Source organism: Haliotis cracherodii, unplaced genomic scaffold (genome assembly GCF_022045235.1).
Source record: "Haliotis cracherodii isolate W230 unplaced genomic scaffold, xgHalCrac1.p SCAF_11, whole genome shotgun sequence".
Classification (NCBI taxonomy): domain Eukaryota; kingdom Metazoa; phylum Mollusca; class Gastropoda; order Lepetellida; family Haliotidae; genus Haliotis; species Haliotis cracherodii.
The window spans coordinates 25,534,400-25,646,802 of record NW_027266266.1 but is presented as its reverse complement, the minus strand read 5'-3'; the positions used below and the strand labels follow the sequence as shown (position 1 = coordinate 25,646,802).

Below are 112,403 nucleotides of genomic sequence, written 5' to 3'. Positions count from 1 at the left end.
CAGAGTTGACGACAGACCAAGGTCAGGAAGACCACGGGTGACAACCCAAGCACAAGATCGATACATCCGGCTACGACACCTCCGAGTCTGCACTGCCACAGCCACGTCTACAACCACACAGATCCCTGGGGTACGCAGAATATCAAATCAAACGGTACGCAACAGACTGAGGGAGGCTGGACTTTTTGCACGAGGACCTGTTCGACGTCATGCATTGACCCCACGTCATCTGGCGGACCGTCTGCTTTGGTGCCAACAGAGGGTTAGATGGGCACGTCCAAAGTGGAGAAATGTACTGTTTACTGACGAGTCCCGTTTCCTACTCACACATGCTGATGGGCGCCCACGTGTCTACATACGTCGGGGTGAACGTTACGCCCCCAACTGTGTGCAGCAGGTTGTCCCATTTGGCGGCGGGAGTGTCATGGTATGGGCCGGAATTCATCACGGTGGTAGGACGCCTCTCGTGCATGTGGCAGGTGCATTGACAGGTGCGCGTTACAGAGACTTGATCCTACAGCCTTACGTTCTTCCTCACGTCAACGTTCATGGCGGACAGTTTCAGCAGGACTACGCTCGACCGCATATTGCACGTGTTTGTGAGGACTTCTTACAGCACAACAACATCTTGACATTACCTTGGCCAGTCTGGTCATCAGATTTGTCCCCGATTGAGCGTCTGTGGGACGAGTTGGATCGACGCGTTCGCAGAAGGAATCCACCGCCACAAACACATCCGACGCTTCTTGATGCACTTCAGCGTGAATGGCAGCACATCCAACAGCGTGTTATTGACGATTAATTTCATCTATGGGTCGTCGGTGTCAAGCGGTGATTGATGCACGTGGTGGGCACAACCGATACTGCCATTTTCTGTACCCCTGTGACATTAACTGTATTGTGTACGTGTGTGTGTCTAGGTGACACGATTAATGTTTTGAACATTGTATACATTGATCTTCAAAAAGTGTTTCAATTATGGTTTTTGCGTCCTATTTTGAAACAGTCGCATTATATTACATTTTGAAAGTCAGTGTCAAGTTTCTTTTTTTGAAGAGTATATATACATTGTATATATATATATATATATATGTGTGTGTGTGTGTGTGTGTGTGTGTGTGTGTGTGTGTGTGTATCCATCCTCGATGTTAAGCAATTATTATGATATTTCATTTTCATCAAAATGACCGACGCCTAAAGAAGCTGAACATGAGCAGACAGTTTAATTAATTTTATATCATCATACTTGAGTCAACTTGGGCAGGGGGACGGATTACCTAAAGAATGTAATATGGCCCTCCATGGCGGTGGATAAATGGTATCGATATATACTGAGTCAAATTAAGAACTTCACTTATTTAAAAGTAATCCCATGTATGATATACAACGGACAAATGTATCAGAGAAGGTAATTTTTAATTATTAATGTCCAAAGAAGGATTTTAATTAACGGTGGTAACCATAATTTGTTCCAAGCACCTACGGTATTCGGTAATAACATCAACAGTTTAAATCATAAGTCCCAAGCACGAGAATCTGATGGCACACAAGTTCAGTAGCGTGTATGGCCACCATGTGCGTTGAAAACTGCCAACCAACGCCTCCGTATGGACCTTATGATGCTTGTGAACACATGATTGGGAAGACGACGCCATTGTTGCTGCAAAATGGTGCCAAGATCTTCTAAATTCTCTGGTTGGTTCTGGAGAGTGTGCAGACTTCTGCCAAGAGCATCCCAGACGTGTTCGATGGGATTGAGGTCGGGAGACCTTGACGGCCAGTCCATGACGTTGACTCCCGCATTCTGAAAGAAATTCCTTGTCAAAACTTCTGTGTGGGGTCTGGCATTGTAGTGTTGGAAGATCAAATCGGGTCCATGTGCTGCATAAAAGGCAGAAGTTCTGGTGCCAGTACCTGGTCGCGGTAAGCAGCAGCGTTGAGGTTGCCATGGATGACAAGAAGCCTGGAACGTGCATTGCCAGAGAAAGCACCCCACACCATGACACTTCCGCCTCGAAATCTGTCAACTTCCTGTACACAACACTGGGCGTAACGTTCATTACGGCGCCTCCACACCCTCGCCCTACCATCAGCAAATCGAAGATTAAATCGGGATTCATCACTGAAGGCGACTTAATTCCAATTCCTACGAGTCCATCGTAAGTATCGCTGTGCCCACAATTGACGTTGACGTCTGTGTAATTGAGTCAGAATCGGCCCGCAGTATGGCCGTCGTGCTTGAAGGTGAGCAGTTCTCAGACGGTTTCGAACAGTTTGTGCACTCAGTCTACCCCTAAACAGTTCATTTCTGGTTGATGTAGCCGCCAAAAATCGGTTACGGAGGTGACGTAAGACAATCTGACTAAGGCGATCAGCGGTGGTACCCGTTTGCTGTAGACGCGTCTGTAAATCATAACGTCCGTCGACTACAACCCATCGTCCTTGCGACTTCAGCTACGGACGTTCTCGTCTGCAACATGCCGATGGCACGTTCACGTTGCACATTTGAAAGGCGTGGCATGACAAATGGCCGTAAAGACTTTTGTTTTCTTGTGTTTTTCTTTTTTTGTTAATGACTGCTAACAAGTTTGGCTGAAAACACGTGAAAAAACACTTTTGCCACTATAGAGCTGTGCACATGATTTTGATCGATATTATCTGACGACAATACGTGGCCATTGATGTTTAAATACACAATAAGGCCCCAAAATGTTAAAATTTTAGGATTGTGAAGTTTTTAATTTGGTTCAGTATACATGGCGGTAGAATTTTATGAATATGATCCATTGTGATATTTTTGATAGATGCTGATGGACTATCGTTGAGCAATGTTCGTCCGCATTCTGAGAGACCATATAATAAGTGCATTAATAATGCGCCAAAATTCCTTTCACCAAGTGATGCTTGTGGTGCTACATTACAACCAAAGCTGCCCGTCATACAGTCACCTACTATAACACCGGGTACCCACTAACTGCTGGGTGAACAGAAGCGTATTTTGAACAAAGTCACCTGTCAAAGTGACGTGTTACATGGCCTTACATTTAAACAGAAACACTCAGTAGTCTGGCTGCCGAACACGGTCACTCAATATTAAGTAACACCAGTGTCCGCATGAAACCAACATATGATGCTTTCAAACAAAACCAGGGGCGCTCGGGTAGCCTAGTGGTTAAAGCGTTCGCTTGTCATGCAAAAGACCCGGGTTCGATTCCCCACATGGGTACAATGTGTGAAGCCCATTTCTGGTTCCCCCCGCCGTGATATTGCTTGAATATTGCTAAAAGCAGCGTAAAACCATACTCACTCACTTACTCAAACAAAACCAAGAGCTCTGGATTTCAATGCCTTTTTTGCTCAACGTTTTGTTAACTGAATATAGGGTAAATATTCTATATAAAAAAATATCCCATGAGAATGGTAATCCGAATTGTAAATAGCCATTCGCCATTCAGTCTTGCTGCGGCGGTGGGGTATCCCAGTGGTTAAAGCGTTCGCTTGTCACGCCGAAGACCCGGGTTCGATTTCCCACATGGTAACAATGTATGAAGCCCATTTCTGTTTTTTACCCGGCGTGGTATTCCTGGAATGATGCTACACGCGGCGTAAAACCATACTCACTCACTCACTCATTCAGTCTTGTATTACTACTGCTAATTTCTGATGATATAGAAAGCGTATATGATCACCTCAAACTCCAGGTGTATTCTTCCATTGGGTTGTCCAAATAACTCTCAAACTTGACATTTTTAGATCAGCTGACTAAAATTATAATGATTATTATATAGTATATTGTTATATGCGTGTTATGTGTATATGTATATCCATTCATTCGTTCGTTGGTGTTTCTATACTGGGGGTATACCAGTTCGGGGTATTTCGCGTGGCAGGGACTAAGTACAAACACACTGACACCATAGAGGTTGTTTGAAAGGTATTGCATTTACCTTGCTATCACAAAATACACGTTCTGTACTTTGCATAACAGGGACGAAGTCCAAATACACCAACACCACAGAGGTCGTTTGAAAGACATTCAATTGTCCTTGCTGTCAACACCATTTAGGTGGGTGATCAGACCAAGGCAATTTACAGTCTCAAAATGTCAAGAAGTAGAACAAAGAGCTTAACTGTTTAAAGTTTGCTCGTTATTATCTTTGACGTATCTGTTTAAGTAAGGTGGGGTGTTGTGTTGATCATCGTGGGGGATTTCGACCCCTGTTAGTTGCTACCAACAACACAGCCATTGGAGACTGGCTGGTAACTCTCCAAGTCTACGTTGAGATGTTTGACATCAAGGACCCCTAAATGATATGTATTGAGGTGTTTATTAAATACTGTTACTTGGACATTTTCATGACGCAGCACTGTTGATTCCAGAAGTATTGATTTAATAAATGTCGTAATATATATATTGTGGAAAACAACTATGCCACAATGTATGCTATATGCAAAACACATGAATAATGTTACTAATAGGATGAATGCAGTGGTAAGGCAATGTGGACCACGACAGGCATGGACATCTTAGCCTTTAACTGATTCAGATATATCAAGTTTATACACTGAGCGCAGCTGTAAACGTTATTGCAAGTGTTGTTTAAGTTTATGTTCATGCATAAAAGATATATAAACTACAAGTTTATGACCTTTTCAAGACATCCGTATTCCCTAGCCTTCTGAAACAATGATCTGTAACAGTGGGTATATTCCAGACAGATTTTATAATTCCGTTGATCACCCATATCTGTACATGTAGATAAACATAATATCCAATACTAGCCAACACTATGAACATTAAGCAGGTGTATAAAACATGTAGCAATTATTGTAGTTGTGAGTGGATGATGGTGTAGTAGTGTTGGTGGGAGTATCCTCAGTCAATGACGGTGGAGTAACGGGGACCACAAGGAGATGATATAAAGAATTTCGCATTTCCTTGATTATCACAAATAATATTTCAGTAATATCTCATTTTTTTATTTCATGTAAACTTTCTTTGTATTGATATGCCTAACTGTGACAACATGGATAATGATAACCTTGTCGACATTACCGCTATCTTTCGTTTTCTGCAGTAGAGGCGGTGCGTAAAAGTGACTCACTTTACGGCAAAACAAATAACACCGTTATCAATATCAGCGACTTGACCTTGACCATAAGTGTTGTGCAGGTTTAAATTAAACGTCTTTGTGCAGGATCGCCTATGCTGCTAAGTTAGTGTACAGATATATACCAAAGAGAGCAGAGATATTTGAACAAGTAACACGAGGTGAGTTAATTTGGTGTAAAAACTATGTTTTCAAAGTATTTTTATTGATATTAGTGTTGTTTTTAACATCGAAGACCAGAACTACAAAAGACACATTCAAACAAACAAACAAACAAATAAACATATATCTATTCAAGTAGCTGTATTTCAAGTGTTAATGTAATGTCCCCCACTGGAGATAAAATGTAATTATTATATAGTTATTGATAAATTATAACTAAAATGTTTAATTTATTAAAGGGACCGGATCTCAAAATGGCTGAGTTCGAATCTCGACACAGTTACTCCTGGTGTCTTTCGCAGTGACCATACTAACACGTTCATTGCCAAATATGTATATATTCAGTCAACACGTACTTTGAAAAGTCGTCGAGGGCGCCGCAATTTGCAGTGCCCGCTGTGCAGAATTTGCCGCCCTTAGGCGTGCTTAAACCTAAAATGATGGGTTCGAATCCAACTTCGCCTTCATTATATGTCAAGGTTTGTCAGCACCATACCCGTGCCCGTAAGTTCCACCACAATGGGAAACGAAAAGACCTGCATCACTTTCTGCCACATCAAGCTGACACGCCATGGCATAACTGGCCGTGGAATACTGTTCAAAGTGGCTCAAATTCACTGACTCGCTAACGCAGATATGATCAGTCAGTGGCTCTTTCACTGTATTTAGACAACCAATACACAACATTTTCTCCTTCCTTATAGTGACATCCGCAGCCATGCGATCATGGGGATACCTTGCGGTTTTAACCATCTACATTTGCTCATCTTCAGAAGGTCTCAGCAACACTGGGTATGTTATCTATTGTTGGTTAAAAATGCTTTATACTAAGATTTGCTTCTGGTTATTTCATCTGTTATCTTCTGGTTCGGAGAGTGTTGACTTATAATTTACTGTTGCAGTGCACATGTCTGTCATCACACCGTGACAAACGTCGGTTCCTATCAAGAGAGATACACGTCGCACTGTGGGACTTTCCACTGGAGACGGTGTTCTCATCATCGAACAAGGTGAACATGATTTGTGTCCACACAGTCGTGACTTTGTCTGTTAATGTGATGTTATGTATCATAAGGTAATATACTATAATAAAAAAGGCATTTGCCTCTATGGAGACACGATATATACTTAAGATATATACATAAAAGCGGATAAGGTTAAGAGCATTGAGGTGAAATGGGGTGTAAAGTCGCGTCCAAGATTATTGCACTTATATAGCGACGTGCATGCTCGCGTGTGTGTGTGGCTGCTTGTACCAGTCCGGACTGATGCCGATTTTATAGTGCTAGCCCACTGAGATACCAGGCCGCAGTTTATCATGGATACTCCACTCAGACACAGTATACTGGCTCCGAGCCGACCAGTCCTTGTTTTAACCCTTTTATGCCGGGCGTCAGACAGGGTAACAACAAGTACCATCTTTTAACGTCTTTTGGTGTGATGTGGCCGGGGATCGAACCTTCCGCTCTCCTGACGGACGCTCTGCCATTAGACGGTCTTAGGACCATGAAAGATATGTATATAATGTCAAGAAAAGATGACAGAGAAAACAGAGAAAGGTTGTACCTAGATTCGTCTCAGAAGACAACTTGTAGCCACTGTTGACGTCGCGGTGTCGTTAAGTCAGTATAACCCTGACGTAAGGACGACGACGTCTGATTCACGCCGCTCGACGAACTGTGTCAGCTGACACGGGATGACGCGGACCTTAAATGGTTGCAGCTGTCTATGTTACTCGTCACTGTCGCTCACGCAGATGGCTGTCACCAAGATGTAACGGTCCTGTGCTGGAGTAGTGGACCTCTATCGTCCAGAGCGAGGCCGGTTTCGAACACTGCCTGTCTGCTGATGCCTTGCGACCAATCTGGTGATGACACATGCCATCCAAAGTGCCTCGCCACTGCCTCCCTGGAGTTCAAGTAATCGAACCATGCTTCCTATCCTTTTTTCAAAGTCGTGTCTGAAATGCAGGGTGGATTTTTTACGTTTGTATACATTTCTTGTCAAAAATTACTTTTTGTGCATTCACAAAGAAAAAAACTTTATTTGGGTTTCTATTGCGGTTGAGTATATTTTCGAAGGGAAAACGAGTGGCATGGTGACGAATGTTAAAGTGTTATTTTCACAATATAATGATATGGCGATTGACACTGCACAATTACAGTGTGACTGACACTGAACAATAGTAAAGTGGTAAAGAAAGCAACATTGTGTATTATTGACACAGAAACGTGACCGACTGATGAAAACATGAAAGACACAGCAGAATGATAGGTGTTGGGCAAAGCACAATTTTAGGTGATTGACGTACCACAATGACAAGAGTATTTTCACAACACAGACAGAGTGTTCCTGCTCCTTACTGTCATAATGGGAAAAATCTATATTTTAGACACTCCCTTGTGTTTAGTCAACATACAACAATCCCCTAAAAATTTCATGATCCCTAACATTTTTGGTTGGGTAGATATACAGTTAACGCACATATCACTTTGTATTTTCCCATCATCATATCAAATATTTCCGAGTTGTAGGTACCGCGTAGATTCACATGTAGTGTATGGATGCTGCCCAGGATGGCGAAGTACCAACGGTGTCGACTGCAGCACAGGTATTGACGCTAATTACTGTGTAATTACTTTTACTGTGTAATTACTTTTATTTGAATTCATAATCTTCTGATAGCATTCATGATTTTGGTGTTCATTTAACTGCAAATATTGTTGTTTTCTCCAGCCATCTGCTACGGCAAGGACAACACTAACGGAGCCTGTAACCAGAGAGGAAGCTGTGTTGCACCAGACAAGTGTTCCTGTCACACTGGCTATACTGGATCACAATGTGGTAAGTGCCATGTCTACATTTAAGTGTTTCTCCACACTTGGTATACAGGATTGCAATGTGAAAAGCGGCTCTGTGCCTCAGCATATACATCCGTCAAAAATGGAAACCAGCAGAACGCAAGATGCTTCAAATGACGAGGATGTTCGTGCGAATGTTTGTAGCATTAACGTCCCTTAAATCATGTTACATGGGGAGATCCTGACAACTCTGGTACACATTTAAAACGAGGTGTCTAGGACCATCTGCTACTTTTAATGAAGAAACGTGTCCATGCCTCGACGCGCAGTTGATTGGTTGGTATGGTGTTGTGGCACATCTTTTTGTGACAATTTTGGTCAGTGTTTTCCTGCTCCTGAATCGTTTTCCCTTGTTCTCATATTGTTGTTCGTAATAGTGGACGTAGACGACTGGGGTTAGTTTAAGGCGACGGGTTTTGGCTGCTACAACTCTACATGTACATGTATATCCACTTGGGCGGCAGTTCAATAGCTGCGTTGAGTATACTTGAAACAGTGACAATTAACAGGTACAGAACGCTGATAACGTTGTTATTACAAAGTTTAGTTTTGGCAGAATGTTTTAGAGAAATGTTTCTTTTTCAATTTCAGAAAAATGTCTTGATGCTCGAGGCGATTCTGAACATTCAATCTGGTGGAACATTAACAGCCATCCTGACTGTGCACGTGAGTTTTAAAGTTAAAGTGGGAAAATATGAGCCTATATACACATGTCGACTATCTGCGTAATGCATATTTATGAAATTACTTCATTTTGGGATGGGGGGCGGTCGGGTAGCCTAGTGGTTAAAGCGTTGGCTTGTCACGCCGAAGACCCGGGTTCGATTCCCGACATGGGAACAATGTGTGAAACCCATTTCTGGTGTCCCCCGCCGTGATATTGCTGGAATATTGCTAAAAGCGGCTTAAAACCATAGTCACTCACTCACTCATTCATTTTGGGATGAAAGTTTATTTCCTTTTTTCACTGTCACCTATGTTTTATAATATCAGTGACCTGTTCCTGGAAGAACCAATGGTGTTGGCCCGGCGACTGTCCAGATGCGGCCAACAGAAATCTGAGGACAAATTGTAAATGTAGGGCGGGCTTCGTTAAGAAGGATGGCGGTTCCAGCTACACAAAGTGTGACCGTGAGTACAACGTGTTCAACTCAAATTCTATTAAATTCAACTTATTCTGCACAGATAAAGTTTGTAATTTCGTACGTCATGGTTTAGAAACTATTGAGTTATTCAGTTACAATTACCATTTTATTCGGTTCTTATCAAACTGCACTTCTGTGATTGCAGCACGTATATGTATGTATAACACAATGGCATATCATTTCTGATATAGCGAAGCCACCAGGAACTACAACGGAACTTGTGCATGTTTATGACTGTGCTTTTTAAATTCACAGTTACTTACAAACCCGAACTTCTATCCTGCCACATTGGAATGACCGATGAACACCGCAGCATAAGAAACTCCACACACGGGTCCAACACCAGGTGTTCACATGAAACAGATACTTATGTCAACTTGAAGCCCAACTCTGTCTACTATCTGTTTTTCTCAAAGTTCGACAACATTGACATCACAAAACCCCCGAACTATGTCTACGATCAAGGCTATGGAATAGTTGTGTCATGGGCAAAATTGAAGAAGATTCTCATAAATGGTACTACATTTGTAATATTATACATATGGTGACTATTTATTCCATTTACCATATTCGAGACAGCCAATCGGGACATCGATTAAGATATCAGCTCTTATTGCTGAATGCAAATGATCTGAAACATGCATATCCGTCATAGTAGTGTACGATTAAATTTCGCTGTTATTTCACTTGGTGCTTTCCAATTCAGGAGCAGAGAGTAGTCTGTCTACAGTATCATTGCATGGGGGAAGTGACTGTTCGAAAGCTCTGAGTGACACTTCACCATCTAGCAATCTGGCATGTTCAAGAACTCAGCCAATATCAACAGACATGCTTGATGGAGAGAGGTAATTTTTTACACTGCCTTCAATAAATAATGCCACAGATAAGGCCATTATGTCAACTGAGGAAATATTCTTTTAAAAAGATTTATGGGATTTATTATTTATTTGACAAGGCAGAGAGAAAAAAACGTCTTATGTAATTCCTTAGTTTGGCTTTTGACGGCCATATGTAGCCGTGTTTGTTTCTGTTGACCATTTGACTTGACGTTGTTTGTATCGGGTGCCATCTATTCGCGAACACTTGGTGTCATCACTATCTTATAGTGATTGAAAAGCACATGCTCATGCTATAGTCAGAATCGCACAATGGATAAGGGATACATTTCTTACGATAATGGAAAAGAAGTTGTTGCTTATATTTATGTAGACTCGTCTTCAGCAACCCATGTTTGCCGTAAAAGGCGACTATTCTTGTCGTAAGACATCGGGTGATCAGGCTCGCTGATTTTGTTGCTGCATGTTATCGTATCCAAATTACGTGGATCGATGCTTATGATGTCAATCACTTGATTGTCTGGTCCAGACTCGATTATTTACAGACCGCCGTCATATAGCTGAATATTGCTGAGTGCGGCGTTAAACGTTGAACAACACATACGAACATGATATATATATATCAGAAACTTGCTCTACTTTACCCTTCTTTGGCATGTAACTGCGACTCCAAAGATTCCCTATTTGAACTTTTACTTTAGTTTATGACTCTCCACAATTGACATTATGTATGGTGATGTTAAATTAAGCAATTTTGATTATCCAGACTATGCGTCCAATTTTCTACTACTGGTGGAGGATTTTTCAAGTATCAGGACTTTGACGGACATCCTGTAGGAACCCAGATCTACAGTCATCAGAGTTCCACCAAACAGCTGTGTTTCCGGTATGATATTGGACAACCTGTACACTGCTCCAAACTCAACACAGGACACTGTATGTCACAACCACTTGAACTATCAACCCGCATTACACGAACTGGTATGTAAGAAATATTTGTGTAATAATGTTTACCATTATTTATTTTTCATGTTTATGGCTTCGGTATATATCTAAAGTTGTTTAATTGACGGGCACACAATCATACTAAAGACTGATATCTTTATACATGATAGAATGTGATTCAAATATTGTAGGTGTATTCCATGTGAAAACCTCTGGCTGGTCAGACCCGGTTCCGAAAGGAGGAAAGACTGATGCAGCATCGGGTTTGAAGTACACTAAAATAACAGTTCTGAAAACTGAACACAAAGGAAATGTGATCGACGTAATACACACGCCACTGAAAGGTTTTGATTTAAAATATGATAACAAGTTTCAGCTAGACATACCTATTCACCTGCCAAACGCAAATGGGCTGTATGCAGTCATTCTGGAGGTACATGACACGGCTGGAAACATACAAAATGTGCGGCGATTGGTGTTGTACGACAACTCCTCCAAACTGATGATAATGCCTACAAAACCTCTTCAGGTTGTGTCAGCAACCCAGAAATCGAGCTACAAATGGCAGACAAACCTTGGACCCGTATGCGTTGACTGGAAAGGTCGTTACTATAATGATGGAATGAGGGCCAATAACCCTTTGGATCCAGTTCGTCCCCAGGTAGAAGTGAGCCCGGAATATGACCAAACTTCTGGAACCCTTCCTATTTCTGGGACTCCTAACGTTGACGGCATCATTGAGGCAAAGTATTTTGTTTCTGTGGATCATGGCTCTAAATCACACTGGGCATTGGTTCCTAATTTTACCAAACAATCATTTTGCATCTCTCCTAAGCTGTTTGATGGTCAATCTTATAATATTTCCATAAAGATTAAAGACATTGTTAACAGCTCTGTAGAGGAATCGGTACGAGTTTATATTGACTCGACTGGTCCTGATGTCTCAAACATGTGGCTCGTGAAAGATGGAAACAAGCAGGTGTATGTTCACGACAGTCTCGACCTTTCTACCATGGTGCTCCAGTTTGATGTCATAGACCCTCACAGTGGTGTCCAATTCGTAGAGTGGTATCTTGGCACCAAAGACTCATCCGAAGACCTTGGCCATGGAGTGCTGCCAGTAGAAAAACTCAATGGAAAGGTGATTATGCGGTATAGGTTTTAAAAATATAAGAGCAGTTCATGATGTTTAGTTTAAAAACTGATTATATTTCCTTCAATGTTATATGGTCTATATGTAGTTCAAAATGTTAGAACAGTTTATTTCTTACAATGCATATTCCTGATTGATCCATTAATCTATAACGGAATAACAATATTATATTGTATTGTATAGTATTTATTTATATATTTATTTATTTTATACTTATATTCTATTTGCAGCCATGTCCATCGAATTCCAGCTGCTACTGTCCCTCTATTGGAGAGTGTCAGTTTCACAACTACTTTGTGAAATTGAATGGGCTTGTGGCAAACAAGACCAATCATGCTCAACACAACCAGGCCTTCTACTTCACGGTCGTGTCAACAAATGAAGCAGATCTGCGGACCATCGACCACCTGGACATTCTTGTGGACACCTCTCCACCTGAAGCAGGGACCGTTAAAGAAGGAGGGGTGGACGGTCCTGATGTGGACTACACAAGTGAGGATACTGTGTTGGTCAACTGGGCAGGGTTTATTGACCATGAGAGTGGTATCAACAACTACCTGGTCGGTCTGGACATCAAGTGTCTGACACTTGACGATATGAAGAACATTACAGATGTGATCAATATTCCAGGAAGCATAAATACTGCGCAGTTTACAATTCGTGAAGAGACGAGCAAATATTATGCAACTGTTGTAGCTTTCAATGCCGCCCTAACTCCTTCAAAAGCCGCCTGTTCTGATGGGATTATCAGGGATATTTCACCACCATCATTTTACAATGTCGTATTGAGATCTGCACAAACATCAACTGAACATGTTGTACGCCTCAATGGGGATCTCTGGCTTGTCAAAAGAAATCTAACACTAAATCTGTTACAGAAGACAAGTGAATGTTCACAGAGATGCAAAGCAGGGTCCACATCAACGATTGCTTACATCTTTCCTAAGGTTAATGGAATCTTGAATGATACAGAAATGGCCGATAGCCTCTGCAGATATCTTCCATCTTTTGAAGACTCTGTGATCTTTCTTCCATCTGACAAGATAGACCTTCAATGGAACTGCTCAGAGAATGAAAGCCAAATGCGAGATTTCTCAGTAGGATTTGGATCTGACAAGACAGCAGTTCATGACCCAGATATTCTGGACTATGCGTCGAGTAAAGGACGTCACTCTTTTAAGCTTAATCATGCTGGCTTTTCTGGGAAGAACATCTTCTACATTTTTCTAAAGGCAGTTAATAAGGCTGGATTGACTTCAGTTGTAACGTTTGGACCAGTGATGATTGACAATACACCTCCTGCTGTTACTGAGATTTTATCACCAAAATCAAGCGGTGATTTTGTCATTATAACATGGAACAATATGACCTTCACAGATTCAGAGCAACAGGATTCCCAATTTACTGTTTTGTACAGAATCGGTAAGACCTTACAAAATAATTAGCTCATCCTATTATAAACAGAGTGTCTATGTTTGAGTTAATTAATCTTAGAAACGTTTATGGTATGAAAGTATAACTTGGATAAACCAATAACGTTAGATGCAGTTATATCTTAAAGGTTCAGAACAATGTGTCAAAATGAAAGCAAATGTCATTTGCGAAGGTACTGATAAAACAATATGTGAAATACTGGAGCTCCTTATAGATATGAGATATGACATGAAGGCAAGACGAAGGCATCCCCAATGACACAAGTTATGGTATTTTATTGAACTAATAAATTGTTCCAGACAATACTTTTAAAATAAAAAAAGGCTTCAGACACTTGAACAAAAAGAAGTTGCCTGCCACAAAAAATACATTGTTGCAAAAGTGGCAATTCATTGAGAAAATGTAAAAGTTTTGTTTTATTTAAAAACTGGTTTTGCAGCTGTAGCTAAACATATATCTAGCCTCTATACAAGAACTCCTCCCCCATCCTCCCCCATCTACAGAATATCAATTGTTAGTCTCTTAGTTTTCTTGTGATTATGGAAAGGGATTTCTCGCTTTTATTTGAACCAATACTTTTAATTTCGTTTCAGTGCATGATGGGGTTCATGTCACACCTATTCTCCAAACTTCAAAGCACATCACAAAAGCGTGTCAGATTCAGGGTCATGCTGGTTGCATCAGATATCCACTCACACGACTGCAAGAGATGGACTCGGAGCTTAACAAACCATTTCTCTTTGAACTGTATGTGTACAATTCTGCTGGCCATTTCACTATCGTCAACACAGAGAAGATTACAGTGCCATCCAGATTCCCACCAGGACATGGGATCGTGTATGACATTGACCCATTGCATGAGGACAGTAAGGATGATGTTGAATTTCATTCCACACAAAACAAGTCCTGTGTTAAGTGGAATGGCTTCCATCATCACGGAATGGTCCAATTTGAAGTGGCGTTGGGAGCTGTTGTAAATGGAAGTGACATTAGTCCATTCAGAGTTGTAAACAACACTTTTGTTTGTATCACCTCACCAGGTCTCAAACCACGTGTGAACTATTATGCTACGGTAAGAGCAACCAGTTCAAGTGGTACATCATATGCATCATCTGATGGTTTCATTATTATAGATCAACCATCTGATGAACAATTTCTCCTAAAGGTATTTGATGGAGTAGCATGTGATATTAACATTTACAACACCTTTGGATTGGACCTAGACACAGATACAACTTTAGACATCAATATTACGAGGGCATACAAAGCATCTTCCTCTCTCGGTATTGGTCAGAGATACATTGTTAAGTTTCAACAATCCTTAAGTGGAAAAATAAAGTCGGATGATGTTCTCTTTAAGTCCAAACCTAGCAATGATGGAAAAATGCAAGACTTGGCTACATATGAATTTGTACCTTTGACACATTATCCCCGGTTCTACATTACTGACTCTGCTGTTGACACCAACAACGCAACTATTCACATGTGTTCTCTGGACACTGATTACACGTTGTCGAAGAACAAAGTGTCATCTTACTGGACATATGCTGGTCCTTGGAAAGCGCTAACAACTCATTTTGAAGCTGCCCTCAAAGAAAGAATGCACTGCGAAAACCGGACACAATGTTATAAAACCCTATCTTCTATTATTGTTGATAGTGGCACTGACTATGCAGACTTCACGAATATGGTCCTAGATCATGGCAAGGTGTATCAAGTGTTTGTGAGGCCCTGTTTTGACAGTGTGTGTTTACCATGGAAATATTCAGATGGTGTTAAGGCTATCACTGGACTGCCAAAAGTAACAATGACAGCATCCTTCACCAATAGATCCAAATCAACTTGTCATGCTGTGACAATTCACGTTGATAGTATTGAATGTGAAGCAGAACCAGAAGATGTAAAGACAATCATCTATCAGTGGTCAGTTGCAGACAAACGTAACAATCCGTTAACTTGCTGGCAAACGGACCAGTCACTCGCCACAGGAAAGGTAGTAGTAACGTTTTTTATACATGAATTAATACTGATAAAAAATAATACCTTATAACAGTCTTGCCACAATTGTACACAGGAATATATGGCTCTCTTGGATATCCTTCACATCATGTTAAGCGTTTTGATGGGCTTTACTTGATGGGATACTGTGTTAGAGATAATTTTCCATTCTCCTTTCAGTCTGACATCTGTATTGAGGACCATGTTCAGTCTCACAGTGTCATCAGCATTTGTGTCAGAGTCAAATGTCCATCTGGCCTGTCTGATACATCGTGTAGAACTCTTCAACATACTAGGAAAGAAGGGAATAGACTTGTTGAAGTGGACCAAAAGGATGTTCCAAAAATTATCACAATGATGGAGAAGCTGCAAGTTTCAAATCTTCCGTCCTTTGATACTGACATTGCCGAGTCTAACGTTAAACTGGCGGGAGTTATGCATGGACTACAAGGCCGGACATCCACCTGGTATTTGATGACAGATCCTCACATTCCACCTGATTGTAAATCTGATGACAAATGTATCACCAGTGTAGATAAAGTAGGACCACTTGCTAAGTTCCATGGTCGATATTTAATGGATGGCATGAAATATTATATATGTGTCCAAAGCAAAAACACTCGATTAACAATATCTGAATGTGGAGATGGTGTTATCATAGATGACAGGCCCCCTATCAAAGGTGATGTTTGGGTGGTGAACCAACAAAATGGGTTCCTTACAGAAACAGATGTTCTGGTTATGGCTTGGTCAGGTTTCAGTGAACAAGAATCCATCTTCAATACCATTGAGTCAGGCATAACTCACTTCTCAGGTGCCATAGGTAGGTGTATTTAACATTAGCATACTCCTGTTATTAAACCTTGCTAGTTATAAGTTATCAACTTTAAATATACTGACCAAACAAAGTGAATATGAATAATTTTGGAAATATTATTTTAGTTAGTTTCCTTGAATGTTTTCGGAATATATAAGATAATTCATGATCCCTAATGTTTTTGGTCAGTGTATGTATATATTTGCACAGAAACAAAGCTTTGACATAACAGTTATAGACAAGCTGTACTGAATAATGATTTAAGAATCCAACAAAATCAAAAGACCATTAATTATCTAATATATGTGGTGTGATTAATATAACCACCAATATGTTACCTCTTTCATGTGTTCAAGGTACTTACCCTGGAGGCCAGGATGTTCTGATCTTCACAAATGTTGGCTTTGTACACACCGCACACTTTTGGAACATCACATTAGAGAATGGCAAAACCTACTATGCAAATGTGAAAGGTACGTCCAGATTACTAGCTTTAACACAAGTACTATTCCCCAAACAACTAACTTTATCAAACTTAAATTGAATAAACTACAAAATGTAAAAATCACTTTCACTTTAAAGAACGCGTGTGTTCTCCTAAAATGATATGAGAACATGCCATCACTGTTGTTCTGTTGTCATTACAGCTTATGACCGACTTGGACACTCAACATCAGCAACATCAGATGCTGTAATGGTTGATGTTACACCACCCAAGACAGGCGATATCTTCATTGGTGACACTCTTGACAGCCATAGTGTGGTGTCTGGAGCCATGTTGACTGTCCATTGGGCCGGATTCGAAGATCCTGAGTCTGGCATCCTGTCAACATATCTCTCTATAGGATCGACCAGCACTGGAACACTGTCGCCTTCAACGAAATATACGAGGACATTTGCAGATATTCACATGAAGAAGTTCACTGATGGACATGGATATTTTGCAAAACTAATGGTACTTTTTGTTATTTAAATCAGCATATTCATTGCTTAAAGGAATTAATGTTACATTTCGTCATTCAAATCAGTTAATTCATTGTTTAAGTAAGTTACATTTACAAAAGAAGGTTTACATTTACAACATTAAGTGTAAAACCTGATGTAGTGAAACACAAATAACACAAAGTTAATTATATGCTAACAGAAACAACCATATGCATCAGAAAAGTAACATAAAAATACAGTCGCCATGGAAATTCAAGAATAATGTTGGATAATCACTTTGTCATATTTATCCATGAACACCACGAAGGAATGTCAGAAATTCGTCAGGTGCACGTGGGACCGAGTCAAGTTAGAATAAATCGTTAAAGTGTTTTAAATGTGAAAAGCAACTTTGTTGACGGCCAAACCTTGTAAACGTTATCTGAAAATGTGCAACTGGAATGTTTGACACCCGAATTGCACAAACGTTGTCTGTATGCATTTGGTGTTCATACGGACACCATACAGTCACCATACACCAAGGACTGAATATATACTGGACGTTCACGAGTAACGGCGGTAAGATAATCATGGTTCACCCGTTCACTGCACATCACAGCACCCCTCTAGTCATCACTGGTGGCATTTTGACAGGTGTACGGTATCGTGACGAAGTTATCCGTCTTCACGTCCAGCCTTTCATTGAGATCCATGGTAGTCACAGCAGGACACGCTCCCACGTTGAACATGTGGTCACAGACATCTTTGGAAAACAAAACTCCCTGTTTCACCAGATCTGTTGGCCATCGAACAAATGTGAGCTGAAATGGAACGTCGTTTACATCGACCGCTGACGTGAGGCGACGTTGTCAAATGTGTCCTATAATGGTGACCATACCCGATACAGAGTTGTGAACTGACAATTGACCTCACGCCACTTTCAACCTGAGATGACATTCATATGTGTTAACACTCTCATGTTGAATTCATATTTCATGAACATCAATATATCGTTCTCTTGCAAAATCTTTGTTTGCTTTCTTTATTATTGCCAGTGATAGTCAATGATGCACAGAAACATTCCTTTCCGTTAGTTTACAAATAATCCTAATGTAGACAATCAAGACTGTCAATGATTCTGCTTCAATAGGTATTCCAATGCCAACAGACCCGTGAAGATTCCGGGGTAGAATAGGTCTTCAGCTACCCATGCTTGCCGTAAAAGGTGACTATGCTTCTCGTTAAAGGCGACTATCGGGATTCGGGTGGTCAGACTCGCTGACTTGGTTGATGCATGTCATCGATCCCAATTGCAAGGATCGATGCTCATGATATTAATCACTGGATTGTCTGGTCCAGACTCGATTATTTACAGACCACCGTCGTATAGCTTGAATATTGTTGAGTACGGCGTTAAACAACAAACCAAAACCAAAACCAATGCCAACAGGAGAATAAGGTGTAAATATAACTCTATGAATGTATTAACATTAGAAACGTTTTATTTTGTTGCATTCTTTGTTCAGATTACAAATCGAGCTGGCTTGACTTCTACAGCAGTGTCCAACACCTTCACTGTGGACACGTCACCACCTACTAAAGGTGTTGTTGCAGATGGGGAAAATGCAAACAAGGTAGAGTCCTACACTGATAAATGGAACGAGTGAAGTCCACATTTCAATGTATGGCCTGATTTAAGAATCCAAACAATTCGAAGATTACAAAATAGAAAATTTCACAAACTTACACCCACATACACATTGCTTCAGGTGGAGCTGGACTACCAGAGTTACACTGACAGGTACAGTTGTCACTGGTCTGGATTTGATGATCCACACTCTGGGTTGTCCTCCTTCCGTGTTAGTCTGGGGACTCAGCCCTATCTAGATGACGTAGAAACGGACACACATACAGGATTAGGAACAGGTACACACAGATATCTATACCTAGATAATTGCATTTTATTTTTTTAAATTTAATTTGAATGTTCCTTATGCAATGTGGCATTTATAAATTAGGTTTTAAATCGTCAGGTTTTACTACACTAGAATTGACCAACGCTTTTTAACCTTTTTTCTGAAATCACATATTATTGGTTGGATTGTTTAACAGAAATGTCATGGACTGGAGACTTGCCTCTCGGGATAAAGTTCTACTGCAGTGTTGAGGCTTGTAACCATGCAGGTCTTTGTTCAACCTCTGTATCAGATGGGATCATTCTGGACAACTCGCCTCCAGTACCTGGCAGAGTCTTCGTGGGACATGATGGACACCATCGCAAATATCATGGACATGTGTAACCATATTCAATATTATGTTAAATAATGTGTTAATTCACCATGAGTAAGTGTATATGATAATCGTTGACATCATTTATACTTCATGTACTTACACATTCCATGGAATCACTCTGCATTATGTTGTATTTCAATCCTTGTTCATTTTACCTTACCTGTAATGTCATTTCAGTTCCACTCTCACCGCACAATGGTTTGGATTTGAGGACCCAGAAACAGGAATCAACCACTTCGACTGGTGTGTTGGAACATCACCGGGAAAATGTGATGTCCTTCCAAGTATTAACAACCTCCTTTCTGACTCAATTCTTAAAACTGGTCTTAAGCTGCCATCTGGTCACCCCCTGTATGTTACTGTGAATGCTACAAACCCAGCAGGTCTAGTTGCCACATCTACTTCAGACAGCTTCATCGTTGACGCATCCCCACCAGTAGCAACAGAAAAACCTACGTTCACATCACCCTACTCTAAAAACATTTCTGCTGTGAATGTGCAGTGGGAGAACTCCATGCTTCATCTTCGATGGAAGTTCACAGACGTTGATAGTCCCATTCAAAGACACATGGTGTCTCTGTCTACTCATCACGATGGATCATCTGCTATTGAAAATATACACATTGGCGCTCAGGACTCCACCACCATCCTCTTCAAAGCAGGGAATCTAATGAGAAGTGGAGATGTCTACACTGCCACTGTCACTGCCTGTAATGCTGCAGGTCTCTGCTCCACAACCACAAGTAACCAGATTCGTATAGACTCTACTCCCCCACAACTGGGAGGATTCGAATCTCCTATGGTATGGGAAAGTATCATCGACACAGGTGTAACCAAGACACGTTTCAACCTGAAATGGCTTGGCTTTACAGACACCGAATCTGGAATCCAGGCCTATTTTATCTCTGTTAGTCGAACATTTGATGGTACAGAACTGTCGAACGGTATTGCTGAAATACCACATGACAAAGACACTACTTCGCAATCATCTTCTTTCATACTCAGTAAACAGATAAGAACTGGAGAAAATATAATCCTGACAATCTCAGCAACAAATACCGCTGGCCTATCAAGTGCAGTAGGAAAGGTGACGATGGCAGTTGTTGCCACTGACGCGAAACATACAAAGGGGATGCTGGAACTTCAACGCCACTCATGCTCAGTTCATTACTGCACTGGCGACTGCACATGTGCTGTTTTTGGACAGCGTTGTCTGCTGACTTCATCACAGCAGAACTGCACTGATACAACCAGTAAACTGAAGAGTACTGATATAGTTGTACATCCTGGATTAGAGGCAGATACTACAGTTACCAGCTCATCATCATGTCTAACTGCCCATTGGGAGGCCTCATCATCGCGGGTATTAAACTCAATCACTCGATTTCAATGGAGCATGGGCGAAAAAGGAAAATCACCAGGAGTTGGAATATTTGATCTCAAAACCGAATCTGTATGGCGGGAAATAGGGAAACGTACTAGGCTTATACACTGCCTTCCTCGAGGACGATCACTTCAGCATGGATCAGAATATATCATCCACGTGAAAGCCTGGTTTAGCTTCAGTGATTATGCTGTGTTCCAGTCTCAGAGTATCCTGGTTGACCACACACCACCTGCAGTTCAGAGGGCTAAGTCACCCCTGGATTCAGATGGGTCTTGCAAAATGGACTTGGAATATTTCAGTCATGGACAAACAGTATTATCGTGTTGGGAAGGAGTGTTCAACGACACACAAACAACATTGACAGGCTTTGAAATTTGGGTTGGAACGTCACCTGAAGGTACGAATATACTCCTTTGATAACTTAATTAAATGAACCGACACTTAACATTATGCCAGTGGACACGTCTGTATTGATATATTTTTTTTATTCCAGGAGATGATACCATACCACAAACATCCGTGGGTAAACAAACTTCATATACGATTCCTCTGGCATACCTGAAAAGTGGAACGAAATACTACAGTAGCGTCAGGGCAACCAACTCGGCTGGTCTGCAAACTATAGCAGTGTCTGATGGTTTTGTAGTTGATGAGGCCATACCTGTACTTGGAGTAGTCTTCAACACTGACCGCCACAAGAACATCGAGTTTCAGTCATCCAACACAACACTGAAGGCTTCTTGGCATGGATTTGAAGACTACCATTCCTATGTTCAGAGATTTGAAATCGCGATTGTAAAAGAGGGAGAACATATCCAGGACTCCATGTTCAAGTACCATGGAATGGAAAATGAGATCACAATAGAAAATCTGAAACTAGAAGAGAAGAAGAGGTATCACATTGCAGTCAGAGCAGTTGATGCTGCAGGCCTTCGCAGTAGTACTGCTGAGTCTCCAAGCATACTGATTGACACATCAGCTACAAAAGCCTTTCAATGCACATCTTTTCTTGACCGGACATCGAACTTCACTTCTGCTAATTACACATATCTTCGACATGATTCCATTCTACTTCACACCTCTGAATATCTGCAGAAGAATACATTCTATCAGATGAGGGTTGTGGGCGACTTGAACATCCACACGACAAATGTCATTTTTACAGTTGGCAAACTTCATATTCCGGCTATGTTTGAGAAGAAAACTGTACAAACACTGGCATCGCATAGCTTCCTGGCCCCCAATTCCGGCCCTACTAACATAAGTATATCAATCACCGGCACTAATATATCAGATGCCTTAGATGTAACACTCAGTGAATGTCAAAACATAGTAGAGACCAATTCAGAAAATGGCATAACAGTTTGGCAAATTCGACCGTCTGTTGTTGCTGTTTGTGCAAGGGTAATAGATCAAGAAAGCGGAACAAGAAGTGTGTGGCTTGGAGCAGGAACAAGCAAGGGAGGGTACCAGATCCGGGCCTTGTCTCCGACGTCTGTCAGCAACCATGAAATGATTCTGGTGGAAGAGCCACATGGTAGCCCTGTTCATGTTACGGTGATGGCAGAGAACAATGCTGGTCTCAGAACCATCTTCACATCCAAGCCAATCACCATCGACCACACTCCACCTGATATTAGGTTTGCATCATCAAGCCTTGAATACACAGAAGGTTCTAATACTGTTTCTATTAAGATGACGTGGAAGGTCGAAGATGACGAAAGTGGAATAGACTGGTGCTTATGTACATATGGTAATGTACATTTTTTACTCTACAAACAAAAATGTGTAAATGTGATGATGTTTGAATATGTCCAGGTTAAAATATAACTAAGTACTATTTAAAGCAGTGTTGTATATTGCAGAAAACAGAAGATCACATAACCTCAAAGTATCGTTTTAACACTGCAATCAAACTTTTGAAATGCTTTGCACGTGTGTTTTTTTTAATTTCAGGAACCCCACATACTTACGAGCCTATTTGGATGCCATCACTGGCAATGACTAGTTGTGAAATCCAGAATATCCCTGCTCCTCAAGGCAGTTTTCTCTATGCATGGGTCCGTTGTATCAACAATGTAAATATGGAGACAACTATCACTTCAGAAGCCCTGCAGGTTGTATACCACCCTCCTGCTCTCCCGCTAAACTCTCTGAAAGTCCTTGTGGACAATCAGATATCTTCAGGACTCGTCTCGACTACCACGCAACCTTACACCGACCACATAGAGTTCGTTTGGCAGAATGGGAACACTCCTGAGATCTGGAGCAATGAATGTCGCCTTCTCGAACATGGTAGACCTGTAGAAGATTGGGTATCTACAGGAAAGAAGACCTATGCAACACTTGACGGGTTGAGTCTCCAAGATGGACATGTGTATGAAATCCAGGTCCGCGCTGTGAATGGCAGGGTCCAGTACAGCAATATCCTCAACAGTACCATTACAGTCGACAGCCGGTCGCCTTTGATCACAGGTACGTATGAGTAGGTGGTATTGTGGTACAAGTAGCATAGCACAGCAGTGGTGGAATATGACATCAGACATCTTCCAAGGGCAAGTGTGCCAATTTGTCTTTATCAAGTCTAGCTTTCACCTTGCCATTTTAATTCCGCCTTTCTCGTCTCGATCGCGGCTCCACTCCATGTAGAGCTCAGGTTTGGCCTCATGTTACGGTAACACGACATCAAATCAGATCGCGGTTCATATTTCGAACGTCTTCACACAGATGACGACTACCAAAGAAGACGACCTTGTTGATCAAATAATGAAAAGATTCAAGTTTTCCTTCCTTCAGTATCAACCAACGTGACAGGTTGCCAGTGTAAAGATAATCATTCCTGACTTTTTTCATTTATACAATAACAGAGACTCACGGAATGTACAGTATCATATGACATTGCACATCGCGCTAACATGAGACGTTCAGCTTGGGTCATCAGAAAATAGCATTGCTTCTTAATCACTGTGTTAGAGTTAAAATGTAATTAAATTTGTATCCAATATATAAAAGGCACAGTTACAAATCAGTAAAGACTTCGAAAATATTTATCTTCGCTATTTTTTTAACAGTTTCGGCGCAAATTGACACGCGATAACAACGGCCAAAGTTTCTGAACCCCGATGCTGACTTTGTAAAACGTTCTCTGATACGACTATCGATATGTCAGATGGCCATCTCCCGAGCTTCTCTTTTTAACACAGAATGTTGGCCTGAAAGGGCAAGGGTTAAAAATAGACATATTAGCCAGTGGACACTCTTGCTTCGGAAAGATGTACATCAATATAGCAGTGATATCATTATGTCATGGTAACATTTGAAGTCATTGTAGCAGAAATGTTTGAAATGTAGCATACCAGTCGAGAGTTACTAGAATAAGAAAGGTAATAGCAGCATCAGTAGTCGTTGAAGTAGAAGTAGTAGTAGTAGTAGTAGTAGTAGTAGTAGTAGTAGTAGTAGTAGTAGTAGTAGTAGTAGCAAAATAAGAAGAAGTAACAGTCGTGTTTCATCCCTACAATGAAATTCGAATCCATCTTGCATTTTCTTAGGGGTCGAGCCCACGGCAACACTGGTGAATGGACACCTCACGGTAGACTGGTCAAATGTGTTTGACAGTTTCAACATGAAGACTGAATATGATGTAACCATCGGTACAAGACAAGGATTTGCAGACATAATTCAACAAAAGGTTACCACAGATACTTATCTGCTTGCAACAACATATACAAATGAACCTGGCGTCTTTGTCACAATCAAAGCAAATACCGAAACTGGGAAATTCGGCATTTATTCACACTTTCTAGCCCTTTATTAGCTGCAAAGATAATTTAATTGAAGGCTTGCTTGAAATGAATTGTGTTGTTGTTTTGTTGATCCATGTTCATATAATTAAATAATTAAACCATCACATGTCTCAAATCGGAAGTGTATTGTGTTTTTGATAGAGGAAATATTTGCTTATTTTTTGTCTGTAAGTATGTCTGCTTTGCTTTTAAATAAATGAAGTCAATTTAAAACTGTTAATATGGTTCTCTTCTTTATATATTATACTTCACTACGAAACGCTTTCAACACGGGTTTAAACCCTAACGCATATTATATTTATGAGTCTACCGCCTCGGTGGTCTAGTGGATCCCCGACTCCGACCTACCAAAAATACGTTAAAAGATGGTACTTGCTGTTACCATGCCTTGTACTCGGCATTGAGGGGATAAAACAAGGAAAATCAGTCAACTGTGTCTGAATGGAGTATCCATGTTAAACTGTGGCATGGTATCTCAGTTGGCTAGCACTATAAAACTGTGATTAGTCAGGATAGTACAAGCACACACACACATACACGCCCACGCACGCACCAACATACACACGCACACACACTATATATATATAGGTGCAGCAATCTTGAACGCGACGTTGAAGCCCACTTCATTGCATCTCACCTCACCTCACCTGTTTTTTTTGTATGAGGCATGATGTTGTATGAGTATAACTATCACAAATCACAAATCTCCTTTCGAACATGAGCATAAAGGTCCTTGGAAATGTTGATCCTTCCATCTAATTAAACAGTGAGTGCGTGACATTGAAGTGCTCATCTTCATGAATCTTAACCACGCGTCTAAGGTAGGAATGTGTCCCAAATAGGACTACATGGGAGGACTTCTCAGTTGGACCGGTGGCCAATTATACACCTCAACAAGACTCAACAAGAATGAAGCTGGCTCAAATCCCTTCATGATTTCTACGGTCAGTGGATCAGTGTGCACTCATTCTCTACTTCCTGAGGAATATACAACCCCAGTTGATTCCCTATATGGTGTCACAAGAGACAACACACGTTACGTGTTTCTGTATGGGATCGAAGCATGAGGGAAACTCATGAAGTCAAACGGTCACCTATTCTTCGTTCAATATGTGACCAGTGATCTATGCATGCGACCGCGTGCTGCCAAGTTTACGTGCTCGAACACAGAATGAAAGGCAACCAGTTCATATTCAGCATAGCTTATCAATATGTCAATCATCAGTGAAGGGTGAGTGAGTGAGTGAGTGAGTGAGTTGAGTTTAACGCTGCTTTTAACAGTATTCCAGTTATATTCCGGTGTGTCAGCTAAATATGCGAAGTAATGCAGGTCTCAGACGTTTACCACTTCGGTGAACCCCACGAGCACGGGTATGGTGCTGACAAACCTAGAAACATAATCGGGGCAAATCGGGATTCGAACCCACAATCATAGATTTCTGGCGTGCCCAATGGATGCAACTCTGCACAGCGAATCGCGGCGCCATAGACGACTAGGCCACCCGTAACCCCAATCAGTGAAAGGATATAACATTTCAAATGATGATGCTTGCATAACACTGACATTCAAGCTTTTCCTTCGTGAATAGCACCACAGTCTATAACTTTAATTCTTATTATGAAGCAAATTTGTGAATAAGATCATGGAAGTGTTTGGTTGTTTTTGTATGTGTTGTATATTGTTGGTTGTTGACTAGCATTCAGTGAATACATGTATCACTGGATATGTATCAATTTTGTAATGTATACTGCCACATGACAGAACGTATACATGTATTTCTTCATAGAATCCATGTTGGGTTTATTTCATCATGCATAAACACATATTGATGTATTGATATGTAAAACTTAATTTGTATTGTGTGAGAGCCGCTTTTCGCATTATTCCAGCGGAGATTTAAACAGTTTATGCATGTTTGGATTCGAACAATGGCCTTCGGCGTGACGAGCGAACGCTTAAACCACCAGGCTACCTCACCGCCACACTTGTATTGTGAAGGACGTGTGTTCGGCACAGAGAAATTACATTTGGACGATATACAAAAGATTTACTTCATGGCAGTGACTTCAGGAGTGCAGTGACTGGCATCACGTGGATTGCAAAATTTCTTTATACCTTATTGGGGCTCCGGTTCCATTCGTCCATCACTCTTGGTTCTCATTCGACTGAATTTGTTGAAATTGTGGAAGGTGAGGCCATATTTGAAATACGTCTCACACCTGCGACAACTTTGCCTGGTCTATTGTTAACAGGGAGGTTACTTGATATTTTCGGGTACACAAACCTGGGATCTGTTTCTAGATGGATATAGTATGATATTAGGTAGTTCATGTGATAGGGGGCACGGGTGGCGCAGTCGTCTAAGGCGCCGCGATTAGCTGTGCAGAGTTGCGTCCATTGGGCACGCCAGAAACCTATGATTGTGGGTTCGAATCCCGGTTCGCCCCGATTATGCACCATACCCGTGCTCGTGGGGTTTCTTCGAGGTTGTAAACGTCTGAGACCTGTATCACTGTGGGCTTTCCTCCCACATTAAGCTGACATGCCGTGATATAACTGGAATACTGTTAAAAGCAGCGTTAAACCCAACTCACTCACTCTTGTGATACCACCACAGCTGTTTAGTTTGTGCTGTTGTTTACCCAGGTGACTGTGAAATCCTACCACAATGTAAGTCATGTAATAATAATATTCCATTTATATGGTGCTGTATTCCTTGCATTAGCATGTTCTAAGCACTTAGACATCTTTACACCGGAAAATGAATCAGTGTGCACTCAACAATTCTTCTCAGCTCCTAGAGGTGTATACCACCCAGCTGCCCGCGAGGCGCTAGAGGGTTAAGAACCATATTGCATCTCATCCAACAGGGTACCCATTCACTACTGGGTGAACAGAGGCAGAATTTGAACGTCACTTGGCCAAGAAGACACATGTGTTACATGTGCTTCAATATGGGGCAGGATCGAAGCCCTAGAAACAATCAGGTGCCAAGGTGCCGGACATGGTCACCCATCCACCTACTCTCCGCGACCAACATTGCTTCACCTGATTAATTACCTGTGCGATGAGCACAGGACCATGTGCCGTGCCGCAAAAAAAATTTAAATCATATTCTGACCCACTTTGATATTTGGCAAAATGGCTTTAAAAATTAAATAAAATTGATCCATGTATTTAGGCATGACATTATCAAACACTCCAATTTCATCGTTAGGTTCTTGTTTGATGCTTGAAAACATGATTATGCGTGTTAATTGTGTCGGTATTATATACAAAACTTAAGTATTTTCAGGTAAAGATCTATCAGACTTTGAACTTCCAATGTCCAATACAATATCAACGCAACACGCTTGATGTGGACCAAGGTTAAACAACGATAACAAAGGGCAGACACTAAACACTAAAGTTTTCTGTTGTCCCGCTCGACGGTTGAAGATTATAACGCCCTGTGTGAATGCCAAGAAAGGCTTGAGGGGGGAATACCATATGACCTCCAAAACTCAAGTGCGATCGAGCCGACGCAGTTAATGTCAACGTCTTCGCATTGTATCGAAATGATACGACGCCCAAACAATCATTTTAACTCATTTTGATTGTTTTGTTTTTTTATGCAACCACTGTGTATGTATGTGCTTTATATTTTTCAAATCCTATTAACGTTTTCATTTATAAGTCATTGAATTATACCATATCTGCATGGGAACCAATTATCGATTGTGGATCATGTTGTAGCAGTGTGTTACAGTGCAGTATGTACATTTATATATCTATATCATGATACTGTTTCATACAATCGTCATATTTTTTTAATTACAAGTCTTGGTACAATGTTTTGAAACCCAGTTCTGGTGTCCCCCGCCGTGATATTGTTGTAATATTGCTAAAAGCGTCGTAAAACCATACTCACTCACCAAGTATAAGTCGATCTGAAATGTCACTCAAACAGCAATGTATACAATCTGCATGGAGAAATATCTAATGAATGTTCACCATTGAACGAATACCAACAGCTATACATATTACATAGATCTAATAGATGATACCCTAGAACTGCAAATTTAATATCTGGGGAAACTTATGTTGCGTTGTCACCCTTAGAAATATAAGCAAAAGATGTTGAAATTAAACAAATCGGTACAACGCGACAACGTTTTGACCATTTGTCGCATGATCGCACTTTTATAGAAACTTTATACTTTTAGAAAAGGGCGACAATGCGGCGACACGAAACGAAGGTCAAAATATATCGCGTTCTTGCATTATCGCCGCAAATAAAAATGTATTATTGGCTCCAATTATTCTTAAATACAAAGTGGGAAAGTGGGTTACCTGTCTCAAAATTATAACAAATCTTCCATTTTTGACATTATTTCGTATTTCGTTACTGTCGGTGTAGTTTTTCGTCAGCCAAATGACTTGAACTGATTAAAGAAATATACCGTTGATTTGTTCATGTCGTCTTATCCCAATTGCGTAGATCGACGTCAATCAATCAATTGCCTGGTCCAGACTCGATTATACACAGACTATTGCTGAATGCGGTGTTATACACCAAGCAATCGTTCGTAAGAAATTCTTAGAATGCCAATCAAACAGTTATACGAAATTGGAGTTAATGTCATTTGACTGACTGAGTTTGAAATCACTCTCAATCTTACAAAATAAATAGACTTCGCGTTTAATGTTTTAATATCTTTCTGTATACTAGGCCATTTGAGTATTTGTATTTCATTATACAAATGCTAATAAATATTGTCACCCTAGATCAATGAGTCTCAATATAGGGATGTTAATAATTATTCGTATGGGTATATTGTCATCTGTGTATGTGTGTTGGAGGGCGTGTGGTAGCCAAGTGGTTAAAGCTTTGGCTCGGCACGTCAAAGACCTGGGTTCGATTCCCTTCATGTGTGAAGCCATTTCGTGTGCTCCTCGACGTGATATTGCTGGTATTTTGCTAAAATATACTCACTCACAATAGTGGCTGTTAAGTTGCCTTCCTCTTGCGCCAGATACATTCTACCAGCGTAATAGCTATCTGCGCACATCATTACTATGCCACCGCCAAAGTCGTCCACGTTCTGTATCCAGCTGGCAGCAAAACGTTCATGGCGACACTTCTCCATCGCTGTGACACGTAGTCGGCTTAGCCTGGGTCGGTCACGTTCATATGTTTATGCCTTTCATATATGTATGGCAGTACCACCTAAGCGTTATTTATTATTATGAGTATAAATGTCTTAATCTAACCATGACTTAGTGAGTATTGTTTCACGCCGCTCTGAATAGTATTTCAGTTATGTCGTGTCGTGTCGTATTAATGTCGGGGGAAAGACGGAAATGACACAGTCCGAACCAAGAAAGGTAATCAGGATGAATCGAGGATTCGAACCCACGATGATAAGTTCCTCTCACGCCAAGAGGACTCAACTCTGCACAGCGTATTCATCGATGTGAACGAGCGAGCAAGTTTTTCACAGTGTGTCAACTTGCTGTGGGAGGAGTGCCCTGAGTGATGCATGTGTCTAAAACGACTTACTCATTGTCCCCTGGGGACAAAAATTATATGAAACAGAAAAAAATGAGTTTGCTTTTGCTCTGCTGTTTTGTTTAATTTTGAGAAAAGCAATTGACATTGCCATTGGTACTTATATAATCACTGTAGTTAACAAAGGACCACTGCAGTATTGTTATCCATTAATTTACTTACTACACGTGCCTATGATTAATGGAAATGGGAGACAACGCCACATTACCAGTATGTCGCATTGTCGCGTATATTAACCTCTCTCTTCTCACAAATCACATTTGGCTACAATGTGACAACGTTACAAATGATGACACACATAATGGCCTTGAAATATACTTTACTTTAGTAAACATCAAGGATATTATTCACATCGCGACAAAGAGCATGGCGTTTGTTGTACTGGTTGTACTGGTTTATTTTGATACGCATTGCTCGTATTTGTAAGGGTGATAATGCGACAGTATCTCCTCCAGGATTCCATAGCAAATGATATCAGAAGAGTTCATACAAAGGACAACTGCCATCTTTTATGTTCATCACAAGAACGTACTGTTGGAGGTGAAGGTGAAATGGGGTTTAACGTCGCGTTCAAGATTATTGCACTAATATAGCGACGCGGTACTGTTGGAGTAAAATACAGCGTGTGTGGTTAAAGATGTGTAAACATGCTCTTGACCTACTGTCATACATACTTGTCGTGTGGGAGAACGTTGTGTATGTACGTTTTCTGTGGTGACGTTGAAGCTGCGGCCTCTTCTGGACAATGTATAATCTATATATAATTTGAGATGTAAACATGAGATGGCCCCTTTCAATATGGCGATACCCATGGATCACAGCACGTGACACGGCAAGCCAATCAGGTCCGAGTTTGGTGAACGGGTCTTCTGTTGAGAACTGTAAGTTAGTAGCTTGTGGATGTCCTAAACAACAATTTCATTTATTTTTCTGTGGTTGACCTCATACTTTATACCCGATAGTAGAGTAGTGCATATGCACATATGATTTTGAATTGAAAGACAGCCATGCTCGGATTTCGTTCCTTTTATTAAAATAAAAAGCACGGCAACTAACAAACTATAGCGAATAATATATTCGAGTTATATATTTTCCGTTCAGAAAGGTTATCTAGAATATTTATGATATAGAGAAGCAACCACATCCATCGACGTATTGGGTCCTTTAAAGTCAGTTCTGTGGTCAGGCATATACGGTAGTTAATGTAGAGAAACAACGTGGGAATATATGCCAAACTTCCCAGTTACAAAATTTGCTTTGATTGTCACAAAGATTTCATGTACATTTGCATGGGTGATAGTTGTCAGATGTGTGTCAAAGGAAACTCTGTTTCTAACAATGTCATTAAATCCTTGTCTAGTTCCAATGGTTGTCTCATATCTGGTTTGCATCTTCAAATCATCAAATACTCTTGGCCAGTCTACGTTAAGGTGTCCTTTCACCAGTGTCGCTGTCGGCTTGACCCCTGAACAAAACAAATATGTTATTAATATTCAACTGATGATTGTCATAATACTTCTAACACTCATATTGTTTCAAAATTTCTACCATACTGACTTCAACTGTCTTCATAACAATAACAATAATATCAATGCCCTAAGGATGTCTTCAATCTTTCACCTGTTATCATCCTACAAAGTATTCATGCGTACCTGTGGTCGAGGGCGACCGGCTCTCGACTGCTATGGTACTGTTGAGAACATTGCTGTACTGGGACCCCGCATTCACAGCGCGGACCTGGATGTCATACACATGTCCATCTCGTAGACTCAACCCGTCAAGTGTTGCATAGGTCTTCTTTCCTGTAGATACCCAATTTGCTACAGGTTTACCATGTTCGAGAAGGCGGCATTCATAGGTACCGATCCAAGGAGTATTCGCTTCTTGCCAAGCGAATTCCACACGGTCAGTGTATGCCTGGACTTTGGAGGGAAAGGGTATCTTATTGTCCACAATGACTTTCAGAGAGTTCTGTAGAAGAGCAGGAGGAGGATTTACAAGATGCAGAGGCTGTGACTTGATAACTGTCTCCAAGTTTACGTTGTTGATGCAACGGGCCCACACGTACAGAACACTGTCATGAGGGGCAGAGATGTTCTTCAGTTCGCAGTGAGTCAAGCTCTGTGACTTCTCCCATGTGTGATCTTCATAGGACAGAGGGTGTGCGCCTGTGAACAGTAAATTGATTACAACTTCATATATCCTATGCGAGAATTTGTAGCCGTATACATGTTGATAACTTTTTGATATGTTTCAATACTGACCAAAAAGTTCATTCTAAGAAGCCATTAATCATGCAGTTTTAAGATGTTAAGATTTATAGTGCTTGGTCCAACATGGCACTTGACTATTATTGGTTCAGCATCGCTCAAAAGCATAAATTCGTTATGCATTATATTTTTCATGTCATATACACCAGTAATAATTGTAATAACTGTACTCTTAGTGAGTAGATGGTAGAAAACACCCCTATTACCATATGTACACAGACACGTGTTTATTCCACTTTCCGCATCTTCAACCTGCCAACGCATCTTAAGAAAGACGTTATGCGTTTGAAAAGCGGCCGTTGCTTGTGAAGTAGTCATCTTTGGTGGAGTATGGTCGATGGTGATTGGCTTGGATGTGAAGATGGTTCTGAGACCAGCATTGTTCTCGGCCATCACCGTGACATGAACAGGGCTACCATGTGGCTCTTCCACCAGAATCATTTCATGGTTGCTGACAGACGTTGGAGACAAGGCACGGATCTGGTACCCTCCCTTGCTTGTTCCTGCTCCAAGCCACACACTTCTTGTTCCGCTTTCATGATCTATTACCCTGGCACAAACAGCAACAACAGACGGTCGGATTTGCCAAACTGTTATGGCATCTGTTGGCTCAGTCTCTGCTACGTTTTGACACACCCCAAGTTGCACATCGACGGCATGTGATGCATTAGTCCCTGTAATTGATATAGTAATGTTAGTAAGGCCAGAATGTGAGACCAGGAAACTATGTGAGGCCTGTATTACTGAGATATTTCTCTCAAACATAGCCGGAATATGGAGACTGCCAAGTGAGAAAATGACACGAGACATATGAATGTCCAAGACGCCTCTCACTGTGATGTGATAGAATGTATTCTCCTGCAGATGCTCAACGGCGTTTAGCGCTATTGCGTCGTATTGACGTGATTGGTACCTACGTCTAGTAAAGCTCAATTTCTTGTCATGAAACGATATGCATTTAAACGCCTTAGGCGCTGATGTGTCAATCAGTATGCTTGGAGACTCAGCAGTACTACTGCGAAGGCCTGCAGCATCAACTGCTCTGACTGCAATGCGATACCTCTTCTTCTCTTCTAGTTTCAGATTTTCTATGGTGATCTCATTTTCCATTCCATGGTACTTGAACATGGAGTCCTGGATATGTTCTCCTTCTTTTAAAACTGCGATTTCAAACCTCTGAACATAGGAATGATAGTCTTCAAATCCATGCCACGAAGCCTTCAGTGTTGTGTTGGATGACTGAAACTCGATGTTCTTGTGGCGGTCAGTGTTGAAGACTACGCCAGCTACAGGTGGTGCATCATCAACTACAAACCCATCAGACACTGCTACAGTCTGCAGACCGGCCGAGTTGGTTGCCCTGATGCTACTGTAGTATTTCGTACCACCTTTTAGGAGTCCCACAGGGATCGGATAGGACGTTGCATTACCCGTGAACTTTGCTTGTATAATTTCATCTCCTACAATCAGAGAAAACAATACCGTTAATGTTCAAGGTATTTATGCGTGAGTGGTCATCAATATCATCTTGTCCATTTGGTAATTGTGAGGTAGATAAAATATTGGCCATTATTTACGTTTTATCATTACATTTATGATAAGAGTAGCTGAGATTAAATGTCTGTCAAAACACTTTTAGTGTTTGAGTTTAATATTATCCTGTGGTGTATTAAAGCCATATAATGTGTCATCTTATTATTGAGGGAAACCATAACACAGGTGCGTCTCGCAGATTTTTGCGACAGGCGTAAATCTTTGCAATCAAGATATTTACATACCTCCTGGTGATGAGCCCAGCGAAATTTCAAAGCCTTTCAATGTCGTTTGTGTGTCGTTGAATACGCCTTCCCAACATGCTCTTATTGGTTGTCCATGACTGAAATACTCAAAGTCCATTTTACAAGACACATCTGAATCTAGAGGTGACTTAGCCCTCTGAACTGCAGGTGGTGTGTGGTCAACCAGGATACTACGAGACTGGAACACAGCATATTCACTAAAGCTAAACCAGGCTTTCACGTAGATGGTATATTCTGTACCATGGTGCAAGGACTCCCCGTTAGGAAGGCAGTGTATGACGCTTGTACCTTTCCCTACATCACGCCATATAGTCGTTAAGGTATCATTTTCTGGTCGGTCTTCCTTTTCCCCAAAGCTCCACTGAAATCGAGTGATTTTGTTCAAAACTTGTGACGATGAGGCTTCCCAATGAGCGTTCAGACAAGATGATGAGCTGGTAACTGTAGTATCTGACTCTAGTCCAAGATGTACAACAACATCAGTACTCTTCCATTTAGTGGTAGGACCAGGACATTCCTGCTTAGAGGAATTTAGTTGACAGTGCTGTCCTAAAATGCCACATGTGCAGTCGCCAGTGCAGTAATGAACTGAGCATGAGTGGCGTTGAAGTTCCAGCGTCCCTTTTGTATGTTTCGCATCAGAGGCAACAGCTGCCACAGTCATCTTACCAACTCCACTTGATAGGCCGGCGGTGTTTGTTGCTGAGATCGTCAGAATGATATTTTCTCCAGTTTTGATCTGATCACTGAGTATGAAGGAAGATGATTGTTCAGTGGAATTATTGTCATGTTTCATTTCCACGATCCCTCTCGACAACTCATTGCCATCAAATGTTCGACTGACAGAGATATGATAGACCTGGATTCCAGATTCAGTGTCCACGAAACCAAGCCATTTCAGGTTTACACGTGTCTTGCTTACACCTTTCTCAATGGCATTTTCCCATGCCAGAGGGGATTTGAATCCTCCCATTTGTGGGGGCGTAGAATCTATACGAATCTGGTTACTTGTGGCTGTGGAGCAGAGATCTGCAGCATTACAGGCGGTGACAGTGGCGGTGTAGACATCTCCACTTCTCATTAGATTCCCTGCTTCAAAGAGGATGGTGGTGGAGTCCTGAGTGCCCAGATGAATACTTTCAACAGCAGATGCTCCATCATTATGAGTAGACAGTGATACTAGGTGCCTTTGAATGGGACTATCAACGTCTGTGAACTTCCATCGAAGATGAAGCATGGAGTTCTCCCACTGCACATTCACAGCAGATATGTTTTTAGAGTAGGGTGATGTAAACGTAGGTTTCTCTTTTGCTACTGGTGGAGATGTATCCACGATGAAGCTGTCTGAAGTGGATGTGGCCACTAGACCTGCTGGGTTTGTAGCATTCACAGTAACATACAGGGGATGACCAGATGGCAGCTTAAGGCCAGTTTTAAGAACTGAGTCAGAAAGGAGGTTGCTGATACTTGGAAGGACATCACATTTTCCCGGTGATGTTCCAACACACCAGTCGAAGTGGTTGATTCCTGTTTCTGGGTCCTCAAATCCAAACCATTGTGCGGTAAGAGTGGAACTGAAATACCAATAATACATGTAACGTAAGATGATCAAGGATTGAACTACAACACAATGCAGAGCGATTCTATGGATATTTTAGTGCATGAAGTTTGACTAATATCAACGATAACACTGCGCACTGTCCCAGAAACCACAATGCATTTGGATTGGTAAGGTCATGATATAACGTGTTTACAACGTGGGCATTAAGTCGCGATTTAACAGTATTTCACAACGTATTTGACAACGTTACCATTTTACTTTGTGAAAAAGTTCTGCTACGGTCATCACACAATGCTATTGATATAACCATCTCTTAATATTGTATGTATGAAAATGGAAGTATACATTTGAAAATATGATTTGACAAAAAAAACAAACGTTATCATTACGTAACGAAGCTGAAGACATAATATATATTTTGTATATTTGTGTTGGCATCTCCTGGAATGCTCGTTCGTTTCATGCTAAACGGGTTTCAGAACGGGGTCTGGATTTACCCATTATTAACACATTGTTAATCGTAATATATATATATATATATATATATATATATAATGGGTAAATCCAGACTATGTTCTGAAATCCGTTTAGCATGAAACGAACGAGCATTCCAGGAGATGCCAACACAAATGTTTGATGCATTGAGAAACACTTTACACACAAGGGGTTGTGAAATTATGTAAACGTAAGTGCAGTTGTTTAATTCCATGATCTATATACCTCTTGATGGTCTTTCAATGAAATGGAATTTAGAATCAAAGAAAGAAGTTTCTTGCAAATCAGTATGCAAGTTTTCTAAAAATCTACAGAACTGTCTCTTGAAGTTCAACGCTCATATTACATGACTAAAAGTTGAAGATAAAGTGTTAATTACCAAGTCCTCCATTCATATTTTGTTTCCTGCTGCACACTGTACACGCATAAAGGGTAACAGTGTCTGACTAATTGTCATGATCATGTGTATTTTGAAACGTAAACTTCAACATCAACATACAACATAACTACAACGTTCCTAAAACGTTGTGACAACATAAATGGGAGTCCACAGAATAGCGTTGCATGCAGGTGACATTGGGACAATGTAAACATAAGGTTGCCACAACGTTTTGACATTAACGTATAATGCATAACTGCAGAATATTGAATATAATTACACGTGTCCATGATATTTGTGGTGCTGTCCATCGTGTCCCACAAAGGCCATGCCAGGTACTGGAGGCGAGTTGTCGAGAATGATCCCATCTGATGCAGACTTTGAGCAAAGACCTGCATGGTTACACGCCTCAACACTGCAGTAGAGCTGTATCCCGACAGGCAAGTCTCCTGCCCATGACAGCTCTGCAAAGAACACGGCATTATTTAATCATTTCAGAAATACTTACTTGTGTATTGAGGGAAGCACATCTGTAACATTTTGTGAGTGTTATGTAGGCACTTCATTACTGAACTTAATTTATAAAGATTCACACCAAAATTCGAACCAAATCACATCCAGTGTCTAAAGTATGTTGCATGAAAAAAGTTTGCAACTGATATTGTGTCAGTAGATATTGTTGAATCTGGCCTTTGGTTTCACAGTGTCTACAGTACATGTAAACACGAGGAGGTGTATAGAAACATACCTGATCCCAGACCAGCATGAGTTGTGGTCTGAACATCGTCCAAATAAGGCTGAGTCCCAACGCTAACATGGAAGGACATAAGTCCAGAGTGGGGATCATCAAACCCGGACCAGTAACAGGAGTACCTGCCAGTGGTAGTCTGGTAATCTAGCTCATACTGAAACATATTTACAAAATCAAACTGACATATACAAAATATTAATATGTACATGCAGATAATAAATAACAGCGTATAGACGTCCTGTGGCACGTACAAAATATAGAACATTTACCAATGTTATGTAACCCGCAGTCGAGCAATGTATACTAGGTATGTACACTATATACGTTTTGTCAACGCCTTCAGGTTTTGGCCTTAGCTGTTTGTAGTGTGTGAGTGAGTATGGTTTTACGCCTCTTATAGCAATATTACGGGGGACACCAGAAATGGGCTACACATTGTACCCATGTCGGGAATCGAACCCGGGTCTTAGGCGTGACGAGCTAACGCTTTAACCACTAGGCTACCCGACAGCGCCTTAGCTGTTTGTAAGGACAGATAGTTGCATATTGTAATTTATGTCACTGTGTGGACCATATATATTCTACCTAATGAAGGTAAAGTTCTTGGAATTCATGGCTTTTCGGTACATATTTTAACAAATAAAAACGTCAAGACCCCTTACCCCCTTTTCACCATCTGCAACAACACCTATTGAAGGAGGTGACGTGTCCACGGTGAAGGGATTGGAAACCGCCATAGAAGTCATGCCAGCTCGATTTGTAATCTGAAAAAAAATCCTTATTAATTCTATCACACAATTTTAACCTGATCATTCACATTTATACATGTTTGACTAGTAAGTTAATGGTATTTCATTTTTATCTCAGGAAAATATAAATTGTCAATGCAAGAGAATAACCAGTCGAGGTTGGCGTGGAGGGCGAAATAGCTGTGAAAATTAATTTGAACCACAGGAAATCCGTGATGACACCAACAGCGCAGGCATCTCCCGCTTTTCCTGTAGCATCCGTCATTTACACAATTTGCATAAAAAAGTAAGTATTGCCTAACGTCGCAGCCAGTATTCCTGCCATACGACGGCTTCCTGTAAATACAAAAGACAATCAAGTAATCGTTAAACCAGAAAATCATGTGACACAATAGTTCATTTACTGATTTTGTTGAAACTAATAAACATTGATAATTTACACACTAACAGAAAAGTTACATTATCAGGATGGGAACATGTACATTTGTTGTACCATTATTCTCGCAAAATACTCATGGCCATCTGTAAATCCATTCATGTTGATGTCTGCAAATGTTCCTGTATATTTCTTGAAAGGTGACAGTGCTCCAGTGATGGTCGATCCAATGGCGAGATATGTTGAAAGGATGCCAGATTCAGGATCTTCGAATCCTGCCCAATGGACAGTCAACCTGTCTCCTGACACCACACTATGGCTCTCAAGAATGTCACCAATGAAGATGTCGCCTGTCTTAGGTGGTGTAACATCAACCAGAGCAGCATCAGAGGTTGCTGATGTTGAGTGTCCAAGTCGGTCAAAAGCTGAAATGGAAATAACCACCGAACAACAGTAATAATTTGCTTTCACCAGTGCATGCAGGACATTCCATTCTATAACATTGTATGAAGTAAAAATTAAACGTCAGCGACAGAAAATAATCAGTTTCGATTATGCGCCGAAACTCGCTCCATTGCATGTGAAAGTGATGACACCAAGTCTTCGCGATAAAGGAGAGAATGGCCTGCCCGGCGGCTAACATCCGCTTCTCATACAGTTTGCAAAAATATTTGTTTCCTCACGCCGCACAGCAGTTCTGCTGCCGTAACAACACAGTATGTGCAATGCAGAATAGTCTTACCCTTCTACTGAATCTCTACTTAATAAAGCGACTTTTCCATTGGCAATAAATAGATGGAACTTACCTTTCAGCGTTACATAGAAGGTTTCGCCATTTGCCAAGGTGATGTTTGGTATATGTGCGTTGTGTGCAAGGCCAACATTTGTGAAGGCTTGAACATCTTGTCCTCCTGGATAGGTACCTTGAAACATGTGTAAATTGGTTACAGTGTATTAATACAATTAGAATAAATGAGTATATGAACATTATTCAAGGCAAACGCATTGAATGCATCTATAAGAAGCTCGAAACAGAATCAAGCGATACTCGAATCAAGCCTGTATATCGTTGATGACATAAGAAAATGACTTTCAATCTCTATACAACGTCCCTTTTTAAAAGCTTTACAAAGGCCTTGAATGCTACTGTTTGTTGTTTAACGCCGCACTCAGTAATATTCCAGCTATATGACTGTAAATAATCGAGTCTAGATCAGGCAATCCAGTGATTGACATCATGAGCATCGCTCCACGCAATTGGGATACGATGACATACATCAACGAGCCTAACCAGCCGATCCCTTTAGTTGCCTCTTACGACAATCATAGTCGCCTCTTACAGCAAGCATGGGTTGCTTAAGACCTATTCTACCCCGGATCTTCACGGGTCCGTACCCTATCTAAATAAATTTATGTTATAAACATATTTCCAGACATGCCTAAATTTGTCTTACGTACCTATGGCATAGGAATAATAAGAGATGCCTGAATCAGTGTCCTTGAGGAACAATTTTTGGTCTCTAAATCCGGACCAATCTATCACCAAAACATCCCATTCTGTGAGAAATCCATTTCGTAGGTTCAGTACCCGAACTTCGCCTTGTTTAGGGGGAAGGTCATCAATGATAACACCATCCCCACATTCTGATATCCTTGAGCTGTTTTGTGCGATAGGCATACTTTGCATACATATGTAATATTTCACACCGTCCAGTAACTCTAGATCATGGAAATAAGCAACAGGCCCTACAGCATCTACACTTGTGATGCATTTGTCATCAGCTTTACATGTACTTGGAATGTGTGGTTCTTTCATCAGGTACCATGCGTTTTTGCCTTCTAATCCACCCATTACACCAACCAGTTTGATGTTAGATTCAGCAACATCAATTTCAAATGAAGAAATATTCCCAGTCTCCAGCTTGTCAATCATTTCTTTAATCTCCTGAATATCATTCTGGTCCACTTCAACAAGCCTGCTTCCCTGTTTTCTGGTGTGATGAAGAGTTTGACAGGACGTATCAGACAGCCCGGATGGACAAATGACTCTGACGCATATGTTGATGGTACTGCGTGACTCAATATGGTCCTCCAGACAGACATCAGACTGGGAAAAATGATAAGACAAGATCACGAAATGAGTTTGACAATTTCTGGTATTCAAAGGTCGCATGTATGACAATTCGTCAAAATACAAAACTTGAGCATATGTATTACCTGTCCTTTGGCGAGTGACTGGTCAGTTTGCCAGGATGTAAACGGATTGTTATGTTTATCTGTAGCAGCCCACTGGTAGATGAGCGTCCCTGAATCTCCCGGTTCTTCTTCACATTTAACACTGTCAACATGAATTGCCACATCATGACACGAGGATTTAGCTCTGGTGGTGAAAGTTGGTGTAATTGTTACTTTTGGTAGTCCAGAGATAACCTTAACACCATCTGAAGATTTCCATGGTAAACACACTGTGTCAAAACAGGGCCTCACATACACGTGATACACCTTGCCATGTTCAAGGACAATATCCATGAAGTCTGCATAATCAGTCCTATTGTTTACAAAAACAGTTGACAGGGTTTTATAACATTGTGAATTATTTGCACAGTGCATTCTTTCTTTCAGAGCAGCTTCAAAATGAGTTGTAAGCACCTTCCATGGCCCATCATAGTGCCAGTGAGAAGACACTTTGTTCTTGGACAAGTTGTAATCAATGTCTAGAGAGCACATGCGAATAGTTGAGTTGCTGATGTCGTCAGCAGAATTGGTTATGTTGAACCGAGGGTAATGTGTCAAAGGTACAAACTGATATGTGTTCTTCTTCTTTCCACCAACGTTTATGCTTGACATTGAGAGAACATCATGTGCCGTAATTTTTCCATTGAGAGAAGGTCGAAACTCAACAATGTATCTCTGACCAATATGGAGAGATGCAGCTGGTTTGTAAGACCTGCTTGTTTCAGGGACTAGTCCAGATGTTTCAGAACTGTGATCGTCACATGCTGTTCCATCAAAGACTTCAAGGATATATCGATCATCATTTGGTTGATCAATAATGATGAAACCATCAGATGAGGCATACGATGTTCCCCCAGAGCAAGTCGCTCTTACTGTGGCAAAATACTTCATACGTGGCTTTAGACCTGGTGCAGTTACACATGCACTTTCGTTGTTTACATGTCTGAATGGACTAATGTCACTTCCATTTGCAGAAGACCCCAGCGCCACTTCAAACTGGACATTTCGGTGATGACTGAAGCCATTCCACCTGACACATGACTTCTTTAGTGTCGAATGAAAGTCAACGTCATCCTTCCCACCCTCGTGCATTGGGTCAATGTCATACACTATCCCATGTCCTGGTGGGAATCTGGATGGCACTGTAATCTTCTCTGTGTTGACGATAGTGAAATGGCCTGCAGAATTGTATACATACAGTTCAAACAGAAATGGTTTGTTTAGCTCCGAGTCCATCTCTTTTAGTCTTTTGATAGGATATCTGATACAACCAGCATGGCCATGGATCTGACAGGTTTTCGTGATGTGTTTTGGTGTTTGGAGAATAGGTGTTACATGCTGTCCATTATGCACTGAAATTAAACATATACAAGTTAATGGTTTAATACACAAACAATATGATTGCGTCCAATAATGCTCAAAGCCAAACTTATGTTGTAAAGTGGGCATGTTCATATGTTGGACAATAGTCTCTGTCATCTAGAGACATGATCGAATCCAAAAGTACTGCCAATGAGTATTAGCACTTCATATCATTGACTTTTCCTGCATCTTAAATCAATGTCTTGATAATATTCAAAGAATCGTCCAGAAAACCTCCAAAATTGCATTGTTTACATTTACATTTGTATATGTGTTTAATTCAAAATCAGACAACTTTCATAATAATTCCGAAAAGTGTGTTTTTCTCAACTTTTGTTAAATTATAAACATTTAAATATTTATTCTCAGTCCTATTCTCACCATGTAAATCACATCATTTAAAAAGGAAACAGTTTGTATCAAATGTTGATATTATAGTTATTTAAAGACATCCTAAAGGTAATAACTTACTAATTCTGTAAAGAACTGTAAATTGGGAATCCTGCTGCTCTGGGTCGGCAAACGTATCATTGTGCCATGAGATCATAACAAAATCGCCGCTAGATTTTGGTGTTATTTTCTCAGTGATGACTGGGGGTGTGTTGTCAATCATCACTGGTCCAAATGTTACAACAGCACTCGTTCCAGCCCTATTCACTGCCTTTAGAAATATGTAGAAAATATTCTTCCCCGCAAACCCTGCATGGTTCAGCTTAAAGGAATGGCGTCCTTTACTCGATGCGTAGTCCAGGATATCTGGGTCATAAGTTGTTGACTTGTCAGATCCAAAACCTACGAAAACATCTTTTAAGTGACCTCCATTTTCTGGGTAGTTCCAGTGTAGATCTATTTTGTCAGATGGAAGAAAGATTAGAGAATCAGCAATAGGGCCAAGGGATCCACAAAGACTATCAGCCAATTCTGTATCATTCACGATAATATAACTCTTTGGAAATACGTTAGCAATAGTTGGTGTTGACTTGGATTTGCATCTCTGTGAACATTTACTAGTCTTTTCAACCGATTTTAGTGTCAGATTCCTTGTGACAACCCAGAGATCGCCATTCAGACATTCGACATGTTCCTGTGATGTCTGTGCCCCTTTCAGTGTCACATTGCCAAGTGATGGAGATGATGTATCCTTAATGATCCCATCAGAACAGGCAGCTTTTGAAGGACTGAAAGCATTATTGAAGGCTACAACGGTTGTATGATATTTTTTCATTGCTTTCTGAATTGTAAGTTGTGCGATATTCATGCTTCCTGGAATACGGATGGTGTCTGTCATGTTCTTCATTTCATCCAGCGTCAGACACGTGGGGGCCAGGCTGACCAGGTAATGGCCGATGCCACTTTCGTGGTCAATAAAACCTGCCCAGTTGACCAATACAGTATTCTCACTCGTGTATTCCACATCAGGGCCGTCTACTGCTCCTTCCTTTACAGTCCCTGCTTCAGGTGGAGAGGTGTCCACAAGGATGTCCAAGTGGTCGATACTCTGCAGATATGCCCCGTTTGTTGCCCTGACTGTGAAGTAGACGGCCTGGTTGTGCTGAGCGCCATTGGCTTTGTTCGCCACCAGCTTATTCAGATTCACAGTGTAGTTGTGATACTGACACTCCCCAACGGATGGGCAGTAGCAGCCGGAACGGGATGCACATGCCTGTAATAGTAATGCAGACAAATCAGATATATGTAAAGCACTTCTGTTCAGTATTTCTCTTTTATATGTAATGTTTCCTATAGCTTTTTTAACATATAAGATTGCATATATAGTTCACTTTATGATGCTGATGCAAAGGAAACTGATCTAAGATGCATTAATGACATTGCACTGTCATTACCTGTTCATGCATAGAAATACATACTTGATGATTTATCAACACTTTAAACTGCATAGAGAACATCCAGCACGGAAGAAAGTGTAACTTGTTTTCAAACTATGCATTATGAACTGCTATTATAATTCCAAAACCTATGAGAATATTGCATCGTTACCGTTCCATTCAGTTTCTCCACTGGCAGCACACCTTGGCCAAGGTCGTCTGATGAATCTTTTGTACCAAGATACCACTCCACAGACGTCACGCCACTGTGAGGGTCCATGACATCAAACTGAAGCACCATGGCAGAAAGGTCGGGATTGTCGTGAACATACACCTGCTTGTTTCCATCCTTGACGAGCCACATGTTTGATATATCTGGACCAGTCGAGTCAATGTTAACATGTACGCTTTCATTTATATAGTGGTTTGCTATGTCTTTGAGCCTTATTGAAATATCACATGTGTCACCATCAGCTAGCTGAGGTGAAATGCAGAGAGATTGGTTGGTAAAGTGAGGAACCTTTGTCCAGTGTGGCGTGGTATGTGCAACCTGGTTTACAGAGAAAGAATACATAACCTCAATGATGCCATCAATATTGTAAGTCCCTGATATCGGAAGCGTCCCAGTAGTTTGGTCAAAATCACGTGTCACTTCTGCCTGGGGACGAACTGGATTCAACAATTTATTTGCCTTCATTTTGTCATTGTAGTAACGGCCTTTCCAGTCAATGCACACGGGTCTAAGGCTTGTCTGCCATCTGTAGCTCGATTTCGGTGTTGCTGACACAACCCGAAGAGGTTTTGATGAAACTTTTATCAATTTAGATAAGCTGTCGTGCAGCACCAATCGTCGCACATACTGAATGTTTCCAGCCTTGTCAAGAACCTCCAGAATGACTGCATATAGACCATATGCGCTGGGGAGGTTGATGGATTTGTCCAACACAGACGTGTTGTACGTTAGATCCAAACCTTTAAGCGGCGTGTGCAGGACATCAATCATATTTTGTTTATTTGTAGTCTTGAGAACCTGTAGTTTAATGTATTTTAATCCGGATGCTGTATCAGACTTTCCACCTGTCGGTATTGGATCTGTCCAGCCAGAGGTTTTTACATGGATCGAACCTACATAGGAAATAAATATACATAAACATGTTCCTTATACATGTATGCAAGTGAAATGAAAAGATGCATTACACAGTATGTGGGATATAAAGAGATCTTCAAGGTATAGATAAAATATGTGAATATTGTAATTTTCTGACACACCTGTACGCGTTATGCGGGTTGATAGTTCTAGTGGCTGTGAGGAACAACGCCCCGTTCTGAGCTTGGAGCAGTGTGTAGGTTTACTTATATCATACCGGAAACAGAGATGTTTGGTGGACGTTTGTGGAGTGTAAGTCTGGATTCCTTTGTAGTGTCTATCAAAGTCTTGATATTTGTAGAATCCTCCTCCAGTTGCCGAAAATTGTATGCACAGCCTGGTGACACATAAACATATATTACATGCCAGTAAATGTATGACACCTTGATTACATTTTACGCGTTCGGAATTATGTGGGGAATTAAAACCTTATCTTCTGTTGGAAGAATTCTTCAGGCACATTACGAAACTACCCTTCCATGTTAACCATGAATCTGTGAGCATCATGACGAATGATGTCGTTGATGTTTACATTTCAGAAGATAAAACATGGATGGCAATTGTTAACAGTCTCACGAAATGTGTTACAATTATTGCTCTGCAAAAGTCAGTATCATAAGTACATTGAAATTGTCAGAAATATTAGGAACATAAATAAAAATGACAAAACCATTTATCATATTCGTAAGAAATCTAAAAGTTTGATTAAATGTATTTATGAATTGCTGTCGATTACTGATGAGACTAAGTGTTTTGTAAAATGGCCCTACCAGTGGCCAGGCAAGGCAAGTGTTCACTTGAATAAATATGGAAACATATGATCAAGTCAAAATAGGGACGAAGGACAGTATAATAACTAGCAATATACCACAGATCGACTTACAACTAGTTGTAGAACATTAAAAATATATGATTATTGAGATACAACACAAGATAAAAAATGGCGCTATAGATCCAGCAACAAGGTTAAAATCACCATACTAGAGACAAAGGGGACTTACGGTACCTCTGCTACATGCATGGATCCCCAGCAGGATTTACACTTCTCCAAGTTACTGGCGATTATTCCGAGTTTAGCCAGAGATTAAAAGTGAACAAATATTCTGCAGTTAAAATAGAGGTAGATATACATATATTTTGAAAGAGGTAGTCTTGCATACCCTCTCAGTGGGACAATAATTTTACGGTAATTCAACCCCCGTCGAGAGTATAGCCACGAACAGTCTCAGTTACTAAGACAACTTTTGAGCGTGATTCAAATGACACCCTTTGAAATATTAGCAGAACGACATGCACGGTCTTGCCATAGTCTTGTTGGTTCTTTTTCAATCTTTAGTTTCAGATCTAAACTTAAAATAGGTGTCTTTCATTTCTAGTTCAAGACGTAAATACTAGTAAGGGGAAGAGGGTTGGCTATTTGACACTTATTTCATGACATCAAGCTTTGATATACATAAAAATTAAATAAAACCTCTTGGCCAAAATCCCTTATTTTGGTTTCGCCAAATTTTCGCAGAAAATCTCATATACATGAATACATAGATCAGAAGTGTGGGGAGAGCAATTGGTCCATACGGGGATGCCTGAACTTCTTGCCTAAATATTCTATCCTGAAATTTCACATTGTCTAGAAGTTCATTACTGTTTTCTCATGTGTTCATACCATTCTCCATCATGCATTCGTGTCGGTGCTGATACAGTCCTTGAACATGTCAAGGATGGAGATGGTGAAGTGTTCCCAAGTGCTTTTGAGCAGTCATTTCCGCCAGACAATTTAATTGTGGACAGGCTAGATTCATGTCCTGTATGAGAACATACATTAATGCAGATCATTATATGTACACCGTCTATCTATTACAGGATTGGATTGCATTAATGTTAGGTACTGTAACAGTGCCATCACTTCCTTCATCTAAGTACATATACCCTTCAGTCTAAAATCAACCACTATATTATGATGATAAGGAACTACGTCAAACCTAAAATTGTAAATGCTTCTTATTCTTTATGTTCAACATGATGTCCAACACAACACAACGTTATTCTTAAGACGGAAAACAACAATTCATTTCTTTTCAAAATCATCGAAGTTTTATTTAATGTTATTAGATGAATACAATTAGAATGTCATATACGTTTTTAAAATACTAAAGACTACGTACCAGAAACAGATCTCTTTGTCCATGTCGCCTTTGAAGCAACTATTCCGTATCCTTGCTGAGAGATGTAGTTTGGGGGATTTTTAATGTAAATGTCGTCGAACTTTGAGCTGAACTGAAGGTAGACAGATTCGGGATGCAGGTTGACATATGTATCGGATTCGTTTTGACATCCAGTGTTAGAGCCATGTGTGGAGTTTCTCACGCGGTTCTGTATATCGGTCATCCCAATGCGACACGTTAGAAGTTGGGGCTTCTCAACAACTGGAAATGAGAATTTTCTCTCTTAATTTCTAATTTGTTTTGCGCTACATGACCATTCACATGTATCCTGTTCAGTTATTTCAAATTCACGTACCCATGCATTTTGTATCATAGCACCTTTGAAAGGAAGAATGTAAAATGTTGGGGGAATTTAAACATAATGTGTGTGCCATTAGTGTAACTCTAACAATAACTGTAATAACAATTTAAATTTGGAAAACAGTTATTCTTCTCACGATCACACTTTGTGTAGCTGCTGGTGCTTTTCTTCACAAAGCCCTTGCGACATCTACAGGATGTCTTGAATCTGTCTTCTGGGCAGTCGCCAGGCCAACACCACTGGTTCATCCACGAACAAGTCACTTCAATGGAAAACGACAAAGTTTCGACAACATCTTGTTATGAAAAACCAGTAGTAAAAATTTAATTAAATTCCATATTTTTGCATATTTTGTTTACATGGAGCTTTGACAGAACAGTATTTGTCAAGCAGTATGCTTACTTTGCAATAAATGCCTCGTGTGTGAAAAGGTATTTTAATCTTATGGGTGTTTGTACAAGGATACTTACGAGCGCAGTCGGGATTATCCCTATTTCGCCACCAGATGGAATGATCGGGATCTCCACGCGCATCAAGACATTTTTCTGCAATAAGACCTGATTTTACTTTCCATCGAAGCAAACTTTAATACACTTCTAATTATGAACGCATAGCTTTGAATCAAAACATTTCCAAAGTAAATTAGCCCGAATACAAATTAATGATCACTCACATCAACAATTACATTCACAGATTCTCAAGTTGTTAAACGTTTACTATCCACCTATTTTAACCCATATGATTTATGTCACTGAAGCATCACATATGGAAATGCCCTCAACATGTCTATCATGGCCTCGAATATTGTAGCACTGGTCAACGTTTGAGCAAGATGTATATGATTCTCTATGAGATATTCGTAGAATTACCATGGTCAATATAACTCAGAAGTTGTGATATATAGACCACAGGCTGGAGCTGATTGAATATTGATCAACATAAAGGGGAAGTTGAAAAGTGGAAAGTCATCCTTCTTGTCATATGGTATTGCGTATAATATATAGTCCCTCTCCATTGATCTTAATATGAAACAGAAGACCTGTTTTCACCTGAAAAAACACACTTCGGCTTTATTAGTATAAAACAACAACACATTTTTCATTCAGAGCTGTGATGTATTTAAGTATTTGGTTGCAACCCACTATCAACTTTCAATGCAACATATTCCGTTTGGTAAAATATGTTTTTTAAAATCTGTATCTGTATCCGTCCAAACACCAGCACCAGCAGTCCGTCCACGGCTAGACAATTAGTCGCAGCTGCGATAAGACATGCCTTGAAACGGGTGTTATAACTGACACTTACCACACTGAGCTCCAGTATAGCCAGTCTGACAGGAACAACTGTTTGGTGACACGCAGCTTCCTTTCTCGCTGCAGGCTCCATTACGCTTGTCCCTGCCGTAACAGATGGCTGGAGGAGACAACAGTGTCACAACAGTTTGTTTCAAAAAGATACGCTCCCTTTAAAGAGAGATTTGTTCACCATTTAGATAAATATGTATAAATATAAATATATAATCAGTCGTGATTATCAAACACGAAAACCAATTTCTGATCGTAGACATTTCGTGCTTTAGTTAAACCAAATGTTAAGCTGAAATCTAAATCTGTTGCTGATATTGTCCATACGTGGACTGCGACCACGCCTCCCAGATGCCGACAAAAAGGAAAGAACGTTGCATTTAAAAAGGACGATGAAGGATCTAAACGATAACATACAGTCGCCAATTACTAAGAATCACAGAACCATGTTTTCTTACCAGTCACTCTCTGATACTAATGCAAATTAGCTACTGAGGACACACACTATATACCCAGTAACTTACGGATATCATCACTTGTAGATAACAAACCAAATCTGGCCAGAGATCTTCTTGTACATATATACCGACCCAGTAACGGAGATAAAGGGATATGGCACGCCAGGCCATACGCACATAACTGATCTGCAGACAATGTTTTTGAAAGACATCCTGTACCGCACCGCATCTACGCACTTGGGATACGATGGCTTGCATCATACCAAGTCACCGAGCCTGACCAACCGATCCCCTTTTCCTCACACACAGAAACATAAAACGTAACCAGTCACTCTTGTAAAATTAGCTAGAAAGGACACACACCAGACACACACTCGCGAATATCTTCACAGGTAGAGAACAACACAAAACTGATCCATGTTATTGTATATATTGCGATCCATATCACATGATATTAACTTTTAAAGACATGTATGGAATGTACACATGGGGATAGGACACATTAGTACCTAAACTGCAGTCTACGTTGTTGCTAGACCTCCACCCTGGACAGCATTCATACACTATACGTGAGTTAGTGACGTATCTGCAAATACATAATTGGAGTACATTTATACCATAACATGTATAATCAAGGGCAGTGTACATACGACCATATGATTTTCCTGATAACTGGAGAATAATAATACTTGTGATAACTGGACCATATGGCTTTACATATTTTAGATTTTTGTACACAACACATCACTTTTCACAACAGATCAGGGTATCGCGTATTCATGGCGTTCACCTGCGTATTGGGGTCACCAAGAATCTCAAAACCGAATTTATTGTCTGTCCTTTTTAAGAAAATTGTAGATATTAAATTGGGCACTCCACATTTTAAGGTATAAATAAGAAAACATTTCCATTAGTGAAACTAACATGCTTTGAATCTGCAACCGCATATTGAGCAGGTAATGCCATTGCAAATGGTCAGTTACACAAAGATATGTGGAAACTAACATCATGAGACTTGAGAAAAGAGACTCATAACGTGGGAGGGGAAACATTAAAGACAGTCGCAATGAAAGCACAAAGGAATTATGTTTCTATCAGATAAATACATCCCACAAAACACTGACAATTGGAGACCAAAAAAGGACATCTCATTAAATAATTCGCTTATGTTCAAAAAGGTTTATAATACATCACAATTTACGTACTTTGTCCGATACCTAGTGCATCTTCCCAAACCCAGGAATTTACAGTGCACATGGTAACGCTCCTGGGTCGCAACTTTGAATGTCACTGTGTGGTGACAGACATTTTTACTGAAACAGACAAAAACCGTATATATTCTTCACTTTGTATAGCAGTTGCTAAAGTATTGACAAATGAGAAGGCAATCATAAATATATACTTACTGTAACACATCATCATAATGAATTCCAATATACAGTTGAAATCTGTCCGTCATTCCTAGTTCATTAATTACTCACGACACCTTGTCCACCATGTGTTTATTCCCCATAATGCATATATACCATTCGATTGAATATACCTGCATAAAATGTAATTTAGAAACCATGTATTTTTGAAGTAAATTACGCACTGCTACAAAATGATCTATCTGAAACATATATTAATATGTTTTATTTAATTTATTGATATCCGAGTGAGGGAATGGGAGAGCATACCCGTGACTGCTGAGACTTTCTGCATAAGAGCAAAGGTAGATGGTAAAAACTGCAAGACTTCCCAAAAGTCTCATGACTCTTCTGAAGTCACTGCAAAAAAAGATGTAGTTGAATAAATGCAACCAGGAAAGTGTGTCAAATATGAAGTTCACCAAAAGCACCCTTGGAAAACCTGCTCGTAAAATGTCTATTTCTAACATCGAACAACACAATAATCCTTTCACCTGGCAATGATCATCCATATCAATCCGCTTCCCATGGTGTTCTGCGCTGACATGACCCTCCAAAGGCAATACTTGTCACGTGGGGAACTACACCCCAACCGAACTTTAAGGTCACATCTGAAAGGGTGCCAAGAACGGGGATTTTATGAAGGAATTAAACACTCGACATGTCTGAGTGGTATGACGTTCATCCAAGTCTGTGGAGCATTGACATTCAAATTACACGTACGTTATCAGCTTTTTGTACGATCCACTGTTGTTAGAAGTTGATGTCTTTACTCCGTTTACACTAAGATCAGTACAATGGAGAATCAGACCCCCCACGCCCCCACGCCCCCACGCCCCCACGCTCCCACGCCCCGGTCCCAATCGCCAATGGTGAAGGCTGATTGCGCGGTCGATGAATTTGGCATTTGGATATTTTGGTAAACAGTCCTTTGTCCGAAAAATCTTCAAAGGAGGGTTATACCTATTTTGTTTTTGGATTATTTGTTTGTTTGTTTGTTTTTAACGCCGCACTTGGCAATATTCCAGCCATTTGTAAATACTCGATTCCATACAATCCAGTGATTGACATCATGACCATCGATCCACGCAACTGGGATACGATGCCATGCATCAACCAAGTCAGCGAGCCTGACCACCCGATCCCGTAAGTCGCCTCTTACGACAAGCATAGTCGCCTTTTACGGCAAGCATGAGTTGCTGAAGACCTATTCTACCTCGGATCTCCATGGGTCTTGTTTTGGATTATCTCTTATTTGTAAAACTGAAATTGGTTAGTGAAAATGAGGCACATGTCCTATATCGTGGTATATCCAATGAGGAAGTCACGATTGCCGATATAGAGAAAGGTATTACAACGAGCCAATCATGTCAGGCAGGGCAAGGGTAAGTTAACATGAATCTCATTTTCAACATGGGCTTAACCCAATCTTGAACAGTGTGTACATAGCCAACAGCCTAAAAAAACACTAGTTCTTGATCAGTTATCAAATAATGACAACTTTCTAAAAAATCTGGCTAATTCTAAAAGATTTACATCCATAATGGGTTAGATATATTTCGATATTCATCACAGTTATATATCAAATTAATTGAGAAACATATAATTTATTCTATTACAGAATACACTGGGCCCTGGATAATACCTGACCAGCGAGTGACTGAGCGATACTATGAGATACTGCCTTTTTTTTTAGAAAATTCTTGCATCTTAAAATACGTTGTATAGTTATGTATTATGATACTGAAAATCAGTTTCATCCTGATCTTTGAATAAATATATTATTTAAAAAGAAATATGTCTTTTAGCAATAGTCAACAAGCTAGGTTTTATACACAGTACATGGATGTTGTACCGTGTATCACTTACAGTTCATTTGGGTAGTCCTGCATCCGAATCATATTAATCTGACTTTGATATCGCATCCAATACTTAATTTGAACAATTATGAAACACTTGATTAGATAATATGTTTTCAATAATTGCTTTATTGTGTTTACTTAAGGAATCTTAGATCTTAAGAAATAGTTTTACATTATTTACAGTTTATTAATTAAATTCACCAATAACATTTTTTAACAGTTGTATTATTTTACTAAAATGTTCACCAATATGCCTCCATTGCCAGAGAATAACATACAAGTTTGTTGTAAAAAAATCACAAGAAATAATTTGCTCATAGCTAAAAAAATACACTTTTATTTCAATCTGTCAAAAGATTCCAGCAAATCTCTATTCATCTCACATAATTATCCTGTTCTTTCTAACCTTGCGCACCATGGGCTGCATCCGTTCACCGGAATAGGATCAGGCAATTCATTCATTACTGGGGCCTGCATCTTCATAGAAATACTGAAAGATTCAATTTTGAAAAGCTTTTGCTGATGCATGCGTCAGTTTTGATTGACAGGCTGGTTCAGTTGATTGGTCTGAGGCGCTACATTTCTCTAACAGTGTCGCATCCCTCAGCTATACCAGGATCCACTGCTGTGGCAACAAATCTGGACTGATCATGTCGGTTTGTCATCATCATGGAACCCGTGCGCTAAACTATTGCATTTCGTCCTCATGGCGATTTCGAGGAAACAAGCATAACCATCACTTATTTATTTATTTGTTTGGTTGGTTGGTTTGTTTGTTGTTTAACGCCGCACTCAGCTTTATGACGGCGGTCTGTAAGTAATCGAGTCTGGACCAGACAATCCAGTGATTAATATCATGAGCATCGATCCACGCAATTGGGATCGATGACATGCATCAACCAAGTCAGCGAACCTGACCACCCGATCCCGTTAGTCGCCTTTTACGACAAGCATAGTCATCTTTTACGGCAAGCATGGGTTGCTGAAGACCTATTCTACCCCGGAATATTTATTTGGATTACAGGTATTGCAAGGTTGATATGAACCCGTAGAGGAATCTAGTGACTGAGTGAATTGGATTTAACGCCACTTTTAAACAGTATTCCAGTTATATCACGGGGTGTAGGTGAATGTTGGAGGGAAGCCGAAGTGATGCAGGTCTCAGACGTATACAACATTGGTGAACCAAACGAGCACTTGTATTGTGCTGAAAAACCTAGAAACATATTCGGGACGAACATACAATCATAGGTTTCTGGCGTATTAAAGGGAGGCTGAACACGGAATATGGTTCTGCAAAGGCGGAATCAATTCACCATGCCTGGGATATATACAGCTTAAGTTTGTCCACACCAGATCATCATTTGCATCCTAGGTGGCTGTATACATGTAGTGTTACGAAACACTGGTTGGTTATCTGGCTACGGCTCCCGAATGGTTCGCAACCAGTTTATACTAAAAAAATTCTTATCTAGAAACCAATATACACTGTCACGGAGATCACGTATTAAATGGTGGAGCCCCTTGTGTTTATCAAATTTGATTTACCCACAAACCTCCTTTCAGCGCTTGTGCTTGTATGACACTCATATACAGCTCTCTTCCCTCTTCCAAACTACTGTAGTATATTACTTTTTCAAACAACGTCTTACTTCTTATCTGTTTGTGATTGCGATCATGGTCATGGGATAATATTAGTGCAACAAGATGAATATGGCTAAGGCCTTTGAAATGTAGGCCCCGTCATCTAGTTTATTCATCGAGTGAAGTGCTTCTCTTCAGGAATTTTCGCGTTACATATGACATTGTACATAGAGCATAAAGTTTCATTTGTGGTTGTTATTACTTCATAAACTGTATTTTGTGGAATCGTAACGTTGTTGTCTCTTAACTATAGATGTGATCAAAAGTTTGCATTCGATCTACATCAAATTACATAATATTCCAAACAGTTTACTTAAAATGTCCAAATGTATTTTACAGTGATATTCAAATAAAAATATCACTGTATAGGACTTTTAAGTATTGAATCATATTACACAATACCACGCGCAGTCAGCAGCATTCCAGCTATATGACGGCGGTCTGTATATAATAGTCTGGACAAAACTATCCAGTGACTGACATCATAAGCATCGATCACGTAATTGGGATCGATGGCATGCATCAACCATGTCAGCGAGCCTGAACATCAGATCCTGTTAGTCACCTTTTACGGCAAGCATGGGGTGCTGATGACCTATTCTACCCAGAATCATGGGCCTCTGTTTATGTATTTGTGGATGTATGTGTATGTACACGTATAATGTGTTCATATATGCATTTTATGTGTGTCTATGTTCTACTTTCAAACATGTTAATAAAATGTATGTTTATGTTTATAACTTTGTGTGTTACTTTGTAATCTAATTTGTATATTTAAAAATTAATGTCTGAATATATGATTTGGGAGAGGGCCACCCAAGCTGGATACTTATTTCACCAATCCTATTGAACGTTTATATAAAAAATATATTAAAAAGAAAACAACAACACCAGTTTGTCCATACAAAAACAGATATATATCCATGAAATGGACCAGAAACAAGTCAACAATATTTAAATTCAGTGTTAAGGATTTCACTTATATTAGAGCCATTCTTGTGAAGTATATCATCAAAAGAAAATAGACGGATGCTGACTTTATAAAGATGGTGAACTGGAAATTATGAATAATATAGAGAGGATAGCGGGCATCGATAAGACACTTCGGTTTTTTCCATTATATAACTACATATTGAATTTTTTCCCCCACTTTTCAATGTCCTCACTCATGCTAATCCAAAGGATAGTTTGATAACAATGCTGCAGTCATCCAGTATGAGCGTTCTAAAACATTTAGCAAGTTAAAGATGCCTCCTCAACCTCCGAACTTCACAATTGTAAATATTTGCTGTTGCACTCGTGTTCAAAATACTTTAATTGTATTACTTGTACGTCCACACGAGGCCTTAAAACAGAAATAACTGACTGAATGACTGATTACAGAATTCTAGATTTTCAGGAACATGATTAACATAGTGACTATTCAACACCACACCGTCTCGACTGAAAGGTACTATTTCGGTTTGTTGCGTATATGCACAAACATTTCTAAACTGTAGAAGAAAAGAAGTATGAAGAAAAGTTAAAAAGGATATCATTACTTTTGTTCAGCAAAACGCAAAGCAACCAGAACGCTAGAAGAGGATATATATCATTAATATACGAGTTTCATTTGAGAGAGCTTCGACTATCTGACAAGGATGTCAAGATGGTCGGTGTTGTTCATGTTTGCTCCGTTTGTTGCCACCACAGTGAAGTATACGGCCTTATTGTTGAGAGCAGGATTGATCTTGTTGGACACCAGACTTTCCATCTTAACAGTGTAGTTGTGAAATTGGCAGTCTCCAAGGGAAGGACAGTAGCAGTCGAAATGGGATGCACATGCCTACAAAAGAGGATACAAATGACAGATATGTAAATGAGGTTTTTTGCTCATATAGTCAAAAGGTTCATTTTTTCATACAACGTTCCATGGAGCACAAGAGGAAACCCAACGAGATATTTTCTCGAACATTTTAGCAACGTACCATTACATGACCAATTGCTGCAAGAGCACTGTTCTGTCATACGAGACAGGAAGAATGATATACAATCTTTACCTGTCCATTTAGTTTCTGCACTGGCAACACACCATGGCCAAGGTCTTCTGATGAGTCTTTGATGCCAAGAAACCACTCCACAAATTCGACGCCACTGTCAGGGTCGATGACATCAAAGTGGAGCACCATTGTAGAAAGGTCGAGACTGTCGTGGACATACACCTGCTTGTTTCCATCCTTCACGAGCCACATGTTTGATATGTCAGGAACAGTAGAGTCAATGTGAACCCGTACCGATTCCTCCACGGAGTTGTTAACAAAGTCTTTCATCCTTAATGAGATATCATACGTTTGACCATCAATCAGCTTGGGGGAGATGCAGAGTAACTGTTTGGTGAAGTGGGGAACCAATGCCCAGTGTGATTTAGCACCCTGGTTGACAGAGACAGAATACTCTGCCTGAACGATGCCATCAACATTGGGAGTCCCATAAATAGGCAGGGTTCCAGTAGTTTGGTCATATTCATTTGGACTGGCTCCAAAGGGTTATTGGCCATCATTTCATCATTGTAGTAACGGCCTTTAAAGTCTATGCACATTGGCCCAAGGTTAGTCTGCCATTTGTAGTGAGATTTCTGTGTTGCTGATACAACCTGAAGAGGTTTTGCTGGATTTGTCATCAATTTGGAGGATTTCTCATACAGCACAAAACGTCTGACTGATTAAATGTTTCCAGCCTTGTCGTGAACCTCCAGAATAACAGCATATAGGCCATGTTTGTTGGGGAGGTGAATAGATTTGTCCAACACAAACGTGTTGTACGTAAGATCCAAACCTTTCAGCGGCGTGTGTAAGACGTCGATCAATACAGATTGTCATATCTCTCCCACTTTTGGGTGCGATAGTTTTGCCTTCATCTACGGTGCCCGGCTACAGCTTTGGGGAACAACTCACTTCCCTCTAAAAAATATCTTCGTTCAATTGAATTGAATCTCCAGAATTACGTCACGATTGAACAATGTTTTGTCGTGAAACATACCACGCTTTTTGTAACTGTTCTTTGAGATTTATTTGGTAATACAAACATGCACATCTATAGGTTGGGTATAAAACATTGCGAAAGGTGAGCGCTATCACTGCTAATATGCTAGATATGCTTTCTAAGTTAGCGTTTTCAGTTCCACACATAGAACATAGTGTTATGTTTTTCACGCAGAAGTATAAATCAGCCCCAAAAGATCTTCGGCTTCAAACACGTTGGATCGCCTTATAACACTGTTAGGACTCCCAAGGGGGGAGCCACGGGCTTCGTGTTGAGGGGGTCTTAATTTGTGCTTTTGAAATAGAAAGAAGAAACCAGTAACATTGACTAAGTTACTTCATATGTGTGTGTGGATGTTTCGTATTATTTTCCACAGTCGAAGCATTATTTAATTTCTGTTATTGGGTCGACAGTGGGTAGGATGTGGATGTTGTGATCATTCAGTGATTTCACTGAAAATAATTATCATTAACCAGATTTTTACGATAAAATAAGCAATTCCAACGTACGTTTAACCTTTTTATGAGCGTTGCCCTTTTTAATGTTTTTGATACCGTTGTCAGTTTTAATGTACATCTTGTTTCAGATCAGATGTATTTGATACGAGAAATCGCCCATGCAACAAATTTCAGCTACGGGGTAACAAATCCCTAAAGGAGAATTCAGCACTAAAATATAACACGTGAGACCCTTGTCCTAATAGCAATGACCAATGACAGCTCAAGAAAGCAAGAAACCAGGAGAGGCTGATGCTTGATTGACAATATCAACCAAGAAAAGGGAGGAGCTTGATAACATTGTTTGTTTGACCTTATCTTAATTGTTGGTTGAGGAGTAGCTCGCTACATTTGACAGATATTGCCTTTGGGTGGGAAAAGTGTGTACAGAACACCACAGGAGACGGACTGATATGGACGTGTATCTCTAGGTGAGCGGATCAGATTTTTTTGCACAAAACTATGTATGTCCATGTTATCAAATCGACAACTACAAACATGTTTTCCAAGAGTGAAATATTTGACACACTATCCTTGTTACACTGAGTCATTCAATAGTCTTCAATCTTCATATATTCAGATGTAACCACTTAATTGATTGTAATGGTATTTTTTTTTCAGTGCCTTCAGCGGCGTCAAAATGAGACTTTTGGGAAGTCTTGCGTTCTTAGCCATCTACCTTTTTCTCACATGCAGAGAGTCTCAGTCCTTCTGGGTATGATATCTCTCTCTCTCCCTGAGATTAAAAATTAATATATCAAGGTTTAAACTTAAACGAAATATATCAAAATGTACTTTACCCAAACTACCTACATGTCATAAGCCTATTTAAAATCTTACCACCACATATATTGGATATGTGCACAGTGGTAGAATAAAAAAAGCGGACTCGGTTTTGCGAGTAATGAACGTACGAACAAATGCCAATATTGGGGTATTTTATAACAAAGAAATCAACACAATGTTTCTGTTTCAGCAAGAACGTATGTCATCACACAGTAACAGCCAAGGTGTCATCCCCGGAACACCACAGCCGTCCCTGTCATAACGGGCATGGGGGCATGTGCACTATATATAGACAAAGGTATGTGCACTATGATGTATTGTAAAACTATTGGAGCACATATTACATCATTGCCCAATCTATTTCACTGAGTAAGTGATCATAGACAATAATCTAACCTGTTGATCGTGAAACCACTTCCGTCATACATGGTAGCGTTTTCCAAATTTGCCTGTCACGCTTTCCCTGCTTGATAGTCATTTTGTCATTACGTTTGTATCGCTGTTCTGCAAAGCATGTTATCGGCTTGTGCAGTCAATGATGGTTGTTTATATCATGATCATATTAAGATTATTTTTTGGGGGGTGTCTTGTTTGTATTGCACTGTATCGTACAGATGTTAACTTTAAATAAGACATCAACGTCAACACCTTCCAACTCAAGTTCTTGAAAGCTTTATTTACAATACTTAAATGGCCAAATTTGCATTACATCATACTGCAATCAATGGTATTGATGTCATCATAAATAAAGAGTTCCAATCTTTAATGTACACCATCTCACAAGTGACAGCAATTTAATTTGTAACCCAATTACACATCAGATATTAGACGTCGAGATACCTTGATTTGCCGTGTGCAGAAATCTGAGAATACATCTGTAATGCCCCATATTCCATAGTATTGTAATTGTTCAGTTATCAATTCATCTATTTGCTCATAGCTACTTATTTCCTTGATTTCATATGATAGGTTGTATGTTTCCTCTGATAATGTCCACATGGATACAATGTGTGAAACCGAATTCTGTTGTCCTCCGACGTGACAAGTTATTGCTAAAACGGCGTAAAACCATACTCACTCACACACTCCAATTATGCATTTTGCAGGTATATCCTAAAATCAAATACAGTCTATGAGTGCTGTCCAGGATGGAAGTCTTCCAACAACATTGACTGCAACTTAGGTATTGATGTATGGCCTTGCGTTTCATATTCCCGCCGCCTACTCCACAAACGACTTTAAAAATGATCATTGTGTGGTCTGGGCGCCCGTGAATCTATTTCATCATTGTAAAAAGACTCCACAGTAAATCGAACGTATAATATTATATACAATCAACTTATGTCCGATTATACAATAGACACACCTTGCTCTCCTACGAAAATAGTGTGTGGTAATCCGATAGCAGTGCAGACCCGTCATCCTGTCTTTTTATTTCAAAAAAATGTTTCAAAGAAAGTTGATTTCGTTTCATTAGCAACCAGTTTTAGTTTGCTTTCTAGCTGTGATAACATCCGGTTGTGACTATTGTCCTTGTAGTTTCTGTGGTAGTCTATCTTTGATCATATCCGGGAGTGAGTGTTTATAATGTATGGATTTCCAGTAGGTGATCAGATATTACCATAATAGTCATTATGTTACAATGTCCGTTAGTGACTGCTTACATTGTATGGTTCTGAATTGACGTACATGTGGAAGTACCCTGGTGGTGACTGGTTCATTTGTACTTTTCGGCAGTAGCTCAAATATGATAACATTTGGGAGTGACTGGTTCTATTGTACGTTCTTGAAGTTAAGATATAACGACGAGTTGGAATTGTTTAACGTACAATGCAACACAGCAGGGAGAATACACCATGAGGAGCGCAGCCCCGATAATTCTCCCTGCAGTGTTTTCTTGATTGATACACAATGACTACTTGTCGTCTATTATTATGTGAGTTATCAACATTAAGTACAGCCTCTTAAAGGATGTCAGAAAAAAGTACACGCTTTAAAAAAGAATAGTTACCCGTATTTAAATAATTATGACTCCCTGAATAGAATCCGACCGCGGCAATGTCCATTTTATGAACAGAACGGTTTTCTCCATCTTTCCCGCATATTCTCATAATTTTTACGTCGATTCTCTGTATCTTTTCCGATTGTGTCTGTATCCGATTGTCATATCTCCCCCACTTTTGGAAGCGACCGTTCGGTCATTGCGTATCTTTACGGTGCCTAGCTCATCTAAAGGGAACAACTTACAATAAACGGCCCTCTTAAAAATAGCATCGTCAAAAAATACGACGTCTTCAAGTTGCGAGCGCATGTTCGAATATCCAGAAATTACGCCATGATATAACAAGTTTTTTATCGATTTACCATGCAGCTCTCTTGTAGTAGTCAATATATTAAAAGTAATTGTTGTATGGATATGTAATAGGCGACCAATGATAAGATCCGGGAGTGATGTCCACGACAATGAATGGCACCTGGTTTTCGTCCAACCATAAGTTATAACATGTTTGCAATAACGAGATAACATGGTAATGCAAAATGTCATAAATGACATATCTCCCTTCAAGAGAAGATTTCCTCATTGAAACACCATGGTGTTACCCTCTTGTCTCCTCCAGCCATTTGTTACGTCAAGGACAACACTAACGGAGCCTGTAACCAGAGAGGAAGCTGCGTTGCACCAAACAGGTGTTCCTGTCACACTGGATAGACTGGATCACAATGTGGTAAGCATGTGGTGTTTTTCTCATACTACGTTTATTGAGAGTGAATCTGTTTGGTTTTAGAACGAATAAATCGTTGTGTCACATTTGGTCAGTAATAAGCTGCAATCTTCGTTTTCTGTCAGGTGTATTTGTTAGAGTTAGAGTTTTGCTGATTAGGTGTGGGTCTGACTGCCAGTATTTACGAGAATGGGTTGTTATCGGTTCCCTGTCAACAGGGTATCGGCGGGTGTAGGGGTGTGCTGCCCGATAGCGTCGCCAACGTGCCAACTAAAGAGTTACAGTGTATCGTGACACCTTAGGTCCTTAGTAATTCAGGGTTGGGTCGGGTTCCCAGTGTTTGCATGGATGGGATGTCATCGGGTCCTTGTGCACTGGCTTTTAAGGTAGTAAGCATTAGGTCTATGCTTCGTCCGTAACGGTCATAATGTGGGTAGTGTCAAGTCTAACATATATTGTAAGAGCAATATCTACATGTTTTAATGTCACAAGGTTGTTTGTGGTGAAATGATGTTTCACGTCGCGTTCAAGATTATTGCACTTATATTTCGACGTGCATGCACGTGTGCGTGCCTGTGTGACTGGTTATCCATTCTAATGCCGATTTTATGGTGCTAGCCCATCAATACCCCACTGAGAAACAGTATACTGACTCCGGGCCGACCCGTCCGTATTTTAGCCCCTTAAAGCCGAGCGTCAGACAGGGTAACAAAACGTAATGCATTTTGGTATGACGCGGCCGGGGATCGAACCCCCTTCTGCTGTCCTGCCTGACGCTCTACCACTAAACCACAGAGGTGGTCTAGTGTCACATAAGGTATGCTTGATCTTAATGTGGTGATCGTGAGATATAGTACATGTGCTTTTTACTCTGAGAATACTAGCGAAATGTGTGGAGGCGATTGGCACTATCTGGGCAGTAAATATTTGACAACGTGCGATAGCCGTGCGTGCTGGAATTGGTCAAAGTGGTAACTAAGGGATTTCGCGTTATTTCATTTTGTGCATAACTATGACTTCAGAATTTAATTTGTTTCAACATGTGTGTGGTCATTAAAGTGAATTCACCTGTGTTGCAGAAAAATGTCTTGATGCTCGTGCAGATCCTGAACATTCCAACTGGTGGCACACCAACAGCCATCCGGACTGCGCTCGTAAGTGTCCTGATATTAACATACGATTGTACAAATACATACGTGTATAACATAAAAAAAGACTCCAAGAAACATAAATCTCAGTATGCATAACAAATATAACCTGTAAAGGTTTAGGCCCTGTCGAAGTTGTATCAACAAGAATATATACCATATAAACTGGAACTTCAATCTTTTTCATAATTTTGAGTGAGTGAGCAAGTATGGTTTTAAGCTGCTTTTAATAATATTCCAGCAACACCACGGCGGGGGACGCCAGAAATCATAATTTTGAGGAACGTTGTTGTTTGTTTTGTCAGTGACCTGTTCGTGGAAGAACCAATGGTGTTGGCCTGGGGACTGCCCAGACAGAAGATTGAGGACATCCTGTAAATGTCGGAACGGCTTTGTTAAGCATGATGGAGGATCCAGATACACAAAGTGTGACCGTGAGAGGAATACGTGTTTTCCAAATACAATGTAAAAACTATATTGACAGTTATTATGAGAGTTATATAAAAATGGCAGACGTGCCTTCATTTTCATGTTTGTCCCTTCAACGTAGATATATATAGTATATATAATATGTATGTGATGTTCCATAAATTAGTATCATATCACTGTATATATATACCCATTCAAATAAAGCATGGGGGTCGTGAATCTGGAATTAATCAACATGAAATGACTGCTCAAAAGCGCTTGGGAGCACGTCGCCCTCTCCATCCTTGACATGTTCACGGACTGTATCAGTACCAACAGACATGTATGATGGAGAAAGGTATAAACACATAAGAAAACCACATATGAAATGCTCTTCTTTTTCTTTACATATACAAAAGGGAAGTTTGTTTAAAGGAATTTGGCCAAAGAGGTTTACTTAAGCTTTAAATATATTGAGGATCTGATATGGTTAATATCGCCAATTCCCTTCCACTGATTTACCCGCAAGAACCAGTAATAAAAGAGACAAAATTCAAGACCTTGTGAATCTTTCAAACACATTTATGGTGGAGGAACATTTGGACGCACGAGTTACCCAAATTATGTTCGATTGACATTTGCTCTTCAGATATGTACCATATGCATTAATAATAACATATCAAAACCTGTCGGTGATGAATAGTACAGTAACTAGATTATCACAGATTTTATTTAAAACTACTATTGGAGCATTGACAGTTTGTAACATTATTAGACATTACAATATAAAACCGGGATATAGATCGCCAGTAACCAATGGTAGAGGACTTACAGTACTTCTGCTACCTGCATGGTACCACAATCATATTTTCACCGTCCCGTTAGTGGCTGGCGATATTGAGGAATTTTAGCCAACATTTTAAAGACAAATATTCTACGTTTTCATCAATTGAAGGCTTTGACAACATTATACGCAAACACGTAAATTCATCACTAATTGATAGTGAGTCATAAATACATGGTATTCTCGGACTCTATGGCAATGGTTTTTGTTGCATTTATTTATATTCCTTATATATCTTTGTATTTTGACGTATTACTGAAAATAACTTTTGCAGAGCTATAAATGTAACACGTGAGGCTTTCAGCTATTATCATGTATGTGTCATGCATCTCCTGAAATATATATTCACAGATATTGATGCTAACAGATTAAACGTTTATGTGGAAAAAACGTTTCGTGATGTAATTACATAAAAAAAACGACAAAAACAAATTGCATAATCATAAGAAAGATCAGTATTTCAAGGTCCGCTTTTAATTACACCCCCCCCCCCCCCCCCCCCCCCCCCCTAAGAAACAATGCGTAAAATGTATTCATAGTGACAAGAGTTGTACATTTTTTGGGGTGTTCTCAAATACATGTTTATGTTATCCAGGTTGTGCATACAGTTCTCGGCTACCGGAGGGGGATTCTTCAGGTATCAAGACTTTGATAGACATCACATAGGAACACAGACTTACACTCCACAAACGTCCACCAAACATCTCTGTTTCCGGTATGATATGAGTAAACCCGTACACTGCTCCAAGCTCAGAACAGGGCATTGTTGATTTAAACATATTTTATTCAGATTGAAATGGATTGGGAACAAGTTATCCAACTTAGGACTCCCTCTCATTGTTCCTCACAGCCACTAGAATTATCAACCCGCATAACGCATACAGGTGTGTCACAAAAATTGTTATATATTAACATCAGGTTTCATTTGACTTTATTTAACCTTGGAGAAGTTTCATCCTTTACTCTTGAAGCTTAATGTATCTATTATTACACTTGTGTATCACGAACGTGTTTTTCATGTATTTGTCCTGTTGTAGGTGTGCTCAATGTAAAAACCTCTGGTTGGACAGATCCATTACCACATGGTGGAAAGTCTGATGCAGTATCTGGCTTGAAATACACGAAAATACGGGTTCTAAATACTGTACAGAATGGAAATATGATCGACGTCTTACACACGCAGCTGAAAGGTTTGGATCTAACGTACAACACGTTTGTGTTGGACAAATCTATTCACCTCCTAAACAAATACGGCCTATATGCTGTTATTCTTGAGGTTCACGACAATGCTGGAAACATTTAATCAGTCAGACGTTTTGTGCTGTATGAGAAATCCTCCAAATTGATGACAAATCCAGCAAAACCTCTTCAGGTTGTATCAGCAACACAGAAATCTCACTACAAATGGCAGACTAACCTTGGGCCAATGTGCATAGACTGGAAAGGCCGCTACTACAATAATGAAATGATGGCCAATAACCCTTTGGGGCCAGTCCGTCCCCAGGCAGGAGTGGAACCTGAATATGACCAAACTACTGGAACCCTGCCTATTTATGGGACTCCCAATGTTGATGGCATCGTACAGGCAGAGTATTCTGTCTCTGTCAACCAGGGTGCTAAATCACACTAGGCATTGGTTCCCCACTTCACCAAACAGTTACTCTGCATCTCCCCCAAGCTGATTGATGGTCAAACGTATGATATCTCACTAAGGATGAAAGACTTTGTTAACAACTCCGTGGAGGAATCGGTACGGGTTCACATTGACTCTACTGATCCTGATATATCAAACATGTGGCTCGTGAAGGATGGAAACAAGCAGGTGTATGTCCACGACAGTCTCGACCTTTCTACAATGGTGCTCCACTTTGATGTCATCGACCCTGACAGTGGCGTCGAATTTGTGGAGTGGTTTCTTGGCATCAAAGACTCATCAGAAGACCTTGGCCATGGTGTGTTGCCAGTGCAGAAACTAAATGGACAGGTAAAGATTGTACATCACCCTTAATGTGTCGTATGACAGAACAGTGCGCTTGCAGCAATTGGTCATGAAATGTTACGTTGCTAAAATGTTTGAGAAAGTATCTCATTTGGTTTCGTCCAGTGCACCATGGAACGTTATATGTTAAAAATGAACCTTTTGACTATGTGAACAAAAAAATCATTTACATATCTGTCATTTGTATCCTCTTTTGTAGGCATGTGCATCCTATTTCGACTGCTACTGTCCTTCCCTTGGAGACTGCCAATTTCACAACTACACTGTTAAGATGGAAAGTCTGGTGTCCAACAAGATCAATCCTGCTCTCAACAATAAGGCCGTTTACTTCACTGTGGTGGCAACAAACGGAGCAAACATGAACAACACCGACCATCTTGACATCCTTGTCAGATAGTCGAGTCTCTCTGAAATGAAACTCATATATTAATGAGGATATATCGACTTGTAGCGTTCTGGTTGCTTTGCTTTTTGCTGAATTAAAGTAGTGAAATCCTTTATCTTTTCTTCATACTTCTTTTCTTCTACAGTTTAGAAATGTTTGTGCATATATGCAACAAACCGAAATTGTACCTTTAAGTCGAGGCGGTGTGGTGTTGAATAGTCACTATGTTAATCAAGTGCCTGAAAATCTAGAATTCTGTAATCAGTCATTCAATCATTTATTTCTGTATTAAGGCCTCGTGTGGACGTACAAGTAATACAATTAAAGTATTTTGAACACGAGTGCAACAGCAAATATTTACAATTGTGAAGATCGGAGGTTGAGGAGGCATCTTTAATTTGCTAAATGTATTAGAAGGCTCACTTTGGAGGACTGCAGCATTGTTATCAAACTATCCTTTGGATTAGCATGAGTGAAGACATTGAAAAGTGGGGGGGAAATTCAACAAGTAGTTACATAATGGACAAAACCATAAGTGTCTTATCAATGCCCGCGCTCTTCTCTATATTATTCATAATTTCCAGTTCACCATCTTTATAAAGTAAGCATCCGTCTATGTTCTTATGATGATATACTGCACAAAAATGCCTCTAATGTAAGCGAAATCCTTAACAATGAATTTAAATCTTGTTGACATGTTTCTGGCCCATTTCATGGATATATATCTGTTTTTGTATGGGCAAACTGGTATTGTTGTTTTCTTTTAAACATATTTCTTTTAATAGAGCCGCTAAAACAATACATACGCGCTGGCTCGTGTCGGCCTTTGACGTAGTCGCAAAGAACAAAGACACCATGTTGTGTGTGTGGTGTCTGTCTGTGTGATCACTGATGAATATCATAGGTGTTGTGATTGAATGCAGTGACAATGACATGTACACAATAGCTATGAAAGGTGGCATACTGAGTTTGATGTTTGTGCTACAGCATTGTACTCAACTGAAGACGTTGACACTTACAAGAACATTTCACTTCGCCAGGCTGTGCAGTTAGAATCCAACTATGGAGGACAAGGTTTTACCCTGTGTAACTGTGCTAGTACAAAGAAATGTCAGACCAACAGATGTAGATGTTTCAAGGCTAAGCTGCTTTGTAACTGAAGGTGCCACTCAAAAACTAAATTGTTCTTCTTTGTTTATCCTATGTTTGATGTAGCATTGTTTTGATTATAGTGAAGACTAATGGTTAAGTTAAGTGAAAGGTATTTGTTATCATGTCAAACAAATTTGTCTTCACATAATAATTTGTTTTGTTTTTTATCAAGTTTGGCCACATAAGAGCCTCAAAAGTAATTTCAGGGAACATGTAAAAACAACTTGATGTTAAATCAGGGAATATGTATAATACCTGAAAATTTTAGGGATTATGTATATTCCCTGAGTGAATCAGACATTATATATATTCCCTGAAAATTTCAGGGATAATACATATTCTCTGACTATACATATTCCTTGTAACACATATATGAACACAATATACTTGTACACACACATACATACACAAATACATGCATACCAACACATATAATCCATCCATCCATCCATCGATCCATCCATACATACATACATACATACATACAAACAAATTACTGCACTCCTGCACTCGTGCCTGTCAGATACCATTTATCTTACAACTCGTTGTTTCAAAGCGTATTTCACTCGCTTTCGCTCGTTAGATACGTTCAGACACAACTCGTCGTAAAATAAATGGTATGTAGAAGGCACTCGAGTAGTAATCTTTATATCTTACAACTCACAGGCTCACTGGTCTGCCCCTATGGAGACTGCTGTTCGCTTGTTTCTTCTGTGCTTGCTTTGCCGTGAACTCCATAACATCAATTAACTATTAACAATAAGGGAACTCCTGTATTTCCTCATATATAACGTCTATCAAATAATCCCATAGGTAGTTTTGTTATTTCAAATGCAGATGTGATCTTATCTCAGATTGTTCCAATTATTTTTCCATCAAAGTAGATCATTTAATAACAATTATTCATTTTTATAAGAATTTTTTTTACAAATGTGCATAAATCTTTCTAAATCTTTATTTCTAAAATTTACATATAAATTTTCAACTACATGTATTTGTTGATGGCTGAATGTCAAAATTATTTATTTGTTATATTTAGGTATATATACCAAATTGTAGCAACTGCAATTCGCACAATTTGGTATATATGGATACATGGAATTTGGTGATGCTGGATATGCTTACCCTTTTTGCGAACACATGGTGTCATCACTGATTTTCAGTGATCCGTCTATATAGTTTTCACTGGTATTTTGCCAATGGAATCTGTTCCGTTGGATAATTGGGACTGGTTATTGTGTGGTGCAAGTGTTTTATATTCGAATGAATATATAGATATATAACATGTATTTTTGAAAGAACTGTGAATAACAATTCCAATTCCACATGAACAAAAGAACGTATTCGAGTTCATTGCAACTTCATGGATTTTCATTTTCACAGAATAACTTTGGAAATCTTGCAGTGCTACAATTCAGTAGAAAGAATGTGATCTATCTTACGGCATGATACACGTAGGTAGTTGGGGTAACATGAGATCCTTACATTTATTGCTTTCATTTAACAAAAAGACTGCCACTAAATATAAATATATCTAAAATACATACGGATATATTTCATTTTATATATACCTTGATATATTTCATTAGTATCTGAGAGAGACAATTAGATAGCATACCCAGTTGTCCTGAAACTTTCTGCATACGACCAATTGTGTATGGTTTAAAATGCAAGGCTACCCCAATGTATCATGACTGCTGAAGTCACTGACAAAAGAGACAACAGTAATGACTGAATATATGAAGGTCGAAGGCAAAGTTGAATAAATGTTTTTAAGATTGATTATCCAAACTCTTATCGTGCAGACACGAAAAGTGTATCACATATTTTAATAGGGACACTCAGGAAAAACCTGCTAACAAATGTTTGATAACATCGAGATACACAACACACTGTACAATAAGAATAAAATCCTTTTAACTGGCGATACACGTCTAAGTCAATAGGCCTCCCGTTGTTATCTGCATTTACGTTAACTTCTAAAAGGCAATACCTTTCCCCTGTGGCGAACTACGTGTACACCTCAACCAACCTTTAAGGTATAACTATGAGTAAAGGGATTTTATTAACGCAACAAAAGCACAAAACCCAACGTCACAAAGTGCCATGCTAGTACTCCCGATCAACATGTACTGGTGCTGCTCTCTGTGGCGGTATCAGGTGTGATCCACTATTCATGGTTATTGAATGGAATATATTGGATCTGAAGTGGTATGGACGGCCCACCATAGTGACACTTAAGTGACGGTATAATCAGTAGAAACAACGGACGTGGAGAGCAGGGCTGAGTACAATTTGCTCTTTAGAAAGCCGTGTGATCCATTTGTTTCTCAAGATGATGATCTTATTGCAAGGAAAGGCAAAAGTAATAAGACAAATACTAAATGAACACAGCTATTTTGCCTTTTAACAATAACATCAGAACATGCTGTCTATTGAATATTTATCTTAACATGTACAATAGTGAGAGAGTGAGTGAATTAAAATTTAAAGTACGACAGTATTTCAGTCATATCGTCCCTCTCACAAGTGGTACACTACTAATATCTTAAAACCTGTCAAGGATGGACTATATTTTAGATTATCGCACAGTTTATTTAAAACTCGTATATAGCAGTAACACGTGATGACTATTATTTAACAGAACAATATAAAAACCGGATTAGAGATCGCAAGCAATCAAAGTACACCCCCTTTTAGTATCAATTAGTTACTAATTAGGTACCATCAATTTATGGATCTTTACACAACACATCAACAGATTTTAAGCCAATGTTTTTCAAAAGCTAATGATGTTGCACTGAAATATATATCCCATGTGATGGAGAAATAAACACAGTCAAGCAGGACCTCATGTGAATAACTAGTATATCTAGTAGGGCCAATACCACAAGACTGTAAAATGATCGTTTGAAATCTGGATTGACAACCAAAGCAGATATAACGATCAGTTCGTTTATTTTGATGTACTAGTAATTTGTTAAAAACATAAATTGCGTTAGATTTCTTCTGTAACATTGTATGCTGCATTAGCTGCAGCATCAGCCATTAGGTCCGCTATGGCCAGGTAACCAACAGATGACAAAGTCGCCAGTAGCAAGATTATTAGATAATTCAACAATTTCCTGTATTTTCCCGCGGTGTTGGTTTTGATTGGTTGTCACAAACAGTTGGAGATAAAAAAAAACAAACATGCTTATAAAGGATGTTGAAGGATTGTGCTATAAGTATGCTTCATCAAAACTGGATAACTACTATTAATAAGATATCAGTTTGTTAGAACCAGAAAGTATCTTCATGCAAGTAAAGCTTCGAAATATTTAGGGACATTTAGAGGGAGACTATTATCATAATGAAGGTACATGTACATTTGTTGGTGGCAAAACAATGACACATGCATGAGAATTGTTCTTATATGTAATCGAAGTATAAAGAATGATTATTATATTGGACTGGTATGTGCTACAGTTCATGCTCTTTAATGTGATTTAAATATCTACCAATGATATGTGTCATTAATGTAAATATGCATACATTTAAAAAGATAATTGCCACAAACGATACAGAACAAGTAAAAAAAACACTATGCCTGTTATTTTTCATGCGTAAGAAAGTATGTGTAAAATTGTGTATATTGTCATTCCCAATACGTCTAAATTGGTATTTGCATATGAGCTTATGGCCTTCGTGCTGAATAAAGTATTGACTGATTGAAGTAAAAGTTAAAATGTAAAAATGTAAAAATGCTAATAAGGATTGTTTTAATAGCCTGAAGTGGCGAAATAGAGTCTGAAAATATTATATACTGCTTATTTTTAGGCAGTTTGTTTATATACTTTAGAGCTGTTAAAATGGCATTTGCTTCTGCTGTGAAAATGGAACTGTTATCATCAGTAATTTGGATGATATAGTCCTGAATTCAAAGATAGTGACGCTTGGAACTGCTTCACTATCCGTGGAGCCATCTGTAAATAGAGTTGTGTATGTATTGTATTAAAATGTACAAAAGGCATATAGTTGTGTGGATGTCAAGATTCCAACACAGATATATTGGGACTTTTCAGTTACTCACGTTATTCAGCGTTTAGATAATGATGTAAACAAGCATGCATTAAATCAGATTACGTATGTATTTATTGTGGCGTTTTGGAAGGTCTCCTAGACAGGTATGAGTTACTGATTATACGTATATATCAACAACCCTGGGTGTGACAAATTGTTTCGCCTCCATGGTGTGTGCAATGAGTGCCTGTTATCTGTTCACGTGATTCGTTAAACAGAGGCAAAGCCTTGACACGTTAAGCCAATCACCGTATCCAGCCGATATGATTTTGTCTGAAGGACGGCATGTCCTTGTCAAATATAAAATCACGGCGATTTAGACTGCTAACTGCGGATTTCGCCCTATCACTGCCCTGAACACAACAGTAAAACTTTCAACCTGTTTGCTGACACTGATAAGATTTTTTTAAGGCTGAGAGCGGGCTCACTGTATAAAGCATTCGTCGAAACGTTTTATGTTGCAGTAATACTGACTCTTTCAATCGCCACATTTCACCTCTGACCAGCAACCATGTAAGACGCTGAAGACAACAGAATGGTCAACTCACACTTGTGTCTTGTTCTGCTTGTGTTGGTGTCCTGTGCTGCAGGTTCGCCGTTTGAAGATGGACACAAGCATTACTTCACCTACTTCTCCAAGTCTCAAGTTCTCGGCCTTCACAACTTGTCAACAATCATAAAGGTAACTTGTGGTGGTATATACCTAAGAAAATAAAGAAATGTCTATAAAATGTCAAAACGTCAGAGAAAAACACTTCCCTGAATGTAACCTATTGAACTAACAATATCACTTCTTGACATAATGAATAATTTGTGACATACTGTATTGTTCTGATATAAGATTCAGTTAACCGGCCAATAAGCTTGTGGAGTTTGTGCAAACAATGGTTGTCTTACTCTATCTTCAATCACCATGCGCAACATCCAACATGTATAGATATTGAAATGTTGTGTTGCGTACAAAAGACACAGGGGTACCCAGTTACCTGAATGGGGCGATTCCTGGTCAGTGGCCCGGAGTAATACCTATTTTAACGAATCTCGGACATGTAGTAATATCCCTTTCATTCAGTTTCATTCAAGAGTTATCGTCTAGGTCCGAACCAACAAAGTTTCATTGTTTATTTTACCCGTTTTTGTTCTGTGTCAAAATAAGATTATTATCTTGGATCAACTGAACTATTCCGTAGCCTCGCCCATGTACAAGCATAGATTACTGGAGACATTTCGAAGAGCCCCCATGGAGGATTATCTATGCTCATATGAACCTTCACTTGTTGTCCATCCTCTGTTGTGCGATATTTTAATAAAGCAAAACAATTTCTCAATGACAGTTTCGGTAAACTGGGTTTCCAGAATCTCAATCCAATTTCGAACATCGTCAACACCGCAAGAAAATAAGATATGTTGAAAATGTAATGAATATGTGCAGTGAGGTACGATGGCCCTGTGGACTAGGTCGACGGAAGTTGCTTCCCTCAAACCTGTGGTCGTAGTTTCGGGCCCCAGACCAGTCGTTTACCCATTTGAACAATTCACAGCAAAGACCATACACCCGTTGGTAGGCAAACCAACCTTGTTTTAACTGGGAAATATAAAACTTTCAGTTCCACGTCACCCCCATGAACCATTCCGACCATGGCAGCATGAACCTCCTTATGGTAGACAGCTTTGTACAACATTCCGACCAAGGATATGGTGAATATGTCTTGAATTATTCAACGATTTGAATACAAACCTGTAGATTTGATTACTACATGTAGTATTTGTTTTGCTATCATTTTAACTCTTTAAAGGGAAAGAGTCCTGACTGCACCTTGCTGAAGATCAAAGTAACATGAGATGATTGATGTAAACGCAAATGATGCATAATAATTCATCATATAGGTCTATTCCCAACTCACATGTAACTTTCACTTTCCCCTAAATGGCGTGCATATGGTGATTGTTAATATTATGATGATGTTATTTTCAGTGGACAACAACCCTAAACATTGGGACCTGACACGGAAGTAAGTTATTAATAAACACAAACGACCTTTAACCATCGCTTAAAACTATTACTGACAGAATGCAAATACACATTGTTTGGTAATGTGCATCTCATGTTTTTTCAACGTTTTTAAATCTTATCTCATAAACATTACCTCATCCACACCTTGTTCTGTTGCAGCTTCCTGTTCCACGTGGGCGGGGCTGGAGCAGTGACACAGATCTTCCACCATCCGGAGGAGGTGGACGAGGTGGTGACCCTGAAGAAACTACTGGCCGGAACACTGTCAATGTATAACAAGGTGCGGTACCACACTGTGTCAGACAGCAATGGTTGTAAAGCAATGTATTTACAATAATACACAAAAGACTTTGGAACATGCGTCCTTCTTCTCTTTCTCAATGGTGCTATTAAATCTAGTGTATCATTATGAATGTAATATACAATATACAAAAAATAGAATCTGTACTTTCGAGTTACTGCAGCAACAATTAATCAGCACTGACTAATGCATTCTATATATAAATTTGCACATGCAAGTATTAACGTGTAGTATGTTTTTTTTAAGTACACGTTGAATGGAACAATCATAATTCTGAGTGTGATGTCTAAACGTTATTGTCAGTAGAATGTTAGTTCCTGGTATTTGTAGTTTATTTACTTCCAGCGCTCTACGAAGTCTAAATGGAAATACAGGGACTGGGAGACAGACCAGCATGGTACCACAACTTCGTTCCATAGCTTGTTTAAGTTTGAGAGACTGAGTGAAAGAGTACAGGTTTACGCCAATCTTTTACACCATTACAAGAATGTCAACCATTATACCCATGCGAGGAATCGAACGAGGGCCTTCTGTGTGACCTCACCTTCTCCGATTTGAATGTTTGAAAATTGAAACGTATGTGAAATATACAAATTACCTGTTACTTTTGTTACTTTAAGTTTGATCCTTCCAGCATGTTACGTTTCGTTTTCCAAGGGAAGTTACTCCACACTTATTCCGGTAAAAGATTGCCGACCGGAAGTGTGATGAGCAGACGACATAACAGCACAGCCGAAACACACAGACTGCACGAAAAGGTACCAGTTAATTGCCAGCCGACGGCATCAGCCCTCCCATACCCGCACTTCATTGTCCATCACTGGACCAATGAAACTATAGTATTTCATGATTGATCCAATTCATTGTGCATGATCTTAGTAATTGGTCAAATTTCAGGAAATACCTGTCCTTTATTATTGAGTTTCTTCTTTCTCAGACTGTTGAATATGACCGCAGAGGATTCATAAAACAGATCAAGTGTAAGGACACCATCAGACTCAGAAACCAGCCTGCCCCGTCTCACACGTATGTAGTTTATACTAATATCTAAAACATATTTGTGTTTGTATAGTCATGGTAATGGTTGCTGCCATCATTTGGGGACTGCAACTTCTACATTTTCATTTGTCAAAACATTGTAATTGCATTAACAAGCTTATTACAATTTATAAAGCCAAGATACAATTGACAGAAAAACAGGTCTTGTGCCTTTTTGTAATGTTACAAGCACTTCAATTATTTGAAACATATTTACTTGGAAAGGATGACAAGTGATTGATATCTCCTTGGATAAGGCTCTATCTGTATATCGACGAAATGTATGTACATGGAACCTGACTCTCAGTTCAGAATTTGGTTTTATTTCTTTGGTTTATATGTTCATCAAATATTGCAGCTCCGAGGATATGGAGAATGTTGTCATAGTTTCACCGGATACCGGAGGTGAGTATGATTAGATACGGTCAGTGCATCTACTGTAAATAACCAAATTGGTATATCATACTTTTGAGTTGTTCGGTGTTAATGTTTGCACTATCGTGATGAGGGAAAGAAGAGAAAGCGTATGATAATTGATAGCACATATCCATCGATAATGCATTGTTGGATGCATAATTGTTGTAGAATTTCCTACATTGACGTCCACTGCGAGAAGCGTTGTGAAGCTCACAGCTCGCAGGTAAGTTGTGTAACATATATGCAAAAAGGATTGAAATTACAATTGTATTAATAAAATGAATTCATTTGTTTCGATTTTCAACATTTTAGAGAAATATTAAAGAAGCTTTACCTTTACATTACCCCAGGCGACTGACTTCCACACAGGCAGTAGTGATGGAAGACTTCAAGGTTGACACACCCCAAGTCAAGATGGTGCGTGAAACAACTTAGACAGAAACCGTTTCCGATACCATACCATGTGTTGAGAATTCATTATACATTAAGTCCGCCCCAACGAACAACAACGTATAATCTCGTTATGTTCACTCGTATGGTCATACTAGTGTGTCTTTTCACTTGCAGCCAGTACCAAAGGAGCAAACACTGAGTGAAGTGAAAGCCGTGTTCAGTGATCTGCTGGAATGCATAAGAGAATATGACAACAAATGTAAGTTTAGTGCTGTACGTTATCTTACTAAGTTTGTTATGAAAAGCAATGACTTTCAGGCACACCAAATAAGGTCGAAGGTGGAAAGGAAGAACAAACGGTATACAAAGGAAATCATATTTACTGTTTACTGATGGGGCACACTTTCAGCAGGTGAGGCAATCAAAACAGCTTTAGGATTTTAATTTGAGTATCTAGTTTTATTCAATGGTTTTGCGGTGACACATGTTTTGATCCAATAACGCTCTGTTCTTGGTGTAAAGAAAAATACATGTTGCCCTATGAATCTACTGTTGATTAATCAACTCAATGTATGCATCTTGACTGATTAATAGGCACGGTTGAGTTGGACAATACTGCAAAACCAGATTTAGCTTTACGATATAGCTTGTTAAGCGACAGTGATAATGCCTGAAAGGTGTCCTGTAAAACCCTTCTCACGTTTGCCAATTCCAGTCACCACTAACAGGACTGTGTGCGTTCAAGACCTTATGCGACTCTTCAACAACCTGACTCAGGCGGACAGAGTCGCCCTCGGCCACCAGTACCTTGCTAAGTGTGACACCAACGACACTGTGTGTAGAGATGAGAGGTATCTGTTCCTGGACATCCTCTGTCGGAGAGGTGACGAGGACTCGCAGAAACTGGTGTTGCAGTATGTCCTGAAAGACCAGGACGCCACGGAGGACGACCTTAGACGCCCCCTTTTCCATTACGTCGTTCTCAAGGAACCTATCCCGGTACGTACGCATTTACCGTATCTGATGTCTGCCATCCTTTGAGGTTCTACATGTATAACCCAATGTTTAAGCTGTATGAAGTCTGCCATACAAACCAGTGATTGATATTATGAAAAATACAAAAAACACGGTCTGGCTACAATAGTATCGCATTTGCACTATTGCAGCCATACAGTAATAATAATAAAAAGACAGTAAAACAACTAGATTACAACAGTGTTATATGTAAAACTAGTATGTAACCTTAAAATGATATCACTATACATAACAATACGTCATAAACACGGGCTATAGAAACCAAGGTCCGGTCACCATAGTAGGGACCGTGATGACTTTCGGTAGCCCAGCTACCCTCTGGCTACTGGCGATTGTTTGCAAGTTATGCCGAAACTTCGAAAGACATGGACTCTCAGGGGTCTCGGAGTGCCATAACATACAACTAACCAAGTTAACTTTCGTGACAATCACAGGGAAGAGAAACGGGAACAAACACATTGATCTTATTTTCATTTGGCTCCTACCTTTAAATCAGTAAGACAATCAAATAACAATGAGCTACAACGTCTGGAAAGTTTGTGAAGAAATAAAATATTAATAAAGCGCTAAACTAAACCAGATTCAATATAAACGTATCAAAACTTAAATATAAGAACATTTGTGTGATGTTATAGCACGCATATCTTTGATTGAATTAGAACATCTATTGATGCTGGTGAAGATAAAGATGTTTTGTTTCAGGAAACAGTAACATCCGTTAAACAACTCTGTTTCGATGGTGACTACGAACATATCCGTAAGTGTTCAAGTGTCTTTGCACATTCCTGAAGAAGGGAAACTTGAATAATGTAATCCAATCCAATGTTGTGCATCCTAAATACAGCAGTTGTATTGTCATATTGGTGAGACATTTTAGAAGAGGACCTTGAATTGTTTGATATATTAATGGCCTTTGAGGAAGGCACTTGTTCTTATCCTGTCTGGCGCTCAGAATTCAGAGCATAAAACAAAGACTGGCCTCCTCGGAGTACAATGAGTATTATATCTCGACGGGCTACAAGCATTAGTCCGGACTGATACAAACATCCACAGCGACCCAAGGGCTTGCACGTCGCCATTTGAATGAAATAGTCTCTTTAACCCCATCCCATCTTCTAAATCTTCCTAACGTACATCGTTCCTACTAAAGATTTGTTATTATGTAAAACTGGTGTAATCAATCATAATTACCTACCTTCAGCTACAGTTGAAATGACATTGACCCAGAAGCGAGCTTGTCTGACACTGGGAGCTCTGGCTAGATCGTTGTCCGATATGGGAAACAACACAGCTGCCGAGAATGTCCTGGAGAAGCTAGAGAATAAACTTGGCTTTTACAACCACAGTGAGTTTTAATTGAAATGACATGACACAATGATCTCTGCTTTGGCCACTTTCATCCTTTTGATCCAGCGTTGACAAGAACACAAATTGTTAACTAGAGGAGTAACCGATTCAGTTAACGAGTGTGCGTGTGCTATACTCAAATACAACATGTATTGCGGCATGGAGATGTTTTAGATAAAAAAACTTCACATCTAGTTTGTCTTTGATACGTTTACAATGGTATGTTCGTGTTATCATCAGCCTGGAAGTCTGTATTGTCAAGTGATTAGGACCAAATACTTTGCCATCAATAGCCTGGATATTGATAAAACAGAGACAAATAATTATTCAGTACCAAAACCTTATAATAATTGATTGTATCAAAATATACATTACACTTCATTAACACTTTGTACTGTTCTCAGCTCTCTCCTCCCCTATCTTGGACCGCAAAAAGCGATCAATCCACGACTTCGATTACGAGCAGCACCACCACATCGTGTCCAAGATGGTTCTTCTACACAGTCTTGGCAATGCTGGAATGCCAAGGTCTTTACGTCATATCCGGTCATATCTCCAACCTAACCTGGGTTCCCCAACATGGCGGAGGGCAGCAGCCAATAGTCTCCGCCAGTACACATGTAACGAGGTAAAGAACTTCATCCCTCGCCTTGCTAAAGCAGGATAGGAAATATATCGCACGTAAAAGTGTTATGACGGTAAGATAAACCAACATTTACCAATTAGACCCTTCAAGACCATAATACACTGTGTTACGAAACATTATTTCCTGTTATTAGAGTGCACTGCTGCTGTTTGACATCCTCGCCCACGAAGAGAATGAGAAGGTCCACAAGGAGGCCAGAGAAGTGTACCTGAAACATCCTCAACGACACCGCCTGACCAAAGACAAGGAGAATATTCTTTTGAGGTAGATTGAAGTAATGTGTACCTATGAAGATATGTATGCTACGACATCTCACGGATATCATATTGTGTTTATCCCCTGTATACACCTAGGAGGTAGATTGAAATAATGTGTACCTATGAAGATATGTATGCTACGACATCTCACGGATATCATATTGTGTTTATCCCCTGTATACACCTAGGATCCGAAATGATATCTATATACGTACATATGTAGATGTTAATCAATCAAATAACGATTGTTTTCATTTCTGTTCAAATGACTGAATAGAACATATCTGTGGAATTGAAAGTTGATACAGATGTTTATATTTGCCTCGTTTGTACTAAATAGCCATATTACTTTACCAGGGTTCGCTGGTCGAGTACGACTCCCATAATCACCTCAATCATGATGCTGATAAGATGCTGGTTACACCTAGCCCTACATTCAAGAATGCATTATGTTCGGTATATCTCAAGAAGTGTTCACTACAATAGTATGAAAACTATGTTCATATCATCCTTTGGTGGGGGCTTGCAAGTCGTAAGGTTTTGAGCGAGCTTCAGGAACCCAGCTTTTTGTATACTGGACAATCTCACTGCGTTTGTATAATATGTTTGTAAGATCTAGCGTCCTTAATTGAAGAAATAGAAGAAGATGATATAATGTATGTGATTGGCTGAAGTTGAGTGTCAATGCGTCAATAACCGTCTCATTATTTGCTAGAGACATGGGACTTTCCATTTTTGAAGTCGCAATCAATATGACATGAACTTATTGCAACTTAAGTGATATCATGAGATTGTGGAAATGCCTGTAGATTTCTCACCGTGTTAGCTAGAGACAATTACTTTCCATAATGGTATTGAGTTGAAGGAGGCATGCTTTTCACCAAATTGAAGGTAATGGTATCCCACTGAAAATGCGTCGTGGTATGTAGTTATTTGGGGTATCGTCTTAAAAAGGCGGTAAAATTAGCTGTTTCTGTTTTCACAACTATTTGCAAATACTTTTCTTGTTACATAATAAAAGTGACTCACCAACTACTTGGTTTTGCATCTTAATATTACTATATGATAGCGGCATGGAAGGTAAGGCTTCAGGTCTATGCTTGACGGTACTCATCTTCACAGCCACGACTACACCTACCATGCCGTGTCCCGTGTACGCCGTGAGGTCTTCCACGTCGACACAAGTGATGGTCTACGTCTCACCATTAAGATGCCAGGAATCGACTGGCACAAGACCTTTGGGAGCAGCAGCATAGGCGCAAGTCTTGGCCTGAAGATAATCAACATGCTTGACATGAAGCTGCGTATGTATTAGTCTTAGTTCCGCACCATTATTTATGTTGCTACGGCCTCCTTTCAACCAAATAGCTGTCAGGAAACACTTTCTGTTTATTTATATACAAAAGGGGAACTATTTATCGGGGATTTACTTTAAACATAAAGACAAACGTTACGACGGAGTGTTAAAAATGCTGGAAGAGGTGTCCATGAACATTATTTTGGCCGTGAAAGTAATTGATGCATGAATAATAGTCAATGAGAGTATCAATTTAACATAATCCATTATTATCATTTACACTAGCTGAGGAGAACATTTTTCTGATTCGTGTACAAGATTAAGAAAGTGTAATTTTATTGTTTTTGTTTAGATCCATTACACAGTTTCTTTAGCATCAACGTTGATGATGACGCGTGGGTGACAGCAAACATCGGCATAATTGGCAAACACGTGGACATCGTCAGGGCAAAGTTTTGTTATGCTGGCCACATAGAATACGACCTTAACGTTTTAAAGGTTGATATATATCCAATTAACAATATATGATCAGCAGATTATGAAAGTAAACGCACAGTGTACTACTCTTCTCATAAACGTTTGATAGCAGCCATATGGCATGCGTCTCTGATAGTACTCCCTTTTTGGCTTATGTGAACAAATACCGTTGTTGGCCTGTTTATCTGTCTAAAACACTTGTTGTTCCCTCTGAAAAGTCTATAAATGGAAATGTACGTGGAGTATAGGTGTCTTTGAATTGAGCACATGCAATTAATTTTTAACATGGCCGCCATGGAAACGCGTGATAAAACTATATACATATTGCGACTTATATCATCTGTATTTAGAACCTTTTTTTAACCAGTTAATCGATGTATCTCAACACAGCTTGTTGTCAACTGCAGTTATAACTGGTGGTAGGAAACACTTTCGCATACATTTAACAGGATAAAAAAGCACATATACATTCTCTTTCAGGATTTCAACATCAACCACTTCAAGGCGCTCCTTCAGAAGCTGGAGAATATATTCCACTCCATAGTAGATGGTATCAAAGACGCAATCGATATGTTTAAGAAGATCACCCAGCCAGGTTACATTAAAGGAATGCTGACAGAGATCATCAACTTTGTGAAGAGCCTCCCCAGCATAGTTGTCCAGTTTGTGGAAGACTTCGTGGACCTTGTGAAGAAAGTGGTCAATTTCCACACTGATCCCATCATGGAAAAGGTGAAACAGATCGCACAGAGGGTCAAGGCTTTTGCTGAGGAGATCAAACAGGACGCCTTGGAGTTCTACCACGTAAGCCCTTCACTCAAGGTTAAACTTGGCAGGCATTGGAATATTTTAATTAGCTGATGGTCGCATTCAGAATGGTGATAGATTTGATAGATTTGTATCATTTGCAAATGACTTGATATTTCTATAAAAATGTGTACATGTCACTCCCACATATATACGGCCTACGTCCTTACTCTTAATTAACATTCAATTTCCTTTCGTATCCCCTTTGCCTCTGGATATTTCGGGTAACAATTCGTTCCCAGCAACCTACCATAGATACACGTATTACTAAATATATAGGACCTGATTCCTATTGTTAGAGTTGCAATTCCCTGATGATAACCAGTATTCGGACGCGAAACATTCTACGTTATATTTGTTATTCCAGAGCCTTGCTGACCCTGTAGTGATAACGCTTCCCAAAGTTGGCAAGATGCTGAAAGAGGCTGGAGATGACATCATCACAATCTTCAAGGACTTCTTCAAGAGTCCAGCACAATCCTTCTCCAGAATTGGACAAGCTGTCATGAAGTATCAATTGAATTTTGTACCCATTTAGCAATTGGCAAGAATATATTAATGAACACATTCCGCCATTTTGGAAAGCAATGAGCATAAGGGGATTAAAATGTGTCCCCAGCGGATGAGGTTTTGGCAAATGTAAACAGATTTGTTTCCTACTTACAAGTCTAGTAATGACCTTGTCACTCTTCTTACTGAAAATGAATGTTTTCTTCAGGGTTCGCCTTGCTGTCACAATGGTAATAGATGCCAAGAATAAGATAGCTGACGCTTGCTCATTCTCTAAAGGTATTTAGACAAACATATAATAGTGTTTGAGACACAACATTGTAACTAAATATTGTAACGTGTTAACAGTAACATTTTATTTTTCTTGAAGCCTTATGCTTGAGCATGGGCAAATGCAATATATGTGGTGCTGGTAATTCTTAAACAAGATTGCATTTACTGTGGAACCTGTGATGTATGTTGAACACTTACATTATGTTTTTCTCTTTAAGGAACAAGCCCATTCTGGATGCATATCGGGGAAGGAGTGACACAAATAACAGATGACATCAAGGACTTGGTGGCCATGGTTATGGACAAGGTCAACACCATCATACATCCCCGATCATCAAGCTCGGATGGTACCAACGATGGCATCATGGGACCTGTTTGTATATTACTTACTTGCCAATGACTTTACATACATGTACCATCCTTGCAGGCATGGCTGCCAAAGCAGGGGGCTTTACTCATGTGATTTATTAACTCCTCTTGGCATATAATCTGACAACCATGACTTGATTTGATATGCATACATCAAAATGTGCAGTCAAACAATAATCGTGACACTATGTTTTTCTTAGTAAGGTATAGCTGTGCTCAGAAATGTTTGCCAAAAACGTTAAAATATACCTTGATGTACTAACACAAGGTTCCTAATTCCAAAACGTATATATTCTAGTCGCTATAGAGTTGAAACACTGCCGATTCAACCTTAAGTGTTTACTCACCCACTCACGTACTCACTCACTAACGCCAAGTGAAATCCGATTGACTGCTCAATATAGCTATGGAAGAACATGACACAACTAATACTTACTTTCAGTACAAGATGAAGACCTGGTTTCACAATGAGTCACAGGTTATGCTGTCAAACGTCACTTCAAGGATGTCAGGACTGAAGACCATGGCAGATCCTTTCTTCAAGGCATACAAAGACGTCATGGTTGTCGTCACTGGTGTAAAGACGGCATTTGAAACCGTGAAAACAGTGTAAGTATTTGACAGTTGCAGACACGATTACTGGAAGAGGCGGTAGAAAACGACATATATAATGTGTACGTAGTTAATTATAGCATATTTAATGCGGTTTTTTTCACTGGACGTATGTTCATAAAAGTATGAACGGCACATTTTGACGTTCACATGTTTTTCGTCCCTTCAAAAGATTTTCGTCATTATTTTGCCTTTCACCTCAAGTGGAATCTGATTCGGAATATACTTGTGACTGATTATTCTATCGCGTCGATGTTTTATATTCACGACACTGTATTCTAAGAATGTCAACATTGACGGACAAGCAAGCATGAATACAGAATCGTTTTTTCTGATCATGTATATACTTTAATCTTCAACTCAGTATTATTGCATACATTTGAATTCAGAGTGTTTGACTGCATTACAGTTAATGTACCTAGTGAACCAAAGGATGAAATGCACATCCAAACTATCGACTCGATAAGTGCCTAGACTGACAGTGACAGTCAAAAGCATTCTCCAGCAGGATAGGAATTATCTTTAGTATCTATTCGACATATCTTAACAATCGCATTTGAAAGATCGACCAATTGATCAATGATTATTTACATCTAATCGCCTCAGGTTCACTGACAACTTTGGAAAACTCCCCACGTTGATCATGTCGACTATTTTGACGCTCGCACTTTAAGTAATTACGACGCACTGTCGCTGTGGCTGACTTACTGGTGTATTCCTCAATATCTACTATTCTCATATAATGACGATTTTATTTAAATCTATTTGTTTCTTGCAAAAACACCAATAGATGTTACTCCAGAGCAAAGTGAGCATGTACGCGCTCATGTAATCGCTCGTTTTGAGGAATTATTTGTTTCTCCAATACAACTTGTTGCTCTATAGTCTTTCGTGTAAACATGAAATAACACGTACTAAACATGAAATTGTGTATACCTCCTTCTAGGTACAAAATAAGAATATAACGATTATAAGAATTGATTTCACTTTGTATTAATAATGCTAGTATTTGAACATAAATGCTGACAGCTACTTTGGTTAAGTAACTGTTTTTGTTGATTTTTTATAAACAGTTGACTATCCAGGTGAAATACAGTACCGTAGCACTATTTTACCATAGTGTTCTGATATTATGAGGACAAAAAAATATTGTGTTTCAATAAATGATTTGTGTTGCACCCGTTGAGACTTCTTGAGATTTAGTTCTGGCTGTTTTTCTATATCCGTAAGTGGCCATTAACGAAAGTCATTGGCTTGAAACTTTCAGTGTCAATGTGGGAAAGTCACTGGTTCAAAAGATATTTGGAAGCAAGTTCCACCGTCGGTTTCCAGCAGAGAGAAAATCCGGGTCCTGTACAGGCGCTGTCTGGCCTGCCACAGGTGGGGACAAGTATCCGACAATGGGCGTTGACGTCAGTGCTGACCCTGGACATATTGTAAGATCCATTCACTTCAAGTTGCAGATAGGGCAGTTCATAAAGATTGAGCATGTTTAATCTTGCAGTTCGAAAAGAATATAGATATCTCTGTTCATATTATAAGTGAAATATTCATTCCCAATTAAATATGTTAATATCAATCTGTTAATTTTTCACACGTGACACGTATATAAACTGTCTTAACCGAGGCTCTAAAAATAGGCTACAGAGCGGCGTCAACTCTCTCACATACATAAAGGTGACATTACAATATCCGGCTGTTTTAAAGCATTCATTGCCTTGCACACAAATTGATGATGACTTAATAGAATAAAACGACCCCAAATATCTAAAATACAGTTCTTTTCTAGCTAGAAACTCACTGGGGAATTAAAAATTGATGTTTGTTGTGTGTGTAGAATATGAATCTGATGTTCTAGAATATTCCTGAACTAAAACATGCATGTCTGTTTATTTTCCAGATTGTAAATCCTGTAGCAGGTAACGTCCAGTCAACAGGTGCTGACGAAATCACAATCACACCTACCGATGATAACTTCATGGAATACCAGGTCGTTATTAACAACGTCATTCCCAACAGTAACGTCACAGATTCGGGCTCTGTCATGGAAGCCGGCGACAACATCGGCACAGCAGAAGACATCAACTGCAATCCCAACTTTATACACGTTGCTCTTCGTGTCACAGAAACGGGAGAATGCGCTGACCCATCTAAATATCTGGATAGACTTTTGCCCATTCCACACTGGGTACAAGAATGCAATGAGCACACGTTCTACTACATTGGCAAGACATACGATGCCGACGGAACGACGGATGGAGCCCCCAAGGAAATTATTGAAAATTACATTGGTTCCCAGTTCTCAAAGATGCAGACTTCTGCTCATGTCGAGCCTGACCCCGCACCCCCTTTCAAACCTGAAGGAACAGATCATCCTAATGTCAAGGCTCTCGCAAACTCCTTCCAAAATCTCTTGTCGCCGCTGAAGAACTTTGGTCACATGTTGAAGTCTATCGCGTAGGTATACAATTATGGAGAGTGGAGTTAAATCTCAAATTTATTCTATAAATAATATTCACTGGATCCTAGAACGCATGAATATTCCTCAAAACTAAACTGTCCTAAACATATTCCGATCAATAGCTTTACCTGTTCAAAAAACAAACAATATATATGAAATATGATTTGTTGCTGAAATGTCAATGAAATGTAAATGTCAACATCACTCTTTTCCTCCTACAATAGGATTCCCAATATTGAGTCTGTCTTCAACATCAACACCATGACGGTATCAAAGCTCAAAGATATATTGAAGGCCAGGCTAGACATCGTGAAGAGAATAGACAACTTTGTTTCCGAGGTTGACCATTGTCTACACTCCAGGCCTGTGGAAGAACCAGTGTCTCTTTCTACCTTTAAACTGCGTAGTCTTCTCGCCTTGAGCAAAATACCTGTCATTGGAGATAAGATTGGAATGGTCAAATCTCTAGTAACGCATGGACTTGATGGTAATATTCATGTGTCTTGCCAATTCTTAGTAGATTGTGTATCCCTAAGGAAACATTTGATAATCCCCTGTAGGAAAGGATAAGCTTGGGTTGTTTTTTTAAGACCTCCCATTGATATTGACCGTGTGTGTCCAGTTCTTTTGGGATTCCATACGAGTATCCCCTTGTCATCATGTTGTCTTCTATCTATAATTCATAATAATAGTTTGATCATGATGCTGTGTTAAACAGTACATATAATATTATTTGATCTGTCTGATGTGTTACTGATCCATTTACTACTACCTGGCGAATATGGTCACGTAAATCATGAAACAAGAGAAATCCATAAAATTTATGTTATCCTAAAGTAATTACTTTTCTCATACTTCTAATGCTTCTTGTTCACCACAGCGTGTCCAAACCTGAAGTCAGGTCTAGCTTATGGCTTCGGCCATCTGTGTACCCCTGATCCCGACTGCCAAGGCATGTCCTGTGGTGTTGTGTTTCCATACTCACACTATCACAAGACTGTCAGGGTGTATATCAGGTCCTGTGGCTCCAGGTTACATCTTACATTCCCTGGTATGGCACGAGAGCATGATGCTAAAGGTATGCTAATTGATGATGACAGCACAAATATATAAATATACTTGATAACTCCATCGGATAAACATTGAATGAACGACATGGTACATGTCTTACATAAGTGTTTTAATTACTAAAGCATGACTGTATCAAGGATAGTTATTCATATACAAATATTTTAATTCAGAATTGAAATAATCAGCACAATTACAAAAGCTGATTACATTCTTCTCAGTAAACATGGTTTAACGTGCATGGTATAATGTTATATTTTTTCAAGATGGCCCCCAAATCATCGATCTGCCTCTCATAGACACCTTTGTGAAAAAATTCCACATCATCTTCCGACTGAACACTTTTGAAAATGGAGCAGACATGGTAGTGAGTCTAACAGGCGATCTATGTTCAACGGACTTCGGCTCTTGTCTTCCTATGGTGCAGATTCTGAACAGAACAAAGTTCAATAACCCCCTTTGTAACCCTGGTAAGTCTTAAATCTTATCCTGTCGACACATTAAAGATGCGACGTTTATATACGTGTAACGTTTTGTTCTATGCCCCCTAATGCTTTTTGACTAATGTTTGTTTTCACATGTAGGTCGAAATACGAGCATATGGAGAGTTAGATATAAATAATTTGTGTTTTGCATAATAACGTTCAGCATATGCGATGATATTTAATGTTATAGCTAGTACAAATGCCAGCACTGTGTCTAAAATCGAGTCTATGGGTATCCGACTGTGGATGTCGAAGATATCCCAATGTCATCTGGACATGCGAGAGGCAGGAGAGCTGCTCAACGACATTAGACAGGGCATCCTCAACGTGGTATGTAATGCCCTTCATTTTAAGGCTCCTGAAATTATCTTGGGAGCAAGGTTATTCGATGAAAGGTTGGGAAAATAGATAGGGGAGTTGGAAAAACGATGGGTTCTTCATAAATATACTGATGCTGTTGATATAGTCATCTTACCTCTGTGAGTACACTTAGAAGATGACTATAACCATATCTATACAATTATATAAATAACACTGTGTGGTGAGAGCGTGAACTTTTTTATATCTGCAAATGATTTCATCAAACCGGAAGCCTTAATAGCTTTGTTATCAAGGAAGCTAGAGGCATAGAACTTTGCATTTTAAGGTAGTACTGGAAAATACATACGTTCCCAGTCCGGAATTGACATCATTGCAAAGGATGTGAGACATATTCCTGCTGGAAATAAGTTGGTGGCATTCAGGACTGGCCCAAAGAACCATTCACAAGAGTGTGATTAATGGTTTCCTTTATTTGTATCACTACTTGGCCATTTATGCTATATGGAATCAGTACCGACAGACATTATAAACTGATTTTTACTGACGCTGTGAATTTTCTTTGAAAGTATTGTATCATATTGTCTTGTCTTACCTTTTAAGCTGTTTGATACTACGAAGAACCCCCTAGGAGCATTGCAACAGGAGTTCAAGGAGAAGAAAGATAGCTGCAGTCATAAAAAAATCCCAGTTAAACCCATGGATATGACATTTTTCTCATTCAATAATCGATTCATGGTTGGGCCAATTCCAATGATCCTAGGTACGCATTTGTTCATTATTATTTTTTGTATTCAAAATTTGTTCAAAATGTTAAATTGCCAAAAGAAATTTGCGGTCCTGAATTCGGTCTAGGTTTAAAGTTTTTCACAGATTCAAGTTGCTCTTTTTACATTCACAGAGATACATATATTGTTTTTCCCTGAAATGTGGATTTTTCAACATTTGCAACTTGTGTCTGCGGATGAGTAATGTTGACTCAACTGAACTAATACAGTAAACAAATGACGCAATCTATCATGCAGGATTTGGCGCTGGTGGGACAATTGGCGTAGAAGTTGAACTGGGAGTGTGTTTCATGAGCATGAGTTTGGAGGTAAGGTTCTTATTGTATACAAGTTTGTCTCTCTCTTCCTTGTTTAAAATCGCACTCAGCAAATTAAAGCTGTATGACGACGGTTTACAAATAATGGAATCTGGACCAGACAATCCAGTGATTGGCACCATGAGCCATTGGTTGGTTGGTTTGTTGTTTAAAGCCGCACTCAACAATATTCCAGCGGTCTTTAAATAATCGAATCTGGACCAGACAATCCAGTGATTAATATCATGAGCATCGATCCACGCAATTGGGATCAACCAAGTCAACGAGCCTGACCACCAGATCCCGTTAGTCGCCTTTTACGACAAGCATAGTCGCCTTTTACGGCAAGCATGGGTTGCTGAAGACGTATTCTATCCCGGAATCTCCACGGATCCCATGAGCATTGACGCACGCAACTGCCGTAAATGACATACCATGAACCATTTCACCAGATGTGACCACCGATTCGTATACAAGTCACATTTAACCCTCATGGTGCCTGGACGTCAGTCAGCCTGCAAACCGCTCAGTGCCGCACTGTGCTGACGTCGCGGTTACAAAATCGTATACATTGTATCAAAAGTGTCGCAACGTCTTTATTTCTTCACACAGTGTAACCAAATTGTATAACATGCAACTCGAGTTGATTGTCTTTCCAACAGTATCTAAAGTCACCAAATCCAAAAGATCTATGCACTGCCCAGCCATCGATAAATGTGCTGGTATTATTAGTTTCCTACTTTTCCACATTAATCGTAATATGGACGCACACGAATAAGGCAAGCAAAGTCAAGCAAGCGCCCTTGCGCCCAATGTAAATGACCAATAATTCATATCATTGGCAAGTACATGTCCTAACAGTGATAGACATATGATGTTTATGTTGAAGTACACATTCACTGAGAATGTTCCGTGAGTTATATTTACCGATAAAAAATCCCGATGAAATTGTGCGTGTTTTTGACGTCAAAACAAAATTGACAGAAGTGGTCGTGATTAATTCATACGCAGACTGTTTCAAAGATTATGTCACAAAACGAATGACAGTTTGGAATGTATATCTTGAAGAAATCCCGGTTACATCCATGTACGTTTCAATGACCGTGCTCTTTTATTTGTGATAAAAACAACTTGGGGGTAACTGACATCGTACATTTTCAAAGGACAAAATGTGAAAGATCGCTAAACAGCCCTAACAATACTCAAATTGACATCGCTCAATATCGGCCATCATTGTTATTTCTTAATAATTAACAATATTATACTTACGTAATACCACCCAAGAGTAAGTACATGTAGATTCAGATGATCATAGGTCAATGAAAGTAATGGAATTATTTGTCATAAAAGGAAAAATATATTCTTGGTATTGAGCTTCGAATATTTAACCAGCAAAATCTTTAATAAAAATGGTTTATTGTCTTTCCTTTTTTTTCTTAATTTTGGCCTAGCTAAACTAGCTTGGAGAGAAGATATACAAATTAAAATGGTAAAAAAAAAATTAGAATGCATTGATTTTTCTCTTAGACAAATATTTATTTTAAAAAAATAATCTATTTCATACTTAGGATTCAAAACAAAGTAGAATCTAATTACTACTATGTCAGTGGTCGAAGTATTTGATAATTTAGATATTTTTTTAGTGAAAAAAGACATATATAAAACATCAAAACGAAACCGCATTTACACTGAAAACGTTTTGTCTTTGAGAAATTGATTATCTATATATTGTGAGTAGATCTAATTTCTTTTACTGTGTATGTTATAAATTGAACAATTCGAAATTCCAATGGATGAAGCTAAAATATTAAAAATCCAGGTTGTTTAGATATTGGATCCATTTTGACAGCTTTCTCATTGTACTCAACTCAATGCACATTATTTTTGTTGTTGAAATATCAAGCCTTCAAACAGATATGAAAAGCACATGTCCGGCCACATACCAAAATTAGAAAACTGCGCCAAATATTCTAACACTGTTAGTCAAATGATAAGCGGTCTCATTCACTCGTCGCTCGCCGTAGACATTTTCCAATCGTGATGTACTAGACATGCTTTCTAGTTCAAAGAGAATATTGTTATTTGGAAAATAAAAAAAACACGTGTATCCATCATACTACCCAGCATTAGATCAGCTGTTTCATGTGACGTCATTCACGTCACAACACGCGAGGTCAAATCACGCGCACCTGTCCAGACGACAAATTCACAGCGGCGGGAAATCACCGACCGTCTATTAGCCTATCTGAATACAATTGCAGATTGTAACGAAATAAAATTAATTTTACTCATTGCTGACATTTCAGATGACATAACAAATAAGAGTTGAAGACTTGCAATAGATTATCGTACGTTAATCGAGAGTACAGTGTACATAAATGATTTGTAAATCTAATGTTTGAAAACGAGCTGTAATATGTTCCATTTTCTGAAGAGATTAGTAATGTGTATTTGATTATATATATGCATACATAATTCGTTATCAATTATCTTCTACAATCACAGCATGTACCATGTACATTAGACTCATGGAAAATACTATTTCAGCAAACCAATAACAGCACCATTATCACAGTTACAATGAAAGGAAAAACAAATCGAAATCTAACCTAACAGCACAGCGTATCCATAAGCGGTTAATCCAAATACAAAAAAGTATTGATGTCATCATTGTAGAAGTTATGTTGATGTTTTCAAAAGTTGCATTGCGTTTGTATCGCGTGTACCATCGACAGAAACGGGGGCCGAGCTACCACATGTGGAACCGACCTTGACACAATTTGTTTACAATATGGCGTCGACTCACGTTAGATGTCGTGGCCACACTTTTGAAATCTCCATTTGCGACAAAATGTGAAACAGTTAGGGCAAGTCACTGTCACGGTCGGGTTGTTCAAGCAATCACACATGACTCTTAGTCATTTCATATGAAAAAAGGAGCAGTTATTTATCTGAACGGGCGAGTATGTAGGACAACCGGTAAACAAGAAATCGCGGCACAGAAATGATGCGAACGTGCCCTGTCGATCACTTCGGGCTTGGCTATTCAATGTTTAGGTTTTGATCATGAACCTCCTGTCCATAAATATACACTGTACCAACTTAATATTAACGATTAAAGCTATCTTTCAATATCTTTGTTTTGAATATTTTCTGTAAATCAGCATCATAAACAAAAAGACAATCTGCACTGTCGGTTGGAATGTAGCGCCATGCTACATCGCCATGACACACAGTCAATAAACATATGCAATACTTGAACAAAAAACTTCCGTGGCCGATAAAACGTTAGTACTCTTACGCCAATTACTGTACAATGGGGACTAGTAAATCTTTCTGACCAGTCCGATCACATTTCTTTTTCAAATTGGCTGTCTGATATGTTAATAGTTACGTGTATGTGACATGGGTGCATAATAAAAAATTGCCTTCATTCGCAAAAAGTTCAACATGGCAGAAAAAAATCGAGAAGCGCGGTAACCACATTACTAATCTCGCCATATTTTGCAATCCGTAGCACTGCATAAAATATGGGTTACACGATATTAACGTTTGATGGTTATAAATTCTTTCAATGAATGTCATAAATGTAATGGAAATATACACTGTCGTTTTCTCATGTGTACCGACCATTCCGCCATTACCGATAGTCGATAAAAATATACAAAACGTGTAAACAAACTTGTTCATAAAGGAGTGAACAGAATTGTATTTACGTGAATAAGTATACAGTTGGGAAAAATATGGCTTTCTGACCACTCAGATCATATTTTTTCTTATGAACAAGGATTTTGTCTGAAAATATTTACGTGTTTGTGACATGGGTGCATAATCAAAATTCGCCGTCATTCGCTTGGTGTTCAAACATGGCAGAAAAAGGCCGAGAAGAGCGGTAGCCACTTTACTAATCTCGCCATATTTCGCAATCCGTAGCATTGTATAAAGTATGAGTTACACGATGTTAAAGCTAAGATGATTGGGGTGATGATGGTTATAGTTTTGACTTTGCGCACTCAGTGTTAAATATCAAAATTCACAGTTTAAAAGGGCATTTTCTCGGGACCATATATGGTCCCCTGGCACTATGCGGGTGTGAAAAGTGAGGGACCATATATGGTCCCGTGGCACCAAGAGGGTTAAGCCATCATCGTATATCTTGTTCCTTAAGCGTTGCTCGGTTACCCTCTGTATGAACAATCGTACTAATATGTTATGAAAAGTATATTGAAATAAATTTATAGTAACTTATTTTCATATTATGTTATTCAGCGCTCTCAAACACGAGGTAAAAAAGTTATAGTTCGGGCAAATCAAGATAGGTAGCAGTTATTAGTGTAAGTATTATATCTTAAAATGGATTTACCATCAAGATGGTCACATGCAATATTTTCCAGGGGAAACTAACTCCCAGCGCTTCCATCAAAGTTTGGGGCAGTCTGGGTGTGGACATAGGATTCGCTTATGGAGGAATCACACTAACAGGCTACATCATGCAGACCAAGTTTCCAGTGACTGGCACGTTAGGGTTTGCAAAATTCCCACTGGATGTGACGTAAGATATTATTCATAATTCATCTTTGAGTAACACAATTATCTTTGAATGTAAATAGCCAGAATACTCCTCAAAACATGACAATATATGAATGTTAATCACCTTGATTACAACATATGAAATCAATCATCAATGATACCATAAACTCACTCAATTACTCACTACCTCACCCACTCAATCACTCTCTTAACTATCTATCTCTCTCTCCCTCTCCCTCCCCCCCCCCCCCCCCCCCCCCCCAAACACACAACTGGCTATTACACGCCATTATGGTCATAGATTACAAATATATGCATATCATTTCAGTCCGCCATGTCTATCCTGTCTGACTAGTTATCAAAACTACTACACCTGTCCTTATTTATTTGACCAACATAATTCGAATCTCATCTCAAGTCTTGATGCTTGCTTGAAGAGTTATTCGGTAATGTGTGTCTTTCATGTTTGTAGTGCTCGTATGGATATGGAGATGGTGCCACTGGCCCTAAGACTGGAGGCATACGCTAAGGTACGGCTGATATTTAAAACTGTCACCGCATACAGGGGCAATATTTGGTACTATTCAACACCCACAATCAAGAACAATATTTTCACAAAGCCGAACAAAGGGAGTGACTCCTCCCCACCAACATTCTCAAAGAATTCTGTTGGTACCAGAAGCAAGAGATCTGCTGCTTCTGGGGGCTGTGAGGTGAGGCAGATAAAAGGACGCTCGCCATCAGATACTGCATTCATTCTGAAAGCTACATCCGATGATGATGTCAGTGAAGTGAAGATGCATTATGGCATAGGAACAATTTCAGGCGGTACGGATGTAGTTGACTGGACGGAAATGGCCGGAAACACACTTACAATGCCCATGAAGCTCCCGTTTGGAGTTCCTCTCTACTGGACATTAAAGGCCAGTAACAGTGAAGGCGGGGAAGCTAAAACACAGTGCATGCTGCACACATATGACAACACTCCTTCAGATGGTAGAGTTGATGAAGATTTCAGGATATCAAGTAATCCATTTGAACTTGGTGGCACAGTGGTTGTAATTGATGATAGCATAGTCGATCCACAACAGGAGATAGCCCTTGGATTCAGTTCTGGATCACAGGGGAATGAGGTCTTACCTTGGGAACCTATATCTCTTGAAAGAACCACAATGAGGTCAGGAGAACCAACAGAACTTAAATATTTCTCTCTGTCAAAGACTGGAAGTTTGACCGCTGAACCACTGAAAAGTGTTAAAACCAGGTTTGATCATGAATGCGCAAAACAGTGCATTGATTTCGGTCAAAACTGTGTTTCATTTGATTTTGAATATAATACACAGGTGTGTGACCTCCATTCTGTGGGGGAAGGCCCAAGTGCTGCTCTGAGACAAAATGGGAACTACAAGTCTTTTGAGAGACTTGGCGTTGGTCAGAAACATTACAAACTCTTCAAAAATCTTAATCTAACCCACAAGGAGACGTATTTCATGAATACCCACGTTACCAATGAACTTGGGTATGAGAGCCATCTGTCCTCTCATGGAACGCTCCTAGATCTGACGCCTCCCAGTCCTGGACCTGTTGGGAACACCACGAGGGATGAAACCACATTCGATGGCTGCTCAGCATCCATCCTCCAACGTTGTAAGGATCTGTCCAAACTACCCAATCACAGGTGAGTATGATTGTTTTCACCAGGTGGTTTGTCGTATTTTTTTAAACGATTATTAACATGTACCTGTGGAACGTACTGTACTTCATAGAAAATGCAATACATATATGATTATTCTGAAAAAAATAATGCAAATTTCAATACATATTCATGAAAATATCTTCTCGACTTTTACGGTAGTGAATAATATTGTGTACGAGCATGTTAATGCACGGCGCACAATTTGGATGTTTGCATGTTTGTTGGGCAGCCATGTGTTCTTAATGTGAACAGCGCACCATGAACAGCATTAACCGTGAAAAAACGCTAACACAATTCCATGGCTTGCTGAAAATTAAATTCTGCGCAACGTGGGTATACTGCAAAAAGGAATGAAGTAGCCATCTTAATGTTCATCGAAACACAATATCATCTTATTGGATACGTTATCTACAGCCGGGCAACACACATGACTTGTCAAGGGCCGGTCGTGCAAGTGTAACGTCACGTCACAAGACAACCATATTCGGTTGGAGCATTTACGGAATCGATACCAAGCTGCCACATTAACAGCTCGATTTATTCCTGGGTTGAGTTCACTAAGTGGCAGAACTGTACGCAACCGGTTGAGAGAGCACAACGTTCATCCCTGGTGTCAGGCGATATGCCTAATTGTGCGTCAAAATCACCGTCAGACATGCCTTACATGGTATAGACAGCACCTGAGGTTCAGAAGACAAGACTGGGACAGTAAACTGTTCAAGGATGAGACCAGGACCTGGATAACAATGATGGTCGTGCAAGGGTCTGCAAGCGTCCGGGAGTACGTTTTTGTGTTGCTAAATGGCAATTTGAATGGCGTACACTACCAGGACGACATCGTTCGAGATCATGCTCTACCCTTTGCGCAAATGCAGGGACGTAACATCTCGTTACAACAGGATAATGCCCGCCCACACGTTGAACGTGTTGTAACAGACATTTTGAGACAGCAATACATTTCTGTACTGCCATGGCTGGCTGTTTCATCCATAAACGATTTCTTGGATGAGATGGACGAACGCGAACGGCAGGTCCAGAACCCGCTGGTAACGCTATTTCAGTTAGGCCAATCTTTGGTTGACATTTGTAACAACATCGCAATCATCTGTTGTCTTCAATACCCCGCCGCTGCCTCGTCTGTATCAACGCAGATGGTGGTAATACCCGATTTGACGTTGTTAATTGAGTTGTTACACCGACCCCTTTTTAGGGCATGAAACTTTGTTTCCTGTTACAAGGATTGGGGTTTGTCATTAAATATGTTAAGATAATACACTGAATGAGCAAATATTATGTTGTTATTTTCATAACGTTTTATTTACACGACATTATATGAAGTACAGTTACTATTTTAGTCTGGTATGGTGAGAAGAAAACAAAATTTGTTTGCATGGGCCGTGTCATTTTGATGGTACCTTCATTACCTGTTATAAAGAAACCCAAGTGCTGAATTCTGATATGAGTTCATTGTATGACATCGTTTCGTAATTATACATGCTCATCCATTTTCCCAAAACATTGATTAAGATTGATTGATCATTGAATGTGAAAGAAGCATCGTCACTTCTCCCCGCAAATGCTCCACGAACATGTATATGAACGGGCTTTGTTAATTTACAAAAAAGTGTCGATCTAGAATCTCTTCTTTCTAGGAAAATAACTGATGGATCTGGTGGAAGTACTGTCTTCAATGGACACAACAAACGGATTGATGAAAAGTATACTCTTTCCAACAACCTTATTGCAGGTAAGCATTATTCACATAGTGATGATACCAGGTGTTCTCGGAAAGGTGAGTGTGTTCTGCCCCATTGGTGGCACCGGTCACAAACACATGCAAAAGCAAGTCAATTGTTCAACTGACAAAACACACGGAAATATATGGTACAACTCAAAATAGGAAATTGCATCGGACATCGGTCACTGATGCCTCAAATTTCGAAATGTCTTCCACATGTATTCATTAAACCTTTTTGAAAGCATTACTGAGGCCTTGTATGTTGTAACTTTTATCAAACAACTTCTGAGCAAGAATTGTATCACGATCTTTGAAATCTTCGTAGAAATTGTTACTTAAAAGTTGTGAAATCTAGACTACACAGGATGGAGCTGCTGGACTATTGTTCGACATAAAGGGAAAGTTGACTGTTGAAAAGTTGAAATCATCCCTATTGTCACACAGTCTTGTGGAGAGCATAAATGTCTTAGCAACTTGTACATAGATGTCATCAATCAGGAAGTCCAGCATTTCACATATTGTTTTCTCAGTTAATTTGAACTGCAATTTGCTTTCATTTTTGACAAATCGTCCTGAACCTCTGAAGATAGAAATAACATGAATGTTTAACACAGGGAACTGGGATGGCTTTCATGACAACGAGACTGGCATCTATGGCTACACCTGGGCTGCTGGTACATCTGTATGTTCAAACGATGTGGTGGACTACAACGACCCTCATGCTAAAATACCCAGCAGGAATGAGTGGACCTACAGCGGCTTGACCTCAGGCCTTCATCTCTCTGATGGGCCTCATTACGTCACAGTTCAAGCTGTCAACAACATCATACATGGCGGGGCTCTTGTCACGACAGTGTGCCACTCAACACCCATCATAGTCGACACGACACCGCCCATCTTTAATAGCATTGATGAAGTCTTCTTTGATGGCGATTTTGAGCTACTTGGACTGTACTACAATGGATCCGATCCTCTATCAAAAATTGCCCATGTCCACTTTGGGCTTGGATTAACACAGAATGATGTCAGCCTGCGATCCTATGAAGAATATAAATCCTTTGGTGACCCAAAACCATATGTACTGGTTGAAGATTTTGTCCTGGCTCAAGGAGTTTCTGCTTGGCCTAGAATTCGACTTACAAACAGTGGTATGTAATGTGTTTTTTGTCAAGAAATACCCCTTTTGAATACACACTTGGCAGCAATGTTCTTAATAAGATCACACGATCGTTAGATTTGTTGATGGTTTAACCTTCACAGCTAACGAAGTGTCCCTTTACATAGAATGTGTCAAGTTTAAAAGCAGATCACTCACTCACTCACACACCTATTCACACACACAACCAAGGACCAAACCACCCACGCAATCACCCACCCACTCACTCACTCACCCACCAAACCAACCACTCTATCATTCACCCACCCAACCAACCACTTTCTCACCCACTCAACCATTCCTCCACCCACCCACCCACTCACCCACTCATTCATATCATATCATACAATTCTACTGTGTCTAGTGGGTCTCTCCACAAGTGGCCACGCCAATGAACCGATCATTGTGGACGACTCTCCGCCAGTAGTTGGCATCATCAATGACGGGGCCGTTGTTGGTGTAGATGTGGACTACCAGGCAGATGCGCATTCCATCTGCGCTCAGTGGGAAAATTTCTATGACTCGGAATCTGGAATTAAGAGGCATGTTGTTAATAACATCCTTTACAATAAATGATAATGCACTAATGCTTTTACTAAAAGACTTTATTCTTAAAGATAATTATTGATGTCATAAGACTACTTTTGTGCAGTAATCATTTCATTTTTCATTATCTATTAGTTTACGCATGATATTATGTAATTGTTCCCAGATCAGGAGCCTTGGCACTGATTTATATTTATATTCTTAAATAAGAATGTATTTATTACCACAGAAAGAAGACATGTTAACGGGAAAATCGCGAATGGTTTCATCTGTATACACCAGCTGATATGTTTCATACCAATGATATTCAGCTATTTCTTCTCAGGTACTTGTGGGGTGTTGGTACCTCGTCTGGTATGGACGACGTTGTCAAGTTCAAAGTGGAGGACCGTACAGTCCACAATGACTGTAGCAGTGTTTCACTGACTCACAACACTACATATTACTCAACCATCATAGCATTCAATGGAGCTTTGAACATGAAGAGGGTTAATTTTACTTCAAATGGAGGTATATAAACCCTTGCCAAAGAAAATATATGTAATATCAAGAACAAATGTCAGTTAAAATTATATATAACTTAAGTTTCCATCAATACTGACGATACATTTTATATCCTACACACAAAAATCTGATCGATTTTCATAAAAGTAAAAAACAATGTTCAAATATTTGATCCTACAAGTCTGTTACAGTCCTGGTGGATATCACGGATCCAGTAAAGGGCTGGATCAAAGATGGAGGTGATGCAACACATGATGCCACTTACTCCTCAGAGCAAGCTCTGATTCAGGCTGTTTGGGGGGGTTTCTCTGATGCTGAGAGTGGGATTGTAAAGTATGAAGTCGACATATATATCAACAACCAACACAGGAAAACTAACACAATCTTACCAAGCCAGGATGGCCAGTTGAACTACTTGAACGAGAAAACACTCGAACTGAAGCAAGGTGATGTCGTGTATACGAAAGTCAGGGGATTCAATGGAGCAGGAAAGAGTGTCGAAGCCTCAACCAATGGCTTTACACTAGACCTGACACCGCCAGTAGCCTACTTTGTTCACGACAATGATGGGCAACAAGAGTTCCAGTTGGATAAGACAGGACTTCATCTATCATGGAAGTTTGAGGACGCTGAATCGGGTATCGAGAAGTATATGGTTTCCGTTTTCGAAAACTTCGCTGGCATGAAGAGAAGAATCTGGCCCTCGACTGACGAGGCAAAGGACATACCCGCAACAGGAGGGCAAATATCCTATCCTCTGACAAGTCTTACCCTTGTGAATGGGGCACGCTACTTTGCCCATGTAATAGCTGTCAATAAAGCCAAGATGTCAAAAACTGTTGATTCTCCAGGTGTGGTGATCGATTACACACCACCAGAAGTAGAGAAGGTTCGTGTGCTGAATTACGATGACAACTCTCAAAATATATTTTGTTCCATATTCTGATTTCTTTACATTGCCATTGAAAATGCCAATGAAATCTAGTAGTTTCAGGGAAACTTGAGAATTAAAATATGAGCGTTATTGACATGACTACATCAGTGTTTGATTCTATTTGGCTTGTTTCAGATCCACCTTGGGCCAATGAAGGAGGATGAGGAAATTGAAGATGGAAAACTTATCCATACCGACAATTCCAAAATGACAATCTCCTGGAAAGTAAGTGATGATGAAAGTGGCATCAGTGATGTATATGTTGCCATTGGAAAATCGGAACATGATCAGTCCATAACCAATGGGTTTCTCACTTTCTCACAGACAAGTGAGGTGACACTGAGACATCTGAAACTTATTGATTCTCTGACAAGTGGCAACTACTACTACATCCAGATTAAGGTAAAGAATGGTGCAGGTGCAGAATCCAATGTAACCATTTCCAGACCAATTAATGTCCTACCTGGAAATGTCCCAGGTGTGATATATGATGGAAGGAAACGTTTCATTGATGCAGACTACCTGCATGATAAATCAACCTTTGCGATGTCATTCGCTGGTTTCAAAAGTATTGCCTGTGGTATTGTTGCCTATGAGTGGGGCATTGGGACTGAGCCTTATGTGACAGATATTGTGCCATTCACTGGCTTTGGAATTGTCAAGACAAATGAATCATCAGGCTTTGGACAAATTAACATCCAACTCTTTGATGGTGTGAAGTACTTCACGACAGTTCGAGCAAGAACTGGACACAGTTGTCATGAGGAACACATTGTTTCAACATCTGATGGTATCATGGTGGACACAGAGGGACCTATAATCAAGGCATCCAACAGAAAAGGACATACAATCCCAGATGTTACATCCTGGGGAGTGGTGTTCCAGACTGACACCGACATAGTTGAAGTAGTTCCTGATGTCACTGATCCCTCTGGAGTAAATGCAAGCCATGTATGCTTAGGTTCCTACCCATATGAGGATGACATCCACAAATGCAGTATTCAGAATGAAAAGAGCGTCAAGGGACTACATCTGCAGCCAGGATCATCAGTATTCATAACAATCGAGGCCAAAGACAATGCTGACAACAGTGCTGTATGGGAGTCTGTTGCCTTGATCCCTGATTCCACTCCACCCGAACTGGTTAACTTCACATGTACAAAGGAAATTTCCAGCATTAAATCTGGAATAGCTTGTGTTTGGGATCAAGCAAGGGAACATGAGAGTCACATGGAATCTATCCGTATCTGCCTTGGTGTGGCTGATAATCCCTGTTCACTGTCTCCTTTTGAAAACATACCACTCCAAAAGAGATCATGGAAAACTGACATCTTTAGAGTTATTGACAAGGTAAAAGACGATAAGATATTTGTTACAGCTCACCTAGCAAATGCCATGAAGAAGGAAACTAGTTTGACTAGAGAAGTCATCCTTGATTCAACAATACCTACAGCTGGTCGAGTTTTGATTGTTACCAATGACCGATTGAGAGATAAAACTACTCATAAGCAATGTCAAGTGCCAAACTCCTTCGTTGAGGTGATCATAACAGGATTTGAAGACATTGACACAGGCATAAGCAGGTACCAAACTGTTGATTGTCGCAAAGATATGTAAATGTTTAACTATACTAACAGTGTCACTTATATAAAACCAGTGTTTTGTGTTGTGAATATTTCGTATCATCATTGTTTTCCTATTTTAGGTGTGAAGTTGGACTGGGTCGCGAACAGGGCTCAACAGATGTTCACAGAATGATAATTGGCGAGCCGGAGACAGTTATTTTCTTTGGAAGACTATCTCTACAACCAGAAGATAAAGTGTACGCTACAGCAACATGTATAAATAGGGCTGGTCTCTCAGGATCTGCTACATCTGAAGCAGTGGTAATTAGCCCATCCCCACAACTTACAGTTACTGATGGCTCTGAAGAGAAAGACGAAGATTTCCAGACAGGTCTCTCAGCTCTAGAAGGACACTGGCATTACAACAGTGGTTGTCCTGTGGTTAAGACTGAGTGGCAGATTATGACAGTTAGCTGGACTGTTTTCCAAGACTTCACACCAATACCAGAATCCCACGGAACATTCTTCAATGACGAACTCCATCTCACAGCAGGATTTACCTACATCAACGTGATTCGTGTAACTGATGCCATAGGAAGAATTCACATCGCATACTCTGATGGTGTGACTGTTCTCATAGAACCACCACACCCAGGGGCCGTCAGGGATGGGATGGATAAAGATACAGATTACCAGACGTCTACAGTCGAACTATCAGCCAACTGGGATGCGTTTGGTAAGCCAAATAGTACAGATGCCACTCAGGAGATCGATCGATATGAAGTTGCGATAGGTGATGATGTCAAGAACCCAGCTTCACGATACAACGTCCATTTCTTTGAAACTGCCTACCTCAATACTTCGTACACATTCAGAAATCTGAAACTGAAAGCTAAGTTGATAACATATTACGTAACAGTACGTGCATACAGCAAGGCTGGGAGTTTTGAAGAAGCATACTCAGATGGCATTAAGGTTGGATTTGATTTGGACATATCCCCTGGGAGCATTGACTTAAACAAGTACAGTGATAGTAGTGAGGATCTAAAGGTCTCATGGACTGGTTTCTACTCAGATATTGGACTCACAGAGTACACTGTTGGAGTCAGCAAGGATAGTATTACCCTTCCAGTCAATACTACTAACTGTAAGTCACTGATGTCTGCCATTTCCACATACAATTCATCCTTCAGATCTGCTGGACATGACACTGTAGTGCATATGCACAATCTAAAGCTTCAACAAGGTCATTCTTATTATGTGACAGTCATTGCTCATGACAAGGTTGACTCATGCATTGGTGTGTCTGAAGGTCATGTGACCATTGATACAACTCCACCTACACAAGGTCATATTTCTGCACTTGGAGGTGAGAGTGCAAAGGTTCTGTACATCAGCAGCAGCGATGAGGTGACCTTACACTGGAGTGGCTTTGAGGACAATGAAAGTGATATTCAAACATACCACATACAGCTGTATTCAGAAATGCCCTGTAAGCACGAATCGAAGAAACTGGTCAAAGTAATGGATGTTCACAATAAAACGCATATTACTCTATACAGTTTGAATCTAACTCTCACTCTAATGTATACGTTTACAATATCTGCCATCAACCGAGCTGGTCTGAATACTACAGCTGCAACACTGCCTATCCTCATCGATGTCTCAAGGCCACAAGCCGGAACTGTGAAAGTTGGTGGAGACTGGCACACATCAAGGACCTTCCAAAGTGAAAATGATAGAGTTGTAGTGCAAACGGCACTAGCCAGAAGCAGGAAAGGGTCAGAATGCAAACGGAGTAAGGAAATATTCCCCAAACCTTCAAATAAGGAACACTGGCAAGTTCTGGTCAGATCAGACATATCAAATTCCTCTGCTCTTGTAGATAAGTATGCACAAGTGGCCCTCACATATGATGAAAATTTAAAAGATGTCATACGTGGAGGGTTAATTCTTTACCTTGAGGATTCACTAACAGAAGGAAATTACACATTCAAGTTATTAAGTGCAAAAGGACAGAATATCATCACTTCCCTACATATTGAATTCTCTGATATATCTGCCTACCAAACTCCAGTCCTGAAGGACATACCAAGACTCGATGATGATGTGTCTGACAAAACCAACACAACTCTCAATGAAACTGAAGAAGTAGTTCAATGCCTTTCATCACCAGGAGTTGCAGTCTTCTTCTATGGCTATGATGATGATATTCATGCTTGGAAAGGACGAATCTGTTTAAGAGATGATAGTAAGCAAACAGAATCCTGGTTTGACTTACCTGGAGATCCATCAGACTATGTTTATGAAATAAGCCTAAGATTCATGAAAGACTTTGAGAATGTGAAGGTAACATGGAGGACAACACTTTTCATCGAAGGTCATCGTAAAGCAGATATTGAAGGTTACACATTTTCTGGAAAACCAAGCATCATCTACCGTGTACACAATCTCAATTATTACAAGCCTCCTGTTGGAGATCCTCTCCATCCATTCTTTACACAAGCTGTACTGAGCTATTTGGCAGTACCTGACACAGTTGACAGAGAATGTTTACATGGCGAACCATTCTATGATGGAGAGAGTGGAGTGAAAGAATTATGGGTTGGGATTGGAACAAATAAAAGCTTCGTGGACAATGTGCTTCCATTCAAATTGGAATCAACGTTTTGTCTACCATGCAAGGATAGCTGTATGGAAGCATGCGATCCAAACTGCTCTGTTTCATCTATTGAAAAACTGTCTGTCCTGTCACTGGAACTTGTGAACCTAACTCTGGATCACAGCGAAAAGTTATCAGATAATAAAAACACAAACTCCTCAAAACTGATGGATTTTAAAGCTCCAACATACTATATAAGTGTGAAGGCTGTGAACTTTGCAAATCAATCAACTGTTGTGACGTCAAATGCTTTCCAAGTTGACATCACTCCACCAGAGTTCCAGTACATGATGTGTGTTGATCCTCAACACTCTCTGGACGAACCTACTGACTTCATAGGCTCTAATAACAGTGTTGGGGCGTTCTGGGAGTGCAGTGAAGATGTCAGTGAGATAGCTGAATACACACTTCAGATTGGCAGAACAAAAGGAGGTCACGATGTTTTGAATGCAACCTCTGTTGGGTTAAAGAGAAAGGTTGGTTTGACACTGGAGCATGCGACCATGGACGATGGCAAAACCTACTATGTCACTGTGACAGCTATAAATTCAGCAGGATTATTTACCCAGACGGTATGCAATGTGACCATAATGATGGGGGCACCTGCTGTTTCTAGTGTCTACACACAAAGTCTCTTTACCTCAGGGTACACAAAGCATGCCGTGTCACTGACACCCTCACAACACAGTATCGGTATCCGTGTACATGGTGGATATGGCACTCTTTACTATGGTGAGTTTATGTCTTTAACCTGTCGTAATTTTTCCAGTCACAAATATAAATCAAGCTAGGATTTTCAAAGCAAAATCGGTAAGATTGATGTATATGATTGAAACATTATTAAATCAACTTAGAAGAGAACAACATAGCAGAGTGGTTTTACTTTATTGCAAATTGTGTTGCTGTTTTAGAATGGACTATTGGCACCGTCCCCGCAACTGATGACGTCTTCCCCATCATCAAAGTGGCAACACAAGCAGATTCCAAAATATCTATTGAACAAGGACATCTGTTGATCGATGGAAAAATTACAAACATATCTCTAAGTGACTACAATACTAATGACACAGATAGCAATACCTCCAAAGCAGATGGGTCCTTCCTGATGCTCGAGCCAGGCAGGTGCTACTATCACAGTCTACATGCTGTGAGCCGTTCCCATGTTGCGGTTGCTGTGTCTACCCAACCAGTCTGCGTTAAACGTCAGTATCATAGTTTTCTCTATCTATTGGCTAACGATTGTTCCCCTTATAAAAAAGCATTTATGTTATTTCTTACAGGGGGATAGTTTGTATTATAGTACAATTTAAGTAATTTACGTATGTGATCTGTGAATAGGGTAAAAATAGGACATGTCCAGAGCATGAATAATAATCTGAATGACAAATGAATGTGTATCATCTCAAACCATACTGTATGTGCATCGCTATGATTTTAGATACATGTCAATGTTCACAAATACTTCCGCACTTCCAGCCATTATTTTTTCCAAAACCTTATCGGCACATGTATATTCGTTTCAGGAAAAGATGACATTCTTGTTGAGCTTGAGGATAATAATAACACCATGAAGTCGGTGGTCATTAATGCATCATCTGGTGGTGGCAATGAAACACTGCACCTGACAATTAAAGGTAGTGTTGGCTCCCTGCAAATATATTATGATTATAATACTAGCATAACATGTGTAGCAGTTAATTCATTATTTATTTTGGTCAACATATGTGTATATTAGGATTATACACTTGCACGCATATATGATTGTTACAGTCAACTTTCTTTTTGTCAATAGTTTTGACGTTGACATACAAAATCACAAACTGTGTGAATATTCACTCTGTGGCAGGCTCATTGAAGTAAATCACTTATGCTTCGTGTGAGTAATCAATGTAGGATATAGTATTCCCTAAAATGCTTATCACATTCCTTATGTGTTTTTATATAGGTTACAACGGAAGCCTCCTCATTGGCACTTTAAACTCAACTGATTTATCCATGATCTATGGAAGTGCAGCGACTGCAGAATATGTTCCTTATATTACTGATCCCCGGGAAACATTGGAAGCTACTTCAAGGCTTCTCCATGGGCGGTATGAAAACTTTCTGTGCAAAGTAACACTCGCAAAACATCAGTGATCGCTATGGCTCAACACGAATCTAATATGAATCATAACAAGATTTTACTTCAATGGTGATTCTGTTTTCAGTGGTAGAGTTGAACATTTTTTTATTTCTTATTGAAATAGGATCATAAGGCCATCGGGACTGTCATTCTATATCTCACCAGCCACTGAAGCATTTGTGGACCCGTTGATGGATTTCACTGTTCATGGTATTTTCCCCAAGGATGCAAACATGACCATTGCCCTGCTGTCTTGGAATAAAGGTATGACATAACAACGAATACACTTCCAATGCCAATTGAAAACGAATGTCTCCACCTGTGCTATTTTGTATCTAACTGCATCGTTTGGCATTGAATGTGTAAAACGTGATAAGCATATATATGTGTGTCTGTGTGTGTCTGCAGATACAGAAAAGTGGGAACTCTCTCATGAACGCTGTCCGAAAGATCTAGCAAACAACAGTGCAACTGGAAAGGTAACAACTGACATTTTAAAATCAATAAATTGTTATCTTAAATACAAGCTCAATCGCACGATTTGATATTAGTTACTCAAGAAAACTAATTAATTTTGTTTTACTTCAGCTGTGCCTCCAAGGCCAGAGACATTTAATGAATGGAAAAGAATACATCGCTAGTATGCAACCCCAACTGCTGTGTCTGTTTGAAATAGACAAGGAAGTACAGAATACACCACCAGTTGTCATCACACAGAACATAACTTCCGACGAAGACCAACCACTGATAGAATACATTGATGTCACAGACAGAGAGGATGATCTTATTTCCTTTTCACTCGCGGGCCAAGGACAACATGGGAATGCATCTATTACCACTGATGGCTATCTTACCTATTCTCCAGAACCTGACTATTGTGGAGAAGATACAGTTACGGTAGAGGCAAAAGAACAGAACGTTCCTCTTGGAGCCAAGACATACAATGTACTACAGGACATCCACATCCAGGTCCTCTGTATTGAAGATCCTCCAGAACTACGATTCATCAGTCCGAATGATGACGTGTATGATGCCGATGTTGATGCCACTGTCAATGTTGAACTTTTGTCTTCGGCAAGTATCTCCACCAGTAAACTCCTTGGCTTCTTTGTTTTATCCGATCGAGACGTTAGCAAACTTGACATTGTATTTGATTCAGCAGCTGCAAAAGAGGTTAACATTGAACTGAAGAACACGACCCAGACAGAGTCTATGAAAGCACTGAGCAAGCTGGGCCATCACAAAGAGAAATCTTATCTGGTGTATGGGGTCTGGGTCATCATGCCTGCAAATTCACAGCATAACAAAACAATCAAATTCCGAGCTAAAGACGACGAGAAGGTCCACAGTAATCTCATATCCTTAGAAATATCGGTCAGAAAGGGTTCATGCCAAGGTCAAGCTTGTGATGCAATCAAAACCCAGGGCCTGAAACGTGATAAAGGTAAGCCACCGCCGTAAATTGAGTAATGCTATAAACTATATGAATTCGAAGTATGTGTTATTTCCTGAAACTTCATGTGTAACTACGTTGTAAGAAGAAACATATGTATTTAAGTACAATTCCAAAAAAATCCATATGATGTAATGCAATGATGTACAATTCCTTTGATTTGTTATCTACAGCTGAAGTCTTCAGCGACCATCAAGCAGTACACAAGATGCTCACACCGCCTCCTCAGTTGTTCAGGAACGATGTAAGGACATCATATCTTCTCATCTATATTTGACACATTCATCAAATTGTTAGTGTGAATAATTGAAATGGAATGGAAGCTATGTGAAAAATTATGTAAATATATCCGTGAAATGTCGCGTGATTTGTTGACCAACATGACAAACTAGCCGTCTGTTGGTAATAACTTCGTCCCAAAGGCATACGTCAAATTCGTTGAATGTTTTGTTCTCAGAATTCCGAGCACATACTACTCTGTAGGTTCCTTTCGCATTTTTTGCATTATTACTTAATGTGGAGCTGGTTGGACTATATCATCACTATTGTTTTCAACATTTCATCGTACATTAGGACACTATTCTATGATTGTATGCAGTTTCTCGGAAAAGGATCTTTGCAAAGTGGAGCATCAGGATTGCAGGGGAGGAGTATATCTCTCAGCAGGGACGGAATCTTCTCACTGGCTTTAGATTCTTCTGAGGCCACAGAGCATATTATGATCTTGACAGCATCAGGTTTGAATTGTTTTGATTATAACAATGTTACAATACTTGAAGATGTTGGTAGTAATGTGGCGATGACAATATCACAATATGACCTCAGCAAATTCATCTCAGCATTGAACTTTAGGTCCTTCCTCATGTTTCTCCTAATCCCTTCTGTTGTTTAGGAAAAGTGAACATCTCTGCATCTGACCAAGTCCCTGTTGAAGAAATGAACATGAACGCAGACCGACAAAATAAAGGGAGGTTGGTAAAACTGTTGTGAATTCAAAGGCAAATAAACGGATTGCAACTGTTTCCATGGCATTTGCTTGACTAACCAATTGATTTTTTGTGTGTTTGTTGTTTACATTAAGTAAATAAAGCGACAAAACCCTTTCCATATCCAACACACGTCTCGCATAAAGAAGAATCGTTTGTACGATTCCGACGATATCATGAGCATGTGTTTATGAATCACTTTCAAGTTTCGTGACTGGCTGATAAAAGAGTGGGCGGGACTTTTGTTGACTTATTGCACTGAATGATGACTATGGTTTCGTATGGTTGTCTACAATTTGCTTGTCTTTTGTCATTTGCGAAGTTGTTATTGTTTCTTATTTATTACTAAGAATTAACTTTAGCGTTCATTGATGTGTTCATCAGTCAGTCGCATTTTATTTGCAACATAGCAAATATGTTTGACTTTTTTTAACTGTTGCATATGTCTCAAATATTAATCAAGTTTTCATGGGCTCTATGGCGTTTTTATGACCATAATGTTTCTTCCACTGTGTTACAGGTTTGTAGAGCAGCTCGGCACACCGCTAACTGTGAATGTTAAACCCGAAGACCTAAATGGGACGCATATAGACATTAGAGTTAAATCGGCGCACGACAACACGACCAGAGTCAAACTGTTCTTCAAAGGCAATGGTAAAGCCGCATTTATATTGTTCATTTGAACATTTCTTCCAAATCACAAAGTGGAAGTGGTGACATTTCCCGAAGAATATTGTTGTATATTAACATTTCACACTCACACTCTTTAACCTCAGTAGGTTTCATTGATGGAGTGTCTTGTTTGACATCATGATTAATCACCGTTTAAGTTAACATGTAATTTATGCAATGAAATCTGACGAAATTAGAAGACTTATTGTCTCAAAAGCATGTTTCAAACTGTGGACAGAAACAATATTTTTGGGCATTGTGATTAGCAAAACGGTTTAAAGGAGTTCACACATGTGGGCCCTGGAAGATCCTTTTGATACATATCGATTACCGTATCAATTTTCCCTGTCTCTACATTTTGTAACTGCATGGTTAAGTGGGAAGACTTTTTATACCAGGATATGTATGTCTGTCAACTGATTACCCAAACGTTCCATTGATGGCAACTATGCATAAGACGGGACATGAATAGATGAGATACATCAAACATTCTGTATTCACATCGTTTGTTTTCTTCAGATGGTGCATGGCATCCACTGCCTGATGTATGTAAGAGAGCTAAGTCGACTGTTCTGACAGAGGACCAGTACCTGGTTTCTGTAAGTGCATCTCAACCTATACTACATAGTGAAACCCATGCATGCCATTGCGCGATATTGATCGCGGAGGGTAATGTTACATTGATAGTGGATGCAAGTGCGGTAGTAAAGGATTGTGTGGTCGTGGTAGTGGAGAGTAATGTTATATTGATAGTGGATGCAAGTGCAGTAAGTAAAGGATTGTGTGATAGTGGAGGGTAATGTTATATTGATAGTGGATGCAAGTGTGGTAGTAAAGGATTGTGTGGTCGTGGTAGTGGAGAGTAATGTTATATTGATAGTGGATGCAAGTGCAGTAAGTAAAGGATTGTGTGATAGTGGAGGGTAATGTTATATTGATAGTGGATGCAAGTGTGGTATTAAAGGATTGTGTGATCGTGGAGGGTAATATTATATTGATAGTGGATGCAAGTGTGGTAGTAAAGGATTGTGTGGTTGTGGTAGTGGAGGGTAATGTTATATTGATAGTGGATGAAAGTGCAGTAAGTAAAGGATTGTGTGATAGTGGAGGGTAATGTTATATTGATAGTGGATGCAAGTGAGGTAGTAAAGGATTGTGTGATAGTGGAGGGTAATGTTATATTGATAGTGGATGCAAGTGCGGTAGTAAAGGATTGTGTGATAGTGGAGGGTAATGTTATGTTGATAGTGGATGCAAGTGCGGTAAGTAAAGGATTGTGTGGTCGTGGAGGGTAATGTTATATTGATTGTGGATGCAAGTGCGGTAGTAAAGCATTGTGTGATCGTGGTGGGGGATGGGGTGGCGGGGTAATGTAATAATCATCTTAGAGGCTCGTATGATGTTGTTTATAGAGGGTGTTGTGAACGTAAAGGTAAGTGTGATAGATGTTGAAAGCGGACAACAATTTTGACGATGGGTAGTGCATCAGTATTTTCGGCAATAGATGGAGTTTAATGTTGCTTTAATTGAAAACAAATATATATTGTCGAGACTGATATTGATAGATGGCAGAACATATAACCACTAGACGTAGGCATAAAAGTTCCTTTATTTTATTAATGAGTCTATTCTTTTGTATTGTTTCAGTTATGTCCAGTTCTCTTTGATAAGATGAACCTTACGAAGGCCAACAATGGAGACGTGTCGATTTACATGGCAATATTTGCCCTGAAGAACACCCCTGTCAACACCCCACCCTTTCTGGAGGACGTTGTAATCTATGTTCAGGAGAGTCATTCACTAAATCACCAAATCAAGGCAAAAGATGCTGAGGGGGATAAATACACATTTAGTATGACGAAACAACCAACACATGGCTACGGTGACCTCGACGCCACAGGAAACCTATTCTATTCTCCAGCGCCTCACTATAGTGGTCTGGATCATATCGAGGTTGAGCTTGCGGAAGTCCCTGTAGAAGGGTTCAAACCAAAAGCTCAAAGATATACAGTCACCATCACTGTTACTGCAGTGAACGACCCGCCCATCATCTATTACCTTCCTCCAGACAGTGGTATGTTCCGGGTAGAAAATCATGACCTAGTGGAACTCGACATTACAAGATCAATCCCCTACCAAACAACTGTCGTTGACCTCGGCAACGTCGTCGCAGCTGACTGGGATGAGAATGATGACTTCACATACCAGATTATACACCTGAATAAGACAGATCACTACTTTGGTGTACAGTCAACCACTTTACCTGATTCGATCTGGACCACCAAGCTCTCTGACATCAAACAGCTTCCACAAAAGAAGGCCTCCAAAATAACGTTGCACTTACCATCAGAGTTCAAGGGTACCTTGATGTACAAGGTAATTGTAAAGGACATGGCAGGGGCACAGGTTGGGCTGGATCTGAACGCCAAGGTTTCCTACAACTTCTGTCAGGCTGGAAGTGCGTGTATTGATCACGTCAGCGCCAAACGCATTGCCTAAAGAATTCGACATCCTGTTCACAGAACGCTTTGCTATACTGTATCTACACTTTTAATTATGCATTGTGTTATTACAGCAAAATTCATAATGTGTTACACAAATACAGAAGCATACACAACATAATCTACCTGAGTATGATCGATGTTCAGGAAGGTATTATATTGCCATGACTTATTGTAAATAATTTGAATAAAGGCTTTTTGTGCATCTCAAAAACGCGTTTATTCAAATGTTAATTCATCTTTGTACTAATTGTTAGAGGTTGGTAACTTCACTGTCGCATTAGCATGTGGCTGTGGGCCTAGACAACACAAGGATGGTGGGTACAATCCCGACATAAACACAATCTTAAAGAGGCTTCGTTGAAAGAATCTTATGATTGTGTTTCTCCAAAGACACTTGTCGGAATACCTCAAACCAATGGTATTCTATACCTGATATCAGCAGTCACCTACATGTGTGCTTAGCACATCATCTGCTCCTCCTTCTACAGAAAAGGGAGTTAATGTTAAGTCATTTTGGTGGTATTTTAGCCA

The 112,403-nt window shown here is 39.7% G+C and overlaps 3 protein-coding genes and 2 pseudogenes across 3 annotated transcripts; 3 read left to right on the top strand and 2 right to left on the bottom strand.

The window, feature by feature from the left end:
- Nucleotides 1-5,235: 5,235 nt before the first annotated feature.
- LOC139456367 (uncharacterized) lies at nucleotides 5,236-25,068 on the top strand. The gene is made up of 23 exons (XM_071238020.1): nucleotides 5,236-5,272; nucleotides 5,978-6,065; nucleotides 6,176-6,283; nucleotides 7,808-7,884; nucleotides 8,010-8,117; nucleotides 8,726-8,800; nucleotides 9,128-9,265; nucleotides 9,535-9,795; nucleotides 9,986-10,124; nucleotides 10,882-11,096; nucleotides 11,252-12,201; nucleotides 12,444-13,635; nucleotides 14,241-15,640; nucleotides 15,826-16,468; nucleotides 16,819-16,935; nucleotides 17,110-17,417; nucleotides 18,913-19,020; nucleotides 19,156-19,312; nucleotides 19,499-19,682; nucleotides 19,856-21,462; nucleotides 21,559-22,818; nucleotides 23,022-23,540; nucleotides 24,614-25,068. The coding sequence occupies exons 2-23, from the start codon at nucleotides 5,992-5,994 to the stop codon at nucleotides 24,877-24,879; spliced, it is 9,906 nt and encodes a 3,301-aa protein (XP_071094121.1). The 5' UTR covers nucleotides 5,236-5,272; nucleotides 5,978-5,991; the 3' UTR covers nucleotides 24,880-25,068.
- Nucleotides 25,069-31,431: 6,363 nt separating this feature from the next.
- LOC139455640 (uncharacterized) lies at nucleotides 31,432-51,432 on the bottom strand. The gene is made up of 22 exons (XM_071237195.1): nucleotides 51,335-51,432; nucleotides 50,861-50,968; nucleotides 50,165-50,241; nucleotides 49,199-49,306; nucleotides 48,364-48,438; nucleotides 48,030-48,155; nucleotides 47,533-47,793; nucleotides 47,034-47,172; nucleotides 45,493-45,707; nucleotides 44,396-45,348; nucleotides 42,869-44,060; nucleotides 41,018-42,387; nucleotides 40,259-40,907; nucleotides 39,607-39,723; nucleotides 38,918-39,225; nucleotides 38,338-38,439; nucleotides 37,673-37,829; nucleotides 37,205-37,388; nucleotides 34,469-36,063; nucleotides 32,897-34,150; nucleotides 32,073-32,588; nucleotides 31,432-31,885 (listed from the first exon to the last, which is right to left on the bottom strand). Exons 1-22 carry the CDS (start codon nucleotides 51,406-51,408, stop codon nucleotides 31,620-31,622), a joined length of 9,846 nt encoding a protein of 3,281 aa, XP_071093296.1. The 5' UTR covers nucleotides 51,409-51,432; the 3' UTR covers nucleotides 31,432-31,619.
- A 4,765-nt stretch (nucleotides 51,433-56,197) lies between these two features.
- Nucleotides 56,198-57,415, bottom strand: LOC139454969 (uncharacterized; annotated as a pseudogene).
- A 1,038-nt stretch (nucleotides 57,416-58,453) lies between these two features.
- Nucleotides 58,454-66,393, top strand: LOC139454968 (uncharacterized; annotated as a pseudogene).
- A 5,683-nt stretch (nucleotides 66,394-72,076) lies between these two features.
- LOC139456366 (uncharacterized) lies at nucleotides 72,077-112,083 on the top strand. Its single transcript, XM_071238019.1, has 52 exons — nucleotides 72,077-72,277; nucleotides 73,203-73,293; nucleotides 73,571-73,607; nucleotides 73,769-73,889; nucleotides 74,256-74,307; nucleotides 74,568-74,668; nucleotides 74,848-74,936; nucleotides 75,307-75,353; nucleotides 75,534-75,588; nucleotides 75,716-75,782; nucleotides 75,933-76,017; nucleotides 76,474-76,757; nucleotides 77,496-77,550; nucleotides 77,995-78,138; nucleotides 78,545-78,768; nucleotides 78,920-79,050; nucleotides 80,166-80,347; nucleotides 80,693-80,838; nucleotides 81,298-81,621; nucleotides 81,992-82,134; nucleotides 82,343-82,413; nucleotides 82,626-82,780; nucleotides 83,219-83,385; nucleotides 84,656-84,824; nucleotides 85,289-85,845; nucleotides 86,074-86,336; nucleotides 86,730-86,927; nucleotides 87,184-87,387; nucleotides 87,593-87,732; nucleotides 88,324-88,483; nucleotides 88,746-88,816; nucleotides 93,199-93,356; nucleotides 93,807-95,012; nucleotides 96,683-96,777; nucleotides 97,383-97,916; nucleotides 98,289-98,466; nucleotides 98,796-98,980; nucleotides 99,166-99,863; nucleotides 100,044-101,491; nucleotides 101,614-104,867; nucleotides 105,047-105,337; nucleotides 105,659-105,769; nucleotides 106,081-106,225; nucleotides 106,382-106,521; nucleotides 106,666-106,736; nucleotides 106,846-107,701; nucleotides 107,884-107,954; nucleotides 108,309-108,447; nucleotides 108,603-108,681; nucleotides 109,217-109,350; nucleotides 109,888-109,967; nucleotides 111,016-112,083. The coding sequence occupies exons 1-52, from the start codon at nucleotides 72,131-72,133 to the stop codon at nucleotides 111,865-111,867; spliced, it is 15,405 nt and encodes a 5,134-aa protein (XP_071094120.1). The 5' UTR covers nucleotides 72,077-72,130; the 3' UTR covers nucleotides 111,868-112,083.
- The last annotated feature ends 320 nt before the right edge of the window (nucleotides 112,084-112,403 follow it).

Bases quoted from the DNA above. Each gene is read 5' to 3' on its own strand.
- LOC139455640 (XM_071237195.1), bottom strand. From the start codon at position 51,408: ATGAGACTTTTGGGAAGTCTTGCAGTTTTTACCATCTACCTTTGCTCT. The intron at 48,156-48,363 runs GTAAGTATCCTT...TTTCCATTGAAG, and splicing joins GGATAATCCCGACTGCGCTC to TGACTTGTTCGTGGATGAAC. The intron at 45,349-45,492 runs GTGTGTCAGAAA...TTTCCTATGTAG, and splicing joins AACCCGCATAACGCGTACAG to GTTCGATCCATGTAAAAACC.
- LOC139456367 (XM_071238020.1), top strand. From the start codon at position 5,992: ATGCGATCATGGGGATACCTTGCGGTTTTAACCATCTACATTTGCTCA. The intron at 8,118-8,725 runs GTAAGTGCCATG...TTTCAATTTCAG, and splicing joins CTATACTGGATCACAATGTG to AAAAATGTCTTGATGCTCGA. The intron at 19,021-19,155 runs GTAGAGTCCTAC...ACATTGCTTCAG, and splicing joins ATGGGGAAAATGCAAACAAG to GTGGAGCTGGACTACCAGAG.
- LOC139456366 (XM_071238019.1), top strand. From the start codon at position 72,131: ATGGTCAACTCACACTTGTGTCTTGTTCTGCTTGTGTTGGTGTCCTGT. The intron at 82,781-83,218 runs GTTTGTATATTA...ACTTACTTTCAG, and splicing joins ACGATGGCATCATGGGACCT to TACAAGATGAAGACCTGGTT. The intron at 95,013-96,682 runs GTGAGTATGATT...TCTTCTTTCTAG, and splicing joins TCCAAACTACCCAATCACAG to GAAAATAACTGATGGATCTG.